At 43.7% G+C, this 144,179-nt stretch overlaps 5 protein-coding genes across 8 annotated transcripts in view; 2 read left to right on the top strand and 3 right to left on the bottom strand.

Moving 5' to 3' along the window:
- Positions 1-26,758: 26,758 nt before the first annotated feature.
- On the bottom strand, positions 26,759-58,407 carry TADA3 (transcriptional adaptor 3). Of its 4 annotated transcripts, none has more exons than XM_063426731.1 (9): positions 58,332-58,407; positions 55,202-55,424; positions 51,900-52,150; positions 47,710-47,815; positions 46,075-46,219; positions 43,714-43,817; positions 35,337-35,446; positions 33,026-33,211; positions 26,759-27,240 (listed from the first exon to the last, which is right to left on the bottom strand). In XM_063426731.1, the coding sequence occupies exons 2-9, from the start codon at positions 55,406-55,408 to the stop codon at positions 27,048-27,050; spliced, it is 1,302 nt and encodes a 433-aa protein (XP_063282801.1). In that variant the 5' UTR covers positions 55,409-55,424; positions 58,332-58,407; the 3' UTR covers positions 26,759-27,047. The 4 variants fall into 4 exon arrangements, with proteins under 4 accessions (XP_063282801.1, XP_063282800.1, XP_063282799.1 ...); XM_063426730.1 differs by lacking the exon at positions 58,332-58,407 and adding an exon at positions 58,079-58,187; XM_063426729.1 differs by lacking the exon at positions 58,332-58,407 and adding an exon at positions 57,837-57,962.
- Positions 58,408-58,656: 249 nt separating this feature from the next.
- ARPC4 (actin related protein 2/3 complex subunit 4) lies at positions 58,657-77,042 on the top strand. The gene is made up of 6 exons (XM_063426732.1): positions 58,657-58,734; positions 66,649-66,767; positions 68,645-68,756; positions 72,932-73,027; positions 75,367-75,537; positions 76,032-77,042. The coding sequence occupies exons 1-6, from the start codon at positions 58,732-58,734 to the stop codon at positions 76,035-76,037; spliced, it is 507 nt and encodes a 168-aa protein (XP_063282802.1). The 5' UTR covers positions 58,657-58,731; the 3' UTR covers positions 76,038-77,042.
- Positions 77,043-81,895: 4,853 nt separating this feature from the next.
- LOC134569233 (zinc finger BED domain-containing protein 5-like) lies at positions 81,896-82,894 on the bottom strand. Its single transcript, XM_063428149.1, has one exon. The coding sequence runs from the start codon at positions 82,892-82,894 to the stop codon at positions 81,896-81,898; it is 999 nt and encodes a 332-aa protein (XP_063284219.1).
- Positions 82,895-94,104: 11,210 nt separating this feature from the next.
- Positions 94,105-137,286, top strand: TTLL3 (tubulin tyrosine ligase like 3). Its single transcript, XM_063426727.1, has 16 exons — positions 94,105-94,292; positions 99,677-99,773; positions 100,336-100,420; positions 103,229-103,315; positions 106,760-106,854; positions 108,188-108,365; positions 109,148-109,209; positions 110,039-110,167; positions 122,716-122,830; positions 126,287-126,391; positions 127,704-127,893; positions 129,096-129,244; positions 132,750-132,993; positions 133,863-134,298; positions 134,589-135,165; positions 136,484-137,286. Exons 2-16 carry the CDS (start codon positions 99,717-99,719, stop codon positions 136,696-136,698), a joined length of 2,724 nt encoding a protein of 907 aa, XP_063282797.1. The 5' UTR covers positions 94,105-94,292; positions 99,677-99,716; the 3' UTR covers positions 136,699-137,286.
- Positions 137,287-143,278: 5,992 nt separating this feature from the next.
- Positions 143,279-144,179, bottom strand: part of RPUSD3 (RNA pseudouridine synthase D3) — a 12,852-nt gene continuing 11,951 nt past the window's right edge. The window contains exons 8-9 of the mRNA XM_063428148.1: positions 144,164-144,179; positions 143,279-143,542 (exon numbers count right to left, since the gene is read on the bottom strand). The exon at positions 144,164-144,179 is cut by the window's right edge and continues 124 nt beyond it. Coding sequence (XP_063284218.1) covers positions 143,279-143,542; positions 144,164-144,179 — 280 coding nt within the window. The remainder of the gene's footprint in view (positions 143,543-144,163) is intronic.

Here is a 144,179-nt window from a genome sequence, read left to right as displayed (position 1 = left end):
CTGTGTCTTGGGCTGTGTCGGCGGTCGTGTAGCGGGTAAGGTCACCTCTTCTTGGTCTGAGATTAGGTCATCAGAGTTAGTGAGGTCGTCCACATAGTCTGAGTAGTCCACCATGTGAGGCTCTTGGGCTCCATGTGCTCTCTGCCACAGGTCCCCAATACTTGCGCCTGGACGTGGTCCGTCCGATTTTAGTTTTTTATTCTTCTTCCCCATGCTGTCTAGAGTGTTGGGGTAATCAGCTTGCTTCTTTAGTTTTTTTGGGGGGTGATATTTGTAGTATTTTTCGTAAATAAGCTTTTAAATCACGGAGCTCACTGGAGTTGCGACCGCTCTGTTCAGCTGTTGGCTCTGCCCCCCCCAAAAAGTATTAATTTTAAAAAGGTAATTTTGCTGTATTGTGGTGTCAAATAATCCCCATCTCTAGTGCATCCGATTCTGAAAGAATTAGAATCATAAACATTGGTAGCAAAACATGATAGATGCTCCATCCTCATGAATGTAAAAATCAAAAGGCCCAGGTAGAGGGCAGGGTGTCAAATTTGTTACTGTCCCACCATATCCAGAACAGCTGGGAGGTATAAGGTTAGGCATTACATTGCAATATCATGCAATTCTTAGCCCACATGGCACACAAGGGGTAAACACTCACACGTTAGCCATTACTGAAAATATAGAAGTTGCTAGGCAACGCCTCCGCAAACGTCTGAGTTTGAAATATACCAATATCAGGCCTTTCCTTTTAAAAGAGGAATCTTTTTAAAACACAGTGATGTAATATTAGACAAAAAAAGCTTCTGCGTAATATTTAGCATATTATAAATATTTAAACATTATGCTATCTTTGCACACATTATATATCCATATCATATCTCAACCTCCTGTTTAAGTATGTGGGACAAGTTAGGTTTTTTTAAACTTTCAAGTCCATTGTCAGCACTCCATAACTTGTTTGTTGTTATGGATATTTAGGTGACCCCCATTACAAATAAATTCATAAATATACATGAGGCCCAATACTGCGTTATTTTGTGAAGTGAAATCAGGTGAGCTTGATATGATAGGTCAGCTGCCCTATTCATGTTATTGTGGGGAATTATTTTGTTGCTTGGTTTTAGCAGTAAATTCCCCAGTAGGTTTTTTTAGGGCTGCAAGGCCCTTGCATCTCTCTTTTTTTTTAATACATTACATAATATGCTCAATCAATAAAGAAAATAATAATAAAAGCTAGTCACAGGTAAAGGATGTTCAGCATGGAAAGTATTCTCCAAGCCAGTTCCTGCCCGCAGAATGCTTGGACAATATGCCCAGTTAGGAAGAAAGCAGAAATGTTACTCTCTGAGGACTTGAATTTCTCCTAATCTTCTGGTAGACACAATTGCCACTAGGAAGGCAGTTTTTTTTTTTTTTTTTTTTTATTCTTTATTTTTGTTGTGCGGGAGGTTACAGACATTTCAACAGACGCCACAACAGCATATCTCAGGATTCACATAGGTTAGACAGTGGCGTGATAATTCGCACAATTTTTATATTTTTTAAGCTTAGCGAAACATTTAATCCAACAGAGTGAGATTTAGCTAAAATAACTAGCATAAAGAAAGCACTTTTTTGTAAATAACATGGAAAAACAATGATGAAAACTATACAGTGCGTAGGAGTGATAATGAAACAAGTTTTGTTACAACGATTTCATGTCTTAGGCACTGATATTAATTGCCGTCAATAAAGTGACTCCTAGGTTGTATAGCAATGCTTAGTTTTGTATCGCTTTTGCTTGGAATGAAGGGTACGTGCACATCTGAGCCTTAGGTTGTGGGTAGCTTGTTAGTGGGGAGAGGTGTCTAGACATATACATCAGCTAATATTGCTAAGAACGTATTGCATGAGTCTGGCTTATAGGAGTTGCTAACTTTTACGGAGAGGATAGCTATTGCAGATTGGAACGGAAATCTTACAGTTAAACATTAGGATCGTGCTAAAACAGGTGTAGATAACATGTTAATTGTAGGCACATATCAATCGTAGGCTCATATTAATTATTGCCACATATTAATTAGTCATTGGCACATATCAATTATGGGCACATATAGGAAGCAACTGGGGTACTTTTGCCTCTGTCCTTGGGGAAAGAGAGTCTCTGCTTTGTAGGCAGGGTCGCGGGCTGCAATCCGGGTTGCCTCAGCCGATGCCTATTCTGGATGCCTTGATTGCGTTCCCTGGAAGGCGATTCAGGTGTTCCTGTGGGCCCAGTCTGTGATGACAGGTGATTCAGTGGCACCGCTATGCTGCGATTCAGAGCCTCCAACGGGTGTCAGTGTGGACATGCTCACCGCGATCCGGTAGGCGGCTGCAACCGCAGAGGGGCCCCGAGTGCCGCGCTGGGCTCTGAGTCTCTGGCTCAGCGGGGAACTTGCTTGTGGGGCCTGTGCGGCACTTAGGTTCCTGCGTGGGTGAGGTCGGGTGTTTGCGCCCGTACGCCCGGGTAATGTTTCCTGCTTTGCTGGTGGTTTGCGACTGCCCCATCGGGCAGTTGTTCTGGGGGCCCTCAGCATGGCGTCGCAATGGCGGCGTCTGGTGGCCGGGCGAAGCCATGTGGCCACTGCTCTCATAGCTTGAACGTGTGTGGCTCCGCTGTTGCGGAGTATTGCCCAAAAGCTTTTACAGAGCTGATCTAGCGCTGCCATGGGCTGGAGTGATGGCTGGGTGTCTGTACCTTTCGACTGGGGCCTGTGCTGGGCCGCCATCTTGGCTGTGCCTTGGCTGTGTTGCGCCCCTACAGTCTTGGAAGGCAGTTTTTAATGGCAACAATTTAGTTGATACTTATTCCAGAGGTTTCAAGGGAGGTCCACAGACAGGTTCACAGAAACCAACGAGCCCCGGTGCAAAAATTGCCTTGGGGCTCCCCCATATGTCTCTTCCCCCCTCCCACTTTGTGTCTGATTCTCCCCCAGGCCCTCCAAGTGTCTCCCCCACCAGCTCCTCCATCTTTCTCTCCCACTTCCCCAGCTCTCTATGTGTTTCTCTATTCCCAGCCTCTCCATATCCCAGCCCCTCTTTTTGTCTGTCCCCCCCCTTTACCTCCCTGTGTATCTCCCCCTCAGCCTCTCCATGTCCCAGCCCTTGCATGTGTCTCAACCACCCATTCCCCTTTCCTCCTGTAATTGACATTCTTTATTTTCAGGTTAACATTAAAATATGTACCACAACCCTCACATTGCAACTCAAGTAGGGAGACGCTACCAGACAACTAACAGCTCTTGACTTACTCTTACAGATGAAGCAACCAGGTTGTGCTTGAGGGAGTGTTACGCACATCATTCCAGAGCACAGTGCACTACTCTCTTTCCCTACATCACACAGCCCCATTAATTCACACTGCCAGGTGCACACCCCGAGACGCCTCATAGATTTGTCTAACTATACACTGCAGATCTAAACTATTATTATTGTTAACTTGTTTAAGACCTTTTCAGTCACAGCCATAACCGTACTAACTCATGGTTCCTACGCAGGTCTTGCGATGTATCATGATGTTCCTAACTTGTCTTTACTAAACCTTAAAAATGTGCCATTTGATATGTCCAGATTACGATTGTTACTGCATTGCTTGCTCCAGCTGTCGTGGTGGAACAAGCCTGTTTGTACCCTTAAGCACAACAAAATAAAGAATAAAAAAATATATATATATTAAAATATCTACATTCACAGTGTACACAATATGAATTAGCAGCAAATGAGTTTCTGGATATGTTATGCAGACCAGTTAGGCGAGTTAACAATCTGTGGGAAACTTTGTCAAACAGTATGAAGTGCAAAGGTAGTACTTTGGTACAAAGTTAAATACATGAGTATACAATAGTCAGAGTTTGTATATTCCGTTATGATTTAACACTGGGCATGGAAATTCCAATCCTTTCCAACCACACCACTCTCACTCCCCCTCCCATAACATCCACCATACCCTATTCCCTAAGTTAGCGAGAGAAGAAAAAAAAAACAACCACCAAATAAAAAAACAGTATATTGAACCCGGTGCTAACTAATGCGGAAACTTCCACCCCAACACCACTTCTGCCCAAAGTCCAGGAACCCTTTGGAGTGGAACCAACTGAGAAGTGGGAAAAGCTAGTAGCGTGGGACAGGTTAGAATTTCTATATTTGGAAACTGGCATTTTTGTGTGATGTAACAACATCTGCAACTGCTAGAAAGGGAAATCAGTGTCCAGCACCTCTAAAATCGAAGTGTGGATCTGTCTCCAATATGGGACAGTAAGCATGACCACCAAATATGTAGAACTATGCCAACCCCATACATCTCATGCATGAGATGTTGCATCTCAGGTGTTTGGTACCAACACATGAATAACTTGTAATTCGACTTTTGGAGCTTAGAACGTATGGAACTCTGGTGGGAGAGTATATTTAGCTTTTCCAATTGTTGATCTGATACTTTTCCCAGTTGATTAGCCAGCCATGATCTGGATAGTGATTCAGACACTCTTTTAAAGTTGATCATTCGACTATAAGTAGATATATCAGTCCCATAGTTTGACAATTGAAGAATGTGTTAGTTGTGTATGTATCAGAGTTGGAAGAATTCGTAAAAGTTTTGGAGTGCTTCTGAATGTATTTGCAAGCTCTACATCTCCCACATTGGTAAGTTCCAATTGTGGGAGATTTAAGCCACAATGATTTAATGGTAGGTGTTTTGAGATAGCTTGGGGCCAAAATATCATTAAGATTAGGTCCTTTTATAGCTGTAATAGAGACATGAGGAGTGACGACTTGTTGTAAATGTGTATCTTGGTGAATTACGGGCCAGAACCATTCCAAGATATTTTTGACAGAATGCCAGCCGGCATCAAAGTTACCAGTGCACCTAATTGGTTCCCTGGTTGATGGATCTTGGAAAGGTTCTGGCCCCTAATTGGTTTATTTTCACACTGACTTTTATAGGAAGTGCTTGGATCAGTTCATTATGGTATTATTATTTTTTTTATTTTATTTATTATTTTATTTATTATTCTTGTTTTGATTGTCCATATTAATTATAATACATAGAGCTTGAGGTTAAAACTTTGCGCAGTAATGATACTTAGTGATAGCCTCACGTACAGGGCCGGCGCGTCCATAAGGCGGCACAGGCGGCCGCCTTAGGGCGCACGGGCTCTGGGGGCGCAAGATTTCAGTGACCGGCAGGAGGGAAGCTCTCCCTCCTGCCGGGCCACCATCTCGGCCCCCGGTGCTGCGTGCGGCTGTGCTGTAATCAGACGCGGCGAGGGAGCTCTAACCTCTCTGCTCTGCTCCCTCGCGCGCTGCCTGTCTGCTGATACCGCGGGAGCCGGAATATGACGTCATATTCCGGCTCCCGCGGTATCAGCAGACAGGCAGCGCGCGAGGGAGCAGAGCAGAGAGGTTAGAGCTCCCTCGCCGCGTCTGATCTCAGCACAGCCGCACGCCGCCCAGCAGCCCCACTGGACCCCAGGGAAGGATTCATCATCCACACCAGCTCTCCAGGTAGGGAGGCTGGGTGGAAAATATTTATTTATAAAATAAATAGTGAGTGTATGTGTGTGAGTGTCTGTGTGTGAGTGTCTGTGAGTGTCTGTGTGTTAGTGTGTGTGAGTGTGTGTGAGTGTCTGTGTGTGAGTGTGTGTGAGTGTGTGTGTGAGTGTCTGTGTGTGAGTGTGTGTGAGTGTCTGTGTGAGTGTCTGTGTGTGAGTGTCTGTGTGAGTGTCTGTGTGTGAGTGTGTGTGAGTGTCTGTGTGTGTGTGAGTGTGTGTGAGTGTCTGTGTGTGAGTGTGTGTGAGTGTCTGTGTGTGAGTGTGTGTGAGTGTCTGTGTGTGAGTGTGTGTGAGTGTCTGTGTGTGAGTGTGTGTGAGTGTCTGTGTGTGAGTGTGTGTGAGTGTCTGTGTGTGAGTGTGAGTGTCTGTGTGTGAGTGTGTGTGTCTGTGTGTGAGTGTGTGTGTCTGTGTGTGAGTGTGTGTGTCTGTGTGTGAGTGTGTGTGTCTGTGTGTGAGTGTGTGTGTCTGTGTGTGAGTGTATGTGTCTGTGTGTGAGTGTATGTGTCTGTGTGTGAGTGTATGTGTCTGTGTGTGAGTGTATGTGTCTGTGTGTGAGTGTATGTGTCTGTGTGTGAGTGTATGTGTCTGTGTGTGAGTGTATGTGTCTGTGTGTGAGTGTATGTGTCTGTGTGTGAGTGTATGTGTCTGTGTGTGAGTGTATGTGTCTGAGTGACAGAGTGTGCGTCTGTGAGTGACAGAGTGTGCGTCTGTGAGTGACAGTGTGCGTCTGAGTGACAGTGTGCGTCTGAGTGACAGTGTGCGTCTGAGTGACAGTGTGCGTCTGAGTGACAGTGTGCGTCTGAGTGACAGTGTGCGTCTGTGAGTGACAGTGTGCGTCTGTGAGTGACAGAGTGCGTCTGTGAGTGACAGAGTGTGTCTGTGAGTGACAGTGTGTGTCTGTGAGTGACAGTGTGTGTCTGTGAGTGACAGTGTGTGTCTGTGAGTGACAGTGTGTGTCTGTGAGTGACAGTGTGTGTCTGTGAGTGACAGTGTGTGTCTGTGAGTGACAGTGTGCGTCTGAGTGACAGTGTGCGTCTGAGTGACAGTGTGCGTCTGAGTGACAGTGTGCGTCTGAGTGACAGTGTGCGTCTGAGTGACAGTGTGTGTCTGTGAGTGACAGTGTGTGTCTGTGAGTGACAGTGTGTGTCTGTGAGTGACAGTGTGCGTCTGTGAGTGACAGTGTGCGTCTGTGAGTGACAGTGTGCGTCTGAGTGACAGTGTGCGTCTGAGTGACAGTGTGCGTCTGAGTGACAGTGTGCGTCTGAGTGACAGTGTGCGTCTGAGTGACAGTGTGTGTCTGTGAGTGACAGTGTGTGTCTGTGAGTGACAGAGTGTGTCTGTGAGTGACAGAGTGTGTGTCTGTGAGTGACAGAGTGTGTGTCTGTGAGTGACAGAGTGTGTGTCTGTGAGCGACAGTGTGCGTCTGTGAGCGACAGTGTGCGTCTGTGAGCGACAGTGTGCGTCTGTGAGCGACAGTGTGCGTCTGTGAGCGACAGTGTGCGTCTGTGAGCGACAGCGTCTGCGTCTGTGAGCGACAGCGTCTGCGTCTGTGAGTGACAGCGTGTGCGTCTGTGAGTGACAGTGTGTGTGCGTCTGTGAGTGACAGTGTGTGTGCGTCTGTGAGTGACAGTGTGTGTGCGTCTGTGAGTGACAGTGTGTGTGCGTCTGTGAGTGACAGTGTGTGTGCGTCTGTGAGTGACAGTGTGTGTGCGTCTGTGAGTGACAGTGTGTGTGCGTCTGTGAGTGACAGTGTGTGCGTCTGTGAGTGACAGAGTGTGCGTCTGTGAGTGACAGAGTGTGCGTCTGTGAGTGACAGTGTGTGCGTCTGTGAGTGACAGAGTGTGTGCGTCTGTGAGTGACAGAGTGTGTGCGTCTGTGAGTGACAGAGTGTGTGCGTCTGAGTGACAGAGTGTGTGCGTCTGTGAGTGACAGTGTGTGCGTCTGAGTGACAGAGTGTGTGTCTGTGAGTGACAGTATGTGTCTGTGAGTGACAGAGTGTGTGCGTCTGTGAGTGACAGCGTGTGTGTGTGAGTGCGTCTGTGTGTGTGCATGTGAGTGTATGAGTGTGTCTGTCAGTGTATGATGAGTGTGTTTGTCAGTGTATGAGTGTGTGTCTGTCAAATCAGTGAGAGTATGTTTGTCATTGAGTCTGTGTGTGACTATCAGTGTGTCTGTCAATGAGTGTCAATCAGTGTGGGTCTGTCAGTGTCAATGAATGAGTGTGTGTCAGATCAATGAGTCTGTGTCTGTCAGTGACGTCTGTGTGTTTGTCATTGAGTGTGTGACTGTCAGTGTGTACAGAGTGTAGCGGAGCGCGGTACAGGAGCTTCTGTTTCCTGTACCTGGCCAGACTGACAGGAGGTGCTCACAGAGAGAGCACTCCCTGTCAGTTCGGCCGGGTACAGAAAACTGAAGCTCCTGTACTCCGCTCCGCTACACTCTGTACACACTGACACACCAGGAAGGGGAGTGTGACCACTAAAGGGGTGTGGGGTGCACCAAGGGACAGGGAGGGAATGGGAGAGAAACACCAAGAGACAGGGAAAAGAGGGGGTAGGGGAGAAGAACACTAAGGGACAGAGAAAGGGACCATTAATGGTCAGGGAGGGGAGAGGGGCTGGTTAAGAGGCACATAGGTGAAGATGTTTTTTTTGGGGGGGAGGGGAGGGGGGGGCGGAAAAATGCATCTTCGCCTATGTACCTAAAAATCCAAGCACCGGCCCTGCTCACGTATACTATAGCTGTGAGGTCTCTCATTCACAAAATGGCAAGGTACGCCTCCGCAAGTAGCCATTTGGCTCCCATGTATATTAATGAAGGCGTCGGATTAACACTTAGTACTTCTGCTTGCAGTGGAATACTTGGACGTTCACACACACAGTGAAGGTAACTTTGGACTCCCCTAACCTCTATCTTCCCAATTTTGTATTAGTTTGCTTGTCAGGGGTACTCACCTAGGTGATCGGGACTAAAAGTACTCCCTATATCTCTTAAGTGACCCTGACCGGGTCATCGCCAATTTTAGGTTACATTTTCCTCAGACGATTGTCATTTCCCTACTCAGTTCGAGGGTATTGGATTGTCTTGCCACTAGGTGTTCGTATTTGTATTTACTATTTTAACATTTTATATTTATTTACCTTTATTGATATGTTTTACATGTATTGTTACTTTTCTGTTTATTTTATTATTTTTATATTTATTTATTATTTATTTTCCAATGAGATCTTTGACATAAGCACAGCATGATTTTGTTTTGAGATTACACATACCCTATTGTCACTGTAGTATTGGACTTTTTGGACCTATGCATCATGAAGCCTGATAAGTTTTATAGATCACAGGAAGGTGGTCGTGCTTTCCTTTATGTTGTGGGATTTTCCTTTCAATCACTCCCACACATAATTGTGATCTAACCCATTCACAATTTTCCTTGCTATCCCTTTTCCCTCATGATTGGATAACAAGTTTGTGGGTGGTACTTATTATGATGACGTGGTATTTCCCCAGGCTATAATCTGAGTGATGTGTTTCACTCCGGTCCAGATTGATTGCTCCCACCTGGGACAAGCATATATATATATAGATGAGAATGCTTTCAGTTCACTGTTTTCTCCTGACGAAGGTGCACGTGCACCGAAACACACGTTGAGTTGTTTTTGCTATGGTGTGGTTATTTTTATGATTTTTTTTTGTGGGTATTTCACCTCACTATGTTGTTTCACTTTGATAATTGAAGGAGTTTAATGATTTACTCCGCTGGAATTATGATTTTATAGACTTAACTTTTCTTTCATCCTCCTATGCCTCTCTAGTTAGATTTTAAGGGAGAGAGGCTATGTCTACATACTCTAATTTTCCTGTATATACTACTTGAATTTCAGTAATCTTTTTAGGATTTGATGCTGGTAATCTGCTGTCCTCTCTCCCATTTTATAACAGTATCTCCGGGGACGAGATCTATGTTTTATAGTGTGGTAACCGGTAGACATGTGCAATTAGTTTTGTTCCGAATGTAAATTCAGACGAATTCCGGCTATCTGCACATTTGGATGCTTCCGAATTGCCGAATTTCCTAAGTGCCGAATTTAGGAAGGGCCGAACCGAATTGCCGAAGTGCTGAATTGCCGAATTTCGGAAGTGCCGAAGTGCTTCGGATTTCTGAAAAGTGTCAAAACAGGAGAGGGAGGGAAAATTAAGGGAATGATGACAGGAATCTAACCCTATCCCTACCCCTTAACCCTAGTAGGGGTAGGGTTAGGGTTAGGGAATTGCCAAAGTCCCAAATTCCTAAATTTTGGAAGTGCCGAACCGAACCAAATTGCTGAAGTCCTGAATTTCGGAAGTGCCGAACCGAACCAAATTTTTTGCCCATGCACATCCCTAGTAACTGTCCAATCCCAATAAATCCTATAGATACACACACTTATACTGTTTCTATGATATGTTAATTCTAATGTCTACCACTTTATCTCTTCCCTCTTCCAATGTGTAATTTACTGTGTGAATGATAGGATATTTAGGGATTCTGCTGGTGTACCTAAAATAGAGGATAGAGACATAGTGCAAATATTGTTTTATACTCAAAATAATATACTGGTTTATATGCACTCACAAATTCCAAATTGGTAAAGCGTTTTATGGGTGCCTCCCCATGATGTAGGTGGGGGGTTTGTTGGGTGTCCCTCCTCGAGTGATAGCCGATGGGGTATCAGGGTCAGCGAGATGATCCAAAAGACTCCAACCAAATGAATACTTCAAAGGCAATTTATTCACTCATAAAATTAGGAGGTGTACAAAATAGATGTCACTATGTCTTATCCTCTATTTTAGGTACACCAGCAGAATCCCTAAATATCCTATCATTTACACAGTTCTGTCATATGGTTATCAGCTGGGAAATAACCTTGGGAAGCTGTGTATCTATAAGTTACGTTTATTTTTGTTTACACAAATCACTTTGTTCACGGGTGGTTGTGTGTATTTACATTTCTTGAATCTAATGTGTAATTTAGACTGAGGCAAAGGAGAAGCCTTACATGGCTTGAATTTTGGTCCCTATGTGTGTAGAACTTTATAGATCAATGTGTTATTCGTCATAAGATACTGTTTCTACCTTCCAGGAAGCATCCCCTCACAGTGTGCAAGAGGTGTGCATTTTTTTCTGTTTTCATCTAAGACTACAGAGGGTTAAGCCCTGAGGCACCCCTGGAGTGCCTCACTGGTGAGCAGATTCTGTGGATAGAGACACAATCTCAGGGTGTGTCTCTCCCCGCGGACTCTGTTTTGATTGTTCTGTTGTATTTTTGCGTTTATTATTATTCTGTTTCTCCTGTTGGTTTTCGTATTTTGACAATTCTGACTCTCTGTATTCATTTGACCTTGGCTTGTTTTCTCTTGTGTACCTCTGTATTCCTTGACCTAGGCATCCTTTATTACTACGATGTCTTGCCTTTTTAAGCATACATTAAGTTCTGCCACACCAATGTCCGGTATACGTTTCCTGTTCTACCTTCTATCTTGGCTAATATCCTTCTCCCTGTGTGTAGGGGATTTCATTCCCAATCCCAATCTAATTCCCAATCCTGACAAATCCAAACTAGAGTCTTGACTAGAGACTACGGATAATGAGGAGTGGGAATATTCAGTAGTAGATAACTCAGAAGGGGAAGAAGACCTGCTTATTTCCGTCTTTTAACAGGTCTGTCCTGGATAGATACCGCCTCCCTGGGTTTTACTGTTCCTCCCTAAAAGTCTCAAATGTTTTTCTTAGAGATTCGCTTGAAACCAGCTCAAAAAGGTCTGCATTTCATTTTGTTTAGCCTTTTCTAGTGATTCGACAGAGCACGCTTTTCTTTTTACATTCAATTGGCAATGAGGTAGCACATACACATCCAGCATAGGAAGAACATTCCACAGGTACTGCCGCTTTATTACAGGAAAAAAGTGAAATTAATAACGTGAAACACATGAATGTGTAAATTCTTCGTTATCAATGCTGCTGTCGTAATGGTGCCTAGGTGCCATACTTCTTAATGGTTTGCCATAATACTGGTAGATTGTGGCCATAGATTCTAGGTAACATAACCACTATATTGAGCTGTGATTATTGAGTGTCCCTTAAAGGTTGTGTGATTATTAACCATGTATAATAAGGGCTCCAGTTCTTTGTGATACAGCAAGCAAACAATTCTTACTTTTGTATCTGCTAAATTGTTCATTATAGTCCGGAGAACAATTTATCTAAACCAAGTGTGGCCAAAATGAAGATCCTAATTTATTGTAAAACTATAACTCGCGTGATTCTTTTCAGCAGATATTTAAATCATGTTATTTTCTGTCTCTCTGTATCTATAGAAAACATGCATATGCAGGAGCTGTGAGAAAACCCACCGGGAGATCGGGGTTTTCTCTAAACATTCATCTGTTTAGCATTCGGTTGGTTTATGCCACGTTGGTTCAGTAGATTGAAACTACCGAACACAGACCACCCTCCTGGCTCATTGACCTCAAAAGAGCCTGTCAATTAAGCGCTCTCTCAGGGTGGCCGCAATTCGTATATACGAATGCCACGTGGCGGAGAAACCAGCAGCCATCTTGTTTGTTCGGGAAAAAGGCAGCGGGACTTGGTCGTCGAGTGTCTGAAACTAAAATCGGACACTCGACTTCCCGAACACCGGTCTCAAGCATACGTACGATGGAACTGTATTTCCCGAACAGCTAGGAGAGCGCTTTTCGGTACTTTGATGTATTCACAGGAGGGGAACAATCGCTCCTATGAGCCAGGATGCTCCATTCGTGGATTTTAGAGTTATTTAACATTTTCAGAATTGACCAACCGCACACGCTGAATTCGTGGAACTATTTTGGGCAAGAGCTTTGTGTGCGGTCGGTAACTTAAGACTTCCACACTTTTTAAAAAACCCTGAACCGATCTGGGTGAAATTTGAATATGTTGCTCCCCCAGATCGGGGCTATGAGGGGATGTAACATTTGTGGGGATACCTTACGCATAAAGGGGTGTTCTGAGTTTTGGTGGAAAATGTGTGCACTTCGCCTGGAGATAATTGGGTTATTCCTTAACTTATCTCATTATCTCACAGGCGCAGACAGGGAGTGTTTAAGTGTAACTATACCTTATGATTGGCTATTTGGTTTATGTACTGTGGGAGGTCCTCCTGCAAGGGGACCTCCATAAAAGCCTGTGTGGTCTCATTAAACTTCAGTCTTGTTACACCCTTCATCATGTTTCGTCTGGTGTTTGGGTACCTGATTGCTACTTGGGAAAAGCTGTACTAGAGGATTTAGTTTCTTGGGAATTTAACTACTGACCAGAAGTACCGAACGGCGAGCTATAATCACCCTGGCTCTCAGCCGTTCGGCTCAAATCAAACAAACCCATAGCTACCACTTCAGGGTTCTTTACAACTGGTGGCAAGCGGCGGGATTCGCAGCTCGAATGGACATCCCGAACTGGAATATACCGAATGGCTCAGCAGTGTGAGCTACTAAAGAGGACAACACTAAAAGATTTGCTGGAAGCTCGGGACATAGTGGCAAACAACAAGAACAAAGCCACGCTAATTGCAGAACTAAGGCAGAGTGACAGAGCCAGCAGCATGGAAGGAGAGCAGCCAGAGGAAAACGAGTTCCAGAGGGAGGTGAGATGGATAATCAGTCTACTGGGGCCCAATCCATCACAAGAGGCGGTGGTAGAGATCATCACTCATGCCAAAGATTCCCAGCGTGCTCAGGACTCAAGAGCAGGATCGTCGCAGGGGGATTCCCTATCTCCCTCGGGATATACAAATGGCCGCTCAAAGAAAATTAATTATGCAGCCTTTATAATTTTTTATATTTTTGTGGATGGGGAAACAGACATTGACAATTACCTGCAAGATTTTGAAAGGCAGTGTAGTGGAGGGGCTGGAAGTGGAGAACTGGGCTGCGGTGCTCAGCAGCAAGCTCTCAGGGCAGGCAGTGGAGGCTTACCGGGCCGTACCTGACGAGGATATCCAGAACTATGATAAAATCAAAGAAATTCTACTAGTCCGTTTTGCAGTCACCCCGGAGGCATATCGGAGGAAGTTTCGGGCACTCAGAAAAGGAGGCCGAGATTCGTTCACAGAATGCGAATTTCGGATACGCCGGGCAGCCCAATGCTGGATGCACGGATGCCAGGCCACTTCATTAGAGGATGCCATCCAGATTATAGCACTGGAACAGTTCTATGATCATACACCCACAGAAGTCAGGGAATGGGTGTGAGACTGAAAGCCTAAGACCGTAGAGGAGGCTGCCAAGTTGGCGGACGAGCACCAGAATGGCCGACGACTGGATCCTAACGGGGGCGACCGGCCCCTAGAGTCGCTTACCCAGCACCAGCGGTTCCACCACCTAACAGGCCGACAGCTTACACACCAACACCAACCACCCAACCCCGTGGCCCGGTGACCTGTTTTTTGTGTAAGCAACCCAGACACATCAAGCAACACTGCCCCAACCGGTCCCGAAGGAATTGGGACCTACCTGCACCCCAGCATAATCGAGCCGTGGCCCATTGTTACCAACCAGAGGAATTCACGGGCTCTGGGCACCAAGACAGTGGACTACACTCCATGAGGCGAACCCGGCACAAGCAGCCAACGACAACAGAGATCATCACCGGCAATGGGTTACCCTAGATGGCGTCGATGTCCGATGTCGAGACACTGGAGCCACACTCACACTGATGCAACCCCACATAGTGCGGGTTCAAGCCCGGATCCCTAATACAGTGGCTGTTAAAGTTGCAGGGGGAGCCATACACAAGCTCCCCATGGCCCGAGTCCACCTGGATTGGGGCTCGAGAAACAGGCATTTGGATGTTGGCCTTATGAAAGACCTTCCTGCGGATGTATTACTAGGCAACGATGTGGGGTGCACGACCTCCCAGCTCACTCGCAGCTCAATGACTGAGTTGTTTCCCGTGACTACCAGGGCTCAAGCTCGCAGAGAAGAACCAGCACACTCCGAGGAACCTCAGGTAGGACCCTCAGTCCCTTCCCATACCCACACCCCATACTGGGATACCCCTGCAGGTTTTGAACAAGAGCAAAGGGGTGACCCCCCACTGGCAGGGTACCGAAGGGAGGCCGACAAACCTCAGGTTGATCAGAGTCAGGAGCGTTTTGCATGGGATAAGGGCTTGTTATACCGGGTCACAGGGGGAGCGGGGAGACCCAAGTCTCTAAGCGGCAGTTAGTGGTACCCCGGAAGTTATGGGCAGAATTACTTAAGTTGAGCCATGATATCCCCTTAGCTGGCCATTTAGGGGTTACCAAATCCAGAGATAGGCTGACCCAAACCTTTTTCTGGCCAAGGATATCCCAAGATATCAAAATTTATTGCAGGACCTGTGACGTGTGTCAATGGACAGGGAGGAGGGGAGATCGCCAAAGGGCCAAGCTTCACCCGTTACCCATCATTGAGGAACCCTTTCACAGAGTAGCTATAGACCTTATAGGCCCACTTAGCAAGCCCAGCACCTCCGGGAAGCGCTACATCCTCACCGTGGTAGACTATGCTACCCGGTACCCAGAGGCAGTAGCCCTGTCCAACATCGAGGCGGAGACCATAGCTGAGGCATTAATCACGATTTTTACTCGGGTGGGCTTCCCCAGGGAAATCTTATCTGATCAGGGAACCCAGTTCACTGCAACTGTGACCCAGCAGTTATGGCAAAGTTGTGGTGTCAAACCCCTGTTCAGCTCTCCGTACCATCCCCAAACGAACGGGCTATGTGAGCATTTCAATGGTACCCTTAAACAGATGCTTAGAACGTTCACAGCATCCTATTCAAACTGGGAAAGGTTTCTCCCTCACCTCCTGTTTGCCTACCGTGAGGTGCCGCAGGCCTCTACAGGGTTCTCCCCTTTTGAACTTCTCTACGGGAGAAAAGTCCGGGGACCCTTAGACCTTATTCGAGAACACTGGGAGGGCAATACAGGTGAGGAGGGAGTCCCTATCGTGCAGTACGTTCTGGAGTTCTGGGATTGCTTGCAGGCGCTCACTGAATCAGTCCGGGAGCACCTGCAAGCGGCCCAGAGCCGCCAGAAGCGATGGTATGATAAGGGGGCTCGAGATCTTGGAAATAGGTGTCAGGGTACCTGTAGTCTCTACCCCTGAGACGGGTAGAGACTTAGACGTTTTTCCATCCAGACGGCATGATTCTCCCGTTCCTCGCGGTCCCCTCGCGCATGTAAACGCCGGCCGCGAGAGAACTATGCCTTTTTGTAACGTGACGCTCAATAGTCGACGTCATGACGCTATTCTAGCCCGACCTGTCAGTCAAATCCCGGACACGAATCAGGTCTCGGCGGAGGCGTGATTAGTCTCTAGAACCAGGGTATTTAAGGGAGCTCTCAGCATTTGCTCATTGCCCTGTCGTGGTTCTAGCCAGCCTAGTCACACAGTGCTCTTGTATTCTCTTGTCTTTTGGTTCTGACCCGGCTTTGTTATTACTTACCTGTCTTCTCTGTTATCCTTGACCCGGCTTGTCTCTCGCTTACCTGTCTTCTCGTTCCCTCGACCTCGGCTTGTCCCTGACCATTCTATACGTAGTTTTACGTTAAGTCCGGCCATTCTAAGGTCCGGTATACGTATCTGCTACTCTTTGTACTCTGCGTGTTGGATCCCTGTCCCGATCCTGACATTACGACAGGGCCGTTGGTCTATATTCCTCACTCACTTCAATTACATACTCACATATAGGCCTGGTTCTAAGAATTCTAAAGCTGATGCCTTGTCTCGCCAACATGAACCTTCTGCCATATCTGAGCCGGTTTTATCCTCTATAGTACCTAAGTGTAATATCATCGCTAACACAACTCTCAAAATCCATTCTCCGCTTCTGGATCAGATCAGGAGCTTGCAGCATCTGGCACCTAGACTGACTCCTGCATCTAGACACTTCGTTCCTCCTGAACTCCAACTGGAGCTCTTACAGTGTCTTCACGAGAGTAAGGTGGCTGGTCATCCGGGCGTTCGCAAAACATATTCCTTGATCTCTAAGGATTTCTGGTGGCCTTCTTTACGGAGGGATATTAAGGATTTTATCGGAGCCTGTGAGGTCTGTACTAAGACTAAACTACCTCATTCGCTTCCTTGTGGTCTCTTACATCCCCTGGAAGTTCCAGAAAAACCTTGGTCCTGTTTGGCGATGGATTTTATTGTGGATTTGCCTGTTTCGAAAAAGCACACTGTTATTCTCACAGTGGTGGATAGGTTTACTAAGATGGCTCATTTCGTGCCTTTACCTAAACTTCCGACTTCACCTGAATTAGCGGAGATTTTTGCTAAAGAGATCTTTCGCTTACATGGGATACCTTCCGAGATTACTTCTGATAGAGGTTCCCAGTTTGTTTCACGTTTCTGGAGATCATTCTGTTCTCAACTAGGCATTAAATTGAATTTTTCTTCTGCTTATCACCCTCAGTCTAACGGAGCCGCTGAACGTACCAATCAAAAGATTGAACAATATCTGCGTTGTTTTGTTTCTGAACACCAGGACGATTGGGTCGGTCTGATTCCTTGGGCAGAGTTCGCACACAATAATCTTGTTTGCGATTCAACTCGCTCTAGCCCCTTTTTCATGAATTATGGTTTTCATCCTTCCATTCTTCCGTCGGTTCCTTCTTCCCAGGGGGTACCGTCGGTTGATACTCATGTTGCCAATCTGAAGAAGTTGTGGGATCAGACTCGACAAATTCTCCAACATAATTCTATACTGTATAAAAAACACGCTGACAAACGCAGAAGGCCGGCTCCTAGTTTTGTCCCTGGTGATAGGGTATGGTTGAGTACTAGAAACATTCGTTTGAAAGTACCGTCTATGAAATTCGCTCCTCGCTACATTGGACCCTATAGGATCCTGAATCGAATTAATTCTGTTGCGTATCGCCTAGCGCTCCCCTCTGCCTTACGTATTCCTAATTCCTTTCATGTTTCCTTGCTAAAACCCCTGGTCTGTAACAGATTCTCCTCCAAGGCCTCCTCTCCTCACTCTGTTCAGGTTGAGTGCCAGGAGGAGTACGAAATCAACTCCATCATCGATTCTCGAATCTCCTGGGGGAGAATTCAATACCTGGTTGACTGGAAGGGATATGGTCCAGAAGAGAGGATCTGGGTACCACAGGAGGATGTCCATGCTCCTCGTCTTCGCAGGGCTTTTCATTCCCGCTTTCCATCTCGTCCCGGTTCCTTCCGCCCGGTGGGCGTTTCTGAGAGGGGGGGTACTGTCAGGGTACCTGTAGTCTCTACCCCTGAGACGGGTAGAGACTTAGACGTTTTTCCATCCAGACGGCATGATTCTCCCGTTCCTCGCGGTCCCCTCGCGCATGTAAACGCCGGCCGCGAGAGAACTATGCCTTTTTGTAACGTGACGCTCAATAGTCGACGTCATGACGCTATTCTAGCCCGACCTGTCAGTCAAATCCCGGACACGAATCAGGTCTCGGCGGAGGTGTGATTAGTCTCTAGAACCAGGGTATTTAAGGGAGCTCTCAGCATTTGCTCATTGCCCTGTCGTGGTTCTAGCCAGCCTAGTCACACAGTGCTCTTGTATTCTCTTGTCTTTTGGTTCTGACCCGGCTTTGTTATTACTTACCTGTCTTCTCTGTTATCCTTGACCCGGCTTGTCTCTCGCTTACCTGTCTTCTCGTTCCCTCGACCTCGGCTTGTCCCTGACCATTCTATACGTAGTTTTACGTTAAGTCCGGCCATTCTAAGGTCCGGTATACGTATCTGCTACTCTTTGTACTCTGCGTGTTGGATCCCTGTTCCGATCCTGACAATAGGGCAGCGAGTGCTGGCTCTGAAGCCCTCTAAAAAGGACAAACTTCAGGCCGCATGGCAGGGGCCTTTTAAGGTGGTGGAGAAAATTAGTGACACCACGTACATAGTCAGCAAGTGTTCAGATGAAAGGATCAGAAGAGCCTTTCATGTGAACATGCTGAAACCTTATTTTGAACGTACAGGCGATGTGGCAGCCGTATGCGCCCCTGCCTGTGAGGACAGCGAGGGGCTACCATTACCAGACTTACTAGCTCACAGCCCCAACTCCATAGATCAGGTACAGCTGGACGAGATGTTAAACCCCCGAGAAAAGGGAGAAGCCTCTCAGCTGCTTCAGGAATACCGGGCCATGTTTTCTGCCTTACCTGGGTACACCTCAGTCCATCGCGTGGAGACCCAGGGAGAGACCCCACTAAGGCAGCAGCCCTACCGTATTCCTGCGGCCGTTAGAGACAATATGCTCTCCGAGATACAGGAGATGCTCCAACTAGGGGTTATAGAACCCTCCCAGAGTCATTGGGCATCCCCGGTGGTACTGGTACCGAAGCGAGACGGCACAACTCGCTTCTGTGTCGACTACCGGAAGCTCAATGACCGAACCATAACGGATGCCTACCCCATGCCCAGAATAGATGAACTCTTAGATAGAATGACTGGGGGAAATTATCTCACAACCCTGGATTTATGTAAGGGATATTGGCAGATCCCTCTGGAGCCCGTGGCCATAACCAAATCAGCATTCGTCACCCCATTTGGGCTATACCAGTTCAAGGTTATGCCCTTTGGAATGAAGAATGCCCCGGCTACATTTCAGCGGATGGCTGACCGACTCCTAGAGGGATTTCAGGACTTTGCATGCACCTATCTAGATGACATAGCCATCTACAGTGGCACATGGGAGTCTCACCTCGAACATGTCTCCAGGGTACTAGAGAGAATTCAGGCAGCAGGGCTTACGCTTAAGCCCAACAAATGCCATGTCAGAATGGCGGAGGTTCAGTACCTCGGGCATCGGGTGAGTTCAGGAAAACAGCAGCCTGAACCCACCAAAGTAGAAGCTATCGCCAATTGGCCCCAACCACGCACCAAAACCCAAGTGCTTGCGTTTTTAGGGACGGCAGGGTATTACTGGAAATTTGGCCCCGAGTACAGTGCCCTGGCCAAACCCCTCACTGCCTTAACCAAGAAAGCCCTTCCAAAGCAAGTAGTTTGGTTCCCAGAGTGTGCGGAAGCATTTCAGAAACTAAAGGCAGCACTCAGCAAGGCACCTGTGTTGGCCGCCCCAGACTACAACAAACTGTTTCTTGTACACACAGATGCCTCCATGTTTGGGCTGGGAGCCGTACTAAGTCAAGTGGGGGATGATGGGATGGAGCACCCAGTGGCGTACCTTAGCCGCAAACTACTACCTCAGGAGGTCAGTTACGCCACCGTGGAGAAAGAATGCTTAGCCTTAGTATGGGCCCTTGCTTAGCCTTAGTATGGGCCCTCAAGAAGCTCCAACCCTACCTGTATGGCCGCCCATTTACTTTAATGACTGACCACAACCCCCTAGTGTGGTTAAATCGAGTAGCCGGAGACAATCCTAGACTATTACGCTGGAGCCTGGCCCTACAACCGTACAACTTCACTATGCAGTACAGGCCCGGCAAACAGAATGGAAATGCAGACGGTTTATCACGGCCCCGAACACCGGTCTCAAGCATACTAACGATGGAACTGTATTTCCCGAACAGCTAGGAGAGCGCTTTTCGGTACTTTGATGTATTCACAGGAGGGGAACAATCGCTCCTATGAGCCAGGAGGCTCCATTCGTGGATTTTAGAATTATTTAACATTTTCAGAATTGACCGACCGCACACGCTGAATTCGTGGAACTATTTTGGGCAAGAGCTTCGTGTGCGGTCGGTAACTTAAGACTTCCACACAGCTATAATCACCCTGGCTCTCAGCTGTTCGGCTCAAATCAAACGAACCCATAGCTACCACTTCAGGGTTCGTTACAGGAGCCAACTCTTTTTAGTCCTCTTTTGAATGCTATTTTACAATTAAAATCAAAACTGCGAGAGAGCTATATGAACTAATTTCTTATTAGAAGAAAAAAAATATATAATTGATGGTACAATTAAAGACTTAAAATTTTCGCTCCAGGTGACCTATTAAGCAATCATAGAACAATTTAATTATTGTGTACAGTTTGCCAGAGTGCATTAGGTAGTGTGTATTTAGAATGGCTTTTGGCACCACCCTACCAGGCAGAAATGAGTTCTATTTGGGAATTTAAAATCCAGTTGTCAGAAATGAAATTAGACATATGTAGGCAAATTTAAAGGAACACTATTCCTGACACTATAGGTCTAAATATGCCGTTTAGACCTATAGTGCCTATAAATATGCGCCCCAAAAATCTGTCGCGGCTGGCCCCACCCCCACTTTGCCTTCCTGGTAGAGATCTTCAGATTTGACATTCTCAGCCAACCCAATGTTTTCCCATAGGAAAGCAGTTGGAGACAATTGATCATGCGCAGCAAAATGCCACGCTGCGCCAATCAGCAGAGCGTGGAGACACTGAACAACAGTTTACATAAAAAACCCTGCAGGGACATGCTATAGCCACCAGAACAACCACATCAAGCTGTAGATTTTCTAGTGACTATAGTGTCCCTTTAAGCAAAATTGGCATTTATCAAGATCTTGCTATACAAAACTACTGCTTGCATGAATAGAATTCTATATATTGTATATGGGATGGTAATTAGATGAAAAAAGCAACTGATTTAACAAATTTTATGTTCACGTGAGCAAAATGTTAAAACTGGCCCTGCCATTTAATTCCAGCCATGTGGACATCACCCAGAAGCGGGTGTTGATGCAGCGGTTGATGTCCCCCTACCCTTCCCAGGAGCAACCTGTGCCTGCCCCACCAGTTGCTCCATTCTCTTATCACCTATCTGTCCAACTCGTAAGGCAGGTAAGAAATGTCTACTGGAAGAATTTGTATGGTTTTATGGGGAAAATAGGAGGAAAAAGAAGCGACTTGTAATTTTTTTTTTACTGTTGTTTAGGTCACCTGTTTAGAATAAGCCAAATACTCAGCTGTACTGCCACTCTACGACAAGGGAAAGAAAGAAGGAGGAAACACACAACAACAACAAAACAAATGATTGGAAATTCAAGTGGAGAAAAGCCTCAGTCAGTCTTTGGATGAAAACCAAAATTCCCAAGTGTGCCTGTAAAAAGCATGGTCAGAGAGGGCAACCAACACAGGGTTATTTAGTAAAGTAAGAATTGAAAGTGAATTTCAGACATGAGGCCAAACTGGAAAAGTTCTCAAACTCAAGCTATACTTCATGTTCGGGTACATTTGCCCTAAATTTGAACTCGACTTTGAATTTTTAATTTTGTGAATAACCCAGTAACACAAAGAAAATGTATTGAACTCACAAGGATCATCTCTAAAAAAATGAAAATGTAGCTAAACTATTTTTGTCTCCAAATTACTAAATTAACTATAATGTAATCTTTAAACAAATGTTAAAGGACCACTATAGTGCCAGGAAAACATGCTTGTTTTCCTGGCACTATAGTGCCCTGAGGGTGCCCCCACCCTCAGGGACCACCTCCCGCCGGGCGCTGGGGAGAGTAAAGGGTTAAAACTTACCTTTATTCAAGCGCCGGGCGGGGAGCTCTCCTCCTCCGATCCTCCTCCTCTCCTCCCATCCGGCTGAATGCGCACGCGCGGCAAGAGCTGCACGCGCATTCAGCCGGTCGCATAGGAAATCATTATCAATGCTTTCCTATGGACGCTTGCTTGCTCTCACTGTGATTTTCACAGTGAGAATCACGCAAGCGCCTCTAGCGGCTGTCAGTGAGACAGCCACTAGAGGATTTGGAGGCTGGATTAACCCTAATATAAACATAGCAGTTTCTCTGAAACTGCCATGTTTATAAAAAAAAAAGGGTTAATCCTAGAGGGACCTGGCACCCAGACCACTTCATTAAGCTGAAGTGGTCTGGATGCCTAGAGTGGTCCTTTAATAAAATAGCGCTAAACATCAGTTACAAATATAAATTATAATCTCTGCATAAATCAATAAAAAAACACAAAACAAACATTTCAAACTAGTGGTCCCAGGGAACACCTGCCACATCCCTTGCATGCCTATAAAGGAGACATGAAGGTTCAATTTGTTAATAAAAATAAACTGGCTCTGTCAACACCATAGCGTAGTGTCCATATGCTTAGCTGTGCATGGCACCCAAACCACATAAAAAGAAATAATAAATAATAATAATAATAAGACACATAAGGCATACGTTTGTGAGCTCATTGCATTGTCTGAAATGGTGGCTGACACTTTTTTGGTTCGCCAATTGAAAGCATATATCAAAACATACGTGGAATGAACGCAGACGGCAATGTCAAGCATCTTTAACAGAACAGCTTTGTCAATACAGATCAGCTTGTTTCAAGCAGGAGTTTCTCACAAAGTGTGTTTTTAAAAAAATGTTTTACCCAGTCGCTCATCGCAGTCCAATGAGTCCCCTCATTTCTTGGTTACCAGTTCCATCTCTTATGTGTTCTCTACCAGTGGTCTCAGAATCTTACCTTCCTGTGGCCTCCCACTGTTCTATCCGCTTATCTTACATTGTATCTCTCCCTCTTTTACGGTTATTCACTAAAGTGATTTAAGGTCAGAATAGCCAAGCTAGAAAATGTTTCTAAGTCACCTGTGCTTCAACTCTGCCTACTCTGGCCTTAAATTTTAAATGTACTTCTTATGAGTGTATAAATATAGCGCCAACAAATTCCGTAGCGCTTTACAGTGGGTGGACGAACAAACGTAGTTGTAACCAGACAAGTTGGACACACAGGAACAGAGGGGTTGAGGGCCCTGCTCAATGAGCTTACATGCTAGAGGGAGTGGGGTAAAGTGACAAAGGTAAGGGTAGTAGATTGGTAGAATAGTACTCAATGAAGAATTAGTGTGGGTTTATTTTAAGTGACAGTTGCAGGAGATAATTCACTTGGGATTTCTCACCTTAGTGAATAATTCAGTTAATGTCTTTCTCTCCCAGGCTAGCCCCCCCACTCCCCCAATCACTAGCTCTTGATTGCACTCTGTCACGGAACCGCTGGCACCCCGACCGGGTACCCTCCGCTGACGGATGCTCCTAGTGCTTTCCGAGGTCTCCAAGCACTCCACCAGACACCATAACCACTGTAGACTCCCACGAACCGCCGCAGCTTGGTTGGGGTCTCGCCACGCTACCCACTCTGGACCCAAGACCAGGGACTAGCTTCCCGTAGATGGACCTCTCCGAATTCCAGAGAGCAGGAACAGGAACAAGCTCTTAGCAGAGCTCAGCGATAATACCCTGGGGAGTATAGTGATTATAGCAATCCCCAGAGTGTAGTTCTCCAATCCCCCCAAACATGAGCCGAAACTTCATGAAGGTACAAGATGATCTGATGTGCTAGCACACCCAGTCTGCTTTTATTTCCATCTTACACATAAAAGACCGCCCACAGGGGCGGGGTAAAACAGCCAATAGCATAACGGTTACAACCCACAAGTTCCCTCCCCTCAGATAACCAGTTAACATAATTATTACAGCCAGGTAAAAAACATTTTTTATACATGTGCTATAACTTTAAAACCCTACATCCAATATTCATAACAATTACATATTTGAACTCAGCACACTTCAAACATAAACCCTTCCAAAAATCAGACAAATCCCTCCAGTGGATCAAGAGTTAGGTGGAAGTCCTTTATGACCGACCGCAAGCACAATTTCCTGCCCAAAACAGTTCCATAGATTTGGGCTGTGCGGCCGGTCAATTTCATGCCGAAAAACGACTAAGTCCCATTTCGAACGGGACTTAGTCTCTGGAGCTGCAAGTTCCGTATGGGAGAAGGTAAGGGTCAGCGGTGTTCGGCAGAATGTGTAGCCGATTTTAGTTCCACAGAATCTTTAGCATACACCGCTGACCGCATTCGAATGACCAAAATGGCCGCCGCCACGTGTTCGGCTGCCGAATGGCGGCCACCCAGCGCTCGGCAATTAACCTGCAGTAACCTCACAGCCTGGGAGGTAAATTGCCTGCATACTTTAACTTCTGGGTGGTCCGCCTGTGTGGTACTTGGTTCAGTAAGCCCTATTTACTGAACCAAGTGGGAGAAAGCCAGGAATAAGTTATTTTACAGGTCTGGGGACATAGTCTTAAAGGGACATTGTTCACCAAAGTTACAAGATGTCCCCAGACGGTTCTTAAAGGGCCATACACACACAATAAAAGTTCATACTTTTCAGGGGCCATAGTCTTAAAGGGTATTGTTACCCAAAGTCTCAATATGTCCCCAGACAGTTCTTAAAGGGCCAGCAGCAGTACAATAAAATACCATTCACTGTGCTTAAAGGGCCAGCAGTCGCACAATAAAATACAATTCACTGTGCTTAAAGGGCCAGCAGTCGCACAATAAAATACAATTCACTGTGCTTAAAGGGCCAGCAGTCGCACAATAAAATACAATATGCCCAAATATAGCTCTCTAAACGTACCAATTTTCAAGGGGCCATAGTCAGCAGGTAGGAGGCGGGCAAACAGGTTTCTCCAATGCCCAGTGGCGAGGTTGGTTTCGTCACACACTCCAATTATAATATTCCCCCCTCGACATTTTATTCTCATTTGCTTCTCATCTCTCCTGCTCCAAACCCTCAACAGCATGGTCTCTGTTTTATCCAAGGTCTGTCACCAAATAACCAACTGTATATGCATTCTCTGTTCAAGAGTTGGTTTCCTAATTAGGTCATGATTTCGTGCAATGCCCCAATGGGTCACTGCCCCCTGGGGACAAAGTCCAAGAGTAGGCAGCTGGCTGTGTATTTCTCTAATCTCTAAAATCTATTGCACTGGTTGTTTAATTTAATGGCTGTAAGCAATGTGGATTCCTAAAGTATCTTCTAGAAACATAGAATGTGACGGCAGATAAGAACCATTCGGCCCATCTAGTCTGTCCAATGTTCTACATACTTTCATTAGTCCCTGGCCTTATCTTATAGTTAGGATAGCCTTATGCCTATCCCACGCATGCTTAAACTCCTTTTTGTTAACCTCTACCACTTCAGCTGGAAGGCTATTCCATGTATCCACTACCCTCTCAGTAAAGTAATACTTTCTGATATTTTTAAATCTTTGCCAATCTAATTTAAGCCAATGTCCTCTTGATGTGGTAGTTTTCCTTCTGTTAAAGGCACACCATAGGGTCAGGAACACCAACATGTATTCCTGATCCTGTAGTGTTAAAAAGTATCTAGTCCCCCCCCCCCCCCCCAAATAAAATATCTTACCTTTATTCCAGTCTGCTGGCTCTGCCCCTGATCTGCCTCCTTGGCAGACATCATGAGAAATGATGATCTGAGCCAATTGCAATACGTTCCCATAGGCTGAGATTGCAAAGGAGGTTGGGCGGAGCAGAGCCAAATGCCACCCTGACCAATCAACATCACCTCATAGAGACGCATTGAATCAATGCATCTCCGAGGAGAGTTCTGTGTCTCCATGCAGAGGGTGGAGACCCTGAATGCCAGTGCTACACACTGTGCAGCACTGCTCCATAAAGCACACCTCTAGTAGCCATCTGAGGAGTGGCCACTGGAAGTGTCCCTAGGCTGTAATGTAAACACTGCATTTTCTCTGAAAAGTCAGTGTTTACTGCATAAAGCCTGCAGGACTGATTACACTCACCAGAACAATACCATAAGCTATAGTTGTTCTGGTGACTATAGTGTCCCTTTACATGTACTCCCCTCCTTTACTGTGTTGATTTCCTTCATGTATTTAAATGTTTTATTATCATATCCCCCCGTCACATCTTTCCTCCAAGCTATACATGCTAAGATCCTTTAACCTTTCCTGGTAAGTTTTATCCTGTAATCCATGAACCAGTTTAATAGCCCTTCTCTGAACTCTTTCCAAAGTATCAATATCCTTCTGGAGATACAGTCTCCAGTACTGCGTACAATACTCCAAGTGAGGTCTCACCAGTGTTCTGTACAATGGCATGAGCACTTCTCTCTTTCTACTGCTATTACCTCTCCCTATACAACCAAGCATTCTGATAGCATTTCCAGCTGCTCTATTACATTGTCTGCCTACCTTAAAGTTATCTGAAATAATTACCTCTAAATCTCTTTCCTTAGATGTTAGGAACATCAAATATTCTATACTGTGCCCTTGGGTTTTTACGCCAAAGATGCATTACCTCACACATCCCCAGATTAAATGTCAGTTGCCACAGCTCTGAGAAGAGCGTGCACCATTCTTTTTAGGATTTTGGTTCTGTATACGGATAAACTATTTTATGTTCATTTTATTTCAAAACAAAATGGCACAATAGGAGTCCAAGAGCACATTGGGGAGGAACAAACTTAATGACGCAGACATATGTATCTTAAAAAAACAAAACAAACACAAAAAAAATCTTCTGTTTTCCATTTGACCACTAAAAATGTTCTCAGAAAATAATGAAGTCACATTCACATTTCATCTTGTTGGTTCGGTCAACCATAAACATACTGGAAGTACACAGCCTTGTATAGTCAAGGTCCATAGATATAAAAGCAGGTCCTTTTCAGGATTCTGCTTTATCCATCCAACAACTTTAGAATGCTTTCTCTTTCTTTAAGGGCCTTCCATGCAAGATCCTTTTCTTTCTTGGTTGGAGTCCTTTTCTTCTGACGTGCTGCCATAATCTTTCGGAAGGCTTCCATAACCTCATTATCAGCCATGCGCACTCTCTGACGCAGCTCCTGTTTATTCATTTCTTCTTTTGCTAACCTGGATAAAAAAAAAAAGTGAAAACTAGTATTAGCATGAAATCTACACACCAATTCAAATCTGTGTCTCTGAATATGGGATGGTAAAATAAAAAAAGAGTCCCCCCCTCCCCCCCCCCCTAATACTAGCCTTGGAGATTACCATCAGTGAAAGATGAAAACCATTATGCTACAGACAAGGAGAACAACTGCTGGAAGGATTATAGTTGTGTAAAACATAGCTTTTATTTTTTAATATAGATAACTGTAGTTTGGAGAGAGATAAACTAATCTTAGTAGAACTAGAACATTACATATTTTGTCCTTTAACCCCTTAAGGACTAAACTTCTGGAATAAAAGGGAATCATGACGTGTCACACATGTCATGTGTCCTTAAGGGGTTAAAGGGACACTGTAGGGTCTAGGCACTATAATACATGCCATTGAATAGGTAATACTTCCCTAGATTCATCTGGATTGTTTTTCACTGAATGGAAAGGCATTGACAAGCACCTAAAGCACTTTAGTTTGCCAAAGTGTTTTATGTGTGAAGAGTGTCTCCTTTTTCCAATTTCCTAGAAGTATAGATTTCAATAGAAATTGCCACTTTTATAAATGAACATTGTTCCACCCCCTGTCTGTCAGACAACAGCTCCTGTTACTTTCTGGTTTGGTTAGCTCAGTGGAGCTAAACTGAAGAGGCAGCAATTACCCAGAGCACCTGCCAGTCAAAGACTTCTCATTGACTGCACTGGGACGACGGTGGCCACAGACAGCCACAGAAAGTCTGGAATGGGGGAGAAGGGGAGGGCTTGCAAAGGTATCAGACAAAAGATCTGCAAGTTTTGAAAGCTGTTTTTTTTAAGAGATTGCCTTAATGAAACAATGCACAATTAAACACATGCATGTTTTCATTCAGGTATCTGTGGCGAAACCAACTTCGCCACTGTGAACTGGAGAAGCCTGGTTGCTCGCCTGCTGCCTTTAGATTATGGACCGGCAGCTAAAGGGTTAATTTGGCTGTGCAGAAGGATTTATTTCTCCCTTTCTGCACAGCAGTTTGGTAGATTCCATCTACCGAACAAACAGCCGTTTACCAACCTCCCCAGAGCCGTGGGAAGCCGTCCGGCATTGTTAATGGGCCATCCAGAAGCTGGAGTGTGCCTCCTATTGACCTCCCTGAAGCCGCGGTTAACCGCGGCTTAACAAGCGTGTGTCGGCAATTGACCACCCAGTAGCTGCGGTTAACCGCAGCCTAATTGATTGTGGCTGGGTGGTCGCGGTTACATGCAGCCGCCACACGATGGCGGTGTTCTGGAGCTCCCCGGGCAGCCAGCGCTTGTCTGCCCGGCTTTCATGCACCAAACCCGGACACTTTTGCATGCAGGCACTGCTGAACTTCCAACCCCTGGTTCTATTCGTATGGATTGGGCGAATGCATGGAAATTCGGTAGTTTGTTTTATGTGAATGCTTTAACCCCTTAAGGACCAAACATCTGGAATAAAAGGAAATCATGACATGTCACACATGTCATGTGTCCTTAAGGGGTTAACCCAGTTAGCAATGCCATGGAGCCTGTTCGTGTAATTAAAGACTTTGGCTCCATGGCAATTAAACTGTATTCGTGTGGTCTGAGTGCCATTCACCTAATAATGTGCACTCAGACCTGAGCTATCTGGGGATATGTTAAATGTGTGTATTTTCTGTGCCATTCATCCTACTGTATATTTTAAAGTAAAATGCTGTATTTGTTTTACCACGTGCATAATGGAGTATTGCCTTTGTCCTGGGAGATAATTGAATTACTTCTCTAATTATCTCCAGGACAGAGAGGGGGAAGCCAGGATGCATTGTGGGAAAGTATTGTGGCTGTGTGTACTAAAGTGATGCATGTCTGTCTGCTGTTTCAGTCTCCCATTTGGTCCCTTAGGGGAGTGTCCACCAGGTGGGAGACCTGCATAAATACTGGGCAGGTAGCCCTCAGTAAATGAGTTCCTGCTTAACCCTCAAAGCGATGTGTCGTCTCGTTCTTTGGGGGAATTGGATTGTATGCTGACTGCCAGGAGTGTAAGCGGATTGTATGCTTTTCCTGTTCGGCTGATTCCAGGGTTCGTGTGTTTCTAGTTCGGGACTTGGTGAATTCGTACAGTTTGGAGTTCGGGAGATTGGTGATTGCAGTAGCTGCTGGTCTATGGAAAAGGGGATTATCGCCTAAACAGATTTTAACCCCATGTCTGCTGAAACGGTCCGCAACAGTATCTATACTGAATAATGATCATTGTTTGTATTTGGGCAGTGGAGTGTCCCTTTAAGCCATTCTTGAGCAATGTGACAACAATCAAAATTCCCTGGCCACCCACATCCTGGCCCTTACTAGATATATGACTAAGATTACACACTTCCCTATAGCCGTACCATTTCATACCAGCAATGGGTGCTGTGATAGGCTGAAAGTGGTTAGCTGACACTCTCAGCCAATGACAGCTGCCCATGGCTGCTCAGATTAATACTTCCTAATTAGTCCAAGCAGCCCAGAGTGCACAGAAAGGATAGGTTGCTGGGGACTCTCTTGTAGCACTAAAACATTAAAAAAAATGGCTTAACACTGATGGATGGTGCCAGGGGACTCTAGATGCTTAAATGAGATGAAGCAGTTACAGTGCCTAAAATGTCCTTCTCATTGTCATGTGCTTTCTTTGTGACATTAATTTATGCTAGTTTTCAGTATAATAAATAATTGCAAATCCTTGACATTATTTATAGATTGGAAAGTAAAGTGTACATTATACACACACACACACACACACACACACCAGCCCCCTTAGCCTTCCTTCTCTTTGTCAGGAAGTCATTTCCAGATTGATCAGCATCTCAGAATATATTTTGCTAATCAGCCATGAGCCGTGCAGTCTGAAGTGCTCAGAAAACTGGACATTTTTCCTGGTTTATTGTTAGTTTATCAAGCGTTTTTAATTTTATACTCTGCTATTCTTTTAGCAGTTTTAGGTTCAGTTTTTCTTTGTTGTATGACAGAGACAGTCATTTTTGTTCTTCCTTGGTCTGCCATAATGGGGTTGTTTTGGGCATTTTCCAGGGTGTAATTAGCCTCTTCACCGTTCACTCAATTCTCACCAATGTCATGCTATTCTGGAGAGATTTGTGCAGAGGCCAATGACCCCCTTTAAAAATGAATTTACTCTGGCCTTTTATTTTTCTTACATCTCATCTTTTTCTAGTTGTACATGGCAAAGAGTTTTTGATACTTTTTTTTTACTGCACCTCTCCTTCAGCTTGCTCACTATTCTATTGTACTTATACTTATACTTGTACTCAAAATGTTCTGTACAGTGACTTAAATTCTGTCATTATTTTGATGGTATTGATTAAATTGATACAAAAATGGACTATTTTTCTAAATTCCGTCAGTTTTGCAGAAATTTCAGTTTCACAAGACTGCCAAATGTACAGTAAAAATTCTGCCATTTTCTGTTGGAATAAATTGGAGAAAAAATGTATAGGTACTTTGCATGCACAAAGAAAAAAAAAAAGAGTCCATTAAAAAAAAAAAAAAAGAAGACAGATATGGCAAACAAACAAAACCCAAAACAAAAATAGATTAATATAAATATGACAAATTTAATAAACTGCACAAAAATGTGACAGAAATTACATGTAAAAGTATCGGCTACACTTTGATAAATTACTCCCAGTGACTTCCTTAGGGACAACGGACACTGAACAGCCAGAGTCCTGAGATGGGGGTCGGGGGCGGGGGGGACGGGGGGAAGGGTGGCAGGGAGATATGGAGATGGGGCAGAGAGCATTCTAAATTAAGGGAAATTGTGAGATAGAGAGGGGAAAGAAATTTTGAGAAGGATCTTAGGTGGAGAGTTTTGACACAAAGGAAAAGTTCCTTATAATATAGGAGATTGAGATTACATTGTTTAGGGCATTATAATTAATGTTTGGAGTTAGGATAGAGATGCTGAGAACAAACAGAGGGGTTAAAATATGTCAAAGAGGGGGCGGGGCCGGACCGCCAGGCTGAATGGTCGCACACTGGAGTGGCTCCTGTAAAAGTCTCCAATTTTAAGCCCCTAAATATCAACCTAACGCTTACCTTGAGACCGGCAGCTGTTACCCGGTGTAAGAAGCCACCCTGGTCCCGAGGAGAGGCTTGCTGAGAAGTTCCAGTCCCTCAGAGGGGCGATCCCTGTCGCACAGGATGGGGGCCGCTCGGGCGGTGAGGACGGCCGCCACCCAGCTATCCTGCCCACCGGTGGTAAGGCAGAAACGAGAGGCTAGGCGAGCCTGGCCCTGTTTCTCCCCCCCCCCCCCCCCGCCCCCCTCTGGACCGGCGGGGGTGATCCCGGTCCCCACCCTGAGGCCCATCGGAGTGCCACAACATCAGCGCTCGGAACAGCGACGGAGCAGACCCAGTACATAGTGGCCGCTTCCAAAATGGTGGAGACCTCATGGCAAGCAGCACAGATGCAAGTCTCGCTGGATGCACCCATCTACCCTGATGCCACACAAGCGGATTGCAGACTTGATCTCAGCGGGAACCAGCGAGTAAGTGCCGAGACCTCACATGCCTGACCAAAGAGAAGCAGCACGAACACCTGGCAAGCCAGGGACTAACAATAACAGAGTGCGACAACCCTACCGCACACCGGCCTAACCTGCCACACCGCACAGCTCACCACAAGGGGGCCGCAACACAAGGACTGACCACCCATAGCCGCCATGCTGCACCTAACAAACTGCTGGGACATCCCAAAGCAAGCACCCAACTGGACTACCCACAACGAGACCATCTCCCTCCTCCATGAGCACTCAAAGAGTCTATAAGTATTAAAGCAGTCACCTTACCGTTGATCCTGAAAAAGTTACCCTCACTGTATATAAAAAAGGAGGACCTGGCATACAAACGCTGATCCTCACCTGGCTGACATGGGATCTCCTTGGGGTGGAAACTTTAAACTCTAACCTTTAAAGTTTAATAGTATCTGTTGATACTGCCTTTATGTCTCTCACATGTTTTTAAACCATTTACACCTTAGCATAAGTGTAACATAACATGCAACATTGACAAGCCTAGCATGAACCTAATTGAATAGCTTTGCTAAGATTACGATTGCACATGCCCTGTCTTCACCCTTTGTCACTCCTCTGCATATTCTTTCCTGACAAGTGCATTATGCTAACCCAACAACTTAACTTAACAATATGTGCAGTAACTATCTATGCCATAAGCCTGTTAAACGATGCTTTTTACCTTGCTTGTTTCTGCACTAAAGCAAGAATTCAAACAATTATAATCCTGGCATATGTATAAATGTTTGTACTCCTCAGAAACGTAATGCCATATACTCTACATAATCTTAACGTAACGAAATCAACCATAAGCCTGTCTAGTTTAGTATGTTTAAAGCAATCTACAGATGTTCGAAAGTCAGATACTTTCTTGTTCTTAAAAAATGTGCTGTTTAATCTGCCACACTGTAAAATACTATGAAAAAGCCTGCAGTTGCTGTTGTGGCTCTGCAAGCCTCTTGTTACTGCATGCACAGCAAAAATAAAGAATTAAAAAAAAAAAATATGTCAAAGAAGGTCAGAAATCAGCAGATGACATACTGAAGCATAGTTAGGATATAAAAAGGCAGAAGACAGATGGAAGCACTGATCAAGACATAGGGAGGCAGAAGAAACATGGAGCAAAAGACAGAAGCAATAAGAACATGGTTTGCCAGCATTCCATATCAAGGTTCAGTTTACAATGAATAGCTCTGACAGATTCCTCACCTTAGCAGGTCCTGTTTTTTAGCTTTGTTGTGGGCGCTAAGAGCTTTAAGTTCAGCCTGCCTCTTGCGCAATTCAGCCAACACCTCATCTTCAGAGTCCTCTGCAGGTCGATCTTCAGACTCCAGTAGACCCTGGGCTATTAACTCATCCTTTATACGACTCTCTAAAGACTTTGTGTGTGGAGCACTGCAATAAACATTCAATCAACTGTCATGAAAGATAGGAAAAGCAGACCAGTATACTTGCACCAAGACTTTGAATTATAGTCATACAGATCATGCATATTTAGCTTGCAAGTTAGAGGGATACTGTAGCGCCAGGAATACAAAGCTGTAGTCCTGGCACTACCTCTCCCCCAACCGATAAATAAAGGGTTAGAAACCCTTTATTTACTTATTTTTTCCCAGCGCTCCGCTCCCTCCGCTGTCCCGCGAAGAGCAGGGTCTAATGCGCATAAGCGGCATATGCCGCACGCATTAGACCTCCCCATTGGAAAGCATTGAATCAATGTTTTCCTATGGAGAACAAATCTAACGCTGGAGGTCTTCATGCAGAGATTGAGGACGTCCAGCTTCAGATACTGGACCAAAGGTCCGCTTCAATTCCGAAAGCTTTTTAGTGGCTGTTTGGTAGACAGCCACTGAGTACAGATTTAGAGCTGCAATGTAAACATTGCAGTTTCTCTGGTGCTGCAATGTTTAACATTGCAGCACTAGGTGCAAAATGGACACAGCACCCAGACCACTTCAATTAGCTGAAGTCGTCTGGGTGCCTACAGTGTCCCTTTAAAGAAACAGAGCGGTCAAATTGTGACTCAAACTTTTAGAAAATAAACTGCTGGCTATACAGTTCTATATGCTTCTTTCTCCCTTCAAAGCATCTTATTCTGGGAATTCCAGCAAGTTAGTTTCATCAGCTTAGCTCAGCATACCGATTTTCATGCTTTTGTAGGCGAGTCCTGTGAACACTGGGATAGGATTCTTGAAACCCTGAATGGGTTTTGCGAAAAGACTTTGCAAGGGCCCTTCTTACAGATAGGACGAATTTAGTTAATGAAGTTTCTAATAAATCTGGGCATAAACCCAGTACTTGAAGTGGAGAGTAAAAATTATCAGCATTTGTCACCAATTATAGTCTCCAGTTCAATGACATTGAAATCTGTATGGGTACTTTCTAATGATTCTAGAATTCAGAGACTGATCAAACAAAGCAATGGCACATACAATGTTGTAGCTAAAAGGTCTCAGTCTCATGATTTCTCCAAGTCTCTATAGAAAACAAAAGTATCCTGGGTCATCTTGGTTGTCCTCAAGAGATATGTATAGGTGTGGTGGTATACTATGCTTTATGCTACATGTACGTGGATGTGAATAAAATAAAAAAATATATATATATATTTTTTTTTTACTTCTATTCGTTCAAATAACGAGAACTTTAGTAACTATCTGTAAATCTGGACCAAAGGGAAGTACAGCTAACTGTGACCTTGGATTTATAGCGACTGCGATTTTAAGGTGGTGGTTTATTGCATGTAGATTGGGAGGAGCCTATCTTGGTGCTAAATCTTGGGTTAAAATTTAAGTACGTTTTTACAGGCGGGAACTGGGGCATAATCTCATCTTTTTAAAGCGCAACCCTTGTACCTATGACTACATTGCATTATTGGTTCTTTATGTGACAATAAACACTTTTTTTTATAGCAATACACTTTGTATTTGAAGCAGAGGCTGCTGTTCTGCTTATTTAACCCCTTAAGGACACATGACATGTCACACATTTTGGTCCTTAAGGGGTTAAATAATTAAGTTCAGCATATAATTATTCGGGAATTTCAAGTAGCCGAGAAAGCCATCCACCACGTGGAATTGTAGACCCGAAGGAATAGGGTTGGAAAAGTGTGCGTAGTGACTGCTGTGTCTTTGCTTTTACTTATACCTTCCTGTGCCTGAATAAGAATTCATAAGACATGGTGTTGACAGGGGGACCCCTAACCAATAGATTAACTCTTCCCCAAAACCATTCTCAAGACAAAGCACAGCACAAAGAATTGCTGACACTGAATATTACAAGATCTCTAAAACACTACGGTAAATTAACAAATGATTCACAGCTAGAAATATCCATAGTGTACACATTTCCAGTAAACTCATTGAGATTTTTCTTGTTTTCAAGCACATTAAGGCAATAGTTGTACAGTTTGTTTTTAGCTTTACAAATATAGAACACATATGGTTCACATAAAACAAGTAAAAACAAATCACTGTTTTTTGCTCAATATTATTTAATTAATCTTAATTGCTTATAAAATTACCTGAAAGGTTTGTTCTGGCTTCGAGGAGAAGTGCTTGCTCCATCTGTTCCAGATTCCTTCCCGGATATCTCTGGTATAGGAGAGTCTTCTACTGGCGAAATAATGTTCTCCTGATTTAGAGTAGAATACCGTATGTTAAAAGCAAGATCAGCACAGTTTTCACAAAATTAAGGGCTTAACGTGCCATTAAAATCTTATAAAAAAGTACAATGGGGGGCGTGGCTTGGCAGCCGATGAAAATGGCCGCATAAACTTTTCCGCCGCCCGGGTCCCGACTCAGAAGCACAAAACCACCCGCTACCCTGCCGACATGGGAAGACCAAACAGGGCCCCACAGACCGGGAAGACCCCAGAGCCCAAAAAGGGACAGCTCACCTCGTCCCTGTGCCAGTTCCTGGTGACCCCCGTGGACCTTGCGACACAGCCGCATGGCGCCGACGGATCAATGGCGTCGGAGGAGTCCGCACCTTCCTCACCGGCATCCAAACTGCACACGGGAGGCTCAGAAAGACCCCCGTGGTTAGACCTCCTAAGAGCCCTGCCCACGAAGGAAGACCTCCGCTCGGCCACATGCAGGGCCTGTCAGACCGCGTGAGCCACATGGAGGCAGCCTGTGACAGCCTGAGAGAAGCCCAGAACACATTAGCTGAGGCTGCAGAAACCTCCTCAGAACAGGTACGTGGCATGGCCCTACATATTGAGGACCTGGACAACAGGGGGCGCCGCAATAACTTAAGGCTACAAGACCTCCCTGAAACTGAGGATTCCCCCCAGCAGCTACAAGAAAGCCTCCTGGAAATACTCAATGGGATCCTAGGCCGCGACCACCAGGCACCTATAGAATTTGTAAGAGCTCATAGAGCCCTCCGTCCTAAGGGCACGCCAGATAGCCCACCCAGGAATGTCATATGCTGCCTGGCGAATTTTGCCTTAAAGGAGACTATCCTTAAACAAGCACGAAGCCAGCAAACGCTCACCTACCTGAACCAAGACCTGCAACTCTTTCCAGATTTATCACCGGCTACTCTGACCTACCGACGCGCTCTGAAACCACTCACGAGGGTACTGGTGGCCCAACAGATCCGGTACAGATGGCAGATGCCCACAGGACTGCTCGTCCACGCGCCGAGAGGTCCATTCCTGGTCCGCACACACACAACGACTACATAGCACTGGGCACAGAGCTCCAACTACCCGCCATCAACATGAGATGGCCTGAACCATTGGACATCTATACCACCGCAAGAAACCCTTATACGAGACCGGCGCTGCCGCAACGCACTTGATGGGGACGCCAGGAGGCCACGAGGCCTACAGGTGCCGCCCGCTAGAGGGCATGACTTTCCCCCCTCCTGCGCCCAGCCCTGGCCGCCCCGCACCAGCCTGGCCCTCTCTAGGGCACAAATAGTCCCATTACAGGACTTGGACACTGTCCCCAGGTATAAACTTGGCCAACCTACAGATTGGACACCCTACATTGGCACCCTGTCTCTCCGCCCCTCAGAACAGCACCCCTTGCCGGGCCGCGCGAACAGTTTCCGAGCCACACCCCACCTACAGCCGGACCACACAGAAGCGTCACCATGGACATAAGGGCCCCGTCTACCCCGATGGGATTGGGTGGGTTGGGGGATGTGGCCCAAGGAACTGTGGTACCTAGAAGTGTCCGCCAGTGTTGGCACTGGCCTGCTGGGAGCGCCTACTGCACTGTGTCTCAGTGGCACACGCGCCTGCACATGCTGAAATTGCCCACTGCATTGTACTTAACTTGCATATGTGCCAGCGCATGCTAAAATTATTTACGGCGTTGCATATCACACGCACACCCGCACGCACCCCGCTGCAAACCACTATTTATGCGCCCGCCATTACTAAAACTGCCCACTGCAGAGCGGATAACATGGCATAGGTGCCCGCGCATGCTAAAATTGCCTACTGCATTGTATTGACCGCTGTATACGTGCCGGCGAATGCTCAAATTGCTTCTTGGCTGATATATAACCCCGTATGCACGCCCGCGCATGCTCAAATTGTCCATTGCATTGAATATAACATGGTATGTCTTTCTTAGGAGCTATTATCTGGTCCCTTTATTTGTAGGGCTTCCTTTTGGACTTGCTCCTTTATTACCTTTAATTGCTTTATTTCTGTATAATACGGTATATACGCCTGCTTATGCCAGACTTGTCTACTGCATTGCATGGACCATTGTGTATATATGCCTGCGCAGGCTAACATTGCCTCTTGGTCCATATGTCACCCTGTGTACACACCCGTGTATGCTACAATTACCATGGCACGGTGTATAACACTGTATATGCTCCTGCACACGCTACACTTGTCTACTATTTATACCACGGGTTATGTACTTGCACAAGTTCAAAAGGTCTATTGGTTCGTATGCAACACTGGATAGGTGCCAGAACATGCTACACTGGGGTACAGCTCTGCATATACCATTGTATAAGCACCCGCACACACAGCCCAGAGACGAGCTGACCCCAGAGCAACACAACCCACCACCACACAGATTGGGAAACCCAAAAGGGGGTCCATTAACCGGGATGCCCTCAGGGGGGACGCAGGCTTTCCATACCACTTTCAGGGATGGAGGAACAGCACCACGGGGCTACACTGGTGCACATAGGGGGAATGGGTTGGGGAGGGGGGGGTCTACCAGTATCCTAGACATATGAGCTGTAGAAAGGGGGTTAAGCCCAGGGTCGGCTTGTAGACCTTCCCTTCAGACTAGACAATGTCGGGACCCGGGGGCGAGTTCCCGCAGACACACAACAGTCTTACCAAGAGGTCAAAGTTCCAGCTGGAACCCGACCATACCCTGGGAGACTCGCCCCGGGGACGCGACAGAAGTTTTTCACAGGTTTGAGATACAACTGTTAGTGTTTGTTGTGATCCTCAGCCGCCTCTGTTGGCTGGTTGATAAGGTGCCTTCCACTCCCCGTGAGGTCGGTGTCTTCTGTATAGGGGGGGTCATCCCCCGCTCCGGTTTCCGGGATGGGGGATTTCTACCCCCCTGACACCGGTGCCTCTGCTCCATTACAGGGGCGGCCCCTTCCGTGCCCCGCCACACAGGGATACCCACTACCCCGCTCTGCTCTGCTTGCCCTGGACCGGGCTCTACCTACCTGGGCCCTCACCCGCCCCCACAGACCGGGGCAACTTAGATACTTGTGGGACTTGACAATATGGCTACACCCGCACCCAAATACGCACCGGCCCCACTCAACTTCCTATCCCTAAACGCTAAGGGCTTAAACTCCCCCGAAAAGAGGTCACACGCACTACACCTCTGTCAGAAAACTAGAGCCCATGTGGTCTATCTCCAAGAAACCCACTTTAAAACCAACTCTGCTCCGAAACTCTGTAACCACATATACACCCAAGGCTTCTACAGCAATAAACCGGATGGGAAATCTAAGGGGACAGCAATACTCCTACACAAATCCATACCCTTCGTAGCTGACTCGACCATGACCGATAACTCGGGCAGATATGTATTTGTTAGAGGTAAAATCCTGGACGAAACCTATACCTTTGCCAACGTCTACGCCCCAAACACGCGACAGGACAAATTCCTCCGGGACACACTCCGGGCCCTCCACGACTTCACGACAGGCTGTCTGGTCCTGGGAGGGGACTTCAACATCGCTCTACACCCGACGATGGACGCATCCAGGGGCCACTCATCGACACACCCCCTCTCCAACCTGCTCAAAATTCGTAAACTTTTCCACCAGTACAGGCTTACGGATTGCTGGAGGGCGACACACCCGACTACATGCTAGGGACTACACCTTTTATTCGACCCCGAATGACTGTTACACACACATCGACTACTTCTTCCTTCCATATTACTACCTACCCAGATTGCGGGACTCTTCCAGAGGGGAGACAATGTGGTCCGACCACGCACCACTCACGATTCAACTCACATCGCCACTACACAAACCCAAAACCACGACATGGCGGCTCCACAAAAGCCTTCTATCCAACCCGCAGGTGGCCCAAGACGTGCAACAAGCCCTGACAAATTACTTCGCCGAGAACCTACCACAGGACACATCCCCCCTCTTGACATGGGAGGCCCACAAGTGTGTGATTAGAGGGATCCTTATCTCACACTCCTCTGCCCTGAAAAAGGCACGGGAACATACGATCCGAGAACTAACTGCCAAGATAGGGATCCTAACACAGGCCCACAAACGAACACTAGACGACACACTTCTCGGGGAACTCACAGCAGCCCGTGAAGAATTAGCACGGATCTTGCGGCAATCGTACACTAGGGCCCTCCAGCGCACTAAATCATTCTTCTACACAGAAGGAGACAAGTGCGGCAGGTTACCAGCCAGAATGATCAACAATAAACGCTCCATGACATATATTGCACGCATGCGCGACACCGCAGGCCAACTACACCACATGCCAGACCAAATCGCTACAGCTGTAACCCGCTTCTACAAAGACCATTACGCGATCCCCCCCACGCCCCTCGGGCAGACCCTAACTTGGGAGCGACCCGCATGAACGCATACCTCACTAAATACACCAAAACTAAACTATCCTCAGACGCAGCGGAGGCCCTGGAGGCGCCCCTGACCATCAAATCCTCAAAGACAGGCAAAAGGCCGGGCCCAGACGGCCTCCCCCTCAAATACTACAAAACCTTCCTGGCCACATTGTCCCCCCAATTTATCTTGGCCTTCAACTCTATAACAGAGGGAAATACTATCCCCCAGCAAACACTGGCGGGCAACATTGTCCTGTTGCCAAAGGAGGGGGGAGATACCGAACGGTGTACGGGCTACCGACCGATATCGCTACTTAACTGCGACCTACGCCTGTTCGCTAAAATACTAGCTACAAGGTTGAATCCGCACATACCAGACTTAATCTCTCCTGACCAAGTGGGATTCGTCCCCCACAGGGAAGCCCGGGACAATACGCGCAGCGCACCTCGGAGAGCCTTCTCCTCCTCTCTACGGATGCGGAGAAGGCCTTCAACAGGGTGGCGTGGGACTATCTATTTTCGGTACTGGAACATGTGGGCCTTGGGGACCCATATGCTCCAGTGGATAGAATCTCTTTACTCATCCCCCACGGCCAGAGTGTGCATAAACGGGGTCTATACAGACGCATTCCCGGTCAGGAACGGAACCAGGCAGGGCTGCCCCCTGTCGCCGCTTTTATTCATCTTGGCCCTGGAGCCCTTCCTACAAGCGGTAAGGGACAACCCAGATATCTCGGGGGTGACGGTGGAGTCAGACCAACACAAAATCGCAGCATATGCGGACGATATGCTTTTTTTCATAACTAACCCAGAAATTTCCCTCCCAAACCTCATGGCAGAGTTTAAGACATACTGCCAAATCGCCAACCTCAAGATCAATTATGCTAAATCCTCTATACTCAACATTGGCTACCCAGGAGGAGGGCAGACCAAATCCGACGAAACTTCCCCTTCCAATGGCAGGACACCGCTTTTAAATACCTGCGTGTGAAGCTCACGGCCGACCTATCCAAACTATACCATATGAATTTCACCCCACTGATGGGAACCTTACAGAAGAACCTGACAGAATGGGCCACACCTCACTTTTCCTGGCTTGGCAGGGTTGCCATTGCCAAAATGAACATTCTCCCACGGGTACTTTACCTATTCCAGACACTACAAATCCCACTCCCTACCACCTTCTTCTCAGCACTCCGCACCCTCCTCATTAAATTTATCTGGAAGGGCACTAAACCCAGACTCAAGTACACACAACTCACACTCCCCAAAACAGCAGGAGGCCTAGCCGTTCCTGACCTCAAACTGTATTACCAAGCATGCCACATGCAACGGGCCCTGGAATGGGCAAAAGAGGGGATTAGCAAACCTTGGAAGGCCATCGAAACACACCACGCAGTCAGGCCCCTTCAAGCCCTCCAGAGGCAGGACCCCTAAACTGGGAGGCGGTTCAACTACCAACAGCCCTTCATCGCCGACACCCTAACCATATGGCACTCACAAGCGAGGAAACTACGCCTCTCCTCCTTCCCATCCCCACTACTACCCCTGGGGTACAATCCGGACTTTGAACCGGGAGTAAGACCGGGGAACCTCCGCTGCGTCTTCCCACAAAACATACCCAGACTCCGAGACGTGACTGCCAATGGGAAAATCTTATCCCTACAGACGCTCACGGGCACGCCCACCCACCCCATTCATGACGACATTTAGATACACCCAAATTAAGAATTACATCACCGCCATACCACAACACCCCCACGTATATAGGGACCTTACGCCCTTCGAGCAGTTGTGTCAGGACCCGGAGCCCATGCCCCATAGCGTTTCCTACCTCTACTCTATGCTACAACGACAACAGGGACGCCTCCCCACCCCCCTTCATGTCCAAATGGGAGACGGCCATAGGGGAAACACTTACCGAGACCCAGTGGCACAAGATCTGCGACCTAGTGCATCATTGCGCAATCGCTAGCAAAACTCTACAAGGTCCTCACACAATGGTACCTGACACCAGAACGCTTACAGAGAATGCACTTAGACACGGACGGCCTCTGCTGGAGGTGCAAGAGAGGGGCAGGATCCTTCCTCCACATATGGTGGGAATGCCCACTCATAGTACCGTTCTGGGAAAAAATAGCTGCCACAGTGGCCCTGTTCACGGACAATGTCCCACCCTTGCAGCCCGCCCCGTACCTCCTGCACCACACGACAACCCCCACAACACGATAGAAACGCTCCCTGACCATCCGAATTCTTAGTGTCGCAAAACATTTAATACCTTTGTACTGGAAAAAAGACACAATCCCAACGCTTTCCTTTTGGTTTACTAGAATGGAGGAGTTACGAGTTACAGAGGAAATCTGGTATTCAGCCCAAGACCGAACGCAGACATACTTAGACACAGGGACACCCTGGCTGGCACGGGTAGGTACGGAGGCATTTCGAACTGTGCATTTGACCATGGGGGGAGGAACCGACAATACCCAGGAGGAGACACTAGGAGACTAACGGGACAATCCAGACCTAGCTCAAAACACAGTACCTCACTCCCACACCCTACCCCCCCCCCCCCCCACACCCTGTCAGGTCCGGGTGGAGCACGGGTTCGGGGGACCCGGGGAGAGGCGCGGGGGCCGACCCCGCGGGGGCGTGCTGGGGGAGCTACGACACCTGTCGGGGTGCGACCACCTGCAGCACCCAAAACGATCTGCGGGTACGGGGGGTGGAAGTGCGCCAGTTTTGTGAGCTCAAAGTTCATTAGTTTAGAGGGAAACGCAGGATGTCCCTTAGGTTATTCCCATCAACACCATATATATCGCTAGGCAGAGCCGTACCATACCAAAGTTGGGGGCCAACACCCCACTATATTGCCATTCAGGACCCTAGACGCGAGGTCACTAGGGGGCTGCCTGTCCTGATGGGACTCCACAAATTAGATGGCCCACATGTCTCACTACTGCCTAGTGGCTACAGGGTAGGCATGGGGGAACAGATAAAAACCGGTGGGGCATACAAAACTACCCAACGTAGAAATGGTACACATCAAATAGTACTATGCATAACTATGTACCACCGGACCTGCGAGTCCACAATACACATGCTATTTACTAAAGGCAGCGACCTGCGAGTCGCCAAGACACGTTTGACAAACCATGCCTTCCGATGTATAAGCTTATATGAATGACCAGGTGGACCTGCGAGTCCATGTTTTCCTTTTCCATGTTGAAAACCACCAAAAGAAAAAAAAACCAAAAAAAAAACAATGACAACAAAAACAAAATGTTCAATAAAAATATATTTACAAAAAAAAAAAAAAAGGACAATGGACCATTAGATAAATATTTAAAAGTCTCTCACTACAGGAACAGCAATTAACACTGTTATTTAATCGTAAAATGAACTATTTAACAAGGCACCATAACCACACATCTTACTATTGTGGCTATGGTGCCAGAAGTGTTCTTATGTCCCCTGCCCCACCACAAAAGAAGGTGCTACTTAGATACCACTGTCTCGTGGAAAATAGTAGTGGAGGTGGGGAGCACCTTCCAGCAGGCCCTAGGTAAGAGTGAGCTGAAGTGGTTATGATGCTTGGATGCTTTAAAAACGTAAGTGGAATATTATTATTTTGTTTTAGAGTATAAATGCATTTTGTTTCCACATAAAATAATAAAATGCTATTTTTAATGTTTAATGGCACACAATGTTATCTCTGGGAGTTAGAGAGGTTTGGAAAAGGTTCCCACTATTATCACATTAAGAAGAGAAACACACGTGAGGCTTGGCTAATAAAAGAAAGAACATGGATGTGTGGTACCTCAATATGATAATGAGGGCAATTACCTCAACGAGTGCCTGCAGGAGACGCTGTGTCAAGTGACCAAATGGGCATCCGTCCTCAGGCTGGTCGTGCTGGGATTCAGATTTCTTTAGCAACGAGTCCACATCTACAAACAGCCAGGACATTATGTATGACATATGTTTCCTGAGAACCAGTGTGTGTTGTTAACATGTGTGCCACGTGTGTACGGCATATAGACTGGTGGTGACAACTATGGGCAGGGTTCGCAACTGTACAGTTTTATTACAGATCAAAAGGTGCAGTATGCATTCAGCAATAACCTTTTGGAACCCTTGCCATTGCTCTCAAGATCCACCCAATGCAAAAATAAGATTGAAGAAACCGAGTCTATAATTGCATTATTTGTAATTTATCATTTACATTACGTATTTATACAGGTACAATTTTTTTTTATTTTATCATGATGGAGAGCTGCTTACGAATATATAAAGACTATGGTCTGTTTTCAATCTGGGAGTTTAGCCTGGGAATGTGAACAGTAAAAACTTTATATACAGATACACTGACCAGCCACAACATTAAACCTGCCTAATATCGTATAGGCCCCCCTCATCCTGCCAAACTAGCTCTGATGCATCAAGGCATAGACTCCACAAGATCTCTGAATGTGTTTTGTGGTTTCTGGCACCAAGCCATTAGCAGCAGATCCTTGCAGTCCTGCAAGCTTCTAGGTGTGGCCTCCACGAATTAGATTTGTTGTTCCAGCAGATCCCACAGATGCTCAACTGGATTGAGATCTAGGGAACTGTGAGGCCAAGGCAACACCTTGAACTCGGACATGTTCCTCAAACCATTCCTAAAAAATTTTGCAGTGTGGCAGTGTTCATTATCCTGCTGGAAATTGCAATCAGGGAACACCATTGCCATGAAGGGGTGTACATGGTTTGCAACAATCTCTAGGTAGGTTGTACATGTCAAAGTAGCATCTCCATGAATGCCAGGACCCAAGGTTTCCCAGCAGAACATTGCCCAGAGCACAATGCCTCAGCGGCCTGCATTCTACTGCCATCTCTTCCAAAGTAAACAATGCACACACACCGAGACATCCATTTGATCTAAGAGAAAATGTGATTCATCAAACAAGGCAACCTGCCTCCATTACTCCATGGTCCAGTTCTGATACTCACATCCCCATTGAAGGTGCTTTTGGCGGTAGACAGAGTGTATTTTGGTATGCAGAAGGAGGGAAAAAGCACCTTGTAAAAGTCCTCAAATACAGGTAACCAGAAGAAAGGACAAGAAGTGTAATATAGTGTAGTATGTCTCTTAGTGATAGAAGGAAAAAAACAAAAGAAATGCACTTGCAGTTTATGGAGCGAATATAGAGCCTATGGATATATGCTAAGTGTCTTGAAACAATGGAGGCTAAACTGGGAGTATGTAAAAAATAAAATTAAAAAAATTGCACCATTATAGTGTAGTATTTTAGATATACTGGATGGAGTGGATCTATATTTGATATACTGAATATAAGAATATAAGTGCATTTCTTTAGTTCTATTCTTCCATCAATAAGTGACAAACTGCCTTATATTGCAATCCTTGTCCTCTTCTCTTTATACATACCTGTATTTAGGGACTTTTACAAGGCACTACTTTCCCGCATATCATTCAAGGACAACTGGAGAAAGAAAGATTCTTGTTTGGGCTGGTTGAGCGGCCTCGTTCATTACATAAAAAGTGCTAGCAAGCCATTTTTATTTTTGATCTATCATAGCCAGCATTAAGTTTTTCAGCAATTTGAGCTACAGTAGCTCTTCTGTGCGACTGGACAAGATGGACTAGCCTTTGCTCCTCATGTACATCAACGAGCCTTAGGCACCCATGACACTGGTTCACCGTTCGTTCTTTCTTTCTTGCTCCACTTTTGGAAGGTACGAACCACTGCATACCAGGAACACCCCACAAGACTTATCATTTTGGAGATGACCCAGTTGTCTAGCCATCACTATTTGGGCCCTAGTCAACATCACTCAGATCTTTTGGCTTGTCCATTTTCCCTGCCTTCAACACACGAAATTCAAGAACTGACTGTTCACTTGCTGTCTAATATATCTCACCCCTTGACAGGTGCCGTTGTAAAATAAAATCATGTTATTCACTTCACCTGTCTGTGGTTTTAATGTTGTAGCGTATTAGTGTATATTTCCAATACATTATCATCTATGAATGTGGAGAACACATTGTGGCAGCCATGTTGTATGCACTATGCAAAAAAAAAACACACAAAACATTTTAACTTTGCTTCTTCCCTCACATTATAATTAGAAACAAATCAACCCATACATGAAATTGCAGCATTTATAGGAGTGTAGGACCCTCCAGGAATGTTAATGTACTACTACCTTTGGAGTCCAGTTCAGTCAGTGGTCCCAGAACACCTTTCTTTTTGTCTCCGGTCAGAGCGGCTCGGGCTCCATCTTTCTGTTCTTCTTGCAGATCCTCTTGTGCCCAGCGATGTGAATAGTGTTTCCCAAGGGGAGGAATCTAAGACAGAAGATCACAACATGTAATTAGACACCTACCTTTATCTGTAATAAACAGCACAGATGCAATACAAAGGCTACACACTTAAGACAAGTTCAAATCAGTTTTCACATAAAATAAATATTAGAACAGTTAAGAAATCTGCACATTTATTATCTACTAACACAACTGAAGAGTACTGCATTTTGACAGGGATCTTAATTAGTACATGGCATGAGATTGGCGACCCAATCTTCATCTGTTGTATGAATGTAACATTCAAAGAATGAATGATTTCTGCAAAATACCTTCATTAAACACAACAGTATCAAAAGGGTCCACAACACTAAATAAGGCAATGTTGCTACAGTAACCAGTCTATTATGGGCTGTTGCTGGGTAAGATTAATAGGATGGGGCTATTACAACCATTAGGGGCCCAATGAATAAGATCCACGTGTAGTTAATTTCCTTTACATATTGCTTTCCTGAATAGGAATTAGGAATAGTTAATTAAGATTTATTAAATATTTTTAGTCTCAAGAAGACAAAACCGGTTAATAGATACAGTGCATTCAGAAAGTATTCAGACCCCTTCACTTTTTATTACTTTCTAAGTTTTGTAACCTTTTGCTACAATTGTTTAATTTCTATTTTTTTCACATTAATCTATACTCAATGCCTCATAAAGAAAACAAAAACCTGATTTGTGACACCATTGCAAATATAATAAACAGAAAAAAATGGAAATATCACTTAATTGAAGCACCTTTGGTAGCAATTACAGCCTCAAGTCTTTTTAGGTGTGATAAGCTTTGCACACCTGGATTTGGGTAGTTCTAGTCATTCATCTCTGCAGATCTGTTCAAACTCTGTCACGTTGGTTGGGCACAGTCAGTGGACAGGTCTTCAGGTCTCTCCAGAGATGTTCGATTGGGTTCAAGTTTAAACTCTGACTGGGCCACTCAAGGACACTCACAGAGTTGCTGTTGACTTAGGGCCATTGTCCTGCTGGAAAGTGAACCTTTAGGCCAGTCTGAAGTCGGAGCGTTTTGAACCAGGTTTTCATTAAAGGGACACTATAGTCATCATAACAACTACAGTTTAATGTAGTTGTTCTGGTGTCTATAGTCTGTCCCTGCAGGCATTTTCATGTCAACACTGCCTTTTCTGAGACAAGGCAGCTTTTACATTGCTCCCTAGGGACACTTAGATGGCCACCAGAGGTGCTTCCTGGGTCAGTGCTACACAACATGCAGCACCTACATTCCGTGTCTCCACGCTCTGGATGGAGGTGCTGAACTTTAGAGTCGCAAACATAACATATAATTGACAGGCATATAAAGCAATCATAATCAAATGAGTAATGGGGAAGAGAAAATAGTAGTAAAGGGGAATAGGAAGTATCTTGGGGAATACTTGGACTTATGTCAACAATATAAAAGCAAAAAGTAAGTTTACAGATAAAAGTTAAATAAAAATCTGCTATGTTGTACACTTTTTAAAAGATACCTTGTAATAGTCTGTCTCATCCTCTGGTGTTTTCAAGAGATCTTCCAAAACTTTGATTTCATCTGTTGTAATATCAGCACAATAAGGTTCAACAGAGGCCCAAAACCTGGAATTCATTACCAACACATTAGTGGTGGACACAACGACAACACACTTTCAAGGAACATCCAAATGCTTAGTGATTTGCCACATGTTTAGTTCCCACTCAGCATAGAAGCTAACCTATGTAATCAAAATAAAACATACTTATCAAGTAACATGGCACATTAATACAAATTATTCAGACACGAATACATTTTTGGACATCTCTCTTCTTAAAGAAAGTGTTGCAAAAGTATATACATTTTTTATCTACAGCTTTTTGTTTTTTCAAGTTTTGTCATTATGTGAGTGTATAATTTAAAAAAAAAATGGACTCATATATATAGTGGAATTATGAGGCAAAATTGTGGTTCTTTGTTGATCTCATTTGCATACGCCAACCTAGAATCCCTTGCAGTAGAGAGAGCACTATTAAAGTGAGATTTCTATGGGAAAAGCAAGTCTTATGGCTTGCCTGGTGTGTGTATTTGTGTTTAACATTGCAATATATATATGTTATGGGGTTATGGTGGGGGATAAATTGTGACTGAAAACCCCTTCCACCTGAAGTCTGTGGCTCGTTAATACAATGTTAAACAAAAATCTGACCAACACTCAAGCCATAAGACTTGCTTTTCCCACAGAAATCACACATCTGTGGTGATGTTACTACTGCAAAGGATTCTGGGTGGGCATATGCAAATTAGTTTAACAAAGAATCCCATTTTTGCCTCATTCCATTTTAAACATGGATTACTTTGAGTCTGTGTTTGCTGTGTACAACAGCTTTGAAACACAACTTAGGAAAAGATGCAAAGCCAGTGAACCACTCATGGACAGCTGATTCATTGTTAATGCAAATCATTATATATTGCACTCTATCCAAGGAACATTTGACAAGATTCACAGAGAAAATGCTGCACTACAGTCCAGGAGATTACCCCTAATCATGGAACATTAAACAGTTAGAATTGTCTAGATTTCAGCAGCTAGAAAAACACTTTTTAAAGCTCACACATGTTCTTTATCATCACTGAAATATCTGCTGCCTTGAACAGTTTGAGTAAGTAGTGCGAGTTCACACCATGCAAGTAAATGGATGGCTTTCACTAAGCTAGTGATTGGGTCCCAGAAGTGTCTGCCACCAACAGGGCCGGTGCAAGGATTTTTGCCGCCCTAGGCAAAAGAAAGATTTGCCTCCCCCCAGTGACATCGCAATGCCCCATCCATATGATCTGCCTTATGAACTAACGCCAGTGCTGCACACAGTGTGTGTTTACATTAAAAAGCCTGCAGGGACAGGCTATAGACACCAGAACCACCTCGTTAAGCTGCAGTGGTTCTGGGGACTATAGTGTCCCTTTAATGTGAGGTAAATTAGAGATTGGTGTCACTAATAATATACTAGATTGCCTACTTACAACCAGATGAGGATGGTGATGGGCTCTGGCTGCAGTCTGGCTCCACTGGTCTGGTGTAGAACAGGATCTCTGGAGGCTGTTTGTAACTGTGGTCACAAAATTCAATGTTCTGGGAGAACGGGAAGCAGCTCAATTTTTTGGGGCCCCTTACACAGCTCAAGGTCTGGGCCCCAGGGCCTGACGGTGAGTATGCCCATAATTTCCACCTATATGTTCGCTCACAAGAAGTGGAGTGTGTAGGGGATGTGTTATGGTAGAGGATCTAATGTGTGTGCTTATGGAATGTACTGTATAGGGATACCAGTTTGTGTAGGTGATACAGTGATTTTGTGTGTAGTGGAATTAGTGTGCATTTGTGTAAGGGATAGAAAGCAGTGTGTTTGTGTATAAGGGATGTATTGTGTGTTTCTCATTGTGTGTAAGGGATGCATTGTGTGAATCTGTGTTTGTATGCATAAGGGATGCAAAGTGTGTTTCTGTGTATGTAAGGGATGCAGTGTGTGTGTCTGTAAGGGGTGCGTTGAGTGTGTGTAGGAGATGCATTGTGTTTCTGTGTGTGTGTAATAGAAGCAATGTGTGTTTGCATGTGTGTGTAAGGGAAGCATGTTGTGTTTCTGTGTGTGTAGGGATGCATTGTGTGTTTCTGAGTATGTATAGGGATGCAGTGTGTGTGTGTGTGTGTGTGTGCGCGTAGTGTGAAAGAGCTCCCTGTCCTGCCCCCTGTCCTATAGAGCTCTCCCTTCCGTCCCTTAGAGATCTCCCCTGCCCCTTAGTGGTCTCTCCTCTCCTCCCCTGTCCCTTAGTGGTCTCTACTCTCCTCCCCCCACCTCCCTTAGTGGTCTCATTTTCTCCCCGACTTTCCATTAGTGGTCTCTGGTCTCCCCCTTAGTGGTCTCTGCTCTCCTCTGCACCCCCTTTCCATTAGTGGTCTCTCCTCCCCCCCCTCCCCCCCTTTCCATTAGTGGTCTCTCCACCCCCCCCCCTTTCCATTAGTGGTCTCCCCCACACCCTAAGTGGTCTCTTCTCACGCCCCCTTCCATTAGTGGTCTCTACTCTCCCCCACCCTCCCCTAGTGGTCTATCCTCCACACCCCCCCTCCCTTAGTGTTCTCTGCTCTCCCCCCACCCTCCCTTAGCGGTCTCTCCTCACCCCCTCCCTCCTTTAGTGGTCTCTCCCTCCCCCACGTTCTCCTCAACCCCCCCTCGCTGTGTTCTCATCCCCCCCGTTCTCCTCCCCTTCTCCCTCCCTCCCTGTTCTCCTCCCCTTCTCCCTGTAATCTCTTCTCCCCCCCTTCTCCCTCCCTCCCTGTAATCTCTTCTCCCCCCCTTCCCTCCCTGTAATCTCTTCTCCCCCCCCTCCCTCCCTGTAATCTCTTCTCCCCCCCCTCCCTCCCTGTAATCTCTTCTCCCCCCCCTCCCTCCCTGTAATCTCTTCTCCCCCCCTCCCTCCCTGTAATCTCTTCTCCCCCCCCCCCCCTCCCTGTAATCTCTTCTCCCCCCCCCCTCCCTCCCTGTAATCTCTTCTCCCCCCCCCCTCCCTCCCTGTAATCTCTTCTCCCCCCCCCCTCCCTCCCTGTAATCTCTTCTCCCCCCCCCTCCCTCCCTGTAATCTCTTCTCCCCCCCCCTCCCTCCCTGTAATCTCTTCTCCCCCCCCCTCCCTCCCTGTAATCTCTTCTCCCCCCCCCCTCCCTCCCTGTAATCTCTTCTCCCCCCCCTCCCTCCCTGTAATCTCTTCTCCCCCCCTTCCCTCCCTGTAATCTCTTCTCCCCCCCTTCCCTCCCTGTAATCTCTTCTCCCCCCCTTCCCTCCCTGTAATCTCTTCTCCCCCCCTTCCCTCCCTGTAATCTCTTCTCCCCCCCTCCCTCCCTGTAATCTCTTCTCCCCCCCCTCCCTCCCTGTAATCTCTTCTCCCCCCCCTCCCTCCCTGTAATCTCTTCTCCCCCCCCTCCCTCCCTGTAATCTCTTCTCCCCCCCCTCCCTCCCTGTAATCTCTTCTCCCCCCCCTCCCTCCCTGTAATCTCTTCTCCCCCCCCTCCCTCCCTGTAATCTCTTCTCCCCCCCCTCCCTCCCTGTAATCTCTTCTCCCCCCCCTCCCTCCCTGTAATCTCTTCTCCCCCCCTCCCTCCCTGTAATCTCTTCTCCCCCCCTCCCTCCCTGTAATCTCTTCTCCCCCCCTCCCTCCCTGTAATCTCTTCTCCCCCCCCTCCCTCCCTGTAATCTCTTCTCCCCCCCCTCCCTCCCTGTAATCTCTTCTCCCCCCCCTCCCTCCCTGTAATCTCTTCTCCCCCCCTTCCCTCCCTGTAATCTCTTCTCCCCCCCCTCCCTCCCTGTAATCTCTTCTCCCCCCCCCTCCCTTCCTGTAATCTCTTCTTCCCCCCCCCTCCCTCCCTGTAATCGGCGGCTGCCTAGTTCGCCTTATAGGAAGCGCCGGCCCTGGCCACCAACACAGTATCAAAGTCACAAGTTAGCACAGTACACAAACACTACAAAACAGCAATTTCATAATCCATAGAGGATATATGCAGAAAGTGTGGTTTTATTTTTTTTAAATAAGATTGTACAAAACGGTTTTACAATCAGTAAATACATATATCTCTTTATCATTCAAACACTTCAAAGAGAAGGGTTTACCCTGTTCTGTGTTCCACATACAGTAACTACATTTTCTGCTAAATGACATCACTTTACCTGTTTGGGGCATCATTTTTAGGCATTCTGGGCACATCTACCGGGTCATCTGACATTTCATAATCCTGGATTTTGGCCTGCATAGTTCTGGATTTTGGCCTTCCTGGACCTGTATTGGAGGCATGACTTCCTTTACCATCCAGTTTCTGCTTCTTGGGTTTGCTGTGTTTAACAGGTGTACCCGGCTCAATTTCTTTCCCCAGTTTCATGAACCTGCGATCTCCTTTTTTATCTTGCCAGTCAGTAAGTATCTGAGGAAAAAAAATAAAAAGAGCTCATCAAGAGAAAGACTGCAAGAGAGATAAAGATAAAGCTGCTGGAAACGGAAAGTACCTAGATGCAAGCCTTTCTTGTCATTATGAACTAGGTGTATTTTCACTACATTTGTGTGTGTCAATATTTTACAATGTACAGTTGGTGAAATTCCAGCACAACCAAAACGTTCTGAAATACTAAAATGACAAGACCTAAACAGCGGGAGACTCCGTCAATTTAGCGCTAGAGGTGTTAACAGCATTTCGGCATGTATTGCACTTTCTCAGCTGCCCTTTCCATGTCTGCCAGTCTAATCTAATCTTTATAGCAGTGACATGTTTCACTGTCCTCACCTCCATGTAATTTTAACTCCTCTCTTGTTTTACATTTTAGTTCCACATGTTTTGTTTCCCTCCATATATATTCATTAAAAGATAGGCAAATGATGAAGTGAATAACATCACTTATAACGGAGAAAGTAGTCTAGGTACCAGATCCCAAACTTAACACAACCAAAAACATTGAACAATTGTTGAGGCATTACCCCAAATTCTTTCCCCCCTCTTTAACCCCTTAAGGACATACGACATGTGTGACATGTCATGATTCCCTTTTATTCCAGAAGTTTGGTCCTTAAAGGACCACTCTAGGCACCCAGACCACTTCAGCTTAATGAAGTGGTCTGGGTGCCGGGTCCTTCTAGGGTTAACCCATTTTTTCATGAACATAGCAGTTTCAGAGAAACTGCTATGTTTGTGAATGGGTTAAGCCTTCCCCTATTTCCTCTAGTGGCTGTCTCACTGACAGCCGCTAGAGGCGCTTGCGTGATTCTCACTTTGAAAATCACAGTGAGAGCACGCAAACGTCCATAGGAAAGCATTATGAATGCTTTCCTATGTGACCGGCTGAATGCGCGCGCAGCTCTTGCCACGCGTGCGCATTCAGCCGACGGGGAGGAGAAGAGGAGGTTCGGAGGAGGAGAGCTCTCCGCCCACCGCTGGAAAAAGGTAAGTTTTAAACACTTTCCCCTTTCCAGAGCCGGGCGGGAGGGGGTCCCTGAGGGTGGGGGCACCCTCAGGGCACTCTAGTGCCAGGAAAACGAGTATGTTTTCCTGGCACTAGAGTGGTCCTTTAAGGGGTTAAGTGTCAATTGTACTGACTGTTAACAAAGTAGATTAACAGGGCACTCGAAGAACCTCTTATGCTCCTTTAGCAGTCCATGGTGCCCCTGCACAATTTTTTTTTTTATAATCTTTATTTTAAAGTTTATAACAAATACGAAAGGACAAACTGTTTCACTCAAATCGGAGTTGCGACATTGTTAGAGAATTACAATCTCACTGTAACAAAATATATTCAGTGACATTTATATTCTTATCGTCAAGTATGTCACGAGTGAGTAGTATTAATTCTCCAAAGTGTGGGATGATGAAGGGAACGGGTTATAAAAGAGAAAAAAAAGGCGGGGTGAGGGGAGGCACTCATGTTGCTGTAAGCTTTTCCCTCCCAAGCTTCATCAATACTTATGCCTGTTACCTTCCACTCCCTATGCTAAGTCTAAGTATTCTAGGACATATAGCTGCAAAGTATCCTAACCACACTGGGCTATTTGTCAGCATCTATGGTAAGGTCTCTAATGGAAATAAAGTCAAGCCACAGCATCCAGGTCTGAGTACATCCATCTGCTGTACCTTTAGGCGTCGCAGGGACACCATAACATAAATCTCCTCTAAGTTTCTAGCCAATGCTTATGAAGTTACACTTATTAATTTTGAAATATTTCTATAGGGTGCACATCCTGTATAAATTCACCAAAACTGTAATGCATGCCTCACCAGGGGTCCTTAGTTTGGAGAAACAGTCTCTATATTGGGGTCCAAATCCACCTCTATTTGCTATAGAAATGTGCCTCTTTTATATTGTTGGTGTGTGAGTGTATGGAAGAACTCCACAGCAATAATACTCACAGCAATGTGTCGTTACACTACACAAAATGTATTTAGAAATCAGTGTGTGTACATCAGATACCTTGTTCTTCTAAATTATATTTTTGTAGTTTGGATTTTTAAGAGTAAGTCAGCTAAAAATTCTTAGGGTGATAGCTGCTTGATCCAAGGATAAATCTGACTGGGGTCTTTCTGGGGACAAGAAGGATGTTTTTCCTAGTTTGTTGCAAAATTGGAAGTGCTTCAGACTGGGTTTTTTGCCTTCTTTTGGATCAACAGCAAAAACATATGTGCGGAAGGCTGAACTTGATGGACACAAGTCTCTTTTCAGCTATGTAGCTATGTAACGACCCTTAGTTACACCCCTAAAGTGTCCCTCTTTGTCCATTTAAAATATTGGGATGTATGCAGATGCCTGCAAGAGAATTGAACCTACTGAGCTTCCATCAGTTTAGAAGCAGTTCTATTTGTCCTATGCTATAAATTAAATTGCTACCAAATGCTTAACACATAAAGCACTTCAGGAAGCTAAAATGCTGTAGGTGTTTGGAGTGTTAAAATTGTGTTGTCCCACTGTCTTTTCTCTATTTACATTGAAAAGCCTGCAGGGACAGGCTATAGACACCAGAACCACTACAATAAGCTGTAGTGTTTCTGGTGACTATAGTGTCCCTTTAAGAATTCACATTTTTGTCGTTGAAAATCAAGCTTTTTTAGTTTGAAAAAAAAAAAAAACTGGCTACTAACTATTTTAGCTGGCTCCAAGATTCAAAGCAAATTTGTCAACCCTGATGAAGGGTTTTATCAAAAGAAAGCCCTGTTTCTCCTTTAAAAATTATATACAATATGTATGGGTGAAATTATGGTAGAACGAACACATGGCAAAAGTGCCAAAAAGGCCTTTGTCACAAACGCATCACATCACAAAAAAGATGGTCCTTAAGGGTTAACTTTTATTTTTTTCACATTTCACAAACACATGTAAATATATTTAAAAATCTTGGGAGGTGATGGTCCCCTTTTATATGGTCTCTGATGAATGGGATATGACTTTAAAATAAAAATGTTGTTTATTTCCCCTTCCATCAGTTTGCACCTGACCTGTGTCTCTGCTTCCAGTACTCGGAGCCTCCGACTTGCTGAGGAGAGGAGAGTTTCTAGTTCCAGCTGAAGTGTATCAAGCTCCTCAATGCCGATACCATCATCCTCTGAGCGGGACAGAACAGCGGTATACCGAGGGCACAGCTTCACATGGTCTACAGACTTAAACTCGTGAAACTGCAGCGGACAGTCCTTTAACTCACTCATTGTGGTAATGGACAGACTGCAGAAAAAGGAACATAAGCATTATTGTAACAAATCGAATTACTTATTCCATTTAAAAATCACCCTTTCTACTCCTATACATACGTTTACAGACATCTTGCTAGAGACACTTGGCTCTGGCCGTAGACACTCCGAGTATAATATATAAATCAAAGGGATTCTGCACTCCAAATCTTCATGGGACCCATTTATTCAGCCAACTATTTTGGCAGCAAAGTAAAAAATATTGCAGATCCACTGTTTAATAGGTGTTGTTGGCTGAATAAACGGTTTCACTTAAGATTTGGATTATGAACTTCTTTGATTTATTTTCCTTACATAAACCCAAAGACAAAATAGAAGACTCATCAACTCCAAAGCACGAAGCACCCGCACTTATACCCTCCATGCTATATATTCATGCTCCATAATGCTATAGAAACCGCACACTGCAAATCATATCTAGTGCATTCCACCCATCCACTGCATCCAGTCAGAACCCAACACACAAAAGACTACAGCCTCCACTTTCTTAAGTCAAAGCCACCAGAGTGGCACCCCAGCAGAACCCCCCCCCCCACCAGGAGTGCTGTACCCACATATTTGCACCCTACAATATGGGATAGTGGGTCATACCCACACATTTGCAGTCTATTCTGGAGGAGGGTTCCAGAGCATAGCCTGAGGTGCTGTACCCATACACTTACTGTTTTAACGAGTTGCTACACCCGGCCATTTACATCCTACCTCAGGCTGCTGTACCCATGTATTGACAGCCTCACTAGGTTGCTGTACTTACACATTCACTGCCTATCCCGAAGAGAGGGGTGTAGCACCACGCATTTCCTGCCTATCCTAGGTAGAGGGATGTAGTAGCCGCGCATTTCTTGCCTATCCCGGGGTGGGAGGGATGCAGAAGCCATGCATTTCTTGCCTATCCCGGGGTGGGAGGGATGCAGAAGCCATGCATTAGTTGCCTATCCTGGGGTGGGAGAGATGTAGAAGCCACACATTCGTTGCCTATCCTGGGGTGGGAGAGATGTAGAAGCCACACATTCGTTGCCTATTCCAGGGTGGGAGGAATGTAGAAGCCACACATTCGTTGCCTATCCCGGGGTGGGAGGGATGAAGTAGCCACGCATTCGTTGCCTATCCCGGGGTGGGAGGGATGAAGTAGCCACGCATTCGTTGCCTATCCCGGGGTAGGAGGGATGAAGTAGCCACGCATTCGTTGCCTATCCCGGGGTAGGAGGGATGAAGTAGCCACGCATTCGTTGCCTATCCTGGGGAGATGTAGAAGCTATGCATTCGTTGCCTATCCTGGGGAGATGTAGAAGCTATGCATTCGTTGCCTATCCTGGGGAGATGTAGAAGCTATGCATTCGTTGCCTATCCTGGGGAGATGTAGAAGCTATGCATTCGTTGCCTATCCTGGGGAGATGTAGAAGCTATGCATTCGTTGCCTATCCTGGGGAGATGTAGAAGCTATGCATTCGTTGCCTATCCTGGGGAGATGTAGAAGCTATGCATTCGTTGCCTATCCTGGGGAGATGTAGAAGCTATGCATTCGTTGCCTATCCTGGGGAGATGTAGAAGCTATGCATTCGTTGCCTATCCTGGGGAGATGTAGAAGCTATGCATTCGTTGCCTATCTCGGGGTGGTAGGGATGTAGTAGCCACGCATTCGTTGCCTATCCCGGGGTGGGAGGGATGTAGTAGCCACGCATTTGTTGCCTATCCCGGGGAGATGTAGAAGCAATGCATTCATTGCCTTTCCCGGGACAGAAGGGATGTAGTAGCCACGCATTTGTTGCCTATCCCAGGGGGGATGCATACAACTATCCTCTGCCTAACTAGGGGTCATAGCCACACATTCACTGCCTACCTCCAATTGTTGTACCCACACATTCCCAGCCTACAGTGGTATTAGGGGTGCTGTACCCATACATTGGCAGTCAATGTGGAGTGCAGTACCCATGCATTCTCTGCTTTCCCTTAAAGCACATTGCCCCCATCACCAGCAGTCTCCCCCCTATAACTTATACCCACATTGCTGGGAAGCTCCCCTGCATGGCTGCACACTATGACCCCAGGCATCCGCAGCATCCCCTGTACCCCCATTGATCCCAGCATCCCCTGCCCCCCATTGATCCCAGCATCCCCTGTACCCCATTGATCCCAGCATCCCCTGCCCCCATTGATCCCAGCATCCCCTGCCCCCATTGATGCCAGCATCCCCTGTACCCCCATTGATCCCAGCATCTCCTGCCCCCCATTGATCCCAGCATCCCCTGTACCCCCATTGATCCCAGCATCTCCTGTACCCCCATTGATCCCAGCATCCCCTGTACCCCTATTCACCGCCTGCCCCCCATTGATCCCAGCATCCCCTGTACCCCCATTCACGCTCCCGCACACAGTCCCTACGCACCCCGTGCTGGCCCCGCACCCTCCCGTGCGCTCCCCGGGTGTGAGCCCCTCTCGCAGCCGCCAGTAGATGGCAGGAAATCGCTACCGAGGCCCGGCCGCCGTTATCGCCCCGCAAAACCGAGCACTCGGCGCGTACCATTACACGACATGGGAGTGTTTACACGGTTTCAGTCACCACACCCGCCAGCATATCCGTAACCAGCTGTCACCGTGAATAATTCATATCACGCACCAAATAATCACCATAAAACGTGTGATCAATTAGTCTATTCACAGACTGTACAAACACCCCTGTTCCCCGTGCAGGTGGTTTCATCCACACCACCCACACAGCCGCCTGCCCGAGCGGACAATGAACATGGTACATTCCGAGAAGGGGGGTTTCCTGTACATGAGCAGAAATAATGTTTAGCAAAACTGTAATAAATACATGCTTGAATGAATGTAACCATTCGATTTTAGTCACAGTGTATTCATTGTGAAGAAGAGAAAGTACCCAAGACATCAGGGTTAGATGTTGGTTCCCCTCGAGAAAAGATTGACTTGGTTTGCTCTTTGAACATTCCATTTTCCCTAATATGGTGAGGCACGCAATGGACGAGTCCATTTTTAAGAAAGAGGAAACGTGGATTCAAAAATATTATTGTGCCCGCCACATAACCCACCAGACCCACCGTGATCATCAGTGCACCAATTATCTATAATTATTATAACGGTAGTAATTAAATATTAAGTACTGCTCACCATTCCGACACCCAAACGGGGGAATATTCCATGTGCTACCCCCCCATTCTGTGAATGGTATAGCCCAGCAGCTTACTGTCAGTGAGGGTGGGTGAAAGTCGGCCGCGCATGCGCACAGCTGTCACTTCCGCTATCGGGGGGATACCGGAGCGATGGTGAGTGAGAGGGCAGGCCATCCCGGGGGAGCCGGCGGCAGAGCGCTGCGGGGAGGCAGGGTGACCCTGGGCCCTCTAGTTGTGGCTCTCAGGCTGGGGTGTGTCTGTGAGCGGCCCCTGGGTGTGCATGGGCCCGGTCACTGAGTAATAACAGAGGGAGAGCTTCCTGTGAGCCGCCTCTCCATATATTAATAGATATAGATACACATACTGAGGGACAGTATGTGGCACTACAACCACTGTGGGTCGCTTGCCCGACCATAACTAGTCAGTCTAGGCTGAGCATTATGGGAAGTGTAGTCCAAAATGGCTGGAGTGCCAAAAGATGTCCCTGGTTGGTGCAATGTTGATTGCCAGACCAGTGGCAGGTAGGCAGGCCATTTAATTGGCTCATTGAGGTTACTAGAACCACCATGGTTTTCCTGGACACCCATCACTTTTTATGCAGATGGGCAGAGCATGAAAAGTGCTGCCCCGTCCATATTGCAATTATATGAAGCAGGGTCAACGTCAGGCGTCAAACGTGGCATTTCATCGTGCTCTACGTCTCGATTCATTTATCTCCACCACTGCAGCATACGATTGCTGCCTACTGTAATTGAACTCTCTTTATTTTACGTCCTTTGCCATGGTGGCATGAAATGTATCCAGAAAACAAAGTTCGATTTGCTACCCCTAGGCCAAATGATTGACAAAGCAATGTATATTGGAATGTTATTGACCAGGGGAAAAATATGATGGCAAGTTTTGGGGGTTATGCGTTTGCAGACAGTGTTAACTTTTTTTTTATATATATATATATATATATATATACACACACACACTCTCAGCAAAATTAAAGGCAGATTTTGACTAGGTATGTACTCTTGTGGGCTAAGGGCAAGTAGGGTGACAGATTGGTAAGGTTCCATTTTTTGCCATATTAGTGACAGTTTAGCATATGTGCAAGTAGATTATTGGTTAACTGTTGATAAACCGTAAAATTGTGCACAAATGCACTTCAGGTTGTACGAATAGATCAAGTTTCTTTTAATCTACGCCCAAATTAATTGATCAGTCCAGACTTATCCGTGGGGTCATATTCTTTGAATAAAACTTCTTAGGTGAATCCCAGATGGATTGTTTTTTTTTGCCTGTAGATTATAAGCAATGTAATGTATTTATACAAACTTAAATCCATTTTGTATGAGTCTACTAAACAGACAAGCAAGTAATTAGTAGTGTTTTTGTTTTGTTTTTTCCTTTCATGGAATCACCTTGTTCGACCCAATGTTAGATTTGTAAAATTGGTTGAGGGACACATTCTTACATTGTTACTAAACACCTCGATTAGACTCTTTCTTGTGGCTAAAAGTATCTCTACATTAGAACATGCACTATACCAGGGGTAGGCAACCTACGGCACTAGTGCCATGCACGGCACTCGAGGTGTCTTTCCACGGCATTCAAGGCTGCTAGAGCCAAACAGGCTCTGGCTATAAGGAGTCTCAGTGAAACTTCAGATATCTGCTAATACGAAAAGGTGGTGAAGGAAAATCCTCAATGTATGCATTGCAGAACGTAGAGGAAGTGATCTCAGATCAGTTCCTCCCAGCACTTGTGAATGGGAATCCACACTGTAGTAGAGCAGCCTGCAGCTCCTGTCCTTGACCTGTACCTGGCCAGCCTGGTCTCCACTGGAACCCAGGGAAGCCACCCACACTGCTAGATATACACAGACCTGCAGAGTAAGCCTCCCCTCATACATATAATATGAACAGCCCACTCACAAACATACACACAATCCCCACTAATGCAACATCACTAACAATCCACATACATGCACACAATCCCACATGCAATACCCCAAACAGCCCCCACACACTACCAAACACACAATGTGACATATCCATCCACAAACAATTCCACAAGCAGCCGTCATACACAGCCCACATTCATATGTATCATACACGATACCATAAACTACTAATGAACATATACAATATAATAGCTCATATACGCACAAATACAACGATACAAAGCAATTACAGTAAAAATAACACAAGCAGAATACGGCAGCATACAGACCTCAAATAAAAAAAATAGGATCGGCATGCTACGGGACATCACAATCCTTTATCGGCACAGTGCTGCTAAAAGGTTGCCTACCCCTGCACTATACTATACTATAATATGGTAAACAATAATTAGTTGGCAAGTAATTGATTCTTGCACAAATAAATTACTAGCTTATTTTCAACGTTGGGTTGTTTTTGCCATTTTTCTTTTAGAGAAGGGTATCACTTTTTATTTAGGAAGTTGCATGAACTAATCAACAAGGAACCGTATTTTTATTTTCTTCAGTTTGCTAAATGTTGGTTTTGTTTTTTTTCCATTCAATGTGACATTTGCTATGCCACAACTTCCCATCCTTACCCATGTAAAAGGATTACTAAATTTAAAGCAACACTATAGAAATAGGAAGACAAGCCTAGCGGTGGATTTAACCCTCAATGTAAACAAAGAGGAAGTATTAGCCAAAGCAGCAATGGGTGGATTGGCTGAGAATGTTAACAGTCTATCTCGGTGTCCATTGCTTGTAAGGCTAGAACAAACCTGGCAGTCTTGATACTGCTCTGATCATCATCACTTGCCCCAAAGAAACATTGAGGGGCTACTGTGCATGTGCTGCAATCGCTGTGCTGTGCCTTTCAGCATCTTCTCATAGATCTGTGTCACCTCAGTGTATATCTATGGGGATTATTTGGAATCATGAAGACTCTGAACATTGGCCCTATAAAGGAGACACCCCTCTAGTGGCTATGTTAACAGCCACTATAGGTGTAAACGCGGTAATTTCTCAGAAAAGGCTGTGTTAACTAGCCTAGTGCAAAAATGTATTTGAGCTGGTTCGTCCAAATCAAATTGCTTTTGATCCAGGCCCAGACTAATCAGTTTGTCTGGATGTGGATTAAAAGGAATTTGAACCCATTGTAATGTTTGCATAAATCTAGTGTTTACATTGCTCAGACTTCAGGAACAGTATCTTTGTGTTAGAATCACTACATTTAAAGAACACTATAGTGTTAGAAATACAAATCTGTAATCTTAAAGCTTTATTGCCCTGTTGGCAGGTTAGGTGACCTGCTCCCAACTGCATGGAGTAAAATGGGTTTTTCTACTTGCCTTTTCTCCCTCGCAGCACTGGTCTCTGCATGGAAGCTCTGCCTCCTTGGCTGAGATCACGGAAATTGATTATCTCAGCCAATCCAATGCTTTCCTATAGAAATCCATTTCATTGCAAAATACAACACAGTGCCAGTCAGATGGTCTGAGTGACAGCCACTAGAGGCAATGAAAACATTGCTGATCTGCAGAAGGTAATGTTTTTTTAGTTGCAGGGTTAAAACGGGGGGGCATATGGCAACCAGACCATTTCATTGATAGGAAGCATGTCTTTTAAGCTGTAATGATTCTGGTGCTTAGTTTCATCTCTATTAGTCTGGATTAATGTGATGTTTCTATTTTACGGATTTTTCTGACCTTTTTAAAATGGTATGGGAACTAAATTTGGGCCCTGATACAGAGTTTACTGGGCCTTTTAATATCATTACTATGAATTCTTAGAATAATTGGTAGTTTAATCGTTTCCATTTTTACTCTAGGTATGTGAGTGGCAGCTTTAGAGTGTTCGTTCATTCATTTTGTGCCACATATGCATGCCTGATGAGAAGTCATGATTTTATAAAAGATACGTAGGCCAGTATTGCTTAATACTGTCTTTACTGATCCACAATAGCAGTGCAGAAATAATACACACAAAGGAAAAAAATCATACAGGGATACTTTCAACGAATCCTGACACAGTAACCTGTATAAGACCAAGCACCATCCCCAATACTTCCTCTTTCTATAACAGCGAACAGATTAACAAAGGCCAACAAAATAGAAACGCGTGATTGGGACCCCATCACCTCTGCTTCCGGAAATTGAGCAAATAAACAGTCTATTGGTCTAAACAGAATTTCTGAACATGTGCTATTTCTTTTTCTTTTTTCACAAACGCAACAGATTTATAACTTTTTTTTCCTAGCTGAAAAGTGTTTTATTTTACTTCTCTTTTCCTGCCAGTGCAAATGTGGCATCATCCGAAATGGACATTTCTGTGAAAACTGGCAAAATATTTTGCTAAAAGAAAACAACTACTATTTAGATCACTTAAATAAATACAATAAAAATAATGGTGGTATTTTATGAACACTTCAAAAAATAGCTCTGAATTTAGATTAGGAGAGTCTTCTGAAATAATTATTTACTATTATGCAGCCAATTAAATCTTTAACTATTCTCTGCTTAATGAATTCCGTACAACATGGCAAATGTTTATAATTTTGGCTAAGAAAGTCTTGCTGGATAAAAGGCATAGTTTTTTTTTGTGAAGCATTGTAGATGGTATTTGCAATCCTGTTCGGGCATGTTGAAACAACTGTGAGTCACATCCTTTATTATGAATCTTTGAAATTTGTCTAGTAGTACTCCCTTATCAGATTGTCTTTGGGGAATATATGTGAATACCTTAGCTGAATTCTTTGTTCTTACTGGTACTATTGCTGCTTTTTTGCCTTCTTGATTATGTTATCAAGGTGCTTTTTGTTTACATTAGGTATTTGCCATACAATGTTTGGGGCCGAAGTCTTAAAAGTGGAGCTGTCAGAATATTCCTTTGGTTTCCTTGGTGATCACTTGACTTTATAAATAACCCATACAGTCTGTTTATAGAATGCATGCATTCATTGTGATATACCAAGAGTGATTTCTAAAATGAAACTATGGTGTTACACATCAAAAGGTGCTCTTTCTTGAAAGCCAGGTAGCAGGAAAAAAAATTGTGAAGGGTTAACATATTCAATGTCAAACTGTATTGGTGTAGTTGGACATCTTACCTGGGTCCCCACACTGCATCCAGTCCTCTCAAGCAGGAGAAACCAGATGCCGTCACTATAAGCTCGTTGGCGAATAGGGTTTGCTGTGCTCCCTCGACTAATGAGCATGCTTCTGCATTACATGTTCTTTGCACTACAGAGCAATTCAGCATCTCTTGTTGGATCAGCGGATGCAGCGTGGGTGTCCATCAGATCCCTGAAAAGTGTCAAACTGTGCTGAAAACTTTTGACATCTTACTGTGAGACAGTGCAAAAACACTACTGACACTGTAAACATTACAGTGGGCTGTAGTGGTTATGGTGTTTGGAGTATGTTGTGTTGTTGTTTTCTTTTTTTTTTTTTTTACCTCATTTATAGTTTTTGTTTAACAATGTGATACTTCATACATCAAAAAGACAGTCTAGTTTAGGTTTCTCAAATATATTGAGGGGTTGATCTTGGATCAAATGAATGAATGGATTTTGAGTGGTGCAGTCTTTCACTGTTGTGTATTTACCGTTCTGCAATGAGACAATTCTGGGCTAGATTCCAGTTCCTAACATTAGTGCTTCAAAGTAGAATACAAATGAAAATAGCTTCCATCATGGCTAGATCAGCCTGTTCCTAAAATAGAACATGTGGTTACGTTTGTGCTGATGCTGTGCTTTTATTCTTTTTATTTTTTTTCTGTAATTTTTGAGAACTGGTAGGAAGTGTTCTTCAGCATTGTTTCCTCAGAGATCAGATTTGAGTTTAACCCCATCATTACATGTTATGCCACCAGAACTTTCATATTTTGCAGGGACTTTTCCTCACCCTTTCATATAAAATGGCTAAAATCCTCATGATCAGTGTTTTTTTTTTTTTATAAAAAAAAAAAAAATTGAATGGTAATTTTAACCCTTCCTCCACCTAGGATCTTTCAATGTGGTCTAGAGAACTGTAAATACTCTTTGCATGGACATCTGGTAAATGTTCCTCTGTGCCAACATGAACATTTAAAAAAAAAAAAATGTTATCCTATTTAAAGGCACTCAGACCACGTCAGCTCATTGAAGTGAGTGTCCCTATCCCATTTAGTACTGCAATGTAAAACATTGTAGTTTTAGAGAAACTCTAGGCATACTGACCACTCGGTCACATCGGTCATGGACGGAAGGCCTGTGGAAGGGGGCCGGAGCAGCTATGGCCGGGCTGGAGAGATCAGAGGACCTCCACAACCGGCCCAGCATCAAGTAAGGCAGCAATGTGTGAGACCTGCTGTAAGCTCTCCTTTCCTGATTTTATTCAGTTTCCCAGTTGGAGCTCTATTGGATAAGAGGAGGGGAAATGTCCTCCTCCCCAAGCACCTTCCCCTCTGTGAATATGAAACATGTGGGGTTAAACCCCATATGCCCCCTTTCAGCTTTTTCCAAGAGCAGCACCTAACCTGAGAAAATGGAGCAACAACCAGCTCTCCATCCACTGCAAGGAGTGACAGTGGTCTTGTGTGCTAAAAAAAGTTAGTTTTAAGGTTGTTGTTTTTTTTGTTTGTTTTTTTAACAAAGATTAATTTTCAACAAGAAACATGCAATTCTTCCCCCGTATTTTTTTTAATTTTTAATTTTAATTTTCTCTTTTGTATTATTGAAAATGTATTGATAAAAACTATTTGAAAGAAAAATGCATTTCTTAAAGGGACACTAAAGTCACCAGAATCACTACAGTTTAATGTAGTTGTTGTGGTGTCTTTAGCCTGTCCCTGCAGGCTTTACAATGTAAACACTGCCTTTTCATAGAAAAGGCAATGTTTACATTGCTGCTTAGTAACACCTCTAGTGACAGTCACTTAGACGGCCATTAAAGTCCTCGGTCAGAGCTGCACAGTGTGCAGCACCCATGTTCAGCGTCTCCAAGCTCTGCATGGAGGCGCTGAATGCTCCTCATAGAAATGCCTTAATTCATTGCATCTTTATGAGGAGATGCTGATTTGCGCAGCGTATTTTGCTGCGCGTGTGTAATATCCTCCCAGTACTTTCCTATGGGAAAGTATTGGCTTTGCTGAGATCATAAAGATTGATCATCTCAGCCATGGAGGTAGGACCAGTCGCGGCAAAACTGACACAGCGTGGGAAAAAGGTGCGTAAAAACACCTTTCTCATTCGATCGGAGGGGGCAGGTACCTAAACAGACACGCACACACTCTCTGACTGAGACATACACTCTCTGTGATAGACAGACAGACAGACAGACACACACACCTATTTTCTCACACAATCACAAATTGCTATTTTTATTTTAGTTTAAATCCACCCAGCTTCCCTACCTTTGGGAAAGCTTAGTGGATCTTTCCCTGGGGTCCAGTGAGGCTGCTCTCCAATCCAGCAGTTCCTTTCTGCTCCCCTGCGCACTCTGTAGGGATGCCGGGGCTGGAGTGATGTTATATTCATCTCCCAACATCACTAAACGGTGTGTGAGGGAGCAGAGAGGAACTACAGGAAGATTACTGCTCCCTCAGGTGACGCCTCCATTCTACCCACGGCAGCCAGCTTCAAAATTCCCTGCGGCGGCTGGCCTCCTGCATGCCCCCCCAGAAGCCAGCTTCAGTGATCCCTGCAGCGACTTTCTTAGCTAAAGTACTGACAAATGACAAATCCCAGTTGCCAGGTCACCATGATGACAAGAAATTTCGCCCTGGCCCCTGTGATATGTCAAGCCCTGCTTTATGGTCTATTCAAATTTCTCATCACAGCATCAGGACCACTCTTATCTGATATTTTAAAAATTATAAACCACTAAAGTTTTGTTTAAAATGGTGCCGTATCTTGATAAAATAGTTTTTTTTTTTTTATTAAGGACAAGCAGTGTAGAAAACACTAGAGAAAGAGAACCATTAGTTAGTGAGTAATATGCGCAGTCAGTTTAAAGTAGTGCTTCATGAATGTTAAAAGATACAGTGAACTCTTAATTTTGAGTAATTCACATAGATCTTTAGGACTGCATTTCTAACAGTTCTATTTGTCTCCTTCTCAGACTGCCACACTTCGTCCATACCTCTGCGCAGTCCGCTCCACGTTGGAGGTGGCAGTATGCCTGGAAAATTTCTCTTCTCAGGTTGTGGAGCGACATAACAAGCCTGAAGTTGAAGTCAGGTACGATGGAAAGCTTTGAATATTTTTCATAACTGATTTTCTGCTGTGTAAATGCCCTTCTAATGGACATGGTGGTGGGGAAGAAGGGTAAACACATAAATCTTTTGGTTTTACAGCAATCCAAGGAGCTTTTGCCAGTCCAGGAAGTGGCCCGGCCCTTTAGCATGCTCTCGTTATTTTCATGATACGAAGTATTATCCCATAAATCTCTACTCAGTGTGGGTTTATGGAATATGTGGTTAAAGGGACACTATAGTCACCTAAACGCATTTAGATGAATGAAGCTGTTTTAGTGTATAGATCATGCTTCTCAGGTTTCATTGCTCAGTTCACTGCCATTTAGGAGTTAAATCACTTTGTTTCTGTTTATACAACCATTGCCACAACTCCACTGGCTCTGATTGACAAAACCTGCATGAAAAAACTGGTTTCACTTTCAATCACATGTAATTTTACCTTAAACATTTGTATCTCTCTTTCTCTGTAAATAGAACTTTTAATCACATACAAGAGGTTCTTGCAGGGTCTAGCAAGCTTTTAACATAGCAGGGTATAATACAATCTGAATTAAACAGAACTTGCAATAAAGGAAGGATAAACATTAGATAACTCTCTTTACAGGAAGTGTTTAGGAAGGCTGTGCAAGTCACATGCAGGGAGGTGTGACTAGGGTTCATAAACATTGTGATTGAACTCCTAAATGACAGAGAATTGAGCAGTGAGACTGCAGGGGCATGATATATACACCAAAACTGTTTCATTAAGCGAACATTGTTTTAGTGACTATAGTGTCCCTTTAAGCATGTGACTTTAATTCTTTTCATCACACAGAATGAATAGAATTGCTGGCTAAGCTGATAGCAGGTACACCAAGCTACTGTTGGTTTACCTACTACTAAATGTTTATTTTTTATTGTGGGTGGAATGTCAGACAATTGTAGCTCAGGTTCGTTCACAATAAATGAACATAGTGTGAAGGATACAAACCTGTAATGCTAATTATTTAAACTTGTCCCTAGTTATTTATAAGTGACCCTCCTCCCCCCGCTCCCTGTTGTACTTTTTCCTTCCAATAAAATAAAGTTTTCTTACTCACCATTGTCCTGCTCACCTCTTACGTCATCGAGGAGACTTGGCCTCCTCTTGTGATGCTCCCTGATATGCATACTTGGCAAGTGCAGTGTATGAATCCATTGCTTCATAGGAAAGTATAGAAGTGATTTCCTATGAGCTTCCGCAACACATGACCAAGCTTTACATTGCAGTGTTAAAAACGACAGACCTACTGCACCCAAACTACTTAATTAACATGAAATGAGCTTGGTGACCAGTGGTCCTGTGAAGGAGCCTACCTGTAACAGATCTCCAAGTAGCAGTACAGCACACTTGCCACCTGAGGGCTTTGGTCTTCTAACTACTTTAGTGTTGCAGTCTGAAACTTTTTATTCCTCTCATTAGCTCACTACTTCCTGTAATCTTTTTTACATACCATTTAAAAAAAAAAAAAAAAATTAATTTCTGTAGCATTGAGCGAGTCGCTGACAGAGAGAACTGAGGCAAACACCGCTAATCGCGTTGTGGACACCACTTATGTTGTCCTTGCACAGTGAGGTTTAACACGTGCATTTGCAAAGATTGTTTTGGGAGCTTCTTTAGTTTAGAAATGTATAGACGACTAACCGGTCATGGGGCCCCCTAGACTCTAAAAAAGAACCATACCCCTTGCTCTTTTCTTTATAAGAAACATGGACTTGCTTCCTGCAAGTACACAATCAGAATAAGCTGATCTAATAAAACCTTGATTACTTTATTGTCTGCATATTTATTGTTATTTCTGTTATCAAGTATTTACTTTTTTTTTTTTTTCTCCACCTTAGGAGTAGCAAAGAGCTGCTGTTACAGCCAGTGATTATAAGTAGGAACGAAAAGGAAAAAGTTCTTATTGAAGGATCCATTAACTCTGTGCGTGTCAGCATTGCTGTAAAACAGGTGAGTGTAACTGGAATGTCACAAGCAGCATTTTTGGTTTTCCATGTAGCTGTCCTTTTATTTGTCGACAAGATGTAAAATGAAATCTTCATGAAAAAGAGTGGCTGTATCTGCTAGTTAAATTTGAAGTGCAAAGACTATTTAAATACAAATAGTTTTAAAGCCATGGCAAATATCATTAGACAAATTATATAATTATGGTATTTTAAATAAAGGTTGGAATTAATGTACATTGACCAATGAGTATTTAAGGGACGCAACATTAGGGAAGAGCCCCTTCAGCAAAGTACATGTTGTTTATACTGTGATGAAGGCCTCGTGGCTATTGGGTGCGTAGATAGAATTGTAATGCAGTTACTTAGCAGTGAGATTAAGATAATGCAAATGGAATGTCTCCTGCGGAGACAATGAGCTACTAGGAATCATTTGCTTAGTTGAGCTAGCTCTTATCTAATTAGTAGTGTTTTCAGTATTCAAGGGTGTTTTACATTCTTTGAACAGTATAGATGAGACTTTAATTTTGTTTTATAAAAAAAAAAGGGGGGGGAGGAGGGGGGGGCTTTCTGAGATGTAATGTTACCTTTGTACATACTCGGTAAGGTCAGAAAGATTTACTAACCTGCTACTGTTTGTAATGCAATATACACATCGTTTTTTTTTTCTTTCAACAAGTCCTGTTATTGCCAATACTTTTTTTTTTTTTTTAATTTGTAGAATTATTGTTTTTATTCATTGCATATTATTGTAGAACTATTGGTGCCCAAAAAGGAGATCCCCAGATGTTGAACTACAAATCCAGAATGCTTGTCATGCTTTTAGAATGACAAAAATCATGGAAGCTGTAGTTTTAAAACATCTGAGGATCTACCTTTTGGCCACTCCTGATGTTGGGTATGCTGAGTTATTAAAGGGACTCTCCAGGGAGGAGATTTTACTCACCTCGTTCCAGCGCCGGGAGCCTCGTGAAGCCGCGCCCCCTATTTCGTCAAAATGACGAAATAGGCGGGCGCGAGCAGGGAGCAATCAGACGCTTCCATTTGGAAGCGTCATTGCTCCTTGTGCGCATGCACGGCTTCGCCGCACATGCGCACATACTTCAGAGGGCGGCATTCATGCCGCCCTCTGAAGTGCTGAGCGCACTACCGAGCGTGTGCGCGGCCGCGAGCTGAGCTGAGTGACAGCTCAGCTCGCGGTCTTTGCCCGCCCCCCTCCTCCGCTGACAGGCTGGAGAGAGAAGGCGCGCACACAGTGCCTTCTCTCTCCTGAACATGTCGGACGTATTTTAATACGTCTGACGTGTACAGGGTCTTCTTAGGGCCCTGCGTGATAGGAAGTCCCTCTAGTGGCCGTCTGATAGGAATACCTCCAGTGGCCGTCACTCAATCAATGTAAACACTGTATTTTCTCTGAAAATACAGTGTTTACATTAGATTGCCTGCAGGGAGCTATAGATAATACCTGAACAACTACATTAAGTGGTAGTTGTTCAGGTGACTATAGTGTCCCTTTAAGGCCCTGTTGGGTCTATATATTAGAGAGGTTATTTTGGAGTTCTGTAAACACAATGGCCACACTTTGATAAGTTTTGTATATTTAGTTATTTTTGTATTTAGATTATTTTCTTACATCATGATTACAAGTGGCATTAGTTTGCCACTAGCAAAAGTATAACTCATCTTTTGCTAACGATTAGTCTCCAATTTATTTTTTGGGGTTTATTTATTTTTGTTAGTAGCCTGATTTTGATCAGTGTTCTTTATTCACAAAATATTAGCCATAATGGTGCATCTTATATTGCCCTTGATTTAATAAGCATACCAAATGATTTATCTATAAACATTCCCATAGTCTTTAATGGTGACTTCTAAAGATAAACTAGTTGAAATTTTTTTTTGTAATGGTATGTGATAATTCGGGAAGTTTATTAAAGTAATTCTTGTTTTGTTTTGTTTTTCTTTTTTTTGTTTTTTTCGGCAGAGGGTTTTGGAGGTTTTTTGTTTGTAACTTGAGCGCAAGCTCTTTCAAAGAACGATTGAAGAAAGCCTATCATGGTAATAGGGACTTGTATGACACATACAGGCCTTACCATTGCTTTTCCCTCTGATTTAACCGAGCAGGTGGTGCGCTGATAATTTTAGAAAATTACTGCATCTCAGAATTCTAGGAGATAATTTGAGCAAAAATGCTTATTTTAAAATATTTGAAAGGGATGTGTTTCCAAAAAAACACATTATGGTGAAGGAGATGATAGATGTAGGTCGAATGAGAAAAAAAAAATCACATATGACATCATGAACAACTTCATGTAGAGACAGAGGTTTTGAAGAATAGAAAAGTGTGAGAAAACTGGTGGGATGTGGGTGCAATCTATAGAAATGTACAAAATAGGAAGGTGAAGAGCATACTAAGGGAGGGAGACATTTCTGCATCCATGTACCTTCTTGGCTTTAACATACAAACATTAGAGCATCTGCAGATTATCGGTTTTAGAGGTACCGTATTTTTCGCTCCATAAGACGCACCTCACCATAAGACGCACCTAGTTTTTAGAGGAAGAAACCCAGAAAACAATATATTCTGAACAAACTGTCCCATAGTGTTTCTTACTATGGGACAGTTTGTTCAGAATATTTTTTTTCTCCCATAGTCTTCATCCCCCGCTCCCCATAGTCTTCATCCCCCGCTCCCCATAGTCTTCATCCCCCCCCTCCCCATAGTCTTCATCCCCCCCTCCCCATAGTCTTCATCCCCCCCCTCCCCATAGTCTTCATCCCCCCCCTCCCCATAGTCTTCATCCCCCCCCTCCCCATAGTCTTCATCCCCCCCCTCCCCATAGTCTTCATCCCCCCCTCCCCATAGTCTTCATCCCCCCCTCCCCATAGTCTTCATCCCCCCCTCCCCATAGTCTTCATCCCCCCCTCCCCATAGTCTTCATCCCCCCCCTCCCCATAGTCTTCATCCCCCCCTCCCCATAGTCTTCATCCCCCCCTCCCCATAGTCTTCATCCCCCCCCTCCCCATAGTCTTCATCCCCCCCCTCCCCATAGTCTTCATCCCCCCCCTCCCCATAGTCTTCATCCCCCCCTCCCCATAGTCTTCATCCCCCCCCTCCCCATAGTCTTCATCCCCCCCTCCCCATAGTCTTCATCCCCCCCCTCCCCATAGTCTTCATCCCCCCCCTCCCCATAGTCTTCATCCCCCCCCTCCCCATAGTCTTCATCCCCCCCCCTCCCCATAGTCTTCATCCCCCCTCCCCATAGTCTTCATCCCCCCCTCCCCATAGTCTTCATCCCCCCCTCCCCATAGTCTTCATCCCCCCCTCCCCATAGTCTTCATCCCCCCCCTCCCCATAGTCTTCATCCCCCCCTCCCCATAGTCTTCATCCCCCCCTCCCCATAGTCTTCATCCCCCCCTCCCCATAGTCTTCATCCCCCCCTCCCCATAGTTTTCATCCCCCCCTCCCCTCCCCATAGTCTTCATCCCCCCCCTCCCCCCCCCATAGTCTTCATCCCCCCTTCCCTTCCCATAGTCTTCATCCCCCCTTCCCTTCCCATAGTCTTCATCCCCCCTTCCCTTCCCATAGTCTTCATCCCCCCTTCCCTTCCCATAGTCTTCATCCCCCCTTCCCTTCCCATAGTCTTCATCCCCCCTTCCCTTCCCATAGTCTTCATCCCCCCTTCCCTTCCCATAGTCTTCATCCCCCCCTCCCCTCCCCATAGTCTTCATCCCCCCTTCCCTTCCTAGTCTTCTCTTCTCTCCCATATTTTCCTCTCCCATACTGTCCCCCTCCCCATGTCCCATAATTACTTACCTGTCTTGTAGCGTTTCTCGGCAGCACAGGGCGCACCGCGTTACTGGAACTTGAATTTCATGTTCCGGTTTCCGGCGGGACTGAAAGGAAGTGCGCACACTGAGCTGAGTGCGCACTTCCTTTCAGTCCCGCCGGAAACCGGAACATGAAATTCAAGTTCCAGTACCACGGTGCGCCCTGTGCTGCCGAGAAACGCTACAAGACAGGTAAGTAAACCTTCACATTCGCTCCATAAGACGCACAGACATTTCCCCTCACTTTTGAGGGGAAAAAAAGTGCGTCTTATGGAGCGAAAAATCCGGTACTTTCACTTCCATCTCCCCTGCCAATGATACATGAACATTATAATTTGCTTTATTTTCCAGGCTGATGAAATTGAAAAGATCTTGTGCCATAAATTTATGCGCTTCATGATGATGAGAGCTGAAAACTTCTTCATCTTGCGCCGAAAGCCTGTAGAGGTAAGAGCTCTCTGCTGGTCATGCAGCCTTTGTGATGTTCTTGCTATTTGTTTCCAATTTCACTGTTCCAAGAGAGAGAACTCCTCTTTAAAGGAGAAATTGAGGTGAGCACAAAACAGTGCATATAAAAGGAATGCTATAGTGTTGGGAATAAAAAGTTACTGCCATCTGGTCCACCTCTCCAACCGGTGCACAATGGGGAGGGGGGGGGGGTAGACAATTTAAAGTTACATACAACAAGCATTTTATAATTCTCTTTAATTTTGCCTTTTTGCTGTTTCTTATGAATCTTTTCAGTGTCACATTTGGCTACTGACATATAATACAAATTTTAAGTATGTAAATCTTTCCATCTTCCTTGTTTTGTTCTTTCTGGCCACTATCTTTAAAAAAAAAAAAAAAAATGTATTGAACCTGACAGATTATTCTGCGTATGTTTAAAAGTATTTCTTGGCTAGGCTATTGTGTTGACTTGCCACCACTTGCACTCCTAGTTCAAGGCATACTTTAGGTTACAGGTAAAGGTCACAGCACATACCTTTTGTATTTGTTACAGTCTCCAGCCTGGAGTGTATAATCATTTGACCTCCTGTAGCAGAGAGTATTCGGCATTCAAAGCCAAATAAGATTTTTTTTTTTTTTTTTTTTTTTTTTTCTTGTTTCTACCCTCTGTCACATGTTTCATAATTCCTATATGTTTCAAATGTGCTCTTGGGTAACATTGCCCAATCAGCCTCTCAATGGGGCTCTATTCTCTTACCTAAAGCACGTCTTTTATTCTCTTTTGCACCTGTAATTATTATTATGTATAAAGCGCCAACAAGTTCCGTAGCGCTGTACAATGTGTGGACTAACAGACACGTATTCAGGACCAGGCGACTTGGACACACAGGAACAGCGGGATTGAGGGCCCTGCTCAATGAGCTTACATGCTAGAGGGAGTGGGGTAATGTGACACAAAAAGTAAGAGTAGGGTAGAAAAGTAGGTTGCTAGGATAGTGTTCATGGAGGGCTTAGTGTTTTGTTTTGATGACAGTTGCAGGAGAGGAATCGGGGTGCGGGGAGGAAAGCTGATCACAGTTTAATTGATATGCTTTCCGAAAGAAGTAAGTTTTCAACGGTTTTTTTTTTTAAGCAGTGTAGACTCCGTGAAAGTCTAACAGAGAGGGGAAGGGCGTTCCATAGGAATGGTGCAGCCCTAGAGACGTATTTAAGGTGAGCATCAGAGGTAGGAGCACAAACAGAGGTTAGACGTAGGCCTCCAGCAGAGTGTAGGGGCCGAGACGAGACATATTTGTGCATTAATGAGTATAAATCGGTCGGAGCAGCATTGTGTAACAATTTGTAAGTAACTATCAGGATCTTAAATAGTCTTATATCTTATGGGAAGCCAATGTAGGGACTGACATGGGGGGTGGTGCAGGCACACAGGAAGATGAGCCTCGCCACCGCATTCATTATGGACTGTAACTGGGCAAGTTGGGAACACGTAAGATCACTGAGAAGCGGATTACAGTAGTCAAGGCAAGAGAGAACAGTGGCATGGACAAGCACCTTTACCGTGTCAGGCGTTAAATAGGGTCGGATGCGCGCTATGTTTTTGAGATGAAAGTGGCAGGATTTGGCGATTGGACATGAGGGGTAAAGAAGAGGTCCGAGTCAATGAGAACACCTAGGCAGCGAGCCTGCAAAGTAGAGCGGATAGTAGCGCCATTGACTTGGAGGGACACAGACAAGGGAGTAGCAACACTTGGGGGAGGGAAGATCAGAAGTTCTGTTTTGGACAGGTTCAGTTTAAGGAAATGAGCAGTCCAGAGGGACGGGGAGAGATCAGGGGGGGACAGATAACATTTGCATGTCATCAGCATAGAAATTATACTGGAAGCTGAAGAAGCTGTTGAGTTTACCAATGGGAGGGGATATTTAAGATATACATCTATTCAGTGTGTTGTGGGAATTTTACTTTTTTTATTTTTGGTGACTTGTAAAAAAAAAAAAAAAAAAAATTTTATATATATATATATATATATATTTTAATTATTCCATTGGTTTCTGCTACCAGCATTCTTACTGTTTTGGTAACTGGGTTGCATCGCAATCATGTACATGAACATAGAACTTATGGACGATTGTGCAATTTGGTTGCACCGAATGCAGATTGGAGTTTTGGTAGGAAAGACTGCTGTTCTAAACATTTTCTAAAAGCGCAATGGATAAGAACATTCTGTTCCCTTCCTCAAACAAAAACTTTTTGGCGTGATTCAATGGAATTTAACAGTTAATGAGTGACTGTGTTTTGGTCCAAGTTCTGTCAGTAAAAGACTTGTTCTTGTAACCAGGGATACGATATCAGCTTCCTGATCACAAACTTCCATACGGAGCAGATGTACAAACACAAGCTGGTTGACTTTGTGATCCATTTCATGGAAGAGATTGATAAGGAGATCAGCGAGATGAAATTGTCCGTGAACGCAAGAGCTCGTATCGTTGCTGAGGAATTCCTTAAGAATGTAAGATATGAAGTTACATTTTTTATTTTCAGGTTGAAGTGGGTGCATACGTAGATTTTCTAACATTAAAACAAAAAATTGTTGCCACTGAGCATTTATAATACTGGGTGCATATTTTTGATTTAAAAATGCACTCTATTTCCATCCCTTTGTCTCTTTTCCAAGGGTAGACCCTAACAGGCAGTGATGGAAGGAAAAATATGTGTGGCTATGTAGGCCATTTCTGTATTAACTTAAGATTCTCTAAGGAATCTCTGAGCATAATTTTCCAAAATTGTCCCATGTAATGTAAGATAACACTTGCTGAGAGAACTCTGCCAATTAGTTCTTTTTAAGGGATGCCAAGGGAAGATGATCAGATCCTGTGCAAATGACATTGACAGGTGTTTTTTGCTTTGCTTTGTTTTATAGTCCAGGTACATGCACATAATTTCATTGTTCTAGTTAATCCAGTATTACTGTTTTAGTTACATGTATTTTCGTTTACCTTGCAGTTTTAAAGATTGTGGGATGCTCTGCAGGATGTGACTTCCTCGTCTCGCCCATGGATCTCTGCATCACTGCTGAAAAAGTCTGGGCGGGGAGTAATGGGGGGGGGGGGGGGCTTGCAATTAAAGTGCGGTATAGAGAGGCAGTGATTGTTCGTCAGGGAGACCTCTGGGGGAAATGTTTATGGCATTTACCTTCATTCCAATATCCCCCACAGGATGGGACAGAATATTTTTATTGTTTATTTTGAGAGAAATGTTGTACTTGTCTGATTCTGTATTCACTTTCTTTTTTTTTTTTAAGTCATTACTGAATTTATTTTTACATTTCTTTTCTGATATATATTTGCAAAATTTCCAGTAACGTCATTGCTGTTCACAATGGGAACATGGGTGATAAAGGCATTTGTTGCAAGCAGCTTGCCTTTTTTTCTTTCCCTTCCTCCCTGCAAAATGATATATAATTTAATTGTTTTCCCCCCACAAAATAAATTCTGACAAGGATTGAATGAACAGAAAATTGGTGAGGGCTTTGAGTTTCGACAGAATTCACAGCAGTTCTCTTGCACACTAAGCTTTTGATCTGTTCGCTTTGTTATACAATGTTTGTAACTAAAACATGGACTTACCTACAAATAAAAAATAAACAAACAAGACTGCCATCATGTCCAGAGGTACTGTAATAAGAGCAAGATTCATTTGCTATAATGAAAATATGGCTATCGGCAAGCTAAATTGTTTCAACGGGTGATATTGAGCCTTCTGCTCTGAAAAAGTTGTGGAGACATCTTTTGGTTTTCTTTCAGCATCCTATGGTTAGTCCCAGAACTTTAAGACAGAGTTTTGTAATTAATTCTTAAAGGTTTACATAAGGTCAACTTCCATGTTGTTATGGGAATTGGGATACTGTAAAATTATGTTTTGCTTTATTTTTATTTTTTTCCCCCTCTTTTTCTTGCACTTAACTCTATAAAAACTTTTTTCCTGTTTAAAAATAAAGACTTTTTTTGTCCTGTCTCAGTTTGCACTTTTCTGTATGGTCTTTAAATGAATTCTAGCAAACAAATACTTTTAAAAAGTAAGGGGTTTTATAACTGCGTAGATGGATCAATTTAATTCCCATCTGTTAATGCTAATTTTGAAAGAACGTAAAATGGCCATCTTCAATAGGGTGTTAACATACTACTTTTAGTAAGTACATGTGAGAGGAAGTCATAAATAAAGATATATCTATATTGCTTTAAAACTTTTAGGGATTACATCACTGGGAGGAGGGGCTATTGGTTAATTTGGGTTTCCAGAATAGTCCTCTTCAATCTCCCTTCTCATGTAGTCGAGTTTGCATTAATATTTAGAACTGTGAAGTGAATTCATTTAGATCAGGGAACCACCACCGAGAATTTGTCTCCTCCAAGACGACCTAAGGGATATTCTCTTAATTGGGAAATGAGTGGTAAGTTTCTAAATTTAGTCAAAATTTGAAGAATTGGAGAAAAAGATTTTGGAATTACCTGAGTCCCATCAATTTCCAGTTAATGAATAAGCCTATTAATTTCTCATTTGGTACAAGACAGGGAGAACTTGTCTGAACATGGATATGTCTGGATTTGGATTATAATCCATTTATTGTTTGAGAGCCTTACCACAGTGCTAATGGAGCATGTTAATATCATGGGAAAAAGTTATACAGGCCCTCCAGAAACACTTACACACACTTGTTGAAGAGTTATTCCAAGGACCATAACTACTCCAGTGATCATGGTGATTGGAGTCTGTATGTGCAGCCTTTCGCTATGCAACGATGCACATAGATATATAATCCTTTGCTTGCAGAGATGTAACTCCACCTCTGGCAACATAATTAGCCAGTTGAAGGGCTGGCTAATGTCAATTCTGTGCATATTGGACGTCTGTCATCAGCACTCTTACCATGCTGGCAACAGGCAACCAATGGCCAAAATTTAGTTCAACTTCGGAATTGTTTGGGAACGTTTGAGTTCCGAGCTTCCCCTGTACCCTTGTTGACTGACATGGAATACTTTCTTGTGGGCAAAGTATATGTTAACAAAAGGAAGAGCATCTGCTGACAACTTCTCAATTTCCACAGCCATTGCTAGCAACATCTGTGTGAAAGAAGCACTTCCTTGCGCATTAAGAGAAGAAGATCTTGCAATAATGTCTATAGTCTTCAGTATTGTACTTTCACTAATGCTCAAGAGTAGAGCGTGGATGAAGAGAATTCAAGGGCGCATTTCTCCCCCATCTGTTATGTACAGAAATTTGGAGTATTATTGCATCTTATCTATTATGAATTTCATTGCCTAGAATTTCCAGTTAATGTTTCAGTTTTGCTACATTTCACTACTAAAGGAACACTATATTGTATGGAATCCAAACATATTTCTGACACTATAATTCTAATAGGGGCGTCTGGCCTCCCTTGTCCCCCTGTTAAAGTATTTTACTTGCCTTTTTTCCAGCGCTGCACGGGTCTTGTTGCAGCTAGCTCCGCCTCCTTGGTTGAGATAAACTTGACGATCTCAGCCTATCTAATGCTTTCCTACGGTAGTGTACATATGCTGCACCAATCAGCATTTCCTCATAGAGATGCATGTGCTTGAATCAATGCATCTCTCTGAGGAACGTTCAGTGCCTCCATGCAGACGGTGGAGAAGCTGAACGTCAGTGCTGCACATTCACTGACCTGGGAAACACCTCCCTAGGCAGTAATGTAAACACTGCCTTTTCTCTGAAAATCATGGTGTTTTATTTATTTATCAAAATGCCTAGTACCCATAGATTCTGTAGATTCTGAATCCATTGTTAATCCCTGATCACTCAGAGAAAGCCCTGAGCATTCCCAGATACATGAAATTTCGCTAGCATGTTTACAGCGTAATGACAGTTTGATAAATTAGAGAAAATTGAGCTTTTCTTTGAAACGTCACCTACTACACAACGAAAAATAGTTAACAGGATTGTGGTATAAATTAGGGATACAACATAACTCACAAAACTCTTGTATAAAAACATATGTAGTTTTGCATAGTCAGTGTTTGTAAAAGGTGTACAAATTAATTTCCAGGTCATTACCAGACCTGACCAGTTTATCAGGTCTAATATTTGGAAAATGAGAGAAGCCATGCCATGCCACATGTGTTCCAGGAAGACAGACCGGCCCATATTCTGCGTACTGCTCAAAAGCTCTTGTATGGGCTTAAATGTCCTGACTTTCAAACATGCGCCTGTGCTAAATATTGCCTCAAGACTGGATAACTGAGCTGTTTGATTGGACTGATTGCATCATGTGACAGACTGCCTGGCACCCCAACTGAGTGACTCCGCCAATCGCTGCTTCCTAGTAGCCTGGAGTACTATAAGCACCACACCGAACACCATAAGCACCATAGCCTATTAGCCGCCGCAGCTTGGCTGGGGTCTCACTGTCCTCCACCCACCCTGGACCCAAGTCTAGGATCCAGCTTCCAGTGGGTGGACCTCTCCTACTCCAGAGAGTCTGAAGATAGCTGGTATAGCTGTTCCCTACAATCACGAGACGAGGCTGCGTGTTGAGGGTGAAGTGAACTCATTTTAATGGGACCACAACTGGCCTTTTATGACAGTCCCCATGCAAGGGGCACTCCACCCTGGCACTCTGGACCTGAGAGTAAACCACAATAGAAACAAATACACAATCACATTGGCTCTCAGGTCCAGGACACTCCCATACAAACTACGTCAATCCCTCCTCTGTACGTGGGAGATAATTGAGTCAAGTATTGTATTAACTCAATTATCTCCAGACACAAAAACACACATTTCTATCACAAAAGTGATAGCCCCGATCTGGGTGAACAACATATCCAAGAATCACCCATGTTCAGGGGTTCAGGAATTTCCTGGAAGTCTTGTTTTTGACAAACCGCACGCATGGTCCTATGCCCAAAATAGTTCCATAGAATCAGGGCTAGCGGTAGGTCTAGTTCGGTAGTTTAAAAATGAACAAATTACCGAACATAGTCAATGGTCTTGCCCTGGAGCTTGTTCCCCTTGTTCAGATGAACGATTCCACCGAACAGTGTCCTTCTAAATTGTGTAGGACCGAATGCAGGCGATGATGTAAGTCCAGCGGTGTTCGGGAGTTTCTGTGTCCGATTTCAGTTCAATGAGATTCATGCCCAAACACCGCTGCCTGCGTTTGTGCAAACAAGATGGCCGCCACCTTGTGGTTGTTCATGCGAACAGTGGCCACCTATACAATCAATTAGAACACTGCGGTTAGAATCGTTACCAAGTGTTAATAGGGTTTAACAAGCTCCAGGGTGGTCTCTGGTTCGTGCGGCTGTTCGGTTCCTGAACCATGTAATTCCAAATGAACGAAATCGAGCCTTTTTAAAGTATTTTAGCCTGGTTTATCACAGGGGCCATAGTCCTGAGGCAGGAGGCTGGCAAGCAGGTCCCTCCAAGAACACGTGGCAGATGCAGTTCTGTTACACATCACATGACATAATACAAGCTGCTACAAAAGCCTCCTTTTGCAAAACTGTATGCGAAGGGGATGTAACAGAAATATTTAGGGGTTTATTCACTAAACAGGGAATCAACTTTAGAATTTATCCCAGAATACTTAAGCAAGAAAAAGCTTTACTTTGTTTTTTAAAAGGGTGGGAGGGTAAGAATACATGTTGATGTCAACTCATTGTTTAGTCGATAAACCCATTGGCATGATAACTGGTCAAATGTTCGGTTTATGTCTGTGAAAATAAGACATTTTTGTGAATGTTTGCTTTGAGGAAGTGGTCAGAGCTGTAACTTGATTGCCTCAGTTACACACAATTTCCTCCTCGTGTGAGTCACATCTTCTGAGTTCTCACTTTTCTTTAAACTTCTGACTGAGTATAAATTATTCATTCCGACTGCATACAGCACCGCTGTGTTCATAGATTTGTGGAGCTACATTAAAATGCCACAACAGTCTACAGCAGGGCTTCCCAAACTTTTTTGGGCCGAGACCCACTTTTGAATATAGTTATTTTTCGGGACCCACTTGCTTGTAATTTGGTAAAGTGCTACAGAATTTGTTGGCGCTATATAAATGCAAATAATAATAATAATAATGCATATTTTAAAGGGAGAGGGATGTTACATTAAAAATATAAATTTACTACTTTTTAAATTTATTATTGAATACACTTAATATATAAATATGTGTTACTTTAAGAAACAAAATTCAAACAGGAGCTTACTTGTTTATGTCTTGGCAGACGTCTTGACTCAGCAGGAATACTTATGGTCAATCAAAAAAAAAATAGAAAAGTCCTTCATAACAAGAGAATTTAAGTGTTAAATCCAAAAAATAAATCTGTCTTTCTCCGCAGGAGGACTTAAGTAGTTAATACCAAAAGAAACATAACAGTCTTTCTCAGCAGAAGAACTTAAGTGGTTAATCAAAAAGGAAGTATAACAGTCTTTCAGCAGGAGGACTTAAATGGTTAATCCAAAAGGAAGTATAACAGTTTTTCTCAGCAGGAGGACTGAAATGGTTAATCCAAAAAAGAATCATAACCGTCTTTCCTATGAGAAGAATTTAAATGGTTAATCCAGTGAAAATTAAACTATTCTTCCTTTGATAATTATGTAATATTTGCTTAATACAAACTGTGGTGACATTTTTTAGCAATTTTACAGCAGAGATGGATGAATATTTTGGCTTTCAACTGAAGACAAGTGTAGGATCAAAGATTTTTTCCAGGTAGCGGTAAGTATGTCAGACTTCTTAGGTGGATCCATCTACTTCAGGACTTGTGGTTACAAACTGTGGTGACATTTTTTAGCAATTTTACAGCAGAGATGGCTGAATATTTTGGCTTTCAAATACCAACACAATTCATCCAGTGCATTTCCTTTGATTTTATATAAGTGTCGAGAGTTTCGAAAATCGCCTCACTAGTTCCTCGAATTATTGGTTCACAAAATAATATATCTTCATGAGGCTCATTGTTCCATATAAAACGGATAAAAACAATCAATTGGGACAAACCTTGTATATCTGTTGACTCATCTAATTGCAGGGAAAAAAATTTGCTTGCTTTCACTCTGTTGATAAGTTGATCTTCTACCCACTCAGACATTTCATCGATTCTGCGTTTAACAGTGTTATTGGAAACTGGAATTAATTCAACTTCTTTTAAACTCTTCTCGCCAAACATAACTCCAACAGCATCTTTTATCGCTGGTAGTACCAATGACTCGCCAATGTTGTGAGGCTTACCTGATTTTGCAATTCGCAAACTAATGAGGTATGAGGCATGCATAGCTTTTTCATTAATACTGGTGAAATGAGAAAGCATATTTTTAGACGTATTAAATATTTTTTGCTTGCTTTTAAAAAAATTAAGTGGCTTGTTTTTAAAATGTGCATGCTTTGTCTCAATATGGCGAAGTAATTTGTTTGATCGCATACTCTCATTTGCGAGAATTTCACCACAAATTACACATTGCGGACGTGGATCTCCTTTGTCACCATTCCATGTAAATCCAAATTTTAAATAGTCAGAATCATATTTTCTTAATAATTTTCGTCGTTTTGATAATTGAAAACTTGAAGGATTTTCATCCATTTTTCTTCTATTGTCAACTAGAAAACTTGAAGGATTTTCGGCAATTTTTCCTCCATTATCAACTTGAAAACTTGTTGAAGGATTTTCGGCAATTTTTCCTCCATTATCAACTTGAAAACTTGTTGAAGGATTTTCATCACTTTTTCCTCCATTGTCCACTTGAAAACTTGTTGAAGGATTTTCATAAATGTTTCCTCCTTTGTCATTTTGGACAGAAGATCCTTCTTTTCGGGTTTTCTTTTCACCCATTGGCGTTTTTGATGGTTTTCTTATTAACCATGCATGCATTACTAAGGTAGATATTAAAAAATAATAATGAATGAAAAACTTATTTATTGCAGAAAAAAACAATTATTAAATTCAGAACAAATATCCTGCATATGAATAGATAACTAGACTGTTAATCGAGATATATTTATAAAGACAAGGTTTAATAATCCAAATCTAGGACAGACACAACAAATAAAATAAATCAGGGCATGGTAGCCATTCATAAGTATGCAATACATAAAGTATTTACTTTGTATGGCCACCATGTCTTAAGTGAGGGCAATAAACTTTAGGGGCATACAATTGGCACAACATGGCAATAAGCTTTGAGGGCATACATTGGAGCAACGTGGCAATAAGCTTTGAGGGCATACATTGGCACAGCGTGGCACTAAAAAAGGGCAACAAATTGGCAAAACATTGCATAGAAATGGTTACTCACTGACTCGTGTAGAGTCTGATAGGTAGAAGTGCTGTGTCCCGCTCTTATATTCACCAGGCACAATGTGGCAATCAGCTTTAGGGACAAAAAAATGCAATCAGCTTCACATGAAGAGGATTGGCATCACATGGCAATAAACTTTAGGGGCATACAATTGGCACAACGTGGCAATAAGCTTTAAGGGCATACATTGGCACAGCGTGGCACTAAAAAAGGGCAACAAATTGGCAAAACATTGCATAGAAATGGTTACTCACTGACTCGTGTAGAGTCTGACAGGTAGAAGTGCTGTGTCCCGCTTTTATATTCACCAGGCACAATGTGGCAATCAGCTTTAGGGACAAAAAAATGCAATCAGCTTCACATGAAGAGGATTGGCATCACATGGCAATAAACTTTAGGGGCATACAATTGGCACAACGTGGCAATAAGCTTTGAGGGCATACATTGGCACAGCGTGGCACTAAAAAAGGGCAACAAATTGGCAAAACATTGCATAGAAATGGTTACTCACTGACTCGTGTAGAGTCTGATAGGTAGAAGTGCTGTGTCCCGCTCTTATATTCACCAGGCACAATGTGGCAATCAGCTTTAGGGACAAAAAAATGCAATCAGCTTCACATGAAGAGGATTGGCATCACATGGCAATAAACTTTAGGGGCATACAATTGGCACAACGTGGCAATAAGCTTTAAGGGCATACATTGGCACAGCGTGGCACTAAAAAAGGGCAACAAATTGGCAAAACATTGCATAGAAATGGTTACTCACTGACTCGTGTAGAGTCTGACAGGTAGAAGTGCTGTGTCCCGCTCTTATATTCACCAGGCACAATGTGGCAATCATCTTTAGGGACAAAAAAATGCAATCAGCTTCACATGAAGAGGATTGGCATCACATGGCAATAAACTTTAGGGGCATACAATTGGCACAACATGGCAATAAGCTTTGAGGGCATACATTGGAACAACGTGGCAATAAGCTTTGAGGGCATACATTGGCACAGCGTGGCACTAAAAAAGGGCAACAAATTGGCAAAACATTGCATAGAAATGGTTACTCACTGACTCGTGTAGAGTCTGACAGGTAGAAGTGCTGTGTCCCGCTCTTATATTCACCAGGCACAATGTGGCAATCAGCTTTAGGGACAAAAAAATGCAATCAGCTTCACTTGAAGAGGATTGGCATCACATGGCAATAAACTTTAGGGGCATACAATTGGCACAACGTGGCAATAAGCTTTAAGGGCATACAATTGGCACAATATGGCAATACGTTTTTAAGGCATAAAATTGGTATAAGATCGCTCTAAAAAAGGGTAAAGTTAGGGGAATAGATTGCACCAAATGGCACTAAAATGGCATAAAATTGGCAATAAGCTTTAGGGGCATAGAATTGGCACAACATGGCCCTAAATAAAGGGCATAAAATTGGCACAATGTGGCAATAAGCTTAGGGAAATAGATTGGCACAACATGGCACTAAAATGGCATAAAATTGACACACAAGGGCAATAAGCTTTAGGGGCAAAGAATTGGCACAACATGGCCCTAAAAAGGGCACAAAATTGGCACAATGTGGCAATAAGCTTTAAGGGCATAGAATTGGCACAACATGGCCCTAAATAAAGGGCATAACATTGGCACAATGTGGCAATAAGCTTAGGGGAATAGATTGGCACAACATGGCACTAAAATGGCATAAAATTGGCACACAAGGGCAATAAGCTTTTAGGGGCAAAGAATTGGCACAACATGGCCCTAAATAAAGGGCATAACATTGGCACAATGTGGCAATAAGCTTAGGGGAATAGATTGGCACAACATGGCACTAAAATGGCACACAAGGGCAATAAGCTTTTAGGGGCAAAGAATTGGCACAACATGGCCCTAAATAAAGGGCATAACATTGGCACAATGTGGCAATAAGCTTAGGGGAATAGATTGGCACAACATGGCACTAAAATGGCACACAAGGGCAATAAGCTTTTAGGGGCAAAGAATTGGCACAACATGGCCCTAAGTAAAGGGCATAACATTGGCACAATGTGGCAATAAGCTTAGGGGAATAGATTGGCACAACATGGCACTAAAAGGGCATAAAATTGGCACACAAGGGCAATAAGCTTTTAGGGGCAAAGAATTGGCACAACATGGCCCTAAGTAAAGGGCATAACATTGGCACAATGTGGCAATAAGCTTAGGGGAATAGATTGGCACAACATGGCACTAAAATTGCATAAAATTGGCACACAAGGGCAATAAGCTTTTAGGGGCAAAGAATTGGCACAACATGGCCCTAAGTAAAGGGCATAACATTGGCACAATGTGGCAATAAGCTTAGGGGAATAGATTGGCACAACATGGCACTAAAGTGACATAAAATTGGCACACAAGGGCAATAAGCTTTTAGGGGCAAAGAATTGGCACAACATGGCCCTAAGTAAAGGGCATAACATTGGCACAATATGGCAATAAGCTTAGGGGAATAGATTGGCACAACATGGCACTAAAATGGCATAAAATTGGCACACAAGGGCAATAAGCTTTTAGGGGCAAAGAATTGGCACAACATGGCCCTAAGTAAAGGGCATAACATTGGCACAATGTGGCAATAAGCTTAGGGGAAAAGATTGGCACAACATGGCACTAAAATGGCATAAAATTGGCACACAAGGGCAATAAGCTTTTAGGGGCAAAGAATTGGCACAACATGGCCCTAAGTAAAGGGGATAACATTGGCACAATGTGGCAATAAGCTTAGGGGAATAGATTGGCACAACATGGCTCTAAAATGGAATAAAATTGGCAATGGTTACTCACTGACTGTAGATTCTCACAGGCAGAAGTGCTGCGTCCCACTCACAGGCACCACACGTGATGTAAGTATCCTCCTCTTTGCGCGGGAAATGCAGGCTAGTCTGCATAAACTGCGTGGGCGGGCTCCTTTGCTATTTGACTACTCTGGCTCTCTGTAGTTTGTGAGAGCCCGCACAGCGCAAATTAAGCGGGCCCGCTCTCAGTGATTTGAGTGGGCTCGCACAGTGCGCTTTAAGCGGGCCGGCTCTCGCGACCCACTCAAACTTATTTGAGTGACCGGCTCCATGCGATCTGAGCGGGCCCTCTCAGTGCGACCCACTCAAACTCAAACGGCGAACATATGCGATGTTCAGTCCGCCCCCTATTCGGTAAACTTTGACCCTGTATCTCACAGTCAGCAGACACATTCCAGCCAATCAGCAGAATACCCACCTCCTGGACAGCATCCATTTTAGATTCATTCGGAAGCTGCATTCTTTTTTTTTTATTTCTTTTTTTTTATTTTTTTTATATTCTTTATTTTTGTTGTGCATGTAATAACAGTAGGCTTGCTCAGCCACAATAGTAATCGCAAGCATATTGAACAGGTATTGTAAACATAAAATGGCATACGAATAGACAGCACAATTTTTGTGTAGATTATGATGTTAGGAATAGACAGTGTAGAGACACAATATAGTGTAGGTTTCAAGCTTTTCCTGTCTATGGTGATTATGTAAGTTAAGGTTCAACGTTTATAGTACAAGCTAGGCAAATTAGAAGTTTAACGCTGACACAGGGGTGGACTGACCGGTCGGGTACTTCGGACATGGTCGGGAATGTTCGGTGCGCGGTGTTCCATCCCCTCAGTGCAGCAGCTGTCACCTGCTTGCTTGAATCGCCCGTGCAGCTCGCCGCTGGCTTGGATGGCTGCGGGGGTAGGTGAGGGTTTTTCCATCCCTCTGTGTTGCTGATTCGGCGGGAAGGAACCTCGTTGTTAATTGTAAGCGCGAGGAGGGAGCAGGTCTTCCCCCTGCCACCCACGCACGTGGCGTCCGCCATCTTGGATGCAGCGCTCGGGCCCCCCTTCCCCAACTGCGATATCACGGTCAGGGCCACAGGGTGAGGACCGGGATCACCCCCACCGGTCCATAGGGGGGGGAACAGGGCCGGATCCGCACAGGTTTGGCTGGGTTTTGTGATGCAGGATAGCGGGGCAGCGGCCGTCTGCCCCACTCACCGCCGGAGAAGAGTTTCTCCTCCAGGGGACTGAAACTCGACAAGCCAGCCTCTCCCTGGATCCAGTAGTCCCTTTGCTCTGGGTACCATCGCAATTGGTCTGTTTTTAGGTGGAAAGTCATATTTTAGTCGTTTATTCTTAGATGCGCCAGAAAGAGTCCCTGTGGGTTTTAAAATTTGCGGGTTGTGGGATTGCCCGTTTCGCCCGTTCGCGAACATTTGCGGAAGTTCGCGTTCGCCGTTCGCGAACGGAAAATTTTATGTTCGCGACATCTCTAAGATAGATAGATAGATATATATTTTTTTATTATTTCTGCCATATAAACGTACAGTTTGACAGAGCCAGACTTCACAAGAATCCTGGATCGAGTATTGTCAGGAGAAAGTGTATTATTATTGTGATTTGACGACAGGACGAAATTATAAGGTATCATGGGATTAGGGTGAGTAGGCTTCTTCCCATGAACAGCAGGGATAAAGGGAAAAGAGGAAAATTGTCAATTTGTCAAAATGTGGATGACTCCCAGGTTTAATCTACCCAATAATACCAGTATTGAGATTTAAAGGGACAATGTAAACACTGTAACTGCTTTATCTCACTGCCACCAGAAATTCTGGGGCCCCTGAGAAAGCACAAGGTCTGTACTTGCAGAGGGGGCCCAGCAGACTGCAGCAGTACTTTACAGCTCTTCCCTCTCTCTAACTCCCGCAAGCGTGACGTGCGTGCTGCACAGCGTTGCCATGGTAACCTGTGGCAACACTCTGATGGCCGAAGGTCTCGCGGGAGTTAGAGAGAGGGAAGAGCTGTAAAGTACTGCTGCAGTCTGCTGGGCCCCCTCTGCAAGTACAGGGAGCCAGGGGCCCGCAGCTGCACTTATATATAGCGATCATCGCTTTATATATGTACAGAGAGGGAATGTGGGGCCCGGGACTGCCAAAGCAGTCCGGGCCCCCCAGGTCCGCTGGGCCCGTGACAACCATCATGGATGGCGGCCCTGCTGGAGTCCACTTGCACCATCCTTTCATTCAGCGTTAAACCATTTTTTTTTTTTAATTCTTTATTTTGTTTGTGCGTTATTCGGTTTCATGCATTAGTTTGACAATTACAAGAGATTAACCCCTTAAGGACACATGACATGTGTGACATGTCATGATTCCCTTTTATTCCAGAAGTTTGGTCCTTAAGGGGTTAAAGTATGCATTACACGGTTATTAGTCAAGTTGTTCAGCACATATTTTCTTTTTTTATAACATGTTGCATAACGGTTGTGTGCAGTAGTGCTTACAAATGTGTCTGGGTGTATAACCCTTCGTGTGGTGGAGGTAGCCCCTGTTTCTGTTCTTCGCGGATAGGGTCACATGGTTGCACTTCTGTTGAGGCTAGGTATTACTATGTGTAAGTGCACTAGTTCGTAGTTTTCGTGAGAAGTCGAGGGTGCTCGTGTGCTTGTCACTGAGTGTGTGATTATTTCTGGGTGCGTGGGTGGGTGATTGTGGAGGAGTGTGCGAGTTAATAACATATGTAGTAACAGGTATAACTAAATATCTAAACAGTTATAGAGAAAGAGTAACAGTTCAGTATGCGAGTACAATAGAGTCCGCCTGAGCCAGGTTGGCCAGGCCTTCTTGTAGGCTGTGTCAGGTTTCCGAGCCTGTGCTTGGGGATCGGGGAGTAAATGGCCTCGTGGTAGCTGGATCTCCCATCCGGGACGGTCCTGTTTGGGCTGTTGTCTGGGGTGCGTCCGATAATCCCCAAAGTGTGAGGACTGCCAGTATGTCAGCCTCTGATGTGGCTCTATGAATAGTCCCGTTGTGCGGAATCAGCAGGGTTCGCGGCATGCCCCATCTGTACTGTACGCCTGCGGTTCTCAGGCGGCTTGTTAGGTGTTTTATTGATCTCCGCCAGTGTAATGTCGCTCGAGTGAGGTCTTGGAAAAATAACAGGCTGGAGTTTTCGAACAGTAGGGGAGTCTTGCCTCTGATTGCTGCCAGAATTGCCGCTTTGTCTTGTGTTGTAGCACATTTTAGTATAACGTCCCTAGCCTCCGCGGCTGGTGTGTTGTTGCCTGCTGGCAGGCGGAATATGCCCTCTAGGTTGATTTTTCTGGCTGTAGCTGGCGGTAGTATGGAGGTTAGAAGCCTCCTCACAAAGTGGGGCAATTCCTCTTGGGCGATGTCTTTTGGGACTCCCCTGAGCTTAATATGATTGCGGCGCAGGCGGTCCTCCTGGGCGGCCACCTGCGTCGCTAGTGCTTGGTGGGCAGTCTGCAGGGATTGCAGGGCTCCGGTGAGATTGGATGTCCCACTGGTTAACGATTGTATGTCCCCTTCCAAGGCACTCACCCTCTCCGCGGTTTTTCGTGCGTCCGTTTTGAGAGTACCAATATCCGCGGCCAGCAGGGATTGAATCTCTTGCATCCAAGTTTGCAAGTCTTGTTTCGTGGCAAAGGTGTTCTCGCTCAGTTCTGTGCCAGCCAGGGGAGATTTGGTTCGCTTGTCTTCCGGCCTTAGCTCCGGTGAGTGAGCCCGCTCCGATGGTGCCGGCGGGAGGCCTACTGTGGAGGATCTCGTGGCGGCCATTTTGGAGGGTGCGTGTCGTTGCAGCATTTCCCCGATGTTTGGTTGGTCTGGTGCCGATGTCGGGTGCTGTTTTTGCGTGCGGCGCCCCATTGTTGCAGTGGGGCTGCTGTGTGTTGCGGTGACCGTCTCCTCCGATTCCGGGCGGTATTTCGTCCCGATGCTATCTAGGAGAGTCTCCAGGTCGTATCTCGTGGGAGTGAGGTAGGCCCGGTGTTTTAATTTCACCTTTCCCGGCTTTGGTTGGTGAAAGAAGGGCATTAGTCGGCTCCTCACGATCACCCAATGCTCGGAGTGGGGTTGGTGTCTGCGAGTGGGTTGAGATGTTCGTGATATTCTCAGGTTTATCTTTACGAGGTCGGGAGCTGATGGAGATGGCGTCCGCTCAGCTCTGCTCCCAAGCCCCGCCCCCCAGCGTTAAACCATTTTTAATGCTAAACAAGTGTCCCGAGCAACCCATCTTCCATGTGCTGCTTGGGCTAGTGAGGAAGCGTTAGCTTAAAAAGCAATCGGAGCCCGTTGTTGATACAAATTGGTATGGCTAGGAGGAGTTGTGTAATCTCTGCCTTAGCCTTATTTCGTGTTGAACTGCTAATTTAGTGTTAGTGTTAAATTGTTTTAATGGAGGTGCAGTGCCAGGCATTATAAACATTTCAATTGGATGAAATGGTTCTAGTGCCTACAGTGCAAAGTCTGTAACACAGATTAGTGAATCCCAACGAGCCCAGCTGACATCCAAACAATACCGCAATTGTTTGGGTAGTAATACAGGTTTGCCAATGTAATTATTCTAAATAGCCACTCGTCCCTTCACTAATTTAGATTATACATTTACTAACAGCACTTAATCCTTCCTCAGTAAATGTGTAGACTCCTCGTTCACTATTAATCAGACCTGTACAGACAAACATTTACACTGTAGGCAATGTACTTGCTTCTTTCCATTGAAGTAGTAATAGTAATAGTGTTTGGACTCCCCATCCTTCCATTCAGCATTTAACTATTTTTATTGTTTTGATGCTAAAGGAGAGTCCCCAGCAACCCATTCCCACTGTGCTGCTTTGGTACATAACAGAGTATTAACCTGAGCAGCAATGGACAGCTGTGCTTGGCTGACAGTGCCAGCTGACAGCAATCAGCCTGTTACAGCGCCCAATTCTGGTATGAATTGGTATGTGTGTAATCTTTACCTTAGCCATACCTCCAGTAGGGTTCAGGTTGTGGGTTACCAGGGATTTTTATTAGGGATCCTTATTGAGTGTTAAGCACTAGGCATAGGCGTGGCCAGCCTGTTGCATTAGGGTGTGCACCCTAAAGCACAAACACACACGCCGCGTGTATATGTATTTTTATATACACATATATATACATATATATATATACAAATATACATAGGTGCAGTGTGTGATTGTGAGCGGTGCAGCGTGTAAGGGGTGCAGTGTGTGTGATTGCGAGGAGTACAGTGTGGTGTAATTGTGAAGGGTGCAGTGTGTGATTGTGAGGGGTACAGTGTATGTAATTGTAAGGGGTACAGTTTGTGTAATTGTGAGGGATTCAGTGTGTGTGGGGTACAGTGTGTATGATTGTGAGGGGTGCACTGTGTGGGCGACAGGGGTTAGGAGGGTGGAGGGGCAAAGACAGGGGTTGGGGGTAGAGGGACAGGAGGTAGGGGGGGTGGAGGGGCAGTGAGAGGAGGTAGCGGGAGTAGACGGTTAGTGACAGGGGTTAGGGGGTAGAGGGGGAGTAACGGGTTAGGGGGATAGAGGAGTAGTGACAGGGGTTAGGGGGATAGAGGGGTAGTGACAATGGGTGGGGGAGTGGAAGGGCAGTAACAGGGGTTAAGGGGGTGGAGAGGCAGTGACATGGGTTAGGGAGGTAGAGGGGCAGTGACAGGTGTTAGGGGTAGAGGGGTAGTGACAGAGGATAGAGGGGTAGTGACAGGGTTTAGGGGGGTAGTGACAGGAGTTAGGGTGGTAGAGGGGCAGTGACAGGGGGTGGGGGGGGGAGTGGAGAGGCAGTGACAGGGGTTGGGGTGGAGAGGCAGTGACATGGGTTAGGGGGTAGAGGGGCAGTGAGAGGGGTTAGGGGGGTTGAGGGGTAGTGACAGGGGTTAGGGGGTAGTGACAGGGGTTAGGGGGTTAGAGGGGTAGTGACAGGGGTTAGGGGGGTAGTGACGGGGTTAGAGGGGTAGTGACAGGGGTTAGGGGGTAGTGACAGGGGTTAGGGGGGTAGTGACAGGGGTTAGGGGGTAGTGACAGGGGTTAGGGGGTTAGAGGGGTAGTGACAAGGGTTAGAGGGGTAGTGACAGGGGTTAGGGGGGTAGAGGGGTAGTGGCAGGAGTTAGAGGGCTAAGGACAGGGGTTAGGGGGGGTATGGGGGCAGAGGCAGGGTGGGGGGGCAGTGAGTGACAGGGGACAGAGGGGGGTTTAAATACCTGCCCTGGTGGTCCAGTGGGCGCCCTCTCTCTTCAGTCTGCAGCTCTGCCGGGAGTGAGCTGCAGACCACACGGTGAGTCTCGCGATATCCAGGCAGAGCGTTGCCGCGCCAACGCTCTGACAGGCTGGAGATCGCGAGACACCTCAGTCTGCAGCTCACTCCCGGCGGAGCTGCAGACTGAGGCTGAATCTCCATCAGGGCAGACGGACAGGAGGGGCCTCTCACCCAGCGGTATTGTGGGCAAGCCGCCGGGCCCCCTCCTGTGTCGGGTCCTCGGTCATAGACCGAGGACCCGACATGTCAGTCTGCCCAGAGGCAGTGCAGCACGGAGGTGTGATTAGGGTGTGCCCAGGCACACCCGGCACACCCCGTGCGCACGCTTATGGCACTAGGGAAGCTTGAGGGACAACTGTGTATGTATAGCAATTGCTGCGCTGCACTGCACCAATCAGTATTCCCTCATAAGCTCAATGTATCTCTATGGGAAGGTTTTGACATTTTAATGCAGAGCGTTAAGATGCCAAAGATGCAGGACCATAACAGGAAACTCCTCTAGTGGCTGTGACAACCATAGAGATGTCCTTAGTAAGCAATGTAAACAGTATTTTTTTTTCTTTTTCTTAGAATAGGCAGTATTTACATTGCTAAGACTGCAAGGACATTCTCTTTAGGCTGTAGTCTAACTACTGGTGCATATAGAGTCCCTTTAAGTGATAAGACGCACGCACTGTAACTACTATAAGAACAAGAGGATATTGATGGACAAAAATTATTAATTTTACACCAAAGTGTGTAAAGTGAACATGATCGTAACCTGGAAGATAAGGATTAAAATGACACATTATTATTATTACTGAGGGTTCTAACTAAGGGTTGCCAGATTCATCAGATCTTTTTTCTGGACATTTTATCATTTATAAATATTAATAGGCAACACATGTCCATTGATCTGTATTATGTGTAAACTTCAAAGGCTGCAGAGAGGAAATCAAGTGATCATTAATCCTGAGAGATATAAATGCGACATCTTGCAGGGAATCACTTTTCATGCTCTGCCCAGCAGATACAGGAAATGTGTGAGCATACCTTCCAACATGTCAAATGAACAAATAGGTGACATCACTTACTAATAACAATTTATCCAATTAAAATATAATTCTGAGCAAGAACAATGTATCTGATTTACACAGACTGATTTCTAAACACATTTATTGTAGTTTAAAGACACATTATTGTGAGCATTATTGCTGCGGAGCTCTGTTATACACCCAGACACACCAACAATATAAAGCTAATAGAAAAGAGGGACAACATAGGGACTGTCCCTTCTAAATAGGGACAATTGGGAGGTATATATACGTGGATCATATCTTGGAGAGCATGGTGTATTTTTAACTGAGCTATTTTAGACAACTGCAAACAGGATAACAATAACATAAATGTGCTTATTTCACAAATCTGAAACAATGATGCGAGTCTTCCCACCCTCAGAGTGCAGAGAGGGTTAAATGCAGCCCACGTGGTTCTATGTAAGGCTGTTAATATGGATTACATATGGACCTGCCCAGCCTGCTATTAATTGTCACATGGCAGTGTGTATCTCTGTTGCCTTGGGGATGGTCACCAGAGTGACTGCAAACAGAAGGGGGAGGGATTTATCCAGAGTTCCAGGGTAATAGATAGGTTGACAAGCTAATTGGTTGTGGAAGACTGGCTGTGAAGAGATTCTAGGGTGGCAGAGGGTTGTGTCCCACTTACATGACCCTATCTCTGCCAGCTTGGCATCCAGGTTCTGCAATCAGGGCACAAGGAGTGGTACCTGGAGCCTGTGACCTCCCCCCATGTTGCAGGCCTGCCATTTGAGGCAATCTGTCTATATCTGCAGGTTGGTAAGAAATTGATCTTTATTTTTATATTAATCTGTTTTATAACTACAACTCCCATGATGCTTTGCAAGCCTTTCTACTGGGGAAAGGAGTATACCTTCAGATTACCCCCCTCCTCCCCCATTACATAATTTACCAAAAAGGGCAGTTTTAACACTAAACTGTCAAGTGGGTCATGCTGTGCATGATGTCTTTGCAATACTATAAATAGTGTGGATATACTTGGCACGGTTAGCACTTATTTTTACTGTAGTATGTGACAGTATATTGCATTCCTACATACTCAGAATTGACTGGTTTATACAGATGTACCTGTATTGAGAATGGCACAAATGGCAAACACATTTGTTACTGTTATTTTTATTTATTTATACTTATATTTAGTCTATACTTTATATTAGTTGTGGTCCTATTTAAAGTTGCCAATTTGACATTGATTTAGTGACAGTTAAGCTGTTACTAATGGAGTTTTTAATTGAACCAGAAATTGTGGAGAATTGACAAGGGATTTGCAAAATTAAATACTAGGCCTAAATAGTGTAAGTGATCAACTTCAGCAAATAGGCAATTTTCTAGCTCTGTTGTTTTAGCCTATAAGGGTAATTCACTAAACACCTAAAAAAAAAATATATATATATTCATAAAGCATATTTTTTACAAAACTTTAGGACCAAATGCGTCCGATAGGATGCATGTTCACAAATTATCGTTAACTTGCTTTTTGCAAGCAAATGTTAATTTTAAATATTATTTGCCCGCTGGCAGCGCTAGCAGTCAGCAGGCAAATAGTTAGTAGACTGCTTTTTGAAGTAGTTATGGTGGTTTGAGTATGTGCATGCAGTGTTACAGCTTGCACATCTAGAGTTATTTTTAATTGTGTGCTGGGGGTTATTTGCAAACCCAGCACAGACGACTGGAATTCTGTTCCAGACTGCCTAATGTCATTTCGGTGCATATTTTATGTCGGTTGTCAAAGAGCACTGTGCGCTGCTGACAGACATTCATTGCTTCTCTCTTACAGCCTGTAAGGGGAAGCTTGTGTCTCCCCTCCCTCCCACACTGAATGCAGCCCTCCTGCCTCCATCTCTGAATGCGCTAATATTTAGTTTGTTGCTGCGCTCCCACTTACTTCTCTCCCTCCCTTTCCCCCTCTCCTTGCCCCTCCAACTGACGGCTAAAAGCGCGCACATGCGCACTGAGCTGGATAAATCGGCCAATCAGAAGCCTCTCTGTGAGAAGCCTTTGACTGGACCTCCATGCAGCTCACATGATGTCAGCGGAAGAGCAGCGTCAGCGTCCTCGCCCAGCCTCGGTTTAAGGTAAGTAAAAACATATTTCAAAGCATTTTTTTGGTGTCTTTTGGGGGTGCACTTAAAGAATAATGGCAATAGGGCCATAAGGAAGTGTAGATTACTTGGAGATTTTTTTTTTACATTTTGGCCTTAAATCTGAAATTCACTTAGAATTTTAATTTTAGTGAATAACGTTTTATGCCATTTCCCATCATTCATTAACAGCAGTAGCTGATGGGGAAAGTCAAGGCAGTTACAAACCATTCACTATTACAATTGCACCGTGTCCAAATACATAAATCAAAGAATGCCATAATTTGTTTAAAGTATATATTCTGCCTGAGAGTGCAATATCCACGTCCTTTAATTTGCAGGTTATGTTTGAAAGTCGCACATTTTATTGGTAAAAAGAAAGTCTGGGTAGAAAAAGCTGGAGCTACAATCATGATCAAAGATATAAAAAACATTTAATTGTTATGCGACAGTGACTTCTAATTTTTTTTTTTTTTTTTTTTTAATGCCTTTAGCCATGACGAGGACTGGCTAGGCATCATGGGAAATATTCAGACAATATTCTAAATTTAGCCATTGCTGCTCTAACAATAATATGAATCATTGCAGGTGTATGATTAAAATATTAGCAAACCATTATTCTCTCTCTCCATCGTTGACCTCATTAGTGGTAACGGCTTGTGTACATTGCTAAACCCAGTAGAAGTAAAAGTATGTTACTGTACAGCATAAAGAAAAAACATTTATCAAGTATCACTTGAGATGCAGAAACAGAGTGTTTCTCCCTTATGTGTTAACCATTTCTTGGCAGTCAGACTAGGATTGCAGTATAGAGATATTTTATTTGAAAACACTCTCAATTCATACCAACCTCATTGTTATACCAGCTGATTAGTGTTTCAGATCTTCAAACATTGAGAAATAATTAAAATATTTCTTTGATCTCAGGTTTTTCAATTATTCTGTCTTTTATGCTTTGTCACAGTCGTTTCTGGACTTTTTGGTGTGGGAGGAAAACTGTCATATAATGGGGTTTATATACTAACTAGACATGATATAAAACCGTGTTGGATGGAGGTCTTTTCTATCTACTAACCAAGATGAATATGTAGTGTCTTGGTGCTCCACGTCAGTTAGATAAAACAAGCTTTCTTTAATATTTTAACGGGCTGTGGGCAAGCAAAAATCTGTAGCTAGTCTTGCTAAAACCCCGGAACTCATTCCAAGCTGCTTCCCATTCCGACCACCCAATTCTGTACCTTGATCGCCTTGGGGCCTACCACACAAGTGTTGAATCCAATTGCTGCTACTACAGTTCCTGACTCTAGACTCACCGACAATCGCTGAACACATAATCCTCCTAATATCTACTGGACTTCCGCAGAACACGATAGTGTCTCCATTCCACCCGGCTTTCTACCATGGTTAAAGCTGTCGGAGTGTGCTGTTTCTACACACTCACACAGTGTAGTTGGCCCAACTGTTAAAAAGTTTTTTTTATAAGCTAATTAGTAAACTACATATTTCTTCACGCCTGTCTCCTTTATTTCCCAAGTCCCATAACCCAGCCTTTTCTCCTGGGTTCAAGGTTTGTCATTAGTTTTCTGGGGGCTCCACCAACGTAAATTGGTAGGACCTATCAACTGCTCCTTAAGGCGAATTCCCATGGCTGTAGGGCATGATGGCCTCAAACGTGGTGAAACAGGATGAGGTATTATCAGTTGCACCACTTTATATCTGCAAACCCAAATACTCATCTGTTCTGCCGATAACAGACTCCTCTTGAGGCTACATGTACTCTTTTTGAGAGTACCTCTCACTCGACCACACACCTTTAAATTCACTGATATCCCATGCCAAGCCCTTGTTGTTAAACTATGCAGTTCATTTCGAACAGAAACTTGTCAATTTCCTTTCTTTTCTTCAGTCTAATTGCAAATATTTTTTTATACATGTCCATAAATGTTCGATCTCTAAATTTCAGGAAACTGCATTTAAACTATTTTCAAGTTGGTATATAACTTCTGGTTTTCTTTACCGTTTCCTTATGTTATGGGCAGATTCCAGAGATTTGGAGATTTGATAGGCACATATGACCATATTTAGTGGTTGTGTGCTAAACTTGCATTTTTATTGGAAAACTATCCAAACTACAGTCTCCAGGCTTTCAAATGCTTCGGTTACCCTGGAACCGCCATTAATTCTACTACTACATCATACCCTCCTGTGAACTAAACAATATAAGAATTCTATTGATAACATCTGCTTAAATCACCCAAATCAGTTATACCTCCTCACTGGCGAGGCCATTTAGAAAGTTTTTACTAACAGTATTGAATAATTTGGAAAGTTTATTAAATCAAGGCCCATGACTGCTCATTTACCAACAATCCCATAATTCTCCCCTTCTGTTGGAATCTTTATATACATTTGGTTGACACCTGTTCATTTACTGTAATTGGGTGAGTTGGGATCACACACAGAGGAGGCCCTTCTCTTATTAGACCATCAATAAACAGAACATATCGTATCTCTGTGTTTACTGAACTAGGTGTTTACAGTTGAAATTCAGACAAATAACCTGGTAAATATACTGGAAAGCAAACACTGTTTAATTAGAAAGGTAATGTCTAATTTGTGATATAACCCATTAACTGTGGTATTTATTGCTATGTAGACACCAAGCCAGAATGGAATATCACTCATATTTTCTATACAGGGCAGACACTGGGTGGTACTGAATGGTATGTGCTGATTTGGTTGGTATGACTAAATTCATACCAAATTTACTAAATATTAGAATTGCAATTTGAGTAGAATGCAGTCATCTTGTGGAACTCACTTCCCTCCTCCGTTAGATGCTCACCCAGTCTCCACTGTTAATTGCTCTCTTGCAACTGTCATTAGTATAATACTATCCTTACCTTTTGTGTCACTTTACCCCACTCCCTCTAGGCCTGAACCCCTCTGTTCCTGTGTGTCCAACTTATCTGGTTGGTTACAACTACATGTTTGTTCGTCCACCCATTGTAAAGCGCTGCAGAATTTGTTGGCGCTATATAAATAATAACATAATAAATGTATTGCAGATTGAGACTTTAGTAAATTAACCCCTATATGTCCTCCTCTGCCTAAAACATAAAATTTGAAATCTCTACTGTAGCAGTTAAGTGAAGTGGGTCATATTACCACTTCATATATGTTTTAATTTCATCCCAGTTAACAAGCCTTCCCTTCTTGTGTTTTACATTAAAGGATCACTATAGGGTCAGGAACACAAACATGTATTCCTGACCCTATAGTGTTAAAACCACCATTTAGCGCCCCCCCCCCCTCCCCCCCGGGTCCCTCATGCCTCCATAAATATAGCAAAATCTTACTGTGTTCAATCTTGAAGCTGTAACTCTGCATGCTGTTTGCCTCAGAAAAACAAGCAGTCTGCTGACATCATCAGAAGTGGTAGGCTGATCCAATCACAGTTCTTCTCCATAGGAAAGTTCAGTGTCTGCATGCAGAGGGTGGAGACACTGAATGTTTGGATGCATTTTAGGCAGCCATGACCCAGGAAAGATCTCTAACAGCTATCTGAGGAGTGGCCAGTGATGTTATCACTAGGCTGTAATGTAAACACTGCATTTTCTCTGAAAAGACAGTGTTTACAGCAAAAAGCCTGAAGGTAATGATTCTACTCACCAGAACAAATTCAATAAGCTGTAGTTGTTCTGGTGACTATAGTGTCCCTTTAAAGGAACCCGCCAAGCGCCAACAACAATACAGCTCACTGTAGTGGTTATGGTGCCTGGGATGACCTTGTTTTTCCAATGTAAGCAGTAAAACCATTTTCCAACAATTTGACTTCTTATGTGGGGTCCAGCGGGCACTGTTACCTGCCTCTTCACAGCTGAAATCTTTTGTCACTGAGCTAAGCTCGGTGCAGTTCTATCTTATCGGCAGTGCAAGTTCTATCTTATTGGGTGTGAGCAATCAGCTGACACTATCAACCAATGAGCTAACGGAAGCTTATAGTCAGCAGTGTATTATATGTAAGTGTGTTCACTCTTATTGTGCCTCTCTTTTAGGGATAAACACAGAATGTGAGTGGTGGATCTGTTCAACTGAATGCTCTATCCAGTCAGCAGGAGCGATATTAATATTGCAGCAAATATGGTGACTAAGGTGACAATTTTTATTAATTTTAAGCATTCCTAACCTTGAATGAGTGCAAATCATCACATATTGCCATACTTTGTAATCTCTGTATATATCTTCAGATGCATGTGATTGGCTAGGACTGTTCTGTAATTGACAAGCTCTGTAGGAACGTAGTCATTGAGGTCACAAGAAATAAAGTTACAGAGGTTTTTTTTTCCATAATGTTATTAAAGTACTATTTCCATCCTAAATGTTTGTTGTTTTTTTTTCTAATTATTTTTCGAGAAGTATAGGATTTATTTTACGTGATGGATAATCTGAGACAATATGAGAATTGTAATTATCTTTCAGTACTTAAGCCCTCTCATGTTACCCACGACTCATCATGTACTAAATCTTAAATATGAATTTTAAAATAAAATAGAGCTTTACATGAAAAAAAAGGTTAACACAAGTTATAGGTAATTTTGAGTATTTTATACAGAGGTGATATTTCCAGAGAAGTGTCACTTCCACTTTTCACGTACGATATAGAGCGTTTGTTATACTTCAGTGACTGGGTCTAATGCTGGATTTTACACCACAGATTGATTCAGAATCTGCAGCTTTGACACAAGACATGGAAGTAGTAAGGAGGGAATCTTACGATGAGACAGGATGCACTGTGACACGTAGGTATCTACACTAAGATGTTGGAGTGTGATGTTTCTTCATTTGATTGATTTATGCATCGTGGGTCTAAGTGGCAGAAACCCATCACCTCCAGCACTCTAAAATTAAATAAACTTTTCTTTGTTTCTTTTTGTTTGTTTTATGTGCCTGTTAATCGCAAGGGCAAATTAACCCAGTGCTTTTATGCTGTTTTATCAAGGTTATGCGTTATCAGAGCAGTTAAAGGTGAGCTATGGTTGGGCTTAAAGAATGTGGAACAAATCATAGTGTAGATAGGTTGGCATCCTCCAAATGCTCTCCAGTGGCTGTTCACATCCATTGTAGGCAAGATCCTGATCTCCCCAAGGCAGTCAAACGTTGACAATTGATTCAGGAAATCAGTAGTGACTTTAATGAATGATCATTTTTCAAAGACAATAGGTTGGAAAATACAGTCCAGATGAGTCCTTTAACAATAGCTAAGAATGGAGAGTATGAATTATTATATGCTTGGGCCTGGAAACTTTGTAAGAATTGTAATATCTTGGTTGAGCGATGAGATGGGTCTCTAAGAGTTCTGTAATGCTTGGTCTTGTCAAACTTAGAAATGAGAATGTTGTGCTGTGTGCGAGAATGGATTGTTCACGTATATCATTATTATTAAAAAGGAACGTTAAGTAGCTGGTTGCAAGCCAATCCTCCAGCTATGGGTTTCTCCCACTTGCTCATCCTTTACTCATATTTTTTTTAGCAAGTTGCATAAATTATTCTACTTACGTAGATTGGGCAGGAACCACACTGCATAAATATAACCTTATCAAGATTTTTTGGATTCTCATGATCTCTCACATACTTCAAAGTATCTTACTTACATTTCAAAATATCTCTACCAGACTGCAAAATGTGAAATTCGTGCCTTCCACCCTAGCCGTGAGATCATCCATGAGGCAGGTATTGCAGAGCTTGTGAAGCACTATTTTCCAATACCCTGATGGTGTCAGAATTTGCTCATAGATCTCCCAGTCACCAAAATGGCTTGGCATGTTAATTTGTTATCAAACTCCAAAGAGATAAGTCTTCTAGTTTATGGAATTCTCCACGTAATAGAAACATAAGCAGAGCCCAAAACGTTCTAGCTTGAGGGCATTCCAACCACATTCAATTATTTTTCAATATAAGGTACCTTGGGGGGTTTTGAAGTGATATTTATTTTCAGGACCAATACTCCCCAACCCCAACTGATTTTATTGTTTACATAAAAGCACATAATGGATGCAGGTTTTAAAGTACCAAACACCCCTAATAAGTAGCATATAAGACACATTCATAATTAGAAAGAACATGGCTGATTCCAAATACCATATGCTCTTTAAAACTTGTTATGTCATAAACTTCTCTATGTCCTTACCTGTCCAAGATCTCGATTTAGTATTTTTAGATACACTTTTAAAATGATTAATGAATTTTAAAAAATCAAAATCGATAAAAAAAATATCAATATATAAAAAAAAAAAAAAATTAATATATTAAAATATTTTTCAAAATATTAAATAATTTAAAAAGTTTATCCAAAAATATTAAATACAGGCCTAAGTTGGGGGAAAACTATTTGAAGAGGAAACCTTGTGTGACAAACCAAAATATAATGACTCAGAATTAATGCTTTCAGTCATTGCGTAAGCTACCATATCATATAGGGTTCTTACTCAGTAGTTCCAGTTGTAGCCATTTTGCCAAAATGTTTACTGCTCTGGGTCAAGCTGTAAAATATTTGCAGTCAGAAATGGTATGATCCATAAGAGTAGAATCATTTCAAAATGTATGTAATAGTACAGATAATGATCGATGTCTTATATATCAAGCAAGAAGCAATAGATATGTGCATTCTGGGTCAATGTGGCCTTCTAAACAGGAGAAAAACAGGTAAGGTGATAAGGTAAGCATATAGCTAAAACAAGAACAACACCCTGAGTTTCCAAACTACAGTAAGAATTACTTTCTCTCTGTTTGTCTCTAGATATATTATTATTAATTATATATTTTTTTTATATGTTGCGCTAACATATTCCGCTGTACTTTACTATCATAAAATGGGGATAATTGACAACAAGAAGTTGACATACAAACAATGAACAGAGAGCAGGTCTTCATATGCACTACAAAAATAAAGAATTATAAAATATTTACAGAGATAAGAGGTGAAGAAGACCCCTCTCAAACAAGCTTACAATCTATTAAAAATGTAAGCCTTAAAGGGACACAAGTCACCAGAACAACTACAGTTTATTGTATTTGTTCTGGTGAGTAGAATCATTATTTTTTTGCAGTAAACACTGTCTTTTCAGAGAAAATGCAGTGTTTACATTACAGACAAGAGATAACTCCACTGGGCACTCCTCTATGGCTACTAGAGGGGCTTCTTGGGGCAATGCTGCACAGAGTTCAGTACTGCCATTCAGTGTATCCACTCTGAACTTTCTCATAGAGATACCTTGATTCACTGCATCTCTATGAGGAGTTTGCTGATTGGCCAGGTTTGTGTTTGACATGTGCTGGCTCTGCCCCTGATCTGCCTCCTTGACAGTCTCAGCCAATCCTATGTGAAAGCATTGTGACTGGCTCACAGAATCACTTCTGATTATGTCAGCCAGCAGGCAGATCAGGGGCAGAGGCAGCAGCTGCAGATATGAATACAAGTAAGATTTTACAATATTTAGGGAGGTCAGGGGGGCTGGATGGTGATTTTAACACTATAGGGTTAGAAATACAGTGTTCTTTTAAATGTCCTGGGCATTAATACTAATCCAAGTTATGATTCCATTCCACAGAGGATGTTTGCAAGTCTCCGAACCAGCCAGAATCTAAGCAGGACAAACCATCTCATGGACCCATAAAAAAGAAATCTCACCCAGGAGGTAAAAAGCAGAAACGGTGGTAGGCTATTAAGTAACTCCCTGAACCAATAACATGCATATATATTCAGGTATTTGTGACATTCAATAAAATTGGGTAATAAACAAGATAACACACTAAGTAGTTTATTTACAATGAATAGAGAAACTGTACTTCTATTTTTGGAAAGTATCACTAACAGAGTGAGTTTTAACCTATTCTAACTTGAGTCAAAAATTTTCAGATTGGTTGCTTTTTTTGATCAATAAATGTCTAATACCGATTGCATACACCTGCATGAACCAGTATTAATTCGCCCATAGCTCTTCTAGTGCCATACCATTGGTGTTTACTCATTAAAGGACCACTATAGGCATCCAGACCACTTCAGCTTAATGAAGTGGTCTGGGTGCTCTTGCCGCGCATGCGCATTCAGCTGATGACGGAAAAAGGAGGCGGATAGTCCCCACCGCCCAGGGAGCCCGGCGGTGGAGAAAAGGTGAGTGTTTAACCCCTTCCTCACCCTAGAGCCCGGCGGGAGGGGGACCCTAAGGGTGGGGGGGACCAAGAGACCCTATAGTGCCAGGAAAACGAGTATGTTTTCCTGGCACTATAGTGGTCCTTTAAGCGATACTGTATCAACTTGAGTGAGCTGCTTCCGTTTTAATATGAAACCAGTGGAAATTGTGGTGATTAAAGGGACACTCCAGGCACCCAGACCACTTCTGCTCATTGGAGTGGTCTGGGTGCCAACTCCCACTACCCTTAACCCTGCAACTGTAATTATTGCAGTTTTTCATAAACTGCAATATTTACATTGCAGGGTTAACTCCACCTCTAGTGGCTGTCTATTAGACAGCCACTAGAGGTCACTTCCTTGTTTCTAGCACAGGTTTCCTGTGCTAGAGCGTCGCTGGACGTCCTCACGCTGTGTGAGGACCTCCAGCGTCGCTCTATTCCCCATAGGAAAGCATTGAAATGATTTTTCAATGCTTTCCTATGGGGAGACGTAATGCGCATGCGCGGCATTTCCGCGCATGCGCATTAGGTCTCCTCGGCCGGTGAGCGAGATTAGTCTCGCCCACCGGCCGACGTAATCAATCGTCAATGTACTCTCCATTTTTATTTTTCAATCAGGCCATGAAAAATAATATATATCTTTAGGGACTTAAATGTGCTTTAAAAAAATAATAGTAAAACAATATTTATTTCATGGAATTGGATGCTTTTACATATTAAAACTTTTGACAGAAAAAAGTGATTCTTGGATTAGTTATGGAGTGATAAACTATGCTATGTTTCTAAGTAGAAGTATGGTTTAATAACGGATTTTGGATTACAAAGAGTGTTCAAAGTATATATTACATTTTAGCCCAAAACAGTGAACTGAAAATACAGCTGGCTTGGGGAATGTTTCTCAATTGAATATATTGCCCTAAAAATGTGAAATTCACTTTGACTTCATGACAATTCACATTTCAGCATATAACCCTGATACAGATTTATTTGTGAAGAATTGTAAAGGAAATTGTAGTTTTTTTGCCAAAAATAAATAGTTTCTAATTTGGCTATTTTAGCTTTAAAATGCAATTATTTTATTGATTTCCCACAATTCCTAATTCCTCCCATGACTTAATGTAATATTTTAACCCTTGCTAGACAGCCTTACAATGATCGCAAGCCTTCAACGCGTTTTCTGTCATGACTAAAGGTCATAAATGAATTCCCGGCATTGCTAAATGTACGACATATTTAATTATGTGTGTGTTTGTAAGATATTGTTATGTGTTGGTTACATTTTATTTCACTTTATTTATAACTAAACATATTTGCATTGTCTAAGGGCAGCCAATGTAATTGACCTCAAGCAATGCAGGTGCACAAGGAAAGGTTTAATTGGGTGGTTTATGATTGCATTAGGATCCATTAATTATTGCATTGTTAGTGTGTACATCAGCTGAAGGAGAAATCGGGGGGCTGTGTAATCAGTGCTGGATTTGCCATAAGAGCCACAGAGGTTACAACCTCTGGGCAGCAGGCAAGCGAGAGGTGGCACGGCCTTTAGAAGATAAAAGATCTCCCTCACCGGTTGGCAAATTCTCATGTCGTGGGGCAAGGCAAGCCAGCAGGGCTGGTGCTCAATATTGTATCACAGCCTTGCTGCAGGTTATCCCCACAACAGCCTTCAGTTCCCCCCACAAATCACATCCCTATCCCCCACCACAGCCCCCATCCCCCCACTATAACCCCCATTCCCCTGATCACATCCCTATGTCCCCACCATAGCCCATCCCCCCCACATTAACCCCCTTTTCTCTAATCACATCCATATCCCCCACCACAACCTCCATCCCCCCACTATAAACCCCATTCCTTTGATCACATCCCTATGCCCCCACCACAACCTCCATCCCCCCACTATAAACCCCATGCTTCTAATCACATCCCTATGCCCCCACCATAGCCCTAATCCCCCCACTATAACGCCCATTCCTCTAATCACATCCCTATCCCACAACACAGTCCCATCCACACACAACCCACAACCACAGGAGCAGCGTCTCCCACCACGCACGCACGCACCCTAAAAGCAGCATCCCCCACATAGACAACACCACAAGAAAGAAGCAAGCAACCCCAGAAAGAAGGAACCCCACAAGTAACCTACCCTTACAAACGCAACACAACAAGCAGCCACCCCACACACAAAACCACACAAGCAGCATCTCGACAAACCTTGCATTAACGCATACAATCACATATCCCAAACTTTTGGATATATGTATGTGTTATATATCTATATACAAGGGGGTCCATTGAGGAAACTGACCTTGGGGCAGCACGGAGGGTAAATCCGGCCCGTGTGTAATTTAGTGCTTAGTAAATACATTAATTGTCCTGCAGATACACAGAGAGATTACCAGCCACAGCGAATGGCAGATAGAGGTAGTCACTGGTTCATAAAAACCTTTATGGCTGTCAAGTGGGGTGGTATGTGATGTAATGTCATACTGAGTTAGTGTATGATGTAATGTGTTGTGTATGTCATACTGAGTTAGTGTATAAAAAAATAAATAAATAAATAAATAAATAAAAGCTCGCTCATTCAGTGCTATTGGGTCTGATGGTGTGTGCATACGTTTTGATAAGGAAGTCTACAAAACATTTTTTTTGGGGGGGTGTGGTGGCAAAAACTATAAACAGTTGAGCATGTAAATTAAATACAGCACACTCATGTCAAAATCTACCAAGTGCATTAAAGTTGTGTTGGTGCCCGTAGTGTCTCTTTAATTTATTTATATTTCTGTTTTACAGTGCTGACATAGTTAAAATTAATATGTTTTTGATATTTTAAGATGCCTTTTACAGAGAACCTTTTACAGAGTAAAAAATCATGTCACTGCAACAGGGCAGGTGTGTCTGTTAATAATAACAATGTAATCTCTTCTGTATTTTTACACTATCAGCATCTGAAGGGCGTTTTCGTAAATCTTCCAATGGCAACACAATTAATCCAGATCGACTGAAACAAGCAAAACTCTTAGTGGAAAAGGCTATTAAGGTAAAATAAAAAGGAAAAAAAACAATCAAACTACAACAACAAAAAAACAAACACTTTGATGGGCTTAGTGAATATGATTGCTTTACATATTGATGTATCTAGCAGTAGTTTTACCTGTATAAATGTTGGTATGTGGGTGATTTTATTGGTGTTTTTTTTTTCCATTAGAACACTATGTCCAGTGCGCAAACAGACAATCCATGATAAAGAGCAATAAAAGGACAGACAGAGTCTTTTCTAAAAATGTAAAAAAAAAATATATATTTATATTATTCAGGGATGGTGGGATATTTTTGTGCTCCCACCTGACTTTTTTAAAACAAAAACATTTTAACACATTTTTGCCAAATCATTTTTTCTTCTTTAAAGGAACATACAATGTTTCTGTATGTAATGTGATCTCATAAAGGTAAAATAAAACCTACAATTATTTATGTGAATAATTTAATGCATATATGGAATTTTCCCCAAAACATGGTGTTTTAAAAAACACTATTTCCTCATCACTCACGCTGGAACCATAAAATAGTATAATACTAACGTAGTTTTACAGTTTTTGAAGGGATTAAGCCTAACAGGATAAATATATAATAAAAAACAATTTAAATCTAATGGTGAATTTTAAAGTGTTTTAAAGGGACACTCCAGTGCCAGGAAAACAAACCGTTTTACTGGCACTGCATGTACCCTCTCCCTCCCACCACCCATCCCATGTTGTTTAAGGGGTGGAAACCCCTTCAGTGACTTACCTGAGAAACCCCTTCAGTGACTTACCTGAAAATGCTTTCAATGTTTTCCTATGGGGAATTGAGTGACGCTGGAGGTCCTCACACAGCGTGAGGACGTCCAGCGACGCTCTAGCACAGAAAATCTGTGCTAGAAACCAGGAAGTGCCTTCTAATGGCTGTCTAGTAGACAGCCACTAGAGGAGGAGTTAACCCTGCAATGTAAATATTGCAGTCTATGAAAACTGCAATAATTACACTTGCAGGGTTAAGGGTAGTGGGAGTTGGCACCCAGACCACTCCAATGGGCAGAAGTGGTCTGGGTGCCTGGAGTGTCCCTTTAAGTTTCTATTTGGCTTTAGATGTCTAATTCAGATGCAGAATCTTGCAGGGTTAAGCAATTTTTTTTTTTTTTTACATTTTAATTCAATACTTCAGTATTATTCAGTAAAGTGAGAAGTCAAAGTGACTTTCAAATTTAAGGCCAAAATAGTTTATAAAAAGTCAGCTAAGTTTCCAGTTCTGCTGCTCTGGCCTAAAATTTAAATTTCACTTAGAATTCTCACTTCACTGAATTACTCTGTATTTATTTCTCGTCCCTCATACAGCAAAAAAAAATCTTCACTATCCATGGGCCGTACCCAGTGATCCGCAGATGTTTACGTAGCAGAGGTTGGGTGGAAAGGAAAATCCCCAAGATTTCAAATGCCTCTCAGAAAAAGGAAAAAGCATCTGATGAAGACTTAGACGAAGATGATGGAATAGGAAGTGGCCATGATGAGGAAGGTCATCTATCATTATCCACAAGCTAGCCATCCTGTGATAATAAATGTCTATATGAAGAACCATTTAACATTAATTGTGTTTGTTATCTTAGTATTGTAAAACTACTGTTCATATTTCCGCATAACAGGCCTTTTAAAATTGACAGAATGTTATAAATCTGTCTTTTCTCATTCAGCGCTTCCAACATTTTTACTCTTTATATACTGTGCGAAAATATTTTAAGATAACATAAAAAAAAAAAATTATGTTTTAAAGGGGAATCACCACTCCCAGGATTTTAATAAGATGTTTATGTATCCTCTATATTTTTACAAGGTCTGAAAAAAGAGGTTTGGAACTGAGAACCGATTGCCTCCATCTTTTCTTTTTGTCATTTACTGCTATAAGTTCTGCTCTCTGCACCCGTGAGACAGTCTAGAGAGAAGAGCGGAAACAGAAACAGTCTTTTGCATTTTTCGTCCTCATTTGCATTGTGTGCCCTGGCTGTGCCGGGAATAAAGAAGATTGATATCTACTATACACATTTAATACTTTAAAAAAAATAAAAATAAATAAAAACACGTGAAAGAATAATAACACTATTTACAGGTCATTGTCCATGTTTTATTCAGTGGTGTAATTTCCAAATAATTGACAGCTTCTCTTCAATATCTCCCGGGACCCCTAATATTGAGATAATTTATTCCTGCTGTCTTTTTTCCCCTTCATATTGTTTCATCTGTGTTTAAAAAATATGTATGCCAATTATAATGATCACAACAGAAATCTAATTTCCCTATTAGATGAGGAAGGTAATGAAGATGATGAGACAGACGATGATTCAGACGATACCTATAACCTCATGGTAAATCTAAAATCTTGTAAACATATTTATTTAAGGATATACCAAATTTAAAGGGACACTATAACATTAGGAATGCAATTGTCCAATCCCACTTGGAATTAAAATGTTAAAACCCTCTTAACACTTATCTCTTTCCAGTGGGGGGTCCCTCGGACCAGTTTAGGGCCCAGCAAGTGGCCTTTAGTCCTTCATTCACCAAATGGACTGTATGGTGAGAAATAATAACATGAGCAAGCTCTGCAGATTGGGAAATGACTGTCCTAGTGCTGCCCTATCCTTAAAGGAGTCTTTAAGATACCCCTAAAACAGTAACACTTTAACACAAAAATCAAAAGTAATATAAAAGACAAATAAGTGTTTATTAGGGGAAAATGATGGTGTTTCATGGTATATCATGATGTATCCAGAACCCTACGATGGCATCATTTATCTATAATATACTGTTTTGTATTATGCATCTTATATATAATATACATAGGTTATTATTATTATGTTTATATTGAATTAAGATGAAAGTAATCATAATGTATGCTTTATCATATTTTATGATTATGAGAAAATATCAGATACAGGAATGTAGAGAATAGGTGAGCCTTTGCAAACAAAAACCTAAAATGTAATGTTAAAAGTCATCCTTTTGGTTTAATTTATACCTGTTGATAATTCCAGGATTATGCCTGGATTGGCTGCTTGTTAGTAAAATGTCTAGATATAAATTGTAATCCACACTTAAATATACAATGCTAGATTTGCATCTTTTGGTTCTGATTGTTGTGTGGCTTGTCATGTATGTAGCTAAACATATTAATTGTCTATAAATGTTTCATAGTCAAGACTTGTCCGCAATGAAATCCCCTACTTCATATGGACCACGAGAAGGGATTCGGTAGACTGTCGTTTTTTGAAAAAGGACCAAATGATGAACCATTATGCCAAGGCTGGATCCTTCACAACTAAAGTAAGCTAATTAATACTCCTATACCCAAAGTCAGATTTGGAATTAAGAAATATCACATTGGGAAACATGGGAGAGTTCTACAGAAGGCAAGATCTTTAACAGTATTTTGTTATTCACTAAAAGAGAAGATAATATTGTCTTCATTATCTTTGTTGATATTAGTTTTACTATTGATATTCTATACAAGATGAATATTCTTGTTCTTGGGTAGAACATTGGCTTAAGGATAGAGTACAACGAGTCATAAATGGTACATTTTCAAGCTGGACAAAAGTGGTAAGTGGTGTCCCTCAGGGTTCTGTTTTGGGACCGCTTCTATTTAACATATTTATAAATGATCTTGAAATGGGCATTAAAAGTCATGTATCAGTGTTTGCAGATGACACAAAACTTTGTAAAGTAGTAAAATATGAGGATATTGCTTTGCTGCGGAGGATTTTGGATAGATTGGGGGACTGGGCACTAAAATGGCAGAGGAAATTTAACATAGAAAAATGCAAAGTTATGCACTTCGGGGTTAAGAATGCACAAGCAATTTACACCCTAAATGGTAGTGAACTAGGGATAACCACACACGAGAAGGATTTGGGAATTGTTATAGACAACAAATTAGGTAGCAATATGCAATGTCAATCTGCCGTTGCTAAGGCCAGTAAGGTGTTGTCATGTATAAATAGGGGCATAAATTCTCGAGATTAAAATATAATTTTGCCTCTTTATAAATCGCTGGTAAGACCACACCTTGAATATGCTGTGCAATTTTGGACACCTGTTCTAAAGAAAGATATCATGGCACTAGAAAAAGTGCAGAGACGAGCTACAAAAATGATAAAAGGAATGGAGCATTTTAGTTATGAAGAAAGGTTAAAAAATTTAAATCTCTTTAGTTTGGAAAAACGGCGCCTGAGAGGGGATATGATAACATTATACAAATATATTCGGGGCCAGTACAAACCATTATCTGGAAATCTATTCATAAACAGGGCTATACATAGGACACGAGGTCACACATTTAGGTTTGAAGAAAGGAGATTTCATCTAAGGCAAAGAAAGGTTTTTTTTACAGTAAGAGCAATAAGCATATGGAATTCTCTGCCTGAAGAGGTGGTTTTGTCAGAGTCATTACAGATGTTTAAACTGCAATTGGATCAATACTTGCAAAAACATAACATACAGGGATATAATTTCTAATTAGTGGGGTAATAGCTGCTTGATCCAAGGAGACATCTGACTGCAATTTTGGGGTCAAGAAGGAATTTTTTCCTAGTTTGTTGCAAAATTGGAAGCGCTTCAGACTGGGTTTTTTTGCCTTCTTTTGGATCAACAGCAAAAGCATATGTGAGGAAGGATGACCTTGATGGACGCAAGTCTCTTTTCAGCTATGTAACTATGTAACTATGTAACTATACCAGTGTTAATTTTGGCGTCGTATTTTAGTCTAGTAAATTCTTTTAGTCTATTTTTTTTTAAAATTCTTTATTTTAATAGTGCATATGATATACATGTATGCCTGCAACGCCACAACAGCTGGTGCAGGCTAGTTCGAAACAGAGATAAACAGTTGTATGGCATAGTAACATTGCACATTTTTATATAAATATGTATTAAGACCGGAGTATAGGTATAAGTTGTACCTAACGGGGCTATGATGGGTCATGCTAGTGTTGCCAGGGGTCATGTATAGCCCTATAAAGTTCGAGAAGGCTGCGCTTTGCTAAATGTATGATGCATGTGTATATTCGTATTAAAGTAAGAAGGGTAGTCTGCATTTTCGTCCAACTGCTTGGGATGGGAAATGAGAGTTGTCTAGAGAGAGGCAAAGCTGCATGCGATAAGTGGGTGGTTGTACTGACCGGTTATGTGAGGGGTGTGCGTGCCTCATTAGTAGCAGTGCAAGCTAATGCCGGTGAGCTAGGTACCTCAGTGCCGCTACATCAAGCCATGGAGCCAGCGACATGCCAGAACTTGGGTGACAGCAGTGCGCATGTTGCTTGAAGATTGTGGTCGGGACAGGTGTAGGCCGTGTGCTGGTTACCTATTGGGTTGCATGCTGTAAAGGCTAAACAGTGCTGAGTTGGTATTGCTCGGGGGCATGGCTCGGCAAGTATGGGGGAGCTCCAGTTGCCATACCGGCGGGCAGGGCTGCCATCAGAAATTTTGGGGCCCCTGACACAGCTCAAGGTCTGGGCCCCCCGGCGCCTGCACCCGAGTCCCCCCACTCCCCCCCCCCGAGTCCGCCCACAGGGATGCAGTGTCTGCAGGGCCGGTGCAAGGATTTTTGCCGCCCTAGGCAAAAGTAAAGTTTGCCGCCCCCCATGTGACATCACAGTGCCCCACCCATATGATCTGCCATGTTAACTAACACAGTGCTGCAGTGCCGCCGTGTTTACAATAAAAGGCCTGCAGGGACAGGCTATAGACACCAGAACCACTACATTAAGCTGCAGTGTTCTGGGGACTATAGTGTCCCTTAATGTGAGGTAAATTAGAGATTAGTGCCACGAATAATATACTGCCTACTTACAACCAGATGAGGATGATGATGGGCTTCAGCTGCCGTCTGGCTCCACTGGTCTGGTGTAGAACAGGCTCTCTGGAGGCGGTTTGTAACTGTGGTCACAAAAATCAATGTTCTGGGAGAACGGGAAGCAGCTCCATTTTTTGAGGGCCCTTTACACAGCTCAAGGTCTGGGTCCCAGGGTCCACCTTCATGTTCCACCAATGAGATTGTTCACAGGGGTGTGTGTGGGGGGTGGCATGTCCTGATGTGAGTAAGGAATGCATTGTGTGAATCTGTGTTTGTATGTGTAAGGGCTGCAAGGTGAGTTTGTGTATGTATGGGATGCAGTGTGTGTGTCTGTAAGGGATGCACTGAGTGTGTGGAAGGGGTGCATTGTGTGTTGCGGTGTGTAAGGGATGCATTGCTTGTGTATGTGTGTCTGTGTGTCATGCATTGTGTGTTTTTCTGTGTGCAAGGGGTGCATTGTGTGTGTGTGTGATGGATGTCAATCTCTGCCCCTACCCCCGTCAATTTCCTTCTTCTCCCCCTCCCTCTCATTGCCTTCTCCCCCCTCCTATTTCCTTCTTCTCCCCCTCCCTCTCATTGCCTTCTCCCCCCTCCAATTTCCTTCTTCTCCCCCTCCCTCTCATTTCCTTCCTCCCCCCCCCTCCAATTTCCTTCCTCCCCCCCCTCCAATTTCCTTCCTCCCCCCCAAATTTCCTTCCTCTCCCCCCCTTCAAATTTCCTCCCTCCCTCCCTCAAATTTCCTCCCTCCCTCTCCCCCCCTTACTCCCTCAAATTTCCTCCCTCCCTCAAATTTCCTCCCTTCCCTCCCTCTACCCCCTCAAATTTCCTCCCTTCCCTCCCTCTCCCCCCTACTCATTCAAATTTCCTCCCTCCCTCCCTTTCCCCCCACCCCCACTCACTCAAATTTCCTCCCTCTCCCCCCACCCCCACTCACTCAAATGTCCTCCCTCTCCTCCCCACCCCCTCAAATTTCCTCCCTCTCCCCCCCACTCACTCAAATTTCCTCCCTCTCCCCCCCACTCACTCAAATTTCCTCCCCCCCACTCACTCAAATTTCCTCCCCCCCTCACTCAAATTTCCTCCCTCTCCCCCCCACTCAAATTTCCTCCCTCTCCCGCCCCTCACTCAAATTTCCTCCCTCTCCCCCCCACTCAAATTTCCTCCCTCTCCCCCCCCACTCAAATTTCCTCCCTCTCCCCCCCCACTCAAATTTCCTCCCTCTCCCCCCCACTCAAATTTCCTCCCTCTCCCCCCCCACTCAAATTTCCTCCCTCTCCCCCCCCACTCAAATTTCCTCCCTCTCCCCCCCACTCAAATTTCCTCCCTCTCCCCCCCCCACCCCCACCCACTCAAATTTCCTCCCTCTCCCCCCCACTCAAATTTCCTCCCTCTCCCCCCCACACTCAAATTTCCTCCCTCTCCCCCCCACACTCAAATTTCCTCCCTCTCCCCCCACACTCAAATTTCCTCCCTCTCCCCCCCACCCCCACCCACTCAAATTTCCTCCCTCTCCCCCCCACCCACTCAAATTTCCCCCTCTCCCCCCCCACCCCCACCCACTCAAATTTCTCCCTCCCTCTCCCCCCCCTCACTCAAATTTCTCCCTCCCTCTTCCCCACCCCCACTCACTCTAATTTCTCCCTCCCTCTCCCCCACACCCACTCACTCAAATTTCTCCCTGACAACCGGCGGGTGCGCGAGGGAGCACTCTCCTCTGAGTGCTTCCTCTTCAGCTCCCTCGCGCGCCGCGTACTGATGCCGGAGCCGGAAGATGACGTCATCTTCCGGCTCCGGCATCAGTACGGTGCGCGAGGGAGCTGAAGAGGAAGCACTCAGAGGAGAGTGCTCCCTCGCGCACCTGCCGGTTGTCAGCAGGGCCAGCCTCTGGGGGGGGGCCCTGAGGTGACCGGCTACTGGGCCCCCCAGGAGAAGAGGCTGGCCCAGTGGGTACATACCGGGGTCGCAGGGCCCCCTGCGACCCGGTATGTACCCACTGAATGTGGGGCCCGGACGACTTGAGCAGTCCGGGCCCCCAGGACCGCCGGGCCCATGACAACCGTTGCGGTTGTCATGCCCTGATGGCGGCCCTGCCGGCGGGATTGAACTATATATATGGGGATCGCAGGTGTCTGAATTGCTCTCGGGGTTCCCTGTTCGCTATCGTGTGTATGGAGGTGGGTGTTGCGGGGAACCTAATACGACTGTGTTAAGCATGGCGGAAGAACTAGTCCATGGGTTCAGATGTGTGGGTCCATGTGGCGGCCTCCACCTAGGTGTCAGCTGAGGACCTCCGAGGTACAAATGGGGCTGTATTTGCCGGGTCCCAGGTATGCGTTCCGACCTTGCCAGGTCCTCCGTGTTTGAGGGAGTCTCGTGGGAGACCCAGAGTCTCTAGGATAGTCTCTGCTCCAGCGAGGTCCTGGATTGGGTAGAAGGTGTCGTTCTTCTGGATTACCAGCGGTATGGAATACTGTTTGCTCGCAATAGCTCCATGAGTGGCTGCATCGTTTTCTTCCAGGCGAGGGTGCTCCCCGACAGATCGGCATAGAACGTGAGTGAGGAGCCTTCAAAGCTGTATGGGGAAATTCCTCTAACTGCGCCCATCACCGCTGCTTTGTCTTGCCCACTTCGGAACTTTACAATCAGGTCCCTTGGTGCTGTTGTGGGTGCTTTGGTCGGTCTTGGGATCCGAAACAGACCCTCGGTTATGATTGACTTCGCTTGTTTTGGGGTGAGTAGTGTGCTGAGTAATCGTCGTAGAAAATGCGGCAGCTCTGCTTCGGGAACTGCCTCTGCCACCCCTCTGATCTTGAGGTTTTTACTGCGCCTGGAGTCTTCGAGCATTGCGAACTTCTGCTCCATGGTGCTTTGTCGCTGTTGGAGCTCGTTCATGTCTTGATGCAGGCGGGTAAGTAGTTTTAGTCTATTTTTTATCGACTAAATCTCAAAAATGTTTAGTCGATTAAAATTGTTAGTGAACAAAATGAACACTGTTCTGTACTTACTGTATAAAATACTACTAATAATAATAATAATAAAATCTGTGTTGTAACTTCCTGCCTCTGTGGGAGCTGGAATCTCAATGGAGGCCTTGCTGTGACTTCTGTAAAAAGCAAAACACCTAAAGATGTATCATAGACATGCACAAAGTCTTATTATTGTTCTTTATAGTTTCTTAACGGTGAATTCAGTTGGGAGAATATACACAGCTAGAATTTCACCTCTCTGTGCAGGGACGGACTGACAGCCTTCTGGGCCCCCGGGCAAAATCGTATCATGGGCCCTACAAAGAACAAATATTAAGTATTAAAAGGGACCTATAATCACCAGAACAACTACAGCTTAATGTAGTTCTGGTGTCCACAGCCAATCCTTGCTGGCTTTTCAGAGAAAAGGCATTGTTTACATTACTACCTAGAACAGGGGTAGGCAACCTTTTAGCAGCACTGTGCCGATCTAGGATTGTGATGTCCCGTAGCGTGCCGGTCCTATTTTTTTATAAATCGTTGTGTGTATGCTGCCGTATTCTGCTTGTGTTATTTTTACTGTAATTGCATTGTATCGTTGTATTTGTGCGTATATATGCAGGGCTGTCTTTAATAATGACTGGACCCTGGGCAAAGCATTTGCTTAGGGCCCCCTGGACCCTGTCCCCCCTTCCCAGGCATGCAATCACATCCTCCACCTCAACACAGTGGCGGACCTAAAGTAGAGAGGTGCAAGAATTCTTGGCGGTCTCCCTGTTGCACGGGTGATTAAAAGGTAGATCCCCATCTGTCGTGCAACTCTAGAATAGCATTGACAGCTGGGGCTCTACCATTTACTCATGTTTGCAGGTCTGTATTTAGCACTAAGCAGTTTTTGTGGAATATGTTTGTATGTGGTGTTGGCGTGATTGCAAGCACACACACACACACACACATACTGACACACACACAGACATGCTGTCATACAAACATACTGACACACACACACACAGATATACTGACACACAAAGACATACTGACACACAAAGACATACTGACACACAAAGACATACTGACACACACACACTGACAGACATACTGACACAGACATACACTTTAAAACTCACCCTCCAGTTTCCTACCTTTCCTGCTGGTGGCTGAAGGCGTTGGGAGTTGGGGTCTAGAGCTCTTGGCCAACCCCCCTCCAATCTGCCTACTCTTCTTTCCTGCGCGCTCCTCTCTTTGTGGGAGGAAGTGATGCGTGGCCGTCACTTCCTCCCAGCCTGCTGCCGAAAAGCAAGGGGCCCGCTCACGCTGTTAAAGCACCTCAGCGTGTGACCGGGTCCCTGCTGACAGAAGCCCAGCGGGTGGCCCTTTGTGCATGGGCCACCTGGTGGGCCTCCTAAGTGTGCATATTACCAGCCAGAGGGTTAGAAATAGTTGAGGCCAGCAGGGCTCACGGTGCAGGCGCCCAGTTTGCCCAGCGTTAAAGAAGGCCCTGCGTATATGAGCTATTATATTGCTTATGTTCATGAGTAGTTTATGGTATTGTGTATGATACATATGAATGTAAGCTGTGTATGGGTGCTGCTTGTGGAATTGTGTGTGTGTGGATGGATATGTCAAAGTGTGTGTTTGGTAGTGTGTGGGGGCTGTTTGGGGTATTGCATGTGGGGTTGTGGGCATGTATGTGGATTGTTAGTGGTGTTTCGTTTGTGCGGATTGTGTGTATGTTTGTGTGTGGGCTGTCCGTATTATTTGTATGAGGGGAGGGTTATTCTGCATTTCTGTGTATATCTAGCAGTGTGGGTTGCTTCCCTGGGTTCCAGTGGGGACTAGGCCGGCCAGGTACAGGTCAAGGACAGGAGCTGCAACAGCAACTGCGAGCTGCTCTACTACAGAGTGGCTTCCTATTCACAAGTGCTGGGAGGAAGTGATCTGAGATCACTACCTCTACGTGCTGCAATGCATAAATTGAGGATTGTCCTTCACCACCTTTTCGGATTAGCAGGTATCTGAAGTTTTACTGGGACTCCTGATAGGCCAGAGCCTGTTTGACTCTAGCAGCCTTGAGTGCCGTGCAAAGACACCTCGAGTGCCGTGCATGGCACTAGTGCCGTAGGTTGCCTACCCCTGACCTAGAAACACCTCTAGTGGGAGGCACTGATGTTCAACGTCCCTACACACTGCATGGAGACTTAAACACTTCCCACAGAGTTGCATTGATCCAATGCATCTCTATGAGGAGATGCTGATTAGTGCAGCAGGCCTTTTGCCGCGCATGTGCAATTGCCTCCCAATGCTTTTCTATGAGAAAGCATTGGATTGGCGGAGATCATCACATCTGACAAAACCGGCGCAGCACAGGAATAAAGTTGAGTTAAAACACTTTTTACTCCTCTGACAGGGGGCTGGCCTTTTAAACTATGCTTTCAAAAATAAAGTGTCAGAAATACACATTTGTATTCCTGATGCTATATTGTTCCTTTAAGTAAATGTTAAATATATCTTTCAAAAAACCCGGTCAGGTTTATTCTCTCAAGCAAGAATTGCTGGGGAAAGTGAATTTTAAATTATAGGCCTAAATAGTTGTATTAGAAAAATTCTCCAGGCCAATTTTGTTGTTCACTTTGATTATTTAGGCATTCAATTTGAAATTTGAAATTCAGTTTGAATTTCAAAAAATTCTTGCTTTAATAAATCACCCTGTGTCCTTTTACAATTTGATATTATTATTCTATGTGTCATAGTAGGAGTACATGTGTGTGTAATGCTGATGTGTGTAAATCCTACAGCATAATTTGTGTAGTACCAGAGAGTATGAAATGCCGACCGTTACTTGCATGTAGTAAATGTGTAAATGCATTGTTCTATGAGTAAGTAGAGCAGATGTTTGTAAAAGCAGGAGCTTATTTGTATGGAACGTTGAATGTGAATGCAGGGGTGTATTTTGTGGAGGACTTGTGTGCGAACACAGGGGAATGTTGGTGTATGAATGCCAGTGTGTATTAGTGTGGAAAGTCTGCATATGAATGCCAGTATAGATCTGTATGGATTGTCAGTGCGTGAATGCAGTATGCTTGAACAGTGTGTATGTGAATGCTGTACTGTCTGTGTATGTGTGCAGAGTGTAAGAGTGTGAATGAGGGTATGTATCAGACATCTGTCTGTGTATGTGTGAACGAGGGGTGCATCTAAAACCTGGGTCAGAGTGTGTGAATGAGAGGTGTATTTGTGTGTATGTGAATCATATTAAGTCAGTGTCAGCATATGTAATGAGGCATATTTATACGCTGCAAGCATTTTTGTTGTTGTTTTTTGACTCTCCACCTTCTTATAAGTTTCTATCTCTCTCAATCTTCACCAATCTGTATGTGTGTCTTCCCATTAACGTCTTCTTGTGACTCTCTAACACCACTTTTCACCCATTTCTGTCCCCCTCTGCATCTCTTACTTCTCCTTTCCAAATTACCCACATTTGTCTTTCATCTTACTGAAAGGACACTATAGTCACCCAGACCACTACAGCTCATTGAAGTGGTCTGGGTGCACTGTCCCAGGTCCCTTAACCTTGCAAAGGTAATTATTGCAGTTTTTAATAAACTGCAATAATTACCTTTGAGGGTTAACTCCACCTCTAGTGGCTGTCTACAAGACATCCACTTGAGTGACTTCCGGGTGATTAGGCGAATTTTGATCACCTAACTCAGGGGTTCTCAACCCGTGGTACGCATACGCTCACATTAGTACTTCCCCTAAAAGAATTACCGTATATACTCGAGTATAAGCCGACCCGAATATAAGCCGAGGCCCCTAATTTTACCCCAAAAAACTGGGAAAACTTATTGACTCGAGTATAAGACTAGGGTGGGAAATGCAGCAGCTACTGGTACATTTCTAAATAAAATTAGATCCTAAAAAAATTATATTAACTGAATATTTATTTACAGTGTGTGTATATAATGTATGCAGTGTGTGTGTATGAGTGCAGTGTGTATATAATGAATGGAGTGCCGTGTGTGTATATGAGTGCCGTGTGTGTGTATGAGTGCCGTGTGTGTGTATGAGTGCCGTGTGTATGCAGTGTGTGCATGAGTGCAGTGTGTATGTATGAGTGCAGTGTGTGTGTATGAGTGCAGTGTGTGTGTGTAAGTGCAGTGTGTGTGTGTGAGTGCAGTGTGTGTGTGTGAGTGCAGTGTGTGTGTGTGAGTGCAGTGTGTGTGTATGAATGCAGTGTGTGTATAATGAATGCAGTGCAGTGTGTGTGTATGAGTGCAGTGTGTGTATAATGAATGCAGTGCAGTGTGTGTATATGAGTGCAGTGTGTATGAGTGCAGTGTGTGTGAGTGCAGTGTGTATGAATGCAGTGTGTATATAATGAATGAAGTGCAGTGTGTGTGTGTGAGTGCAGTGTGTGTGTGTGTGCAGTGTGTGTGAGTGCAGAGCATTGGTGGGGGGTGGGCATTTTATTAATTATGATTTAATTATTATTTTAATATTTTTTTTATTATTATTATTATTTGTTATTTTTTTTTAGGTAACTATTTTTTTTATTTTATTATTGATTGTATAATTTATTTATGTTATTATTTTAATATTTTTTTTATTATTATTATTTGTTTTATTATTAATATGTTTTCGTCCCCCCTCCCTGCTTGTTAGCTGGCCAGGGAGGGGGGCTCGCACTCCCTGGTGGTCCAGTGGATGGGCTGTAGGAGGGGGCTGTCAGGAAGCTGTAACTTACCTTCACAGCAGCTCCTGTCAGCTCCCTTCTCTCTTCTCCGGTGCGTGCAGCTCCCAGGTCAGCTCCCTCTGCAACTCTCGCGGAGCGTTGCCACGGTAACCCGTGGCAACGCTCTGACCCCGCAGCTCTCGCGAGAGTTGCAGAGGGAGCTGACCTGGGAGCTGCACGCACCGGAGAAGAGAGAAGGGAGCTGACAGGAGCTGCTGTGAAGGTAAGTTACAGCTTCCTGCCAGCCCCCGGTCCATGTCTGTATTATGGCAATGTAAATTGCCATAATACAGACAACTGACTCTAGTATAAGACGAGTGGGGGTTTTTCAGCACAAAAAATGTGCTGAAAAACTCGTCTTATACTCGAGTATATACGGTACTATCCTGTTTTGCCACAAGGCCAGACAGAATTTTGGATACTTTTTTTCTCACATTCGCTACAGCTGGGTGCCCAAAAGGTAGATGCTTTCCGATGAGGTTTTACATGACGCTGGATCTCATTTATGAGGTTTTACATGACGCTGGGTGTCATGTATGGGGTTTTACATGATGCTGGATGTCCTCATGCATAGTGTGAGGACGTCCAGCATCAGTTAGGTCAGTGGTTCCCAAACTTTTTTCATTTGAGTACTCTCGGCAGCCCATCCCTGCCTGCACCGCCGCCATTGTCTTTTTTTTTTTTTATTTGCATACCGCCCTGGGTACGCAAATGAAAAAAATTAGGTAATAGCGGCGGTGCAGGCAGGGAGACCCTGGGTCAGAGGAGAAGCAGAGGGAGTCTGGGGCAGAAAGCAGGGGAGTCTGAGGCAGATAAAAACATGAATTTGAATGAACAGCAACTATATTAATAACAAACATTTCACTAATTTGAGGGGTACAATTTATGGAAATGAGCTACCAAGGGGAACTCAAGTGAAAAAGGTTGTGAACCACTGATCTAACTGATGCTGGATGTCCTCACGCTATGCATGAGGACGTTCAGTGTCAAGCATTATGCATGCTTTCCTATGGGGGGGGGGGGGAGTACTAATGTAAACGCGGCCATTGCTGTGCATGCGCAGTAGGTCTTAAAGGAGCGGAGGTGGAGCCTGTACCATGACAGAGGGGCAACGGCACTGAAATCCGTTTTTAACCCCTTCTGTACTACAGGAGGGAGGAATGTGGGGAGGGCAATATAGGGAGCTAAAACAACTTTGCTTCCCTGGCACTATAGTTTCCCTTTAATTTTTTTAAACAAGTTGATAATTATTTTTTTTTTTATTTCATCTTTCTTAAATTTTGGACAATATAAAACATTCATGACACATTTACATATTCCTAAGCATAGGGAACTCGCTTAGACAGCAAAATAAGTAATATATAGGGAGTTGTACAAAATAAATGATGTAAGCAGGCAAGCAATATGGTAATGGCACCTTAGTAACAAATAACAATTAAAAAAAAATCCCTATTAGTGGAAAACTCTTCTCAATTGAAGATAAAAACACACACATCAATAAATATTAGGCAAAAATATGAAGAAATTAAAACAAATAAAAAGAGAACCAACCAAAATATGTTAAAACAATAAATAAACAAAAAACAAATCATTGAGGTGTCTCAACACATCTATCCCTCATCTCTACCAAACCCCTTTGTGCCTCTGCCCTGTCTAACCCCTTCACCCCAATTCTGCTTACCTGTACCAGCCTGAGTATTTTTCCTCCTTCCAGCTTGGGAGGATCTGCCGTTCTCACCCTCCATCCATGCTGTGAGTGCTCCGTGTGAGAGGGGAGCAGGGGATGTGATGTCACTTCCTGCCCCCTCCCATCCCACACAGAGCACCAGCTACAGGGAGAGAGGGGAGACCTGGCGGTGAGAGCAGGTAAGCTGCCAGGTCTCATGCTGAATGGGGGGGTGGGATTGCAGGGTGACAGGTTGCTGGGCCCCCCTGTATCACCATGGGCCCCCCTGTATCACCATGGGCCCCTGCAACCTTCCTTCTGACTGTGGAGATCTCTGATCTCCACAGCAGAAGCATGGCTTTGCTGCCGGGCCCCCTGACTGCCTCGGGCCCTCGGTCCATGACCGAACTGCCCGACCTGTCAGTCCGCCCCTGTCTCTGTGAGGTAAAATCTCACTAAATGACCTGGCTATTTGTGTATTTAGAATAACATTGATATATTCATACACTCTTCAAAATATTCACAAAGTGAAAATTTTGGAAGGTACATTAGCCCTAAAATTTCATAAATTATACCCTTTTCTCTCTTTGCATTAGAAATCCACTGTCACCATTGCTAATGAATTGTGTAAAATAATAATTAAATATATTTTTCTAGGTGGGGTTATGCGTCAATTTAAGAAACCTTCCCTGGTTTGATGATGTAGACTCAGACACATTTTTTCCTCGTTGCTACAGGCTTGGAGCTGAAGATGAGAAGAGGGCATTTATTGGTAAGTGTGACAAACTCACTATTTCTCAAGATCTATGAACAGTTCCCCCTAGTTAGTTTTCCCAGTTTCCTTGAACCCAAGCACTTTTCTCTATTCAGTATTTGCAACCTACCGAACACCGACCACCCCCCGGCTCGTTACACACAAAGTTACCACAAACGTAAGTGTGGCCGCCGTTCGTATAACCGAAGAACACGTGCTCTGGAAAACGGCCCTCTTGTTTTTCGAACACAGGCAGCGGCACTTGGTCGTTGAAGTCGGATACTTACGCGTGCGAACCTCTGTGACTTTGTGCCGACACCTGCTACCGTTCTCGACAAGATAGGAGAGCACTGTTCAGTAGGAATGTTCGCACTAACTAGGCAAACATTCACTGCCTACGAGCCAGGGGAAATGTTAGTTTGTTTTCGAATGGGAACTCCCGAAAGATGACCGGCCAAAGTACCAAACGCACTGGAACTGTTTTGGGCATGGGACCATGTGTGCGGCCGGTCAAGACTTTATGCCGGTGGCAATTCAGCTAGAATCCATGGATCTGAGCAACTTGGGCGCTCAGACCCAAACTATCCGGGGATTTAATATATGTGGAGGTTCCAATAGATATTGTGTGTTTTGGGGTGTTTTTTACCTCTGGTGTCTGGGAGTTATTTAGGTTAAGCAAAAGCAAGCTCACTTATCTCCTAGACACAGAGGAACCTGGGCGGGCTTATTGTACAAATGAATGGAGACACCATTTTGGGGGTCTGTGTATATAAACCGGCCACTGGACCATAATAAAACATTCTTCTTGTACCCTTCATCGAGTCTTGGCTGATGTTTGAGTAGATCAGAGCTATAACCACTACTTCACTTCGGGACTCGGGAGACTTTCAACGGATATACTCAGTCGGAGTATAGGGAATCCGTTACAGTAAGAATATACTGGGATTTAGTTATTAAGAGCAATTTCATTAAATACAGGAAGCTCATATTATGCTTTAATTTTGTTTGCTTCTCATTATAGCAGCAAACACAAAACAATGAAAAAATAATCATATAACTAGGAAATAATAGACACCTGAATATCAGTAAAGTATAAATCCACCAATCACAGCAAAGGCAAGCCTATAATTCTCTTTCTGTGCTGACCCAAAGTCAGGCCCGGACTGGCCATCGGGCAAACCGGGCAAATGCCCGGTGGGCCGCGATGGCCACGGGCCGAGGAGATCCAGCCGGTCTATGCAGGGCCGGCGCTATCCGAGCGCCGGCCCCGCTGTGTTGCATGAAGGGCCGGTGGGGAGATCGAAGATCTCCCCCACCGGCCCACATGCTCTCAAATGCGGCCGCCGGCTGGGAGAGAGAGAGGGAGGGAGGGAGCCAGCCTGGAGAGGCGGACCCGGCGGAGCTCTAACTTGCAGCTCCGCCGGGTTTTTCTCGCGAGATCCGGGCCGTTGCCATGGCAACCGGCCCGGTCTCGCGAGAGTGTACTCTAGCCCGAAGGCTAGAGTTCACTTACCACGAGGACCACCAGGGATGGATGTCAGCGCTCACCCCCACCCCTTCCAGGCTACAGGTAAGAAGGGGGGGGGGGGATATAATATATTTATTTTAAATAATAAAAAAAAAAAAAACTCAATAACTCAATATTGGCATTTACACAATACATACACAATCCTTGCAAACACACACATCACCCTCACCCAGCACCCAAACATACTCACACAGCACCCAAACATACTCACACAGCACCCAGCACCCTAACATACTCACACAACACCCTAACACTCACCCAGCACCCTAACATACTCACACAGCACCCTAACATACTCACACAGCACCCTAACATACTCACACAGCACCCAGCACCCTAACATACTCACACAGCACCCTAACATACTCGCCCAGCACCCTAACATACTCACCCAGCACCCTAACACTCACACAGCACCCTAACATACTCACACAGCACCCAAACATACTCACACAGCACCCAGCACCCTAACATACTCACCCAGCACCCTAACATACTCACCCAGCACCCTAACACTCACACAACACCCTAACATACTCACACAGCACCCTAACATACTCACCCAGCACCCAAACATACTCACACAGCACCCAAACATACTCACACAGCACCCAAACATACTCACACAGCACCCAAACATACTCACATAGCACCCAAACATACTCACATAGCACCCAGCACCCTAACATACTCACCCAGCACCCTAACACTCACACAGCACCCTCACATACTCACCCAGCACCCTCACATACTCACCCAGCACCCTCACATACTCACCCAGCACCCTCACATACTCACCCAGCACCCTCACATACTCACCCAGCACCCTAACGTACTCACCCAGCACCCTAACGTACTCACCCAGCACCCTAACGTACTCACCCAGCACCCTAACGTACTCACCCAGCACCCTAACGTACTCACCCAGCATCCTAACGCTCACCCAGAACCCTAACGCTCACCCAGAACCCTAACGCTCACCCAGAACCCTAGCTCACACAGCACCCTCACTCACATAGCACCCTAACACACACAGCACCCTAACACACACACATCACCTTCGCACAGCACCCTAACACATAGCACCCACACACAGCGCCCTCACACACACATACTGCATCCTCCCACACACACAGCACCTTCCCACACACACTATACTCCTCACAAATGCACACTACACCCCTCACACACACAGCAGCCCCCAAACACACTGCACCACTCACACACTCACTAGATCTCCTATACACAGACGCTGCACCACCTACACACACACTACATTTCTGACATACACACTCTGGATACCCTATGCACACACTAGATTCCATTTAAGCAAACACATAGTGTCTCCATAAATGGAATACAGTAAGTATCCCAATTATGGAAACCACTGAGACAAGTTTCAAGCAAACACAACGCAAGCATGTTATTAAATTTGCTTGCGCTGTGCAGAACAAATACAGGGCCCTTTTCTCATGCCCTGGAAGAGCATTGAACCAACATGCTCACTTTGAGATGGGGCGTGCTTGTCATTGGGGATGACAAAACACACCCTATCTGGCCCCGCCCCCTTTTCAGTGGGCTGCTGTGAATAAAAAATGCCCGGGCCGAATTTTTTCCCCAGTCCGGCCCTGATTCTATGTGTTAGCTCTTTATAGACGTGATATATCTGTCTTTGGGGATTTGTTTGTATTTGCTGCTGTTGTGAGTAGTAAAGAAAATTAAAGTGTAATACTCACCTCCCATCTTTAGTAAAACTGTAACTTCACATGACTAAAGTCATCCAAATCTGGCAAAGTTCTAAAAGTGGAGTGGCCACTATGGAAACCAATAAAATGGTCTGCTACCAAAATGGTCATATCCTCCTATAGCAGTAATGGAATGTAAAACATGTAGGATGTCAGAGGATATACTTTGTCACAAGGTTCCTTTTTTTTTTTTTTAATTAGAAGACTTTTGGCTTACTGCTGCACGGAGTATTCTGAAGTTGGTGGCAAGATGGGACACAAAGTCTTCGTCCATTGAAGAAACAAGACCTGATTGCAACCTTAATAGTAAGCAAAATAAGGGAAAGTAAAGGCAAATGTGTATGTGTACAGTATATATAATTGTGTATATGGTGTAGATGGGTAGTGACACTAATGAAGACTGAATACAAACAGCTAGGCTCTATAGTACAAGCACTTGAGTACAGGGTACTCAAAGGACCCCGATAAATAACACCCAACATTGGAGGAGTGAAAGTGGAAAGGGAAGGTTGTGCCCATGCAATGCATGTCACTGGTGAACATCTGCAGGAAAAGTGTGTGACAACGCAGTGGGCTGGTGTACTCCTGTTGAAAGGGGTTTATACAAGCCAATGAGAGCTACCCTTCAACAGAGTGCATCAGCAAAGCACTTGAATAGGCAGAAACGGGCAGTCATTTAAGAAACTTTATTCCAGTTTCCTGCATCTGCGAATAGAACATAGGGTTGCGGTATAAGGGCCCCAAACTTGGGTTGTCAAGGCAGATATAAGACAATTGTATTACGTAGACTCCCAAAATCATTGCTAATTTCTAATCTATTCAGCAGCTTTTGTATAAAAGATTGTTAGCTAACTTTTTACTTGCTGTGAACTCACAGGACGTTGATCAATGTCAGGCAGTAGAGACACTTCCCGGCATGCTGGGAGCTAATAAGATCTAATGCACTCTGATTGGCTAACAATAACTGTTCCTCCATTTTAAAACATAAAATGGCCCTAATAACTAGATTTTCTGTGACTTCTTTAGAGGCGTTCATTTAATATTTTTGTACAAGCTTTTCAAATGATAAAATAATATATCATATATAAAAAAATATCAATATGTTAAATCATTTTAAAAGTTTATCCAAGAATACTACGTTATTTGAAAAGCTTTTACAAAAATATAAAATTAAGGCCATAATTACTCTATTATGAATATATATTTTAAAGTTCTCTAAAGTAATTTTCAGGTGACAGAACTAATTTAATAAGTCCAACATTTAGTATACCGGAACCGTGTAGAGTATTACAACATGTCTTACTATATCCCACTTACTCAGTAACACCTGCAGAGCTTTCACTAAAGCCATTACTTGTTGCAGTACTGCACATACCTGAATGTTTTCCATTGAACATGAATTTGTTAGAATGGGAGAAAACTGTGAGATTCATTTAGCCACCTTCTCTGTGGACTTTTGGACTGATATTGCATTTCCCTAGAGAACTCTGAAAAATGATGGCATGTGAAGTAAACATTTAATTAAATTTTTAGAATGCATTATAAAATCAATTGATGAACCCCTGCATAGAATGCCCGTTAATGGTCTCTTCAACTATACCCACTATCTTCTCTTTAGCAAGTAGGAAATCAGCCCAAAAACATGGAGGCACAGTACCAACTTGGGTTATAACGACTGCTCTGCAGGCCTGTGAATCGTTCCTTAACAGCTTGGAACACAGTGATATTGACAATGATCTAACATCAACTTCCACCATGACAGATTCATCATGGGAGAAATTCCTGCACTGTTACTATCAGGTTATCCAGTAAGTGACTGCCTGTAGCACCAATACAACCCCGTTTGTACAAAAGCTATCATTTCGTTAGAGAGCGGAAAGTAATTAGCCCAACACAGTGATGTCTAAGTCTTGGCAATCTGCTATAGACTCATCCCTCAATTAGAACATTATGAGAATTCTAGTCCATCACAACTGAAGTATAAATGGCCAAACCAGAGACCTCATTGTTTTATTTGCTGATAAGAAGCCGGGGATGTAAGCTGTATGTGTAACACTGATCTGTTTTGGTTTCTCATACTGCCCAGTTGGTAAACCTCTGAACTTTAGCTATCTAATTAGGAAGCTAAAATAGAAGCTCCAAACTCAGCTTAGCTGTATGGTTAAAACTCAAGACAAGTATCTACAAAGACCAGCCATAGACTTAAATTCATCAAGGCTTGACTGCTTGGGCGTGCCAAGAGACCCTATAGAGCAGGCATAGGCAACCTTCGGCACTCCAGATGTTTTGGACTAAACCTCCCATGATGCTTTGCCAGCATCATGGGTGTAAGGGCATTATGGGGTATGTAGTCCACAACATCTAGAGTGTGAAAGGTTGCCTATCCCTGCCATAGAGTATAGTTATTAAATGCAGGGAGCTTGTGGACAAACTGTCTTTCAGAAGAACTTGAACTGATTGTTGCTAATTTTTCAGAATAAACCCTTAGAATATGCTTAGGATAAATGTATAAGATTTATTAAATGCTAAAAAACTTTTTTTTCGATGTGTACAATTGCAATCCTTTGATATGTTACAGAATTATCCATTTTGCTGTTCGCAAACCTCATAGGATGTAGCCTTTTGCAAAAAACATTGCATTTAAAGTGACACACAAACTATAGACTACAGCCTCCAATTTTCCCTGTAAGTCAGAGGTTTCCAAAAGATTTATCTCCAGTTGTTGCTGAAATAAACTTCTGTGATCACCAGTCATGACCAGGCTCACTGCAATATAGTTTAGGATAATAGGAGTTGTAGTTGATTAGCGGCACTAGACAACAGCACTCTAAATTTTATATACACCATTGATATGAAACTTCATTTTACGTAATTTAGTAGGTGCTCAAATTCACTGTATGCAATTCTATTTTAATAGGGCTGTCTCTTTAAGCAGTAAATAGTTTCACAAATGTACCCTGAAGCAAGCTAGGCCCAAAAGCTTCCTAAATCTTACTTTTTCTTACTACAGCGATGGTGCAACCATTGACCAGTCAGAGTGCTATGTCAATCAGTGCAATGATATACTGAATAAATTAGAAGCAGTGAATCCACAATTGGATATTGAAGGAAACAGGAACATTTGGATTGTTAAACCCGGAGCTAAATCTCGTGGCAGAGGTGAGATAATTAAATAGTTGGTTAATTACAAAGCATCTGCATAAATAAGGATACTACAGTGCACAGCACAATAGATTACTATATGGGAGAATGAATTTGTGAATTTGTGGTCATGTGTTGTAATACAAGGAGTTCTATAGTGTTGTAACTACATAATACAAAGGGAAGCAGCTGCTACTGAACACTAAGAGTCGTGGCAAACCCGCATGCCCCATGAACCGTATTTCATGAGATTTAGATTTAGCAAGAAATGAGCCTACACCCTAACAAAAAACAGGGGGAAAGATACTGAAGTGGTTCTGAAGCCAAAAACGGTTAGCCCCCTTACATGGGTCCCCTGTGTGTTCCGATGCTCCCTGGTGGTCCAGTGACATGCTTCTGCGGAGTTGCAGACGCCACGGGGGTCAACATTCATTGGCTGAGAGTGTCAGCTGACCGCTCTCAGCCAATGACTGTCATTCTGTGCTTTGAGAGTTGCACAGAGTTGACATTTGTCAGCTCGGAAACTCTAGTTGCTAGGGGTTTGCCAGCTATGATGCCTCCGGCGGCGGAGTTACACCTCTGGCAGCAGAGGTATTTAGCTCTTTATGTGCAGTGTATCTCCAGGCACCATCATGATTTCAAATCACTGGAGTGGTCATGGTGCTTCAAGTAACCCTAACTTTTAGGGAAGAAATAAGAAGTATCAAAAACTAAAACTAATTCTACAAGCCAGAGCAACTAATGTGACAAACAGAGATGTACAGCCATTGATAGGCTCGAGGTCAGGAATGGAGCCGGGTCTGGTACACAGGGGGAAGAACAAACTCAGGGTTACAGCAGAAAAGTAACAGGACTATCAGGAACAATAAATAATGTTTATCAAAAACCACGAAAGTGCACTGGACCAAAGACAGTAGGGACTTATCATGGCCATTGGGTGTGTAATTTCTGCGCTAGTGCACTGTACAAAACAGGACGCCAGCATAAAACATGTAGAAAGGCACAAGGTCACGGCTTGTTTCATTTAATGTAGTTCAGACCCAGAATAACGGGACTGCGGCCTGGTAAAACGTGGCTGTATTGAATTTATCCAGACCAACAGTAAATTGATGCAGGTGTGTCAATGTTGGAGCAATGACCGAGAGGCTCGGAATAGACTATGGCTGTATCTGGACTGACATGGTGACTGTGTTGAATTTGGTAAATGTGCATGGAAAGTGCTGTATCATTAATACCATCTGTATAACACTTTACAAACCACGCATTTACAAACCTCGTTACTAAACTATTTAGTAATGTCAACAACTTTCACTTTACCTCAGAAATTGTCTGTGACTGATACAGAATGGAGTCTGCTACCTTGTATTGCAAAAATATATTTAGAAATCTGCAACTGCAAACATATTTGCAGGAGACAGTTCGTAAACCGAGAATTGTGGCTAATTGATGAAGGAATTTAAAATATCAGGCCAGAGGTTAGAGTTGGTAAACATTTTCAAACTGATAATAAGAGCAGCTATTAATTTTCCACTGTCAGGGTTTTTCACATATCCAGGACAAAATAGCTGAACTAGAAATTGTTTTCCAGACTGGCTGTTTTGGCCTACATTTTGCAAATCCTTCATTCTTTACTTCATATCGGTTTACTTAATAACTTAATGTATTAAATGGAAAAGAAGGAACATTTATTTGTACATATTCAGTATTGTTCAGTAATACAGAAATTGCCAGAACATTTATAGATCTTGCATGTAATATAGCAATCATTCTCTTCATTAGCATCTCATGTTAAAATCCTTATTAAAATGTATCGTTCTAGTATTCATTTATTTTCTATGTTGTTGCCTGTCTTTTGCTAGACCTGCATCCGGTGATCTCTATCCCAGTGTACTACACATCAAACAAATAGTAAACACATGTAACAATTCCAAATTACTCCTGTGCTGTACTTATTTTCTGAAGATGCTAGTGCATGTTTCAAAGAAAATCCAGAACAAAATCCAGTATTGATTGCGGAATTCAGTAATTAAATTGCACAAGAGAAATTCCAAGCACCATGTGAAATATATACCAATATATTCCGTAGCATTCTACAGTTATAGAAAGGGGAAATATTTATATATAAAGAAAGCCCTGTTCAAAGGAGCTTACAATCTATGAGGATTTGAGGTAGGTGGATATATATCATTAGGTGTCTTGCCTAAGGACTTACATGAAGTGGGATTTGAACCTGGATTTCCCGGTTCTAAGGCAGTCACCACTGATATGCGGAAAGTGGCTTATAGCTGCGGTGATAAACATTGTAAATATTACTGCAGCAACAAGCATTCCCCAGAAACAGATATATGAAAAAAAAAAAAAAACAGATATATCAGCCAGGCATCCATAACTCTGGATTCTAGGCTGCCTTTGTAATTTTTGTCCAAATTTTGTGTGTGGTAGAAACCTATAAATCAGGCCGTGTATAAACTGAAACTGCTGCGCTATCATTTATATAACAGTTCCACTCGCTGTATGTAATGAGTGGAACTGCTAGTGGGAGATAAACAACTTATCCCATACATTTCTGCTCGATGGAGGTTTATAGGATAATAGACATGAAGTAGAGTCTTTTCCCATATATGTATGTTTTTGTTTTCTTATAGATGGATTTGTTTTGCTTTGGTAAATTATTTTTTACATCTATATTTTCAATTTAAAATTTAGTCCTTTTAAAAAAAAATAAAAAATAAATAAATAATAATTTGTAAGTTAAGTTGCCCGGTTTTTGTAGTATGTTTTTTTAACTTATAAACCTGCACCCACATAGAGAATATCAGCGTTTTTAGACTTCCCCTTATGGTGGCAATGGCACATTTTCTTTCTATAAATCAGTGTAAGAGAAAAATCAGGATAAATACATATTTTTCATTTAATCAAGAGAAAACCTGTTTATCTGTACGTATCATTTGGAGTCATTCCATCTCTATGTGTGGAGTGGGACATTTGATTGTGACAGAAAGGATAAAATGATTCTCATGATTTTTACTGTTTTGTTTATTAATCCTTTATATCTATCAGATATGTGTTTGTGAGATTTTAAATATAAAATTAAATGTAGAAATCCCCACTGCTGTATCTACCTCAAACGTGGAGCTGAGTGTCTCCATGGATGCTATGTAGCAATAACTTTGTGTTTCAATGTTTTATTCAGTGAGAGTTTCCCTTAAAATCACTTTCAAACATCCTTTAGGTCATAATCATGATTATTAATGTCCCTTGTAAAATAGTAACTGTGTTCATTGCTGTGTTATTACCTTGTGTCAGCAAATATCGCTGAGACTCTAGAACATGGATTCCAGTCAAACTTTTATTCAGCCTCTAGCAAATATCTACATCACTAACTGATTCCTCAGTAGCTACTCAAAATGGTTTCCAACTGTCTCTGCTCGTTTTTCCGTCTCAGCTGATGTTATCTGGGATTTCTTTACTGATTTACATTATGTAGCATTTTACTAACTCGGTTTCAATCATTCCTGTCCAGGTATAATCTGCATGGATCGCTTGGAAGAAATTGTAAAGTTAGTGAACTGCGATCCGGTCATTGTCAAAGATGGAAAATGGGTGGTTCAGAAATACATTGAGCGACCCCTGCTCATTTATGGCACCAAGTTCGACATTCGCCAGTGGTTCTTGGTTACGGACTGGAACCCTTTAACTATCTGGTTTTATCGTGAATGCTACTTAAGATTCTCATCGCAGCCATTCTCATTGGAAAGTCTAGACACGTAGGTCTGGGGTGGATTAAGGGGGACACTGTATGATGATTATTTTTTTATATTGTTTGTTTTATACTTGCTATAGAAGGAAAGAACACATCAGGATAGTACTAGTCATGAGTGACTGATAGATTTAGTTTGCTAAAAATGTTTAAATGTTTAGTAAATACAAGAGTTCATTCAGTCACACTCCTGAATGCAGTAAGATGAACAGAAAACCAGGCACAACCTGCTTGTCCCTTCAGAGTTTTCTTTTATTTGAACAGCGACAAAGTAACATGATGGCTTCCAATAAGCTCTTTTCAAACATCATTTGTTTGAGACTTAATGGGAGACCAAAAGTTGGTGTTCAAATAAAATACCTGAAAGGACAATCGGTACAGCTTGAACCAGGCCTGGATGCTGGGCCAGAGGTGTGCGTGGGACCCAGGAAAGTGTGCCTGTACTCGGCGATACCTGGCAGCATAACCAACATAACCTATACCTTTAATCACATTTATTTTTATTTAGGTTTACTGCACAGGCCTCTCCTTTCTACTCTCTACTCTACAACCTGCAGTCTTTGTTTGTTTGTCTTGCTTCATAACTAGTGTTGTACATGATGTCTTAATTTCTTGGAGTTGTAGTAGAGTAGAAAGTAAACATCTAAAATACAACTGTCCAAAAAACCTGTTGTGACCATAAAAAACTAGAGATAGGATAAACTCGGCAAAAAGTGTGTCCAGATTGGCTCATTCACTTCCTGGTCTGTATGTAGTTATATTGTTTCCATGCTCTAGAGATATAGGTTTTGAGACCCCTGCTTTTCTTCTGTCTCCTAACCCTAGTGTTGCAATTTACAAAACTAACCACACTAACGCCTTCCCTTGTTCCTACAGCTCTATTCATTTATGCAACAATTCTGTACAAAAGTATTTTGAGAACTCTCAGGCACGTCACTCGCAGGTGCCAGCTGACAACATGTGGTCGAGTGATGAGTTCCAGGTGCATCTACAGAAAATAGGAGCAGGCAATGCTTGGGCAGAGGTGATTGTGCCCGGAATGAAGGCAGCCATTATCCACGCCATGCAGAGCACCCAAGATGTGGTTGAATTCCGGAAGAGCAGTTTTGAGTTATATGGAGCAGATTTCATGTTCGGGGAAAACTTTCAGCCGTGGTTGATAGAGATTAATGCCAGCCCGACTATGGTGCAATCGACGGCTGTGACAAGCAGACTCTGCGCTGGTGTGCAGGAGGACACATTGCGCATTGTAATAGATCGCAAGCACGATCGAAATTGTGACGTGGGCTCCTTTGATCTTATTTATAAGCAGGTACGGGTAATGCTAAGTGAAATCAAAGACAATGTCTAGAATCGTATTTTTATATATATATATATATATATATATATATATATTATTAAAAAGAGAATTGCAAATTTTAAGCCAAAACCACCCAAAAAAAGACAAAACAGCAGATCTGGAGAATCTCCAACCCAGCCATGTTCCCAGCTTTTCTATTTAAATCTAAAATATGCAATTCCCTTGTAAGTTCTACATGATTCCGGGCTCTATATAAATGCTTTATTATATTAGATTGTGCAAATGTGTTTGCATTTTTACAGGCTGCCGTAGATGTCCCTCAGTATATTGGTATAAACCTGTTAGTGGAAGGATCCACTGTTAAAAAGCCCCGACCACCAAGACGTCGTAATAGTATTATCAATATAGAGATCCATCTTCAAGCCAACCAGAGGTCAGTTTCTACTGTCCAAGCAAAAGGTTCACCAGCTGATATACAACTGAAGAATGTAGTTACATCTGGGACCACTTCAACATCAAAGTCAATCAGCAAAAGAAGCTTGCATACTCTAAATAGGCCAAAGACCACGGCAGCAGGGAAAGAAAATAAAGCCACGGCGGACAAAGTTGGCTCTGAATGTACGGAGGTTTTAAGACTACCTAAGAGTTTTGCAATAGAGCTCAGGGCTGAAAAGTCATTGAGTCATGGCATTAAGTTACTGAAGAGCGGCGTAACTAGTGTGCCACAAAGCTTATTCACAGCTCCAAAACTATCCCGGTCAGAGAAGCCTCCAACTCGTAAACACTCAACAAGACTGCGGCAAGGACAGAGCTTAGATTTCAAAGTCACCAGCCTTGACTTGGGAGAATTACATATGCTCAAGAAAGCGACAAGAACAGGTAAATTGCATTCTGTGAGAAAAAAAAAAAAAGAAAAAAAATTAAAACTAAATAAAAAAACAAATCCATAAGTAGTAGCTCTTTTGGCTTTCTCTGTTCCTGTGTGTCCAACTCGTCTGGTTACAATTACATGTTTGTTAGTGCACCCATTGTAAGGCGCTGTGGAATTTGTTGTATTCTATATACGCTATATAAATAATAATAATAATAAAGTTATGTGTGAGATCATCACAAGTAGTATGTCAAGTATTATTTTCTTAATAAGACACTAACTGTGTTTGAGGCCAGCTATGTGTCAGAAACTAGTAGTGTAATAAGAGAACACCTTTGTCTCTGGGCTCGAGTCCTGCAGGAACACATGGGAATGGTATTCCTGCGCTTTTTTTTTTTTTAGCAGGAACACCGTTCCCGCTGTTGCTGCAGGCACTCAGGGGGCGGCAGAAAAATGCTGCCCCCACATGCCCCCCCATGTTCCACCTGTCATGTGTGAGCCCAAGAGGTGGCCTGTTGGCCACCTGATAGACCCCCCCAGCGGGCGCCTTTCTCCATATCAGACGCGGCAAGTGAACTGTGTTCTCTCTGCTCCCTCTCGCCGCGCACGCCGTTTTCTGATGCCGGGAGCCAGAATATGATGTAATATTCTGGCTCCTGGCATCAGCAGACAGCCCGCGCGGCAAGAGGGAGCAGAGAGAACACAGCTCCCTCGCCGCTTCTTATATGGAGACAGGCGCGCGACCCATTGCAACCCAGGGACAGGTCCATGCCAGCTCTCCAGGTAGGGAGGCTGAGTGGACATTTTTTAATGTAATAAATATAATTTGTGTGTGTCTGTGTGTATGTGTGTGTGTGTGTCTGTGAGTGTATGTTATTTGGGGGGGGGGGGGGGAGGAATCTTTGGAGATTTCCCACAGTTTATTCCCCAGGACTTGACCCCTGGCTAGTCTTATACATGTTGTGAAATTCAGTCACTGGCAGTCTATGATTATGAGATGAAGAATGAGTGCTGGCAATCTCACAGGTTTGTGCCCTCAGACATCTCCAACATATGGTGTGCACTACACTCACTTTATCCAATGGGAGCTGAATGCCTTAAAGGGTCACTTCCTGCTCCATAGCCGCGTATGCTCCTTGCACAGTTTATGGTGCAAGGAGGTCCCAAGTCACTGTGTTCCTGCCCACAATGTATTAGAATTACCATGATTTTCTAGATCATTGAGTGTAGAGTGCAGAGATTTGGACCCAATAGTCCAATCCGCTGTAATTCAATGTTTAACTTGTCAATTTCTGCTAAACCTTGTTCCCTTCCATTCATCTCCAGGTTTCCTTGACCCTTGCAAAATGCCTTGCGTGTTCTGCAAAGGACCAACTCCACTGACAAGCCTCCATGCTATATGCAATTGTTACAAAAGCAGCAGACAGCCTGCAAAAGCCATTCGTTTACAGATGTCTAAAGGAACCACTCTCAGCAAGTTTCATGGACTTAATTCGCTCTCAGCACAGGGTACAGCAATGTTTGCAAACCTGCTGATCTGAACTTCAGCAAAGGTTTGTAGAACCCCAACCAAAACAAGTCTACGTGCGATATTAGACTGGTGTTCTCTCCACTATGCAAATCAATAAACTGCATTGGGACAGTTTTGTGAAGGGTCAATGTTCTTTCTTTTTATGTTTTTCAAGTTTCTATCAATTCCTGATGAATCCCAGAAAGTGTAAATCACTTAACTAAGAATTCCAGTCCAGCTACTTTACCTAAAACTTAGAAGAATACTGCAGTTTAGTGAGTAACCCTGAGCTGTATGTTACTAATTAGAAGTTTCCTTTAGCAGAGAAAAACATTAAACATACTTAGATCAGTCTTCCAGTTGCTGAATAATTGCACCAAGGTAATCTTTTCTGTTTGAGAGAAGATGTAATTGATACATTTGAAGTTATGGTAGAACCTTAAATGGACACTCCAGGCACCCCAACCACTTCTACCCATTGGAGTGGACTGGGTGCCAACTCCCACTACCCTTAACCCTGCAACTGTAAATATTGCAGTTTTCATAAACTGTAATATTTACATTGCAGGGTTAACTCCTCCTCTAGTGGCTGTCTACTAGACAGCCACTAGAGGGCCCTTCCGGGTTTATAGCACAGATTTTCTGTGCTATAGCGTCGCTGGACGTCCTCACGCTGTGTGAGGACCTCCAGCGTCGCTGAAATCCCCATAGGAAAGCATTGAAAGCATCTTTCAATGCTTTCCTATAGGGAGGTCTACTGCGAGGGCGCAGCATTGCCGCGCATGCACATTAGGTCTCCCCCGCCGCCGGCCGCACATGCGCAATAGGTCTCCCCCGCCGGATGACGTGGGCGGACCCTGAACCAGCGCCGAGGGACATCGGTGCTGGATACAGGTAAGTCACTGAAGGGGTTTTAACCCCTTCAGCAACCTGGGATGGGGGGTGGGAGGGAGTGGGGACCTGCAGTGCCAGGAAAACGGATTGTTTTCCTGGCACTGGAGTGTCCCTTTAAACAGTCTATGTGGTTTCATGTTAAGAAATTCATAGAATAGACCTTATCCCACATATAATTGCAGGAATCTTTACACCCCTTTGCGGTGTATATGGAGTACTTAAAATACCACCTATTAACTTATTACACTGCTATAAAATAGCCCCAGTAACCCCACAACTCTGTCCCATGTATGATTACAAAAAGTGGCCATAATGTATATAAATGTTTGCTTTCAGATATTTCAGCTTTATTTTCTTTGAAATACAAAAATATATGCTCTAAGACTGTCTAATCTTCTATAAGATGCTGCTAAAACACAATTACAGGGTTAGTCACTAAAGTGGGAATTGTTGGCAATACAAAGTGAATTTCAAAATTAAAAAGAACCCTCTTTGGAACAAAGTTGTTATGGTGCAATGAGGTTCCTAGGGCCGGTTTACCTTCAGGTGTTAGTCGATTTATTAATGGTTTAACCCAAAAGTATGCCCTATACTTCCACTTTTCTGAGATTCTTCAAACTGGAAGTCTTTGACTGCTGTGGGCATGCAGGGTCTCCGCTAAATGGCTGAGGGTTAGCTGATGCTCTACACCAGTTAGTGAATCCCCATTCATAAAAGCGGCTTGAGAAAAATATGTATGTTACCCAAGTGGTTTTTTCCAAGGCTTTGTGTTTGAAGAATCAGAAGGAGAGGGGCTGAGCTAAAAGACACTGGACAAATGTGTGTGAATGGTAACTAAATGGTTCATAAAAGTAAACTGACACCAGTGACCGTCATTCTGATGAAGTTGTTATGGGGCCTGGACATTCTCTTAGAGGCAAAAATAGTCAAAATGGAAATGTTTTCCAAGTCAACTATACTTACAATCCAGCTACTTTTTCCAGTTGAAATTCACTTTGAATTCCTAACAAATCCCAAGTTAGTGAAAAACCCTGAATTAGTCTCATTGGTGAGAGGAGGCTAATCAAAACTGGAGAAAAACTCAGGTTTTTTTGGTTTTTTTTTTGTTTACACAATATGTAGCACTGATATATTACTACCTACTGGAATGTGAAAATAAGCCAAATGTGAATAAATATATTGCTGGACAACTTTGTCATTGCTCATACTTGTACATGCATTTGTTTTCCTTTCTTTATATGTCATGTTCTAAATTGAATTTAAATGGGCACTGTAGTCACCAGAACAACTACAGCTTATTGCATTTGTTCTGGTGAGTAGAATCATTCCCTTCAGGCTTTTTGTTGTAAACCCTATCTTTTCAGAGAAAATGCAGTGTTTACATTACAGCCTAGTGATAACTCCACTGGCCACTCCTCAGATGGCTGGTAGAGGTGCTTCCTGGGGCAGTGCTGCACAGTGAGACACTGAACTTACCTCATAGAGATGCATAGATTCAATTGGCCAGGGCTGTGTTGACTTGTGCTGGCTCTGCCCCTGTGACAATCTCAGCCAATCCTATGGGGAAGCATTGTGATTGGCTCAAACCACCACTTCTGATGATGTTAGCAGACAGAGGCAGTTCAGGGGCAGAGCCAGCAGCTTCAGACTTGAATACAAGTAAAATGTTACTATATTTAGGGAGGCAAGGAGGGTACAGGGGGGCTAGATGGTGGTTTTAGATGTTTTTGACTACACCTCCCATGATGCTTTGCCAGCATTATGAGTGTAAGAGCATTATGGGGGATGTAGTCCACAACATGTGGTGTGCCAAAGGTTGTCTACCCCTGCTATAGGGTCAGGAATACATGTTTGTGTTCCTGACCCTATAGTGTTTCTTTAAATCCCAAGGAAGAGGCTAAAAAAGGAAAAGAATTACAGGAAGATAAGGCATAGAAGAAGAAGAGAGAAAGGGTAGTTCACAGGTTGTAGCCTTAAAATATGATTTGGCAGAGATTAATACAGTTTATTTGCCCATATTGCAAAACTGATAGCAAACTACATACAACTAATGTACAAATTTACAAACAATTTCTCTAGCATTGTAGAAAATGTCTGAATACATAAATCTACATGAAGCAGACATTGCGATCCACATGTTTTTTGAATGACAAGTCCAATTTAGAGTGGAACAGATTGTTTATCATTTCCTCACCACTGTACATGTATATGAATATGTGCATATGGAATTGTTGTTTAACTTACATGGCGGTCATGTTAATTTACAGAAGACAGAACAAAGGGAATTGGGAGGGGGGAGGGGGGGGCGGGCAAAGCCAAAACATACATTTCTCTGTAGTGGTGCTGCCATAAAGACCAACATATATACAAAATACAGATTAAGGAACAGCGCACTTGACAAAATTGAAATATACAGTTTTAAAATGTACAAGACAAATTAAAATCACCTATCTTAAACAAATATGAAGATTTAGTTCCACCATATGGCCATAATGTGTTAAGCCCACCACTACACAATCACCGTATCCCAATATCAGTGGGCCCATGGGCGTCCGCGGGTGGGAACACGCCTGGATGTTTCAGCTTGTTCTGCTATTTTTCGTGTGAGATAAAAAATACAGTGCAATACCGGCGCCGTGTATGGATAGAGACAGGGATAGGAAGCTACATCTTATCCCTGCTTCTCTCTCCTGACTGAATCCGCAGGGGAGCAGCACAGAGAGGCAGCCTACAGATCAGGGAAGTGAGGCATGGGAAGGCAGCCTATACATCAGGGAAGTGAGGCATGGGGGCAGCCTATAGATCAAGGAAGTGAGGTAAGGTGGGGGGACAGCCTATAGATCAGGGAAGTGAGGCATGAGGGGCAGCCTACGGATCAGGGAAGTGGGGCATGGTGGGGCAGCCTACGGATCAGGGCAGTGAGGCATGAGGGGGGGGCAGCCTATAGATCAGGGAAGTGAGGCATGGGGGGGCAGCCTATAGATCAGGGAAGTGAGGCATGGGGGGGCAGCCTATATATCAGGGAAGTGAGGCACGGGGGGCAGACTATAGATCAGGGAAGTGAGGCACGGGGGGCAGACTATAGATCAGGGAAGTGAGGCACGGGGGGCAGACTATAGATCAGGGAAGTGAGGCATGGGGGAGCAGCCAATAGATCAGGGAAGTGAGGCATGGGGGCAGCCTATAGATCAGGGAAGTAAGGCACGGGGGCAGACTATAGATCAGGGAAGTGAGGCATGGGAGGCAGCCTATAGATCAGGGAAGTGAGGCACGGGGGGCAGCCTATAGATCAGGGAAGTGAGGCACGGGGGGCAGCCTACAGTTCAGGGAAGTGAGGCACGGGGGAGCAGCCTATAGATCAGGGAAGTGAGGCATAGGGGAGGGACAGCCTATAGATCAGGGAAGTGAGGCATGGGGGGGGACAGCCTACAGGAAGGGTCAGCAAGGAGCAGGAAGGTAAAGTAAGAGAAGGAGCAGAAAGGAAAAGGAACAAAAATGAGCAGAAAGGGACATCAAGGAGAAGGAAGGGGCAGGAAGGAGCTGGAAAGTAAAGCAGCACAAAGGTAAAGTAGGAGCAGGAAGGAGCACAAAAGTAAAGTAGGAGAAGGAACAGAAATGAGCAGGAAGGGACATCAAGGGTCAGCAATAAGCTGGAAGGGGCAGAAGGAGCACAAACGTAAAGTAGGAGAAGGAGCAGAAATTAGCAAGACAGGTCTGCAAGGAGCAGGAAGGGTCTGCGAGAAACAGGAAGGGGGGCAGCCAGTAGCAGTAAGGGTCTGCAAGGAGAAGGAAGGATCTGCAAAGAGCAGAAAGGGACAGAAGGAGCACACAGGTAAAGGAGCAGAAAGAATCAGAAGGAGCACAAAGGTAAAGTAGGAGAAGGAGCAGAAAAGTGTAGCAAGGAGCAGAAAGGGACAGCAAGGAGCACAAAGGTAAAGTAGGAGAAGGAGCAAAAATGGATAAGAAAGAGAAAGGAGCAGAAGGGCGCAAAATAAGCAGAAAGTAGCAGAAAGGTAAAGGAGCAGAAGGAGCCAAGGAGGAGAGAAGATAGTGTCAGAAGAAAAAGAAGACTGTGTCAACTGAGGAAGAAAAGGAGATTGGAGCAGGAAGGACAAGTGAACCCTCCACTTTATTCTGGGAACCACATCATAAGGCTTTGGTACCTGGGCCTGGCAGGGAAACTTTGGACCTTCTCATCTCCCCAGGTAAAAAAAATATCAGTGTTAATGTGTTCACTTTTATTTACTGAGTGTCAGGAAGCACAGAGTGCCGCTGGGTAGGGGTTTCGATGATTGGCTAGAGCCCCATTCATAAAAAAGTAAAACATTTTATGAACCGGGAACTAGCAATTGGCTTAGAGCGTCAGCTGACCACTCTAGCCAATTTGCAGCACCCATGCCTGACGTCAATCTGCACTTCCTGACACTCCATTTCAGAAGCCGAATACCACTGAGTGACCTGAGATCTGGAGGAAGCCTTTGGGGTTAAACCATTTGAGAGCGGTTTAACCCCTTAAAGGAAAGAGAGCACCCAGGGGCTTCCTGGCATCATAGCATTTTCATTTAGATTAAGTTGTTATGGTGACCAGAATGTACCTTTAATTTGCTTAAAGGAACACTATAGTTTCAGGAATACAAACTTGTATTCCTGACACCATAGTTGTGAAAACGCTAATCACCCTGGCTTTATGTGATAATGACTATGCCCCTTCCCTTTCATGACACTGTCAAAATGGGCCAAGCATGGATGTCATTACAATTATGCCCCCAACGGAAAAAATTCCTGCGGACGCCCATGAGTGGGTCCTACACTAATTTTAACGTGGGAGATTAACATGCAAACTGCAATAGATACTGCTTAAATCGCTTCCAGAGACTCTTCTCAAATTTATACTTTCCTGTGGTCATCTCCAAAGGGGCACTTATAGTGGATGGGTGGGGTGCTCAAGCCAGTAGGAATCTGATCTGGGGGGGAAAAAAATAAATTGGGGGGCAAGCCCAGGATCGGTGGGTCCTACACTAATTTTGACATGGTATATGAACATGCTAACTGCAATACTTACTTTTTAAGCTAGTGATTTTAAAAGGGACAATATAGTCACCAGAACCACTACTGCTTAATGTAATGCTTCTGATGTCTATAGCCTGCCCCTGCTTTCAGAGAAAAGGCAGTGTTTACATTGCTGGTTAGTTACACCTCTAGTGGCAGTAACTTAAATGGCCACTAGAGGTGTTCCTGTGTCAGTGCTGCAGTGTATGTAGTCTGTAATTTACAAAAGACAGCCAGTCATTCAGTGTAAATTAACATACCTGCCCATTTAATCGCATACATAACCTGCTCATTTAATCGCATACATACTACAACATTTCTGAGGACATACTCACAAAAACGGAGTGTATACCTTATAGGATAGCACCCGTTAGTGAAGAGCTTGGCATTCAAACAGTAAATATTGTGAAGACAATTGATTACAATTTTATTTAAAAAAAAATACTTTCAAATGTCCCTTCCATATTTAAAGGTCATCAAGACCGATAAGAAAAATAATTTATTGTTTATACGTCCATTTTAGCTTTTCATTAACCTTCACACAGAAGGCATATTATTAATATATACATCACAGAAGAACACAATTCCAAGCAGTGGCAAAGGGACACAAGACAATCCCTACTGTGGAAATTCTTAGAGATGGTTTGGAAATATATTTATGGTCAGTATTAAAAATTCTTTGGTGCAACTGTCTTTTCAGTTTTTGGAAGAGCTAGAGGATTTTGGTTAGATAACAGTGGTTCTTTCATGGTTAGTCCCAGGAGCTTGATTGTCCTCAAAAAGAAAGGTGGAGGAGGTGCAGTGAGAAGCATGGATCCCTTCTGCTCATCGTGGTTGGGTATGAGTAGCTGATGTAAGTGTAGATGCAGTGGCATGCGGTGCATCTGTTGCTGTGTAAAATGCATCTTGCGCAGAATCTTTTCTTCTAGTACCTTGTGGCAGGAAAGAGAAGAATGCAAATCTTATGGACATTTAATTAATGGTTTTAAAAGATGCCAATTTAGTTTTCAGATCTGCTTCATATCCAGCCATAATTGGTGAATGTTAACATGGCTTTCATATACCTCCCAAGTGTCCTGGATCTGGCACGAGAATCTCAATATGTGACAATAGAGAAAACTAGTCACGGCTTGGTGATAGCATGATGTTCAATCTGTGCCCGTCTAACTTAAGGTGGCGAGCAATGAGGTAGCCTGCCCCAATATGTGTTGATTGACTTAGCTCCACCAATACTCCAAAACAACTGTATAAAACAGAGTATAGGGTCCACTGAAATGAATTATAAGCTTGCTCTCATATGGACAAGAAAAAATAAATAATTACTGCCTCAATGATGGGTTTGGCTTGCCGAAGAATCCCTGATTAGACTCAACTTTCAGATCTAGTAGTGCTGAAGTTGAGTCATTTTAGGAAATGTCTGTTTCTATCCAACAAACATCTACTTCAAACAACGAGTTGGTAAATACTGTTGCTGAATGGTTGGCACTAAGTAGATGGTGAACATGTGGCTCCACATGAAGAGAGGGTGATCAAAACACTAGATTAAGATTTACCTGCGTCTGAGGAACA

The sequence above is a fragment of the Pelobates fuscus genome, chromosome 7, assembly GCF_036172605.1.
Source record: "Pelobates fuscus isolate aPelFus1 chromosome 7, aPelFus1.pri, whole genome shotgun sequence".
Classification (NCBI taxonomy): domain Eukaryota; kingdom Metazoa; phylum Chordata; class Amphibia; order Anura; family Pelobatidae; genus Pelobates; species Pelobates fuscus.
This window is presented reverse-complemented; position numbering and strand designations above follow the sequence as displayed.

Coding starts and splice junctions, on each gene's coding strand:
- ARPC4 (XM_063426732.1), top strand. Junction 68,757..72,931: donor TCAGCATTGCTGTAAAACAG/GTGAGTGTAACT, acceptor TTTATTTTCCAG/GCTGATGAAATTGAAAAGAT. Junction 73,028..75,366: donor TGCGCCGAAAGCCTGTAGAG/GTAAGAGCTCTC, acceptor TCTTGTAACCAG/GGATACGATATCAGCTTCCT.
- LOC134569233 (XM_063428149.1), bottom strand. CDS start 82,894: ATGGGTGAAAAGAAAACCCGAAAAGAAGGATCTTCTGTCCAAAATGAC.
- TTLL3 (XM_063426727.1), top strand. CDS start 99,717: ATGCTCTATCCAGTCAGCAGGAGCGATATTAATATTGCAGCAAATATG. Junction 103,316..106,759: donor AAAGAAATCTCACCCAGGAG/GTAAAAAGCAGA, acceptor TTACACTATCAG/CATCTGAAGGGCGTTTTCGT. Junction 108,366..109,147: donor AAGTGGCCATGATGAGGAAG/GTCATCTATCAT, acceptor TTTCCCTATTAG/ATGAGGAAGGTAATGAAGAT.
- TADA3 (XM_063426731.1), bottom strand. CDS start 55,408: ATGAGTGAGTTAAAGGACTGTCCGCTGCAGTTTCACGAGTTTAAGTCT. Junction 35,447..43,713: donor TCCTGCAGGCACTCGTTGAG/GTAATTGCCCTC, acceptor ACTCTAAATCAG/GAGAACATTATTTCGCCAGT. Junction 33,212..35,336: donor AGCCAGAACAAACCTTTCAG/GTAATTTTATAA, acceptor TGTTTATTGCAG/TGCTCCACACACAAAGTCTT.